Source organism: Bombyx mandarina, chromosome 18, assembly GCF_030267445.1.
Source record: "Bombyx mandarina strain Sakado chromosome 18, ASM3026744v2".
Classification (NCBI taxonomy): Eukaryota; Metazoa; Arthropoda; class Insecta; order Lepidoptera; family Bombycidae; genus Bombyx; species Bombyx mandarina.
This window is the reverse complement of record NC_143224.1, coordinates 11685825-11822578: the sequence shown is the minus strand read 5'-3', so window position 1 is coordinate 11822578 and position 136754 is coordinate 11685825. Positions and strand designations below refer to the sequence as shown.

The 136754-nt window shown below is 38.9% G+C and overlaps 1 protein-coding gene across 1 annotated transcript; it reads left to right on the top strand.

The window, feature by feature from the left end:
• The first annotated feature begins 15605 nt into the window (after nucleotides 1-15605).
• Nucleotides 15606-92674, top strand: LOC114240475 (uncharacterized). The gene is made up of 3 exons (XM_089734703.1): nucleotides 15606-15741; nucleotides 68481-69546; nucleotides 91295-92674. Exons 2-3 carry the CDS (start codon nucleotides 68499-68501, stop codon nucleotides 91717-91719), a joined length of 1473 nt encoding a protein of 490 aa, XP_089590829.1. The 5' UTR covers nucleotides 15606-15741; nucleotides 68481-68498; the 3' UTR covers nucleotides 91720-92674.
• The last annotated feature ends 44080 nt before the right edge of the window (nucleotides 92675-136754 follow it).

Here is a 136754-nt window from a genome sequence, read left to right as displayed (position 1 = left end):
GGGTGACAAGCCGATATTTCCCGCAACAAAACAGATAGTAAGGAAGTTAAATCCAATTTATCGAGCTCTAGTTGGAACGCTCTGGAAACTTTTGCAAAGTTTAATGTAAGAAGTTCGTTTTTTTGATTACCGAGAATATTCCGGCAACAGCCGCTGATTTAGTCAGTGAGTTAGTTGTGAGCACTGAGTTTGATGTGATCGCGCTTCTGTTTACAGTTGAAATAATAAATATATTAATATTTTTAACTCCTTAGATAAGTGCTCGAGCTCACGGCCCATCTGGTATTAAGTGATCACCGGAGCTCATCAACAACGAAAATGCCATATGTCTTATTATTTAGAGTAGAACGGCTGCCCAGCCCTCCGTACCGGAACGCATTACTGCTTCATGACAAAAATAGGCAGGGAGGTACAACCAGCAATTATGCAAAATAAAATGTTTACAGGTTTGATTTGTTATTCCTTATGTTATCCCTTTACCGTTGAAGTAATTTGTGAACATTTGCTAAATACGTATTTCATCAGAAAAATTAGAGAGTATGGAAACTTATAACCATGTTGATCTGTTTTCAAAAGCAAGTCTTTCATGAACAGTAATTTTATCTTTACCTTCAATTACTAACCGAATAGACCTCGTCGTGTATATTAGACCAATTAGTAGAATGCAGATTAAGGATCCAGACTCACTAGCAACTTCGATAGAGAGCAGACATATTGCATGGAAGGCAGCTGCTGGAGAATGTGACTCTAACTTTTTGTGGGTTACGGCAAAATCATATATCGAAGAAGCTGTTGCAGAATCACAGCCAAGAAACGTTCTAGTATAACGACAGCACTGGATGACTGAAGATACCTGGCGCCTGGTTGAGGAGCGCCGAAATCTCAAAGCCAATGGTGCTAGCATTGCGAAACTGAATTCCAAGTCAGCCATAATACAAGCTGCTTGCCGACGTGACCGCAATGGACACTTGGGTAAGATATGTGATGAGCTGGAAATGTATTCTGATAAATACCAAACCAAGGATCTCCATGACAGAGTGCGATACATAACGCGCCAATTTAAACCCAAAACGTGGGCTATTGAGGACTGCTTTGGGACAACGGTAACGGAAATAAAGGATATCGTGAATGTGTGGAAGGAATATTGCAAATCCCTATTTGCCAGGAAGTTGCCACCGAACGTCACATACTGTTCCTTTAGCACCTGTGACCGAGAGCCCGACGTCATGCGGGACGAAATACGAGCGGCGATTAAACATCTCAAATCTAATAAAGCCATAGGTTATGATGAAATCCCAATCGAAGTCTTCAAAGCGATGGGGGAACCTGGAGTTGAGGTCTTATATACCATCTGCAGTAAAATATGGGAGACCGGCATGTGGCCCGAAGACTGGTTGAAATCCATTTTCATCCTACTACACAAAAAAGGGTCCACGAAGAAGTGCAACAATTACCGACTCATATCTTTAATATCACATGCAAGTAAGGTAATGCTTCACATAATCAACACAAGACTGTCGGCCTATCTCTCAAGGGAAATCGCGCCTGAGCAAGCTGGATTCGTGAAGGGAAGAGGAACTCGCGAACAAATCCTTATATTGCGCCAAATTATTGAGAAGGCCAAAGAGTTTGATTCGACCCTATACATCTGCTTTGTAGACTTCTGTAAAGCATTCGACACGGTAATTTGGACACACCTCTGGACAATACTTGCTGAAATGGGTGTGCCGCCTCATCTAATAAATCTTTTAAGGAGGTTATATGAAGAAGGTACTGCGGCCGTTCGAGTGGACGACACCTTTTCAGAAAACTTTAAGACCGAGGCCGGATTACGACAGGGATGCATCTTATCACCGTTGCTCTTCAATACCTACACAGAGTACATTATGCGCATTGTCTTGGAAGAATGGGATAAAGGTGTATCAGTTGGGGGACGAGTGATTAACAACTTAAGATACGCTGATGACACTACCCTTCTCGCACAGACTAAAGAAGACATGGAAATTCTACTGACTCGTCTGGAAGTTACCAGCCTTAAATTCGGACTTGCTATTAACCGGGATAAGACGAAGATGATGATAGTAGACCGGGCTGAACAAAATGGAACCAATGTACAAAACATAGGTAACTGCGAAGTTGTACAGACCTACATCTACCTCGGCTCTGCTATCTCAAGCACTGGAGGATGTGGTGAAGAGATCAGACGACGATGCGCCATTACCAGGTCAGCAGTGGAACGGCTGGGAAAGATTTGGAAGGATAGGAGGATTACCAAGAAGACTAAGGTCAGATTGATGAGATGTCTCGTGTTTCCAATCTTTCTCTATGGAGCCGAAACCTGGTCTCTAAGATTGCAGGATCGCCGTAAAATCGATGCACTGGAGATGTGGTGCTGGAGACGCCTCCTAAAGATCCCATGGATGGCATTCCGCACCAATGCATCCATCCTCAAAGAACTCGGTATCAAAGACCGACTCTCGTCAACAGTGCAACTGAGGGTTTTAAAATTCTTTGGTCACATCTCCAGAAAAGAGCACTCGATGGAGAGACTGGTAGTCCAGGGCCGGGTGGAAGGCAAAAGATCCCGCGGCCGCTCACCGACCCGCTGGACTGACCTAATAAAGAAGGCAACTGAGTCCACTATGGTCGAATGTACTCGTAACGCTTCGAACCGCCAGACCTGGAAGCGCATTGCCTGGAGGGCGGTTGTCGGGAGCATGGGCGACCTAACAGGTCCTACTGCACATACAGCGTCAACGCAACCACGACCACTCTGACAAGAGTGTCCGACTGAGAAGAAGACCTCGTGCTCCTCCTAATTCCTATCTTAAGGAATTTAGTGAGAGAATACGCTTCGAGACATTCACAATAAAGCTGTTTTTTTCGAATGGCAGCGAGTTCGATGCAATCGAGATTCGCATCCTGATTTCTGAAGATGCCACGGTTTGTCGTAAGTACCAAGATAGCTAAAACAACTAATTCAGTTGGTAAATCGAATCGTTTTTAACTGCGTCATTAAAATGTATATCGACGCTTGAAAGGCAAACGTGACTAAGCGACAATAACTGCTTTGTACATAAATGATCGACAATAACCATATTCGATGCGCAAAAAATATATATTTCTAGGTCTATTAAATTCATTTCAGTCCTACAGCTACTAGCTAGATTCTACTACGGCTAGATTCGTTAAAATAAATTTTGTTTTCAGGTATTTCAACTTTAAATTAGTCTACTGTAAAGTTCACGCATTGTCGCTTAGTCACGTTTGCCTTTCAAGCGTCGATATATATATATAAATGCAGATACGAATGCAGATTCATGTATATATAAATTACATAAGCAATAAACACACACACACACACACACACACACACACACACACAGCGAAATAAGATTGTTTAACGAAATTTATTCCTTACAAAATATAATCTTATTAACTAATTGCTTTGCCGCCTTGCATGATGTTAATACTATTTGCCTAACAAATAGATGACTCAGCTTAACTTAATTACATTATGTTGTAACTAGATTTTCGTGTGAGGGAGAACGACCGGCTATCAAAAACATGTCAAGGTCGCAATAAATAATAGAATAATTAATGTGGATTTTGTACAAAAAATCATTGAGTGATGTATTTAGGTGTGCTCTGTTTTTGAAGACATATCAATACATTAAACTCAGATTAATGGAGGTATTTAGTATTTTAGGCTCTTAAAGCACCGATCACCGTGCTCGTCAAACTCGCCGATTATGACAAAAAGCTCGATGAGTGAACTAACCCAAAGACACAGCCCACTGAGTTTCTTGCCGAATTATCTCAGCGGGACACGAATACGATCCGGAGGTAGATTCTGCGAAGCACTGCTCTTGCTATGGCTAATGTTACAAAATTCTTTCAGGTTGAAACCGTGAGCTCACCTACATGTCCTTGCACAGCTGGCATAGTCCCTTAGACTACCAGCAAATAGGTAGGAGAAAAATCGCTCAAAGCAATGTATTCGTAAAAACTGTGAGAAAAAAAAAGATAGTTATGAAAAAAGGATGGGGAGACAGATTACAGTGTATTGTACTTAAAAAAATTAAATGCAAATTAATTCAAACTATTCTTCTTCTTTTTCTTCACGTTATCCCACACTAGGTGGGTCAGCACAGCTAATTTTTCTCTTCCATTCTCTTCTATCAGTTGTCAGCTCAACACTCACTCCTCTCTCTCTCTCTCTCATATCGTCATTCACACACTCCATCCATGTCTTCTTCGGTCAACCTCTTCCTCTAGTGAAATGCATCTTTTCTCTACGCATCACATGTCCATACCATGCTAACTGTCCACTCCTTAATTTGTAAATTACCGGGGCTACTTTCACACTTCCTCTGATATACTCATAAATCCAAACTATTATAGGGACATAATATATTTTCTAAGTATACTACGTTAATTATAGATTACTACTTTCTTCTGTTGGCAAAAAGTCGTTTCGAAGCAGCGTCTGTAGAAACTACAAATGTACAATTTAGATTAAGCATCCCAGCGAAAAAATTACCATTTTAACACCGGTATAGATTTGACCTATCTTGTATTCTGTTGAAACTTATCTATAGGTATCATTCATATACAAGCATATCTAGTTGTTCTGGGTTATGTATAATTAATTATTTGTAGAAAAAAACATAGGATTTGTCGGTACTTCACCAGTGCCCTCAACGAGCAATAAATAGCACGCTAGTATTAAGCAAATTTCTTTTTAATATAAATCCGACAGTATTTTTTTATTGAAGAAACGAACCCGGTTTTCAGAATTAACTTCTGTACGTGTTCTATGCATTGATAGACCAGGGTAGCACTCTTGTGACGCGCGAAATGTCAACAAATGTGTTGTAATATGGCACGACAGTCACAGCAAAGCTTAACCGATTTTAGTTAGTGGCTTACAGAAAACAAACTCATTGCGAGATGTCTTCGGAATTTAAAACGAAGTGCAACCACAAACCTAGAGTCGCCGGTCTTAATTAAATACGAATTTAATTAAGAAAACTACACGTAAAATTTTAAGCTTACCAGGTATCCTAGTAAATTTTCAAATTGCATTATAAATTTCGCGGCGGAGCAGCGTGCTTCCGTGCCGCCTTAAAAAAACTCACTTAAATTTTGTTACATAACTTTGGAATGTAAATTTAAATGAACTAAAATCAAAGTACTTATGATAGATAGATGTGCTCAAATCGTCTTCCTTGAGTTAAATTGCGAATGCACTCGGTAGACATATTCTTTTTTTATTGCCTTTGTACGCAGACGAGCATACGGCCCACCTGTTGATGAGTGGTAACCGTCGCCCATGGACTTCAGCAATGCCAGGGGCAGAGCCAAGCCGCTGCCTACCGCTTAAAACTCTCCACAAGCCTCGTTTGAAGAAGGACATGTCATAGCGCTCGGGAAACACCGTGGAAGGGAGCTTCCATCCATAGCCGGATGGTACGTGGCAAAAAATACCTCTGGAAACGCACTGTGGATGACCGCAGTGGCTCCAGGTAGTATGGATGAACTCTACTCCGGTGGCGGGCGGTGCGATGGTAAAAACGAGATGCCGGTATCATCTCGAACAATTCCTCAGAGTAATCACACCAATTCTCAACAGAAAGTCGAAGGACCAATTGAAACAATGGCTCTTCTGCCATTCACACTTCCCTACGGAATCTTCGCACTGACAAATAATTAACACGTGATCTTTAACGAAATGATGCTTTTGTGAGAGCCCAAATGCAAACGGAACATTTTTTTTACAACGGATCAAGTCATTTTTGCCCGGAAGCCGAATGCCCTGTTCAAATTATTTTCAACGCGTTAGAAGCTGATTCGGGATTTGCCAATTGTTTAAGACAAACTCCCACTTTAATCTCGTGAACAAATAAGCCGCGTAATACAAATGAGCCATTTGCTGAAATAGAATAAATTAGAACGGTAGGTAATTTCTTCAGTAGCAAAGTAATTGAATCTAAGGCCTTTCTTACCTATTTTGAATTTTAATCTCAAAATTCTAGCACCACCCATGTAGAACTGCTTATGAGTCGTCTATTATCAAAGGCGGCAATCTGTACATTTGGACAAAAAATTTTTATTGATATGTCAATACAGATTTATTTGAATATAATCGTCTCCTTCAAAGAATACGGTTCAAAACCTGCATTAAATAAAGGTTAATAGTTAACCTGTTATTTATCTAAGATGTCGTTCCGAAGAGTTTTGTGACTGCCAATGGAATACAAAGTCAATAATTCGTTTTTCTGATTTACCAATCATTGTCCAAAAGTCAGATTGCCGCCTTTGATAATAGTCGACTCTTATATAAACATTGTGCTTACTTCTACCTAGTCTGGCCATAAATACTGCGACAAAGGAAGAAAAAATAATTTCTATTGCAAATAACATTTATTACTTTTACAGTGTGTTAGTTTAATACATAAATATAAAACAATTTAAAGTATAAAAAGCTTATTCGAAGTGGTCTACATTGGCTGCAATACAGTCCTTTAAACTATTGGCGCCAAAATGAGAAAACTCAATGAGCAATCATATAAAAATGACAGATTCCAAATTCAAATGTAATATTTTGTTTATTTTTAATTGTAACAGTATTTATGGCCAGACTAAGTATACATTTGGGATTACGTCGAAAGTCTATGCTAGCTAAGGTAGCTTGGTTTGATAAGATCTGCTTTTATTAAGTTAGGTTAGCCAGCACGGTGAGGTACCACTGCCCTGCTTATTTCTGCTGCGAAGCAGTAATGTATTTTATTTTGTACAGTGAGAAGGACGTTATATTATATCGCAAAAACTTAGACGACATTTTAAACTCAATGGTGAAATTCACGTTGATTTATTAATGGCCTCGAATAGCAACTTAACTTCAGATGAGTAGTGAGATCCGACTATTAAAAAAAGATAATAATAATAAGTGATTGTTTATTTATTTAGATACGACCACGTGGCATGTTACATTAATCATATTTCCAATATGTCGATGAACGATTGGCAACGAAAAGCTTGGACCGATACCTTTAGAAGCTTTCGCTATCCGGCTGGATTAAGTGGCCGGTACAAAAAACGGTTGTGATACGGCGTGTAAAGTGAGGTTTATCGGGAGCCGCAACAACCGGTGAATTGTTGTTTTTATAAGCTCTTTATTTATTGCTTAAATTGTATTTAGTATTATATGTTAAATGATAGATTTTAAGAAATATATTGTTTTTATTATTAACAAAATGTTGGTATCATTACAATGAACACGCAAATAAAGTTTTTAAGTAATATTTTTTTTTTATGATTTTATTCTGCGTTTTTTATTATCATTCAAGACTTCCAATCGAACAAAGTAAGTTTTAATTATTTCTGAAGAGACAAATCACGGAAGTCAAGAAGGTCAACGAATTCAGAAACAAACCTGCTCTACACATAACCAGACCCTTTCCTTTTTAATACGCTTTTATTCGCTTCAGACGTATGCATGTTAGTATGTAACGGAATCTTTGAACATGATTTTGACTCCCTACAAAACGTTGGATTAACTCGAAATTTGGCATACTTATTAAGGACCGATGACCATTCAATATTTAAGTATAAAAAATATTTTGAAAAAACTAAAATTCAACAAAAAAATGATAAATAAATAATAGTTTAAAAATACTAAAAAAATACGCTTTGATAAAAAATCCAACTAAAAAATAGAAAATAAATTTTAATAAATTTGAGTATAAAATAGCGTAAGAAAAAAATGATGCTTTTCAGGATATTATAAAAATAACCCTTCTACTCATCTATTCTTAAAATATTTATAACTACTGATAACATGCACCCCACGCTTTTTTTACAATAAAATCATTCTTTCTTACACTATTTTTAATTCAATTTTATTAAAATTTATTTTCTATTTTTTAGTTGGATTTTCTGTAAAAGCTTATTTTGTTTTTGTTTTTTTTAAACTATTATTTATTCCACCACTATTCAGCAGTAGCAGTACCAGTAATATGTCATCGAGCTGATCTCAATACTAAAACAGAACCCAGTGTTAGTCGGGCAAGGTTTTTTTAGAATATCCATTTATATTACCTACCTAAATTCCTGTGAGTGTTGCGTACTGGTGCAAGCATTCGTGAATGTGTTAAAATAATTTGTGGCGGTCGCCATCATAGAATAGGTACATAGATATTTGACAGATGCCTGAATCTCGCTAGCCTTGTGCCTATTTCCTCTGGTTAGCTTATGTTATTCGTCGGAGACAGCTTCTTATTGTAACAATAGTAGTATCTTCGTGACCTGTCACCAGAGTCAGCTTGGAAACCAGGAAGCTTAGATGCCAGAAGTTGATGATGAATAACATCTGAAACCTAGTTGAAGGGCGTACATTGGGCGGAGCCGGCAATCAAACAAACATATAGAATACATTATATGAAAATTTAATACGATATAATAGGGGTTAAAGTATGAAATTGCGTTTTATTGTAATAAGTACTTCGAATTGATATAGAACCTTCATGGTTTTTGGGTGAAACTTTTTTAAATGGTACCTATGAGGTTCTTCTTTTAAAAAATGTTCAACATTCGATTATCGAATTTCTGTTGTTTTTTTTTTATTCTTCTCTATAAATTTTGATTTGAAGAACGAGCCACGTGGAAGACCGCCCATACATGTGAATAACAATGAATTGAATGAAAGTGATGGTGGAAGCCAATCCGAGCCAAAATACCCAGGAATTAGCGGCATACTTTAACATTACCAACAATATTAACTCACATGCGCCAAATCTGCAGAAAGAAACGCTTGTTGAAACTTGTATTGCCTTGTTGAATCGATACAGAAATGAAGGAATATTGGATCGAATTGTGACATGTGATGAAAAGTAGATTTTTTACGATAACCGTAAGTGATAGGACGTATTTACTGGTGGTAAGACATCTTGTGAGTCCGCATGGGTAGGTACCACCACCCTGCCTATTTCTGCCGTGAAACAGTATTGCGTTTCGGTTTGAAGGGCGGGGCAGCCGTTGTAACTATACTGAGACCTTAGAACTTATATCTCAAGGTGGGTGGCGCATTTACGTTGTAAATGTCTATGGGCTCCAGTAACCACTTAACATCAGGTGGGCTATGAGCTCGTCCACCCATCTAAGCAATAAAAAAAAACAAAAAACAAAAAAAAAAGGTGAAAAATGCAATGGCTGACCCCAGGTCAAACGCCGCAACAGTGTCCTAAAGCAAAGCTTACCGATAAAAAGGTAATGGTAACTGTTTGGTGGTCTCAGCATGGTGCTTGCTATTCAATATAGCTGTCTCCGATCTGGTCAAGCAATAACGGAAGATATCTACAGTGCCGAACTCCGAACAATGATAGCAAAACTTGCAGTAAAACAGCCCCGACTCATGAATCGACACGATTCACGATCTCACGATCTACACCATTATTAATCCATGATAACGCGAGACCTCATATAGCACGAGAAACGGTTTTAAATCTACAGGAACTGCAATTAGAAACCATTCGTCATCCTCAGTATTCGCCAGACCTTGCTCCAACGGACTACCATTTTTTCGTGATTTGGACAATTTTCTACGTGATAAAAAGTTTTCTACCCAGGAGGCAGTACAAAATGCTTTCACACAGCTTGTAGAATCTAGATCACCAGAGCTCTATCACAAAGGCATAAGAGAACTTCCTATTAGATGGCAGCAATGTGTAGATAATAATGGTAGATATTTTGATTAAATAAATAATTATGTTAAATGATCACAAACACGAATTTCAAATTTTCAGTACAAATCGGCTATTTCATACTTTAACCCCTAATATATGAGAAACTGTAGTATTCAATAATGAGTAAATGTTTTACGAATCAAATTCAAATATGCATATCGACGCTTGAACGGCAAACATGACTAAGCGACAATGCGTGAACTTTACAGTAGACTAAGTTAAAGTTGAAATACCTGAAAAAAAATCTATTTTAACGAATCTAGCTGTAGGATTGAAATCATTTTGATAGACCTAGAAATATATATTTTTGCGCATCGAATACAGTTATTGCCTATCATTTATGTACAAAGCAGTTATTGTCGCTTAGTCACTTTGCCTTTCAAGCGTCGATATGCTTGTACAAGGGTGTGATAATGATTGAATGTTACTCAAATATACGCACAGTACGTATGATTACTGTACCAAACATCTTGAATGAGGCCATAAAGTAGAAGGGTGTCTGATAAAAAGTCTTCGTAATGTACGCTATCAGTTGTATTTGGGGAATATATTTATATATGTTTTTGTATTATTTAAACTCGCGAGTGTCTTAAAAAAATTGTAATACTAATATTTTAACACTAATCATACTATACTGGTACCTATTTCTACCATAGCGGACAGATAACGGTATAAGACAAGTCACGTACTTACGGATCCATCAGATCCAATAACTCTTGCATTAGATACCTTCAGCTCTAAGGCTAGGAGCAGGCTGAGGAACCCCGATAACCGTACTCGTCGAACTCGACAAAGAGGTCGACGTGCAACCTAACAAATTCATCAGCTCGCTGAGTTTCTCGCCGGATCTTCTCAGCGGGTAGCGATTCCGATCCGGTAGTAGATTCATTCGCGAAGCAGTTGTTCTTGAGTTGTTAGGTCTCCTGCGGAGGCGCTCGGGCAGCTGTTAGCAAATCCCACCCCTTCTGGCTGAGCCTTTGCTCGCCCACCTGTTCTGGTGAAACTGGAAAGGCCTCCGGGCCACCATTAAATATTCAATTAAAAAAAAATAAGACAAGTATTACTCAGAATACACAAAACAAATCTTAGATTAATTGGTCCTGAACTTATATGTGCAAAAGCAATAAGATGATACATGCATTTTCAATACAAAAGTTCAAAATGGGTCATTTGACCCGTTATAGTATGTTTAGTGTTAATCTTGAATCGTAACCATTTTAACACGCTATTCCACAGAAAAATAACATTATGCAATAGATATTAACAATATTGAAACGTCCCAGGTGACTTGAAAGATAATTAGGTTGTAATAATTTAACATTGTCATAAAAGTTATCACCTGAATGAGAGAATCTAATTTTTATTGCTCTTATGAGCAGACAAATATATCGACGCTTGAAAGGCAAACGTGACTAAGCGACAATAACTGATTTGTACATAAATGATAGCCAATAACCATATTCGATGCCCAAAAATATATATTTCTAGGTCTATTAAAATCATTTCAATCCTACAGCTAGATTCGTTAAAATATAATTTTTTTCAGGTATTTCTCATGTATATTTCAAATTAATTTCAACTTTAAATTAGTCTACTGTAAAGTTCACGCATTGTCGCTTAGTCACTTTTGCCTTTCAAGCGTCGATATGGTACTGGTTGAGTGATTACCGTCATTCATAGAAATCAGCAATGCCAGGGGAAGAACCAACCACTGCCTACCGATGAGTACAGTTTAAGTCTGGTTTGAAGAAGGATGACAGAGCGTTCCCTAATCCGTAAGTAACTGGAATAGTCCCTTAGGTTACCAGTGATTAAGGTGCCTGTCCACCGGAGCGGAGCGAGGCAGCGGAGCGGAGAAATGGAGAAATATTAACCACTATTGGTTCAATCATTTTCAAAATCATTTCAAAATGATGTTGTGCAATCTTATTGTTTCAATCATTTTCAAAATCATTTTCAAAATGATTTTGTGCAATCTTATTGGTTAATATTTCTCCGTTTCTCCGCTCTACTGCCTCACTCCGCTCCAGTGGACAGGCAGCCTTAGGTGAGGAAAAAAATAACGCTCGAGAAACACTGGAGGGGAGTTAATTCTAGAGCCGGACGATAAGTGACAGAAAATATCTCTGGAAACGTACTGTGGATGAACGCAGCGCAGTATGAATGATGTATTCTATTTACTTCAAATTGTCTATTTAAATTATTCACCGTGAGCTCCATTTGTCCTCTGTTACTTATAGGGATATGTGGTGCGACAAGGAGCTCGGCGCTCGGCTTACGGGAATGATTAGTTAGAAGTAAATACATGTAAGGATTTGACCTCATTCTCTTGGACTTTGAGAATTACCACGTTCAGAGGATTAGGTGTCGCGCTCCGAACGTGAAACCGAACCTCGCACCCCCGGAGACCCCCGTTCAGTACTTCGTATTCCCGCACTAATTACCGTAATTATTTAATTAGCATAGAATTAATTAGGGCTGATTTCGTTTTCACGACGCCATCACGGAACGGTGGGCACTATTCAACGACTATGTTTCCATGCGATGTTTCAATTGTATAGACTAACATATGAGGTGTGAGTGTGCTGTTTTTAAAACGATATCATTAGCTGTGTATATATTTTAAGATTGTTTGTACGTCGAAAGACTTCGTTTGACAATTTAGACACGAATTACAATACGATAATTTTATACCTTCACTTTAATTGGCTGACCAGTATTAACGGGATACAATTTTTTTTAGATTAAATTAATTGTTAGTTTGGTTTGCTTTTTGAGCGTATTTTTTAGATATTAAACTACATCTTCTATCTGCCCACGAACGGACATAGGCCTCCCCCAAGCCTCGCCACAATGATCAGTCCTACGCTGCTTGCATCCAACGAATCCCCGTGAACTTCAAATCGGTCCATCTCGTGGGAGACCTACCCACGCCACGTCTTTCTGATTTTAAGCTACATACACAACTCTATTCGATAGTATCAATGTACCAATATATTTATTCGTGAAATCAAATCTCCCATAAGTCTCAACTGAGCTAAGTTGTGACCGAAGATTTTTTTGTATAGACAGACGATTTTAACATTGTCAGAGGCACAGCCAAGACGTTGCCTACCTTTGTAATTTGTAGTCAATAGATTTTTTTTATATTTGAACTTGCGTTCTTCTGAAAACGTCATTATTCAACTTGAGATGGACTGTCTGTCTGGCTTCTTACGTCCAAAAAAAATGAATGTTCCGTGGCACACACACATAAATAAGAGGGTAGTTTTTTTTTATGATTAAAAGATTACTGGTGGCCCGAAGGCCTTTCCAGTTTCACCAAGACAGGTGGGCGAGCAAAGGCTCAGCCAGGAGGGGTGGGATTTGCTAACAAGTACCCGAGCGCCTCCGAAGGAGACCTAACAACTCAAGAGCAATTGCTTCGCGAATGAATTTACTACCGGATCGGAATCGCGACCCGCTGAGAAGATCCGGCGAGAAACTCAGCGGGCTGATGCATGGGCTAGGTTGCACGTCGACCTCTTTGTCGAGTTCAACGAGTACGATTACCGGGGTCCCTAAGCCTGCTCCTAGTGTAAGAGCTGGAGGCGTCTAATGCAAAGGTTATTGGATCTGATGGATCCGTAAGGACGTGTCTAGGGCCTCGACGGTGACTGGATATTGCATGATCAAGATTCGGGGAGTAGTCAGCGGCGGCAACGATAAGGCGATTATCATGACGCATAGTCCTATCGAAGTACCGTTCCGACGCTGACTTCATGTATTTCCGAATTGATTCGAGGCCCAGGTCGTCGTGTAGGTCAACGTTCCTCACGAACTACGGAGCCCCGACAGCTAACCTGCAAAAGCGGTATTGTAGGGATTGGAGGGTGTCTATGTGTGTGCGGGCCGCGTGAGCGAACACCACACTCGCGTAAGTCATGACGGGCCTTATGCAAGTTTTGTAAAGTGTCACCTTGTTCCGAAGGGACATTTTACTCCGCTTACAGATCATGGGATAGATTCTGCCGAGAATAAATGCGGCACGATCGCGGACTGTTTTTATATGCGGACGGAATGTCATGGATGCATCCAGGGTGACTCCCAGGTACTTTATCTTCCTGGCCCAGGGTATAGGTAGGCCGAAGAGGGTGAGTGAGAGAGGGTAGTATCTATCCGTGTGAGCTTATAGTACTCCTTACCATCAGTAATTACGCTTTATAAATATAACGGGACTAGCTGACCCGGCAAACGTTGTTTTGCCATATAAAATATTTCTAGGAAAGATAAATAACCTAGATACCGACTGCAGCGCCATCTTCGGGGCTGATTTGTGAATTTGAAGCATCAAAGGTGCGACCCATATGCATACAAAAAAAAAATTCGAATCGGTCCAGCCGTTTAGGAGTTCAGTGACAAACACACGCACTGAAGAAATATATTTATAAGGATACCAGCTGACCCGGCAGACTTCGTAGTGCCTCAAAAAAGACCTAAACTTTTGTATAAAATAAACATAAAACAAACAAATGGAATCCGTCCGGCGGGGGACACATCAAAGGAAAAACAAAATTATTGTTATTTTTATTTAATTTCGAGCATTTTCATATTTATCTACCTTTTAAACGTTCTCTGGACTTCCACAAATAAATCAAGATCAAAATTAGCCAAATCGGTCTAGCCCTTCTCGAGTTTTAGCGAGACTAATATTACTATTATATATATTTTTTTAATACTATTAAATAATAATAAATTAAATAATAATAATACTACGATATTTTTACTACGCGTTCTTATTAAACCTACATCTGGATGATCGTTCATGTTCTATTCTCCTATACGATATATGTATATACTAGCGTTTGCTCCGGAAATGGATATATATGGTATGCAGCGATTTGTAGTTGTTCCTAGAAGCTACATAAGCTACCATTAAAACCATACAGTTCGGTTCAACTGATAGTCTATAAGAGGCCTAAAATAAATAAACAGGATATCGTAATAAATTCAGATTCTATATATTAATACGTGAAGCAAAAAATTTGTAACTTTTTACGAAAATTGCGCTGACGGAGGAGTATGAAATTTTCCACACTTATAGAGAATACAGAGAAGAAGTGCACAACGCTAATTTTTTTTTTAAAATAATGCATAAAAGATACTTTAAATCAATAAAGAAAACATTACACACATTACATACCATGTATTTGACGCACACACGCATGCATACTATTTGTTGTCAAACTTTTGTTCTTGACGTCTGTTGTCAAATTGAGAATAGATTAAATATTGTTTGCCTTTGTTAATATTTTTTATAGTGTAGTCTCGGCGAAATTTGTGATTATAGAAGTATAAAATACAATCATTATAGTGTACAAACTTACATTCCAATTAATTATAGTCGAATTTCGACTACTGCGGGACCTCTAGTACTTTATAATACTTGAACAAGAACAAGAGACTAAATTAGATTGAATAAATTTAATATAAATCTATAAATATACATTTTAAAATAATGAAATTAGATAATTCACCAGAATACACATCTAACTAAGCACAGAACTCTTCCCACCATCACTTCCACAAACTTGAAATACTGAGAAGTAATATTTCAAAAGGCGCCTTGTCAAAGAAAGCATAAACTCTTTTACACGAAATATACGATAACAAAGCGAAAAATAATTTAATTTAACTTGAAGTACTCGATGCAAATTTTAGTATATCATCCAATATGTTTTTTGTACCATGATAGTTCTGTCATTGTGAGAATAACGCGAAATGGACTTCGAACAGTTTCAGAATAACGTATTGTTTTGCGCATGTATATACCGCGGTGCAACAGATAATATTCCTGAAATGCCTCAAATTCAGTCGGTTTGGAGGCTTCGTGGGAACAAGACGCGCCCTCGAGGCCTCGTGGAGAAGTTTCCTTTGCCCGTCAGTGTTACGGAAAAAACTAATCTTGGAGTTTTCTTGCAGTGATTATTTTGTTCATCATCTTGTTTCCTATAAGGTATGTATTTTTATGTATTATTTAATAATTTTGTACAATAATATACATTTTGATACATTTATTTAAACTAAAATTGTTAATTTCTAAACCTAAGCAAATACTTTTAAAATATATAACGGAATTATATAACTAAAATCTGTTTTTAATCCGTTGATATGCCGACTTTTTTTTGGTATAGTTAGTCGGCATAAAAACGATAATATAAACATACATATTTTCTACATTTATTTCTAAATATTTTCAGCATGTATTTTTTTTTAATATGAAAAAATATTAATTAACTAAGTAAAAATAATAATTTCGAATTATATTTGTACCAACACAGTTACGATTCTATCTTGAAGTAGCACAGACTAGATACAGCGCGGTTTCATCCATCTGAATTGAGATCCTAATTGAGTGCTCTCAATTAAAGCCTTTGAATTGAAAAACATTTGATTCCAATGAGTATGTACTTTGTTAATAGTCTTACCTTTCCCCTTACTGTTGAAAACGTCAGTTTCAAGATTTTGCCTCAAACAAAATGTCGTAGTTAATATTGTGTGTTGTTTAAATGGCACTTACTTATTTAAATTCGGAAAATTCAATACTAACTTACATTTAGGTTAAATTCAAATTGAAATATTTTACGAAGGAAAAAAGCAAGCATTTAAATACATATTATATACTTTTTTTGCTTCAAAGCTTCTGTTCGTGACTGCGAATTAGATAGTAAATATTTTAGTTTATGTGGAAAAACGAGCGACATGGTTCGCGCTGTGTTATTTATGGGCTTTGGTAAATACCCAAAAAGAAATGAGCATTAAACTCTTACAAATCTAGAGCTATTAATTAATAATAATAAAAAAATACATTTACAAAATAAATATAATATAAAAAAGATTAGTATGTATTCGTCAGTAATTTAAATGATTTTTTTTCTATAAACACGCTCATCTGCCTGTCATTGTTGTATCTGCCTCTCGCGCGATATCTCATAGGTCCATTAGCAAGAACATTGTTCTAACAATACTTGAACATTTCATTAATTAATGTTCCACTTTCATAGTATATATATATTTTAATTAAAAGCTCGGCACCCCTAATTGGTGGGTTGCTTTAAGTATTGGCAAACTTAACCTTTTCATTGTCAACCTTTTATTGAGCTTAATATTATTGAAAACATTATTAATCTATTCACAACAGTAATAACACATTTCAGAAGTTAAATTGCACGGGTTACGTAAAATTACCTACACCAAATTGGGTTTTCACATTTGATAGGTATAAAAGAAAGTAATTCAGATTAAAAGACTTAAGCCGCACATACAATAAACAATCTTATACCGATCTTACTAACCGATGATTACCAAGCATATCGAATTTTACTTCTAGAAGAATGTTACAGGAAGCCACGTTCTTATAAAGTTATGACATCACAATGATAATGGCTGATACGTGACGTCAAACTCTTAAGACTATTGGTAGAACTCATTGATGTTCCCCTGCAAAATAAAGATCGGAAATAACACGAGTGTGGTCAGAATATGACTGTTTTAATATTGGCATTTTCTGACAAGTTGTCTACAAGTTGATTATGATTTCATTTTGGAGTATTGAAAAGCTTTCATTCTCTCTCATTATTCGCCGTACACTATGACTTTTCATATATCTTTCTACAAACCAAGCTTAAGCAATTTATTTTCAGGAAGGCAAGTGATTGTACTAATAATATTATAGAGGTTCACGGACCGCTGTCATAAGTTCTCATCAAGATTTCAAATTCGTCTGCTATTATGTAGAAGATAAAAATCAATGTTTGTTGGTTCGTATTTCACGGCCTGCCACGGCTGGCCTGAACAATATGTTAAAATCTATTCAAATTATAACTTGTATTATACATGTATACGTAAAATTTTTAGCATGGTACCCATCAACGTATATCAACGATAATTGGCGCGTGAGTTATCTAAAAGAGTGGAGAGTGAATGACTTCTAAAATAAATAAAAAGTTGGCTAGGTCCAGACCATATATTTTATTATTTTAGTAGGCAAATCGTCATAGAAAGTGGTCAATGGTGTTTATGGACACTAGCAACGCTAGGAGCACCGATGTGCCACTGCCTACCATAAAGTACTCTTCTTAAGCCTCGTTTAATGTCTTAGCGCTCCGGGAGGGAGGGAGGAGGAGGGAGTCCTATTTAGAGTTTCAACTTGCGTGAAAGGAAAGATCGCATTGTAATAATCCGCGTGTCGCATTATACACTAATGAATATATAAATCTGACTAAAAACTGTGTCAAGGTGACGAGAATGTCAAATAAATATGTATGTTTTATATTGTCGATATGTTCCGAACAAAATTTATGAAATGACCGCCGCGCTCTATACCTCTGGATATAATGTTTGGGCCAACGACAAAGTCTACATTATCTGCCGAGTTGAGAACTTTTTTCGAAATAGTTCTAAGACCAAACCCCTTATTTGGCATGAATAAGTGGACTTAATGGCTCAGCCAGGAGGGGTGGGTGGATTTGCTAACAGCCCGAACGGCTCTGAAGGAGACCTAACAAGGACAGCCTCAAAGATAATTGCTTCGCTAGTGTATCTACTACCGGTTCAGAATATCAACTCGCTGCGTAGATCTGACGAAAATCTCAGCGGACTGAAGTTGACGATGTTTGACTGCTGCGCGCTTTTTTATACATTTATGAATAAATTTAAGACCAAGATCGTCATAAAGATATTCCTCACGTACGACGCTGCAATAGCTCTCACCTACCACCAGCTACGAAGGCAAATTTTACTCCGCTTACAGATTATGTGGGAAAATAGGCCGAGAAAATACGCAGAGAGGTCACGGAAGGAGTTTTCATGGATATATCCTGATATCCACATACTTGACCTTCCTTTTCCGGGTTATTGATGGGCCTAAGATCACGGGGACTGAGGTTTCTTCGCCTGATGCGGAAGGTGTTCCTCATCGAGATCATCCTTCGGAAAACCGCGGCTGTACTCTTCGCAAGCTGATGTTCGCAACTTATATTATTTACAAACTATTCTTGACAATACCCTGAATGTGATTCAAAAATCTTTTCTTCAGCGGGTGCTACAAATTAACAATTTTTATTTATCAGTCATGTTTTCCAACTAGTAAATATCCAGTCATAAAATTTACCGTCTTCAGATCTGAATGGAACATGAAAGATTAAATCATTTATACTTACAAACCACAAGTACAGTATTTATATTATAATATTAATCTATATATATAAAAATGAATTGCTGTTCGTTAGTCTCGCTAAAACTCGAGAACGGCTGGACCGATTTGGCTAATTTTGGTCTTGAATTATTTGTGGAAGTCCAGAGAAGGTTTAAAAGGTAGATAAAGATGAAAATGACAGGATATAATAAAAATAACAATTTTGTTTTTCCTTTGATGTCCCCCCCTCGTCGAACGGATTTCTTTTGTTTGTTTTCAGTTTATTTTATACAAAAGCTTAGGTCTTTTATTTATCGATAGAGGCACTACGAAGTCTGCCGGATCAGCTAGTAACTTATAAAAAAACACTATATTTCTTGATTCACAAAAAACTCATAGGATAAATAAATACATTAAGTATAGAACCTTTTGTGTAATTTGTTACACTTAAATATCTCTTAAGAGGATTTAGCTCCGGGCAAATGTTACGGCCTATTCAGTCGCCACACAATTCTATGAATAAAACTCTATTCTTTTGTATACTTATAATTTATAAAAAAGAATATATAATGTATTTATTTATTTAAATCAAAATATATAGATAATAATAATCTATAGAAGAATGATATAAATAACATATTAACCTCTTTAAGGATTAATCGTATAGAGGTTACATCTCCCCCCCTTAAAATTGTAAAGTCTTATTTAATATACTACTCCATTACTGGAATATTAAAATATAAAAAGATATAAAAATAATGGTGGAGCAATAGCTTTAGATGTTGTTTTATAATGTATTTATTTATTTAAATCAAAATACAGTTTAGCTTTGTAAAACTATAGCAATTGAGTTGCTCTTATAAAGAGAAACAACATTTAAAGCTATTGCTCCACCATTATTTTTATATCTTTTTATATTTTAATATTGCAAAAATGCTCTTTATATGTCTAATGTTCTAATGTTTCAATAATCGAAATTCTATTTATGTCATCTATAGAAGAATGATATAAATAACATATTAACCTCTTTAAGGATTAATCGTATAGAGGTTACAAATATTTTATTGCCGTGCCTAATAAAATTAAATGTATTATAGTATGTATTTTATTTTTACTTTATATTATAAAACCATGATTCTCTCCGGAGTTAAATTTCATTTATTTAACTATCAGTTAATAATATATAAACATTAGCTCAGTGTTTCTAAACTAATAATTTAATAAATCAACAATATTAGACCATAGAAGTCAAGGCCAGCTATGCATATTTGATTTACTGATTAAGGTTTCCAGCAATCAATCCAGCACGTACTTTTTATACCAAACATTCTACTTCAGCTATGCACATATTACTGGTGGTACTGGTGGTAGGACCTCTTGTGAGTCCTCGCGGGTAGGTACCACCGCCCTGCTTATTTCTGCCGTGAAGCAGTAATGCGTTTCAGTTTGAAGGGTGGGGCAGCCGTTGTAGATGTCTATAGGCTCAAGTAACCACTTAACATCAGGTGGGTTGTGAGCTCGTCCATCCATCTAAGCAATCAAAAAAAAAAACATATGTATAATATAAAATTTGTTGACTGTATCGTGAATTTAAGGATTACAGTACTAAGTTCCTAAAAAAAATATAAACATCTCTCCCCTGAGATTAATCACAAAGACTGTTTTCATAACAAACCTTCACTTTGACATTTTGAAAAGTATTCGAGAAATCGAAAGGGAAATTCGAAGAAAAAACGGCGGACGTCGGTAAAATGAAAACTCCCAACCGCATAATCTTTATACAAAAGATTATCGCCGTAGCAAAACATGTTTATTGCTGAGAAAGTAGCGTCAAAAGAACATTTCAGACTTCGCCTGTTCATTACATGGATTCGGGACCGACCAGTGCGTTCCTAGTCAAATTCGGTCTGTCAATAAATAAACCGGCGATCAAATTAGACTGAGGATCAACAAGTCCCGTGTGGATTCTAGCAAAAAAAAAAAAACCGGGAATCCTGAATTCTTCCCTGGGGCGTCGTAAACGTCTTTTACTGTGGAAAAATCGAGTTAAAATTTGTTTAGCGATTGATGGAGATGTCGGCCACAAACAGAAGGGGGATTAGGTACGAACAGATCCGTAGCGTAAAAGAGTAATTGAGTTAAATTCACGAATACAACAAACATCCAAATGACCTGTTTACGATTTGGGAGAGATGTTACTTAACACTTTTCGTGTCGCGCTAAGTAATTGGTTACTTTGTTACTTTATTTACTTATCTTTTGTCGGCGTAAATGAATTTACACACGAACCTCGTCTCGTGTTCCGTCAAAAGTAGGGGGCATTAGGTAGAAAAATATAATGAGGATACTATTAGCATGAATCTTTAAGGAGCAGGAGTTGCATGCCCGTATCTTCTGATAGTTGGATAGATAATACAAAGTAAATTCGACTCGTATATTTCAGGACGGCATCTAAATCTTGTGGTGGGGCGTATTGTTTAAGAACACTGGAGCGGTAATGCCAATTTAAAGGAGGGATATAGATAGGGTATAGAGAGATATAAAGTAGAGGTATAAGAATGGTGTAGAGCAGGACCTCAAAGCTATCGGTGTCAAGAACTGGAAGGAGAAAGCTCTAAACAGAGCAGTCTGGAGAGACATACTGGACCAGGCTAAGGCCCATCCCGAGCTGTAAGGCCTAAAATGATGATGATGATGATCATAAGTAGGGTAGCTAGGGTAGATACTCTACAAAACTATCGATAATTCGACGTTATAGTACAAAATTTTACAAAACCAAAAAACCCAATTTTATCTGAAAGTTTTATTTCATAAAAATATGTTTGCGTATCTTGCAACATATGTTACGTACACGTTTTTTTCCTTATTTCGTAAATTAATGAAATTTGAGTTGACACGATACATACATAATACCTCTTATATGTGTAAATTGGTTTTTCGGCAATGAAAAACGTGTTCCCGGGACGCGGTTTCGTAAAAGCGTTCGACAATATACCTACATACACTTGTAAAAACCTGAAAATCACTTGAGACGCGACTTATTAAATTTAGGTTGGGAACCCAAAACTCGTTTGGTGAGTGACATCAAAATGTTAATTGATTGTTAACAAGATTGGAGGCGTTGTTAATGCTTCGAAATTTCGTACGCCACGTTATAATTTACGTGAATCATTAGCGTTTAGGCCACTTTCAATGAAATGAATTCAATATCGTTTTAATATTTTAGACCTAAGTTAGCATTTAAAATGTTGGTAGTTTTTGCTAAAGCGAAAAGGTACCTCAGGCTTGGACAAATATTGTGCTTCTACCGCCGGGCCGGGCGCCCTAAGCGCTATGATATATCCTTTTTTAAAAGAGGTTTGTGAAGAGTAGTGATGCGCAAAATGTATCACTGAGCTGAAAATATAGATACATATCATTTCGCCCTATCATCGATAAATATCACTCATTTAGCTCTCTATCTCATTTAAATCACTAGCTCAGTTCAATTGATTTCTTTTCAGTTCAGTTTTTTCATTTCAGTTCAATCTAATTCAATTGATTGGTCTCTTAATTAATTCATTTCCTTGTCTAGACCATTTAGCTCATTTATTATATCACTCACTTTGTATTTTTTGGAATATTCTTGGAATATTTAAAATGGTCAGTTCAATTTGTAACTGTTAGTTCACTCAGCAATTCACGATACATGTCGTGAGACAAATGAGTTAGTGATCTAGTGATGTAGAACTGAGTTACTGATACATTCGGAGCTAGTGATACATTATATCGGTGTGAGTGATATATATCTTTTATATCACTCATTCAAGAGCTACATATCTTTAGTGGATAGTACTCAGCGGTGAACAGCGGCTTGGCTGTGCCCCTGGAATTCCTGACGTCCATGAACGACCACCATTCACCAGATGGAACGAGTGATCGTTTGCATACTAATTCTATAAAGTATATACCTATAATAAGGGTTGGGAAAAAGTTTTTTCGCATTATAGTATGTAAGAACTTGTAATAAAATCTCTTTGGCTATTATACTATTAGTATCTGGCTGGTTTTGCTATCATTAAAAGTTTAAATTTTAAAGAAGACAATTCCAAATTCAAATTAGGAAAATGTGAGATTTTTATTTATCTTTCGTACTGTCAAGATGAGTGAATCTGAAGAAATTCGGTACATTTTATAATTTTATTACAAAAAAGGTAAAAATGCAACGCAAGCCGCGAAAAAATGTTATGGACCTAGTGCAGTGTCTGTGAGAGTAGCATAAATTTGGTTTAAGCGTTTTCAATCCGGAAATTTTGCACATTTAGAAGCTGCCCGTGAGCATTTATGAACACACTTACCCTGACGAACACATACATTGATTTCAGAAAAATATGCAAGATATAATTTTTAAACTGTTTTTATGGCTTAGTGCCGTATTGAGGTCCTTATTTTAATATATTATAGTTTGTGAATTTGTTACACTATTTATATATTATCAACGGAAAGTACAAAATATTCGAAAATCAGAAATTTAATAAAAGAAATGCGGTAATCGGACAAGTGAATAATCGGTTTATCAGTATACATATTATTATGTATATATATGTAGTAATAACAATCAATATCACATAAGTGTTAATCATATTCGCGGCACGCATAGCAATAAGTTTTCTTTTCCGGTCAACGAACTAAGTAACGTAAAGCTGGGAATAAGGCACAAACTCTTGCATTGCAACCTTATTGACTTAGCAAATCAAGGCTGTTTTCCGGTTATGTTGATAATTTTCTCATTACTTTAATAGTACTGTAGAGAAATACAACAAAGGGAAGGTCTTCCACCGAGCGGGTGATATTGTTCGGTAGGCCGACGGTGCGAATGTTGTTGTTCGGAACTTGTATATATACGCTTTATCTTGAAAATGTCGTAAGCGAGATTCAGGCATCTGTCAATTATCTTGCGTTGTATGTTGGCTACCCGCCACAGTACCCTTCATTTATTTATTAATAATCATGTTGAAAAATAAATAAACTCGTCATTTGCTCCATTTCATTTATCGCTACGAAAAAAGCTCCGACCTTATACAACGAGGATCCTGCCGCAATATGATAAACCCCGTAATAACGCATTATGGAGCAGAAATTAAATTTAATTTCAATCAACATTGGACCCCGAAGTTAAATGTGATCGAGTGAACTTTGTGTCGGAAATACAGTAACATTTATTAACACTTCGAACGCTGCATAACAATTATGATTTAATGTGGATTAAAGTTTATCATATTGGTAGAGTTTTTAATTACTTTTATGTTAATAAGTACTTGGTGTGGCGTGTTGCATTTTGTTTGCGATTGGAAAATGGTCCTAATTATGTTATCTGATGCACACGCAGTAGGGATGTTTCGAAGTTGTGAAGCTGTGAAAACACTGCCTGAATGTGATAGGACCTACTGGTGGTAGGATCTCTTATGAGTCCGCACGGGTAGGTACCACCACCCTGCCTATTCGCTTTGGTTTGAAGGGTGGGACAGCCATTGTAACTATATTGAGTCCTTAGAGCTTATATCTTAAGGTGGGTGGCGCATTTACGTTGTAGATGTCTATGGGCTCCAATAACCACTTAACACCAGGTGGGCTGTGAGCTGTTCCAGCCATCTAAGCAATAACTAAAAATGTGAGAATACAAACTCATAACTCACCTAATGTTCTCCAAGTCTTTTTATTTTATTTTTTATTGCTTAATTCGGTAGGATTCCGTAATTTCTTAGCGGCGAATAGAAGGCGGACACTTCACAGCATTATAGACAGTTCTGGTATGGTGCGATAGTGGTGTAAAAATCGGTTTCAATTTAGATCTATATTGCGTGTTGCGCGTAAAATAGCGGGAAAGCGAATGAAGATACATACGTTGTTGAGTTCCAAATTCAAAATCACATTATTTGGTGATGCATTTTTTAAATTCTTATGCCTTCAAAGAGGTTTCACTGGATCCTGAAGAGATGACGTCACATGCGTCTAAACTCTAAATTCAAAACTGTATTGATCTTACCAAGGCACTCATCCAGTACTACTTGTATTTGGCAATATCAATAGTACTATTACCATGAAAACGGTTACAAAAAAGTGTCCGCATCACAATGGACTTACTGTATGTTTTATGATTATATCTTTATCCATCTTAGCCCCGAATTTTTTGTAATATGGTAATGTCGGTCAATTTATAGTTTTCCTTATAGCACGCTCTGTAGCAGTCTACATTGTCTGTCTATATTGCTTTTTTGTTATTTCCCGTGTAGGCAGACAAGCATACGGCCGATCTGATGGTGAGTGGTTACCGTCGCCCATGGACTTCAGCAATGCCAGGGGCAGAGCCAAGCTGCTGCCTATCGCTCAGTAGCAATCTGAACATTTGAGGGATAGGTAAATTTGACTTTTTAATTTTTGTTGATATTTCGCCTGAGATTCTGAAACGTTAAGACCCATTCAAAAATTTATAAATATTTTATCACCTAAATGACGTTCGGAATGGCGTTCCACAAACTAAAAATAAAAATTTCCTAATACACGGACCCCAGCATTATTTTAATGCCAAGTGAGTAATGAGATAGTTTGTCCACTATCGCTTAAAAAATTCCCGTTGAATTATGTAGCGAAAGCGTTTAAATAATCACGTGTGCGATTCATAGAAATGACCTCAGAAGCTTGAAGCTATTAATAGCTTTTAGATTTAATGAAAAACTTTAACTGAACTTTGTACCGAGTTTTTTTTTTTTTTCCCTTTTAGGCAGACGAGCATACGGCCCACCTAATGGTGAGTGGTTACCGTCGCCCATGAACTTCAGCAATGCCAGGGGCTGAGCCAAGCCGCTGCCTACCGCTTAATACTCTCCACAAGCCTCGTTTGAAGAAGGACATGTCATAGCGCTCGGGAAACACCGTGGAGGTGAGCTCGTTCCATAGCCGGATGGTACGTGGCAAAAAAGATCTCTGGAAACGCACTGTGGATGACCGCAGTGGCTCCAGGTAGTATGGATGAACTCCACTCCGGTGGCGGGCGGTGCGATGGTAAAAACGAGAATTTATTATATGCACTCAATAAATTGAAATAAAACCGGTACATGCTACATAAGATCTGTTTATTGGTATTCAATATTCACGAGAAACACAACACAACAAAAATCACTATGAGCTCACAGAGATTTCAAACCAACTAACCCAGGATATATAACAAATCCTAAAATCATCTCTCGACGAACACTCATAACATTTCCTTCGGCATTATCGTAAACTATTTTCTCAGCCTTTGGAACGATTTTCATTTCACGCTTCACCGCTCCATTTAACACAGCGGCAGCGTTTGGGCGTCCATTGAAAGTTGCTGACCCTAAACCGTCGTAGAAGACCTTAAGCTTAAAATTTGTTGTATCCTCTTGTAGTCATTAATCTTGAACGCAATTGTGTCTAATTCCCGCTACTTCCTTTGGCGTAATAAATCACCTAAGTACACATTTAACTGAGCCGACGATTCTCAAATTACGGGGTCACCTATTTCGAGATTCGTGCTTATGTGACTTTCGTTATTAAATTAGAGTTATTGCGAATGTGGTGAAATCACGCGTGCCTCTTGTGAAAATTCGTGAAAATATTTGACTACATGCGTCTTTTGCAAGACTTTTTGTGGCACATTTTAAATATTAGGTATATCGGCGTAACATTACCATTTAGTTAACTAAGATTAGTTAAAGTTAATTGTTGTTTTAATGTTGACATTGTTGTTTAACCATTATAAGTCCAACGCGTCTAAACAATTGTTTAAGACGTATTCAAGAGAATTAATGACTAAACTACCGCCATTTTTCTATTGTAAATACGAATGACTATTGTCGCCTGATCTTCTCAGTGGGTCGCGTTTTCGATTCACTAGTGGATTTTGAGAAGCACTGCTCTTGCTAGGGTTAGTGTTAGCAACGCCACCTGGTTTGAGTCCGGAGAGCTCAGCTACACCTTAAGGTTACGTTTACATAGCCTCTCAAGGCTATCAGCTTAGATAGGGAAAAAAGGGCATAATACATTCCGGATCGAGCAACCGAGAGGGGAGGAGCTATCTGTTGTTATTGTTGTACACTAAAAACGCAATAAATGGAATTCATTGGAAAAGTGAGTCTTAATTACTGTCACTAAAAATCAATGATAACAATGAAGATAATGATTCAATGATTTTTAAAAACAACGTGGCGCTACTCGCTTCGTGTACTCGTACATACATACATACACACATACATATATACATACGTACATACATACATACACACACACATACATGCATACATACATACATACATACATACATACATACACACATACATGCATACATACATACATACATACATACATACATACATACATACGTACATACATACATACATACATACATACATACATACATACATACATATATACATACATACATAGATGGTGGGCTATATTTTGGAAGTTTTAGATTACGAATGATACTGGCGACGGTTGCATTTCAGCATCAGTTTTATTTGTTTACTGATAGAGGCAATTTATTTACTATTGGGTAGGGTATCGAAAGCTCATACATCGTATCCATGTGGGTTTTTAACACCCACCTGTCCGTTTCTACCGCGAAGCAGTTATATATACCGGTTCAGAAATATAATCGCGTTTTGTTTTAATTAAAATACAAAATTCATATTTTATACGATTGAGGCATACATTTATTAAATAAAAATCTTTTTTGTCGAATAACCTAAAAAAGATTTTTATTTAATAAATGTATGCCTCAATCGTTTTAGTCGGAATCTTTGTAACAAGAATGTACCAATGAAAATACTTTAAATATATATTATATATTTGCACACGTTTGAAGTACAAACAGTATATCCTTACACAGAAGTGAGTCGGTACAAAGGCTGGCTTAATATAATCGTTCCTTTGTTTTATATGTACTAGTGTTTGTTCACCGGTCGATAGTCTCAAAGAACGTTTTACTGTTCTTCATACATTTCAGGTATGTTACTCAATCTTTTATCGTAGCTTGAACTTTATCCATATCAGAAGTGTTATAACGTTTTCATAAGCGTCATCGTACCTTATTTTGTAGCCGGGGCTCGTGTCATTTGAGCGACATAATATTATGATTATTTTCAAATTTTATCATAAATATTCATGTTCAAAAATAGATATAGCTTATAAACGAATTCCAAAAATTAATATTAATAATTATTTGCTAAATAAAAATCAACCCACAATCAAACCACAAAATTATAATTTGCGTTTTTTTTTTTTATGATTGAATGATTACTGGTGGCCCGGAGGCCTTTCAAGTTCCACCAGGACAGGTGGGCGAGCAAAGGCTCAGCCAGGAGAGGTGGGATTTGCTAACAGCTACCCGAGCGCCTCCGAAGGAGACCTAACAGCTCAAGAGTAGCTGCTTCGCGAATGAATCTACTACCGGATCGGAATCGCGACCCGCTGAGAAGATCCGGCGAGAAACTCAGCGAGCTGATTCATGGGTTAGGTTGCACGGCGAACTCTTTGTCGAGTTCGACGAGTACGGTTACCGATGTCCATAAGCCTGCTCCTAGTGTTATTTTTTTATTTTTTTTTATTGCTTAGTTGTATGGACGAGCTCACAGCCCATCTGGTGTTAAGTGGTTACTGGAGCACATAGACATCTACAACGTAAATGCGCCACCCACCTCGAGATTAAGTTCTAAGGTCTCAGTTTAGTTACAACGGCTATCCCACCCTTCGAACCGAAACGCATTACTACTTCACGGCGGAAATAGGCGGGGTGGTGGTACCTACCCGAAATATGAGTGGATGAACTCTTAGATCTTACCTCGTGTTCCGTGTATATTGGGGCCCATAGAAATCATAAAACAAACGCAGCGAAGTGTCAACTTTACGACAACAACAACTATCTTATTCCACTTCTATCTTATACAAACGGAAACTCAAGATTCCTAACTTCAATCGTAAATGAAAATCTAATTAACTTGATCCTTTCCTCAACACAAACAATCTACATAAGAACTCACATTAAATCAAGTAGGGGACTTGTAAAGTTTGAAAGCCGCAGTGTTACAAATACACACACGAATTCTCAAGTTTTAAAAGGGAATTAGAAATACAAACTCGTTTAAATTTAGTAGCGAATGGATGATTTTATTTAAGCATAGTTTCAACTTAAAGGTCCAAGTATGTTATCTGGGTAAGATTGTGTTCTTACATTCTTTTGTGGCTGCTATGCGCCGGGGAGATTTCAAAACCCACAGGCATTTTCTATTGAATTTATGGGCTTTTTTTTTTGATGCGTCTTAAATAGTAGTAGTTATCAGAGCCAATTCTGGAAAAATCTTGAAACAACTTTAAAACATGATATGAAATATAGGACGTCTTTGTAATATTTAGATACGGCAATCCTGCCATTCCGATTGGAATTCAAATATAGTTCGCTAGGATATATAGAATAGGATAAGATAGGAATAAGATTACTGTGTCAAGTCTTACAGGTTTACAGTAACTTTTACTGGTGGTAGGTCTTCTTGTAAGTCCGCGCGGGTAGGTACCACCGCCCTGCCTATTTCTGACGTGTAGCAGTAATGCGTTTCGGTCTGAAGGGTGGGGCAGCCGTTGTAATTATACTGAAATCTTAGACCTTATACCTCAAGGTGGATAGCGCATTTACGTTGTAGATGTCTATGGACTCCAGTAACCACTTAACACCAGGTAGGCTGTGAGTTCCTCCACCCATCTAAGCAATAAAAAAATAAAAAAAGTAAGCATACGTTCCATTTTGAAGGGCAGAAAAATAGTTGTAATTCACCAATGTTATTCAAATCTCAATCCCACGTCACGAGATGGGGAGTGTCAATCGCTTTATGGTAGCAGCTATAAGCCATTTAATATCAGGTGACGACTCTAAGCTGATAAAAAAATCAAGTTTTACTAAATTTCCTTAACTAGAGGACTGAAAGGGAGACATAATTATAAAGTTTGTGAGTCACCGTGTAACACCCACGCGATGTCCCCTTTGTTAGGAACAATTGTTAAGCCACTATTATGATAACGACACATGTGAAAGGGGCTTCGTACCGGATTAGTTGGGTTTGATTGATAAAATGACAGAGAATTGACAAAATTTCACAAATTGATGAATGTGATTTAATTTTAGCTCAAAGCTATTCATTTATGTATTCCAAATTTAGTCTAACTACTAAAAATATGCAAAGTTTTCGTCGAAAATGCTTTGCAAAAAGTTGAAAATTATTTTCACAAATTCCAAATTAAATTGAATAAAATTTAATTTTATAATTGAAATTAACATAATCACAAATGTTACAACGCTGTTAATGTTTGGTCTGCATATTTTGCGTCAGTTATGAAAATGATCATTTGAAAAGAGAATCTAATCTATCTAAATAATTTTAATCTATTTTGAAAATTTCGTGGCTTAAAGGATAAGACACGTGGTTTATTCATATCAAGCGACGCGACTGTACCGGTGTTCGAATCCCGCAAGCAGGTACCAATATGTCTAATGTATTATTATACGTACTTAACAAATGCCTACGAAAGGCTTCCACGACGTAAGAATAACATCGTGTTTTTTTAAATCAAACCCACAAAACATATAATTAGGTTAAATACTGGTGATTGGGCGTTTTGTTAGCCCGCACGGGTAGACACCACCATCACCCTATCTATTTCTGCCATGAATTAGTAATGCGTTTCGATTTGAAGGTTGAGGCAGCCGTTGTACTATTATATAAAACTGAGACTTAGAACTGAATTCTCAAGTAGGGAGCCCACCTAAGTGATAAAAACAATGCAGTATCGCACGTACGCAGCTCTCATTCCAAAAATATCAAGGTCTTCATAATTTACGTGCAGTGAAACCGTGGGGCAGAAATTCTTTCGTATCGTTCAGTAATAAATGTAACATGAACATTTTAATACCACTAGACGATGGCCGGTTATTTTTTTTTTTTTTGATAACACCATCTTTTTGTGTCTTTAAAGCGGTTATTTGTCCTCAATTAAAAAAAATAGTATTATTATTAGCCAATAGATGTCGGGAAGAGTCATAAAGTTGATTATCGATAAAGTTGATTATTGAAAACACGAATAAAACAACATTTTCTGAAAATAAATCGTAGCTAGATCGATTTATCGCCCCCGAAATCTCCTGTATACTAAATTTTATGAAAATCGTTGGAGCCGTTTCCGAGTCGTTTAAAGGTATAAGATATCCAGATAATCAACTTACATTATTCTCAACGTTATTTCTCATTTCGCAAAAATACGCATAGAGCAGACTTTTTGACGCTAACCAGATCTTCTTACAGAGAGTCTCATATGGCAAGTATAATGCGAATATATATCAAGTTGACATATAACATTGGTGAACGTAAAGCTCTTCCTACTTCGGAGTCATTACCTATTAATGTCGAGCAAAGCAACAGGGATCCAAAGGCCTTTTGCCTAGAGACCACGTAATATGTAAATTAGACCCGGCACATTAAATATTTACTTAACTGCGCACTCTATGTACTTGTACGCGTCCTAAGAATTTACGCCCAGGCGTTCTTAAGTGTCCATTTAGTTAAGGTCGATTTGGCTTTAGTTGAGGAGGCGGAGTTAGATGTTTTGATGTTTCCATCGATAACTTAGTATATGTAAGCACGACTTTTTAAGCGAAAAATTGGTCCACCACAGATGGTGGAAGTGATTTGTGTTCTTGATGATAAATGCAAAGAAACCTGTTCTAAGACTTAATCGGCTTACACGAAGATTTGCCGTATGTATTATTACTTTCTATTTCCAAAATAACCTCTAATTTATCAAACCAACATTTTAAGGATGAAAACAAAGACTAAATAGACTAAAATGACTCAAAGTCTCAGGATGAAAGACACCACCCTGAAACATACTGTGGAAGTTTAAATTTCATTAGGATAGAAGGTGTCTAAAGTTTTGAAGTCGTCGTGGCCTAAAGGATAAGACGTCCGGTGCATTCGTGTTGAAGCGATGCACCGGTGTTCGAATCCCGCAGGCGGGTACCAATTTTTCTAATGAAATATGTACTCAACAAATGTTCACGATTGACTTCCACGGTGAAGGAATAAATAACATCGTGTAATAAAAATCAAACCCGCAAAATTATAATTTGCGTAATTACTGGTGGTAGGACCTCTTGTGAGTCCGCGCGGATAGGTACCACCGCCCTGCTTATTTCTGCCGTGAAGCAGTAATGCGTTTCGGTTTGAAGGGTGGGGTAGCCGTTGTAACTATACTGAGACTTTAGAACTTGTATCTCAAGGTGGGTGGCGCGTCTACGTTGTAGATGTCTATGGGCTCCAGTAACCACTTAACATCAGGTGGGCTGTGAGCTCGTCCACCCATCTAAGCAATAAAAAAAAAAAAAAAAAAAAAAAAAGCAGGCACTTTCGTAATTGAAGTTGAGATTAAACATTCGACGTTTAACTGCTTTAAGATAGGATTTCTTATCTTGTTAGCGTGAAGAATATACAACCCAACATGAAAAAGTACTCCTTAAATCAACCCTACTGCTAAAACCCCGGGAAAATACTCAAATGACACTGAGCTCAAAAGTGTCGTACTGAATCATAGACTCGAACAACAAAGTGATCAATTTTTTATTGCTTTAAATAATAAGAAAATTGTATTTGCGGGATGATCGCTTATTTGCGGGATAAAGACCCATTGTGATTACGTACAATAAGGAAATGTTTTCTCACTGTCGAATTCAATACTAGACGCTTGACAGTGACGGGTTCTAGAAGACAACGATTGCTGAAAAAGAAGACTAAGCATCATAAAATAGTAACATTTTCTCTGTTATCGTTCCCGTTCACTACTATCACAGAGCTAGGGAAAGAATCAGGATTTCGTCTGGCTCTCGCCCTGTTGTTTTAATTGTAGCACTGTTTCAGTTAGACTATTCGGACTTTGGACTGGTAAGAGAGAACCACAAAGACAATTCGATTTCGCTCTGCACACTGTGGTCATGATGGGTGACCAAATTGTTGTATTGGCTAACAACCGCTATCTACCACCCTTGACTTTCATGGGAAATGTACCAGGTAGTGAATTAACGTTTCACAGGTCACCTCGATGAGATTATCGTAAGTTCATCTCTTGTAGATCGCCATGATACTCAATATCAAGAGGGGAGTGCCTGCGCTATCTTAGACTTCGGGATCGCTTCCCGGCCAGATTGTGTGGTATTCTCGAAGCAGCTTGCCATCCATCTCATTAAAATCAAGAACCTAATCTAACATTTACATATTTTCCCAGTCCTGTTTTCCGCGGAACTGGCTAACATGATTCACACTCGTAAACATGAACCCTCACATAATTCTCACGTCACAAATCTTACTTACCCTCATTTCTGAAGCCCACTTGTTCAGGTATAAACTGGACAGATCGTATTTATTTTATTTCATTTTTACAACACCGTCAATGAGATTACCTGAGACGTAGCCTAGATTGTAAGTACCGAGACGAGCAATGGCTGACTAATAATTTGGCTTTATGTTGGAAACCTTATTTTTTGAGTGCTAGATATGAAAATTCTCAAACTCGAAAAATAAAAAGAAGTTTTTTGGGCGTATGATGGAGAAACTCATGCCCAATGCATTAACAGTTTGCTTACTCATAAGATCTCAATTATATTGTATAACGACTGGTTTTTTTATTGCTTAGATGGGTGGACGAGCTCACAGCCCGCCTGGTGCTAAGTGGTTACTCGAGCTCATAGACATCTACGACGTAAATGCGCCACCCACCTTGAGATATAAGTTCTAAAGTCTCAAGTATAATTACAACGGCTGCCCCACCCTTCAAACCGAAACGCATTACTGCTTCAGGGCAGAAATAGGCAAGACGGTGGTACCTACCCGCGCGGACTCACAAGAGCTCACCACCAGTAACGACTGTCGCACCATTTGAACCTGAATGTATTCATTGCTTTGCGACAGAATTTGGTAAAATGGTGGTGCCCATCTCTGCAGGCTCATAGTGTGCTTCACCACGAGTAAATGCCGGTTTATAATCGCAATACTGTGGCATAATATTCAAAGAACTCCTATAGTTAATTTTCACACCACCCACGTAATGGGTCAATGATGGGGCAGTGTTATACTACAATACAATACTACAATACACCACAATACAATGATACTTAATAAATCTCAAAGGTCTTACTACCGCTTAGCTCGTACTCTCAAATCTGATACGGTAGTAACTATGCCCCCTCTCGTAGGCCCCTCAGGCCGACTCACGGCGTTCGATGACGGCGAAAAAGCAGAGCTGCTGGCCGATACATTGCAAACCCACTTCAAGCCCAGCACTCAAGCCGTGGACCCCGCTCATGTAAAATTAGTAGACCGTGAAGTAGAACTGGAAAGGCCTACGGGCCACCAGTAATCCTTCAATTATAAAAAAAAAAACTTAATAAATAGGCTTCGATAGAGATTTTCGCTATAAGATATGAAAGTGTTTTTTATATTTTTTTTGTGGCTCGCAGAAAACTCCTGACATCTGGTAACATACATATGTGGAAATTGAACCAAGTAAAACCTGTTTGCTCAAGATAGGTAATGCAGGTTAAAGAAAACAGCGCGCGGTATGCATATTTTTGAAAGAACTCAAATTTTAATTTTATAATTGACTAGCCGTACCCGTCCGCTTCGCTGGGCGTTTAAAATTAACATTGTTATTTCTCACCCCCACAAAGATTCTCATCATTAACGCTCCTGCAACTGGTGTAGGGAGTCCAACACTCATATAAATATTAGCCTATCCATTAAGTACATGTGTTTTCTACATGGATACCAAGTTTCAAGTCAATCGGATGCATGGTTCAGTAGTTATAACGGAACATCCATAAAAACCACTGTAGATTTATATATTAGTACTAGATGACCAGGCAGACTTCGTAGTGCCTCCATCGATATATAAAAGACCTAAACTTTTGTATAAAATAAACTTAAAACAAGCAAAAGGAATCCGTCCGACGGGGGACACATCAAAGGAAAAACAAATTTGTTATTTTTATTTAATTCCGAGCATATTTATCTACCTTTTAAATCTTCTCTGGACTTCCACAAATAATTCAAGACCAAAATTTGCCAAATCGGTCCAGCCGTTCTCGAGTTTTAGCGAGACTAACGAACAGCAATTCATTTTTATTAGATAGACTAGTGAATTCATGCCGTGCCCTTACTGTAGCTACCGCCTAATGTATGACTTTCAAAACATTTTATAACTCCCACACTAAACATGGTAAGTTATTGTAGCTCTGATAAAAAACTTACACGAAGTGTCACCAACAACTATAAAAGAATCAACTCGAAAAAACGACAATGATATGCATAAAACACAAACAAACCACAAGAAAGATCCACAAAAATTCAATTTAAAGAATTACTTTGTACACGCTAACGAATTAACTATGAAAACTGTTACTATCACTGAAGTCTTGGTTTTGATGTTACTGACAATTAAGTATTCGACCTTATATTTCAAGGTCAGGGTTAACGAGGTTCAGCAGTCATTCTTTAACAGGTCCAAAGTAGTTCAATAATCTGATAAAATAAGACTTTTTTCTTTATTATTATAAAATCAAAGTTTAAAAGTAAAAAGTCATGAAGAAAATTTTTTTTTAGGTTTTAACGTTATTCACTATTTGTAGATTTTCCTAGTAAAATATATGAAATATTATAGATGACTATGTATGTATTTAACAAGATATCTGACAATTAGAGTTGCAATCATGCTTAATTTCAATGGCAGTACATTTTACTGATAATAATTAGCTTATTCAATTTGTAATTAGCGGTGTGGTAATGGAGTACGCGAGTATGGCTTCTGGTAATAATTAATGGGAATAGTGATAATAATAATTAAATTACGTGAAATCAGAAATGCTTCGCCCAAATTAAGCCATGCTGGACCACATGCTTAACCACAATTGCCTGGTCGTTCTGCGGCCTATCTAAGCTTAAAGCTAAGTAATTAAAGTATTATATATATTACATTAATATTATATATCAATTAAATAAAGTTACAATTCAAATATGTTTATTTTTATAAAAATAAATAAACTCTGCTCGATTGACAACAAAGAATTTTTTTTTAATTCACCCTAATTTTTCTGTTTTATTCGACTCGTCTAGAATGGAATCCGCCTACACAATGAGGTCTATAATTTAACAAGAACAAAACAAAATGAAATATGGTCCCTTTAAATAGATGCTTGTGACTTTGCCATATTCAGGGCACCTAGAATGTCAGTTGAGGGTCCAGTCGCTCGACGTTTGTGATCTCATGTTTTTGTCCAAGTTCCCGGTAATGCGTGTTCGTATTGGATCCTGCCTATTTCTGCGGCGAATTATTCCTGTATCTGAAGGGTAGGATAGCCGTACTGATGCGACTAATGATACTGATGTGACATCCACCTCATGACATCAGACGGTGGCGGCGTTTTCTTTGTGATCTCTTCGAACTCCGGTAACCTTTTAGCATTACTTAGGAAATCCCAAAAAGCTAATGCATTTCAGCATGAGCGTATTACTGTATTATTCATCGAAAAAAATAACACCCAGTAAAACGGACCGTAATTTTTAATATCCTGCCGAGAAATTCGCGTTCAATTAACCTTAAAGCAAAAAAGCACTCTTCACGCTAATCTAATCAATAGCGGTAACTAGAAATCTGGAAAAATCTTTTTGCAGTAAATTCCTGAGTAAAGTTTGAAGAAAAGTAGTTCAGACAGGAAGGAGTATCTAAAGAATATGTACTTAACCCAAGGAATTATTATTTTCTGTATGTCTGTTTGTCGCACGTCTCTGGAGCTAATAAGCGGATTTTCGTTTAGATTTTCGTGCTAGAAGGAGATTAGAGATTAGATTAAATTGTTTCACTAAAATCGAATGTTGCAAAAATTTAGCCGTTTTTCAAAAATTGTTGGAATCCACTATTATACTGTTGAATATTAGAAATTATATGGCATAAAATATTAGGTCTTTTTAGTCTTTCCGCCCTTACAAAATTGCATTTTTATGAACAGAATGTTTTTATTTATTTAATTTTTATTGCTTAGATAGGTGGACGAGTTCACAGCCCACCTGGTGTTAAGTGGTTACTGGAGCCCATAGAGATCTACGATGCAAATGTGCCACCCACCTTGAGATATAAGTTCTAAGGTCTCTAGTATAGTTACAACGGCTGCCCCACCCTTCAAACCGAAACGCATTACTGCTTCACGTGAAACTCATTTTCTTTATAAATGTTCTGTTATTTTTAACAAAGTTTTTTATTATTATTGAGGGATCACTGTTGGCCAGGAGGCCTTTCCAGTTTCACTAGGACAGGTGGGCGAGCAAAGGTCCAGCGAGGACGGGTGCGATTTGCTAACAACTACCCGAGCGCCTTCAAAGGAGACATAACAACTCAAGAGTAGTTGCTTCGCGAATGAAACAATCAAAGTATGCATCCATGGTATCTATGCATCTCGTCTAGTGCAGTTATAATTTTCTAATGCAAGCAACTTTCAACACCAACAGAGCAATAATCCAGAGAACTCAAACAAAAGTTAGCTTTTCACTACATAGTATAAAACAAAGTCGCTTTCTCCGTCCCTATATCCCTATGAATGCTTAAACCTTTAAAACTACGCAACGGATTTTGATGTGGTTTTTTTTTAATAGATAGAGTTATTGAAGGGGATGGTTTATATGTATAATAACATCCATTAAACAGTGGAGAAATCAATAATAAACTACAGTTTCCGAAGCGAAGCGAGGGCGAGTCGCTAGTAAACTATAAATAAAATTATACTATGCTATGTTTTGATATTGTCTAAAATAAGAAAATAAGTCTACAAAAGTACTCCGTAAAGGTCATGTCCCCTAGCACTGCAAGCTGATACAAGGACGAGGTCCTGTATGTGGGTGGGCTTCCTCAAGGTTGTTCACAATGACCGTTCCTGCCGTGTTCGCAGTTAACATCAGACATACAATCTGATGTCCTCTTTGCGGGAGAATTTTCCCTGCATTTCCAGCAGCGGTCGCCACTCAAAAAATGTTTTAGCTCTAGCGACCTTCTGTTCTATGCGTGATATACTTTGCCTGCGCTATTAAATGCCTCACCACATATAAAATCGATTGCACCTTTAATTTAAGTTCAATAGTGTCGAACACAATGAAATTTAAAATCAACAGGTGCTGCCATGAAAAAGCGACTCCTAGTCTACTGCATTAGGCTTCTGAAGGCAAGCGTATTTCAGATTTGGATGGCCCGTTCACCGCTAAAGAGAAATTTAATAAGCTCAGCGCATTCAAACATTCTAGAGAAAGCTCGTTCGTAAAGTTTAATTGACGTAAAATTGAGCTTCCGAATGTAAACAGGGAATTATCCAGAAAACACTCAGGCTTTGTTTTGGTTAAAATCTTAATAAATCCTGTTTTTAAGTTTGCCAGTTCTTAACCAATAATGTCTTAAATACGTAACTCTTTTTGTTATGTATTGCTTGGGTAAATGGGCACGCTGGCAACAATGTTTATTCCTTAAAATTTGACAGCTGTTACATCTGATGTATTTGGGGGTTGCCAGCATTACAAAAGCACGAGTTAGTTTTTTTTTTAATGATTGAAGGATTACTGGTGGCCCGGAGGCCTTTCCAGTTTCACCAGGACAGGTGGGCGAGCAAAGGCTCAGCCAGGAGGGGTGGGATTTGCTAACAGCTAACCGAGCGCCTCCGAAGGAGACCTAACAGCTCAAGAGTAGCTGCTTCGCGAATGAATCTACTACCGGATTGAAATCGCGACCCGCTGAGAAGATCCGGCGAGAAACTCAGCGAGCTGATTGATGGGTTAGGTTGCACGGCGAACTCTTTGTCGAGTTCGACGTGTACGGTTACCGAGGTCCCTAAGCCTGCTCCTAGTGTTAGAGCTGAAGGCGTCTAATGCAAAGGTTATTGGATCTGATGGATCCGTAAGGACATGTCTAGGGCGTCGACGGTGACCGGCTCCTGCGTGATCAGGATTCGGGGAGTAGTCAGCGGCGGCAACGATAAGGCGATTATCATGACCCATAGCCTTATCGAAGTACCGTTCCGACGCTGACTTCATGTATTTCTGGATATATTCGAGGCCCAGGTCGTCGTGTAGGTCAACGTTCTTCACGAACCACGGAGCTCCAACGGCTAACCTGCAAAAGCGGGATTGTAGAGATTGGAGGGTGTCTATGTGTGTGCGGGCCGCGTGAGCGAACACCACACTCGCGTAAGTCATGACAGGCCTTATGCAAGTTTTGTAAAGTGTCACCTTGTTCCGAAGGGACATTTTACTGCGCTTACAGATCACGGGGTAGAGTCTACCGAGAATAAACGCGGGACGGTCACGGACTGATTTTATATGCGGGCGGAATGTCATCGATGCATCCAGGGCAACGCCCAGGTACTTGACCTTCCTGGCCCAGGGTATGGGTTGGGAGTTAGTTATAATTATAACTAACTTATAATTATAACTAATTCGTGTCGTATCTTTAATAAGCAGTGTCGTATATTGAACTGTTATTAGAAATACGGTATCTGAAGGTGATTTTTTTATAAATTCTAAGCTACATATTTTTGCGACCTTTCTAAAATTGATATTTCGTTTATGTAAACCATAAAGCAAATTCATAATATGCTAGACTCTCATAACGCAAATTCCAACTCAATGCTTCTACTAGTGTTGGATGCTTGGGTTTCTTGAATAAAACTTCCAAATCGATCTGAAGCTTGTATTTTCTTTATACAGGCTATTTCTTAATTTTTACGTTGCGAACAAGTTAGCTTGGCACGGCGATTTTTAAAGAAGTGTGAATGGTGTAGGTAAACATAAATAAAAATTTCAATATTGCTCCTTATAATTTCGTAGGCGTTAACAGCTAGCCATTCGGTATTTGGCATAATGAAATCTACAAAAACAGATACTACGTTACTATTTATAAGCGGGCACTTTGGTTGTGCCCCTAGCATTCTTAACATCCATGAGCGATGGTAACCATTCACCATCAGGTGGGCCGTATGCTCGCCTACCTACAAGTGCTACAATAAACTGGTGATAGGACCTCTTGTGAGTCCGCACTGGTAGGTACCAGCTTGTTTTTGCCGTGAAGCAGTAATGCGTTTCGGTTTGAAGGGTAGAGCAGCCGTTGTAACTATACTTGAGATCTTAGAACTCATATCTCAAGGTGGGTGGCGGCATTTACGTTGTAGATGTCTATGGGCTCCAGTAACCACTTAACACCAGGTGGGCTGTCAGCTTATCCACCAATCTAAGCAATAAAAAAAAAGTGCATTAAAAACATTAATCAAAAACAATATGATTGAACAATATGCTGTTGAAATAAAAAAAATGCATATTACATTTTTTTAATTAACAGTCGCCTAGCTAACACAAAGAAAAGTCGACGCTTGTATTACGAGTACAAGGAGTGAAAAGTAAAGCTAAAAAAGCGAAATGGGCACGCCCTCCTGTTATTAAATGCAGGCTTTGATACTCTGCAGGCTTTCATCCTTTACCGAAAACAAAACAAAGAAAATAATTATTTTCTATTTTCACGAGAGAAAGCAACAAAAGTATTCAGATAAACGATATCTCAGGCCCTAACTAGTAAAGTTTGATATCATTACAGCGAATGAAATTTAAAGAAACAAAAAAGTTAGGTCGTAACTTCACAAAATTTGTTTTTAGAATTAGAATATTTTCAAACGAATTATATTCATTATCAATGCAAAGACGTAAGTTATTTTATGTTTTACGAAGATTATGAATTTTGTTATTATTATTTTTTACTTATTATCAGCTACGTTACACGCCAGAAGGCATTTTCATATGTATCAGAAGGAATATTTGAAATGTGAGTTTTGTTTTTATTACGCAATATTATTACTTCATCGGTGGAAGTCATTCAGTACATGTTTTATTAGAAACTAGCTGACCCGGCATACTTCATAGTCCCTCAATCGATAAATAAAAGACCTAAACTTTTGTATAAAATAAACTTAAAACAAACAAAAGGAATGCGTCCGACGGAGGACACATCAAAGGAAAAACAAAATTGTTTGTTTTTATATAATTCCGAGCATTTTCATATTTACCCACCTTTTAAACCTTCTCTGAACTTCCACAAATAATTCAAGACCAAAATTAGCCAAATCGGTCCAGCCATTCTCGAGTTAGAGACTAACGAACAGCAATTCATACCTATATATAGATTAAATACCTGTGTTTTGCATCGCTCTTTACAAGTACAACGGTCATCTTATCCTTTAGACCAAGGCGACTCTAATTTATATAATTACTATCATCGTAGCATACAAAAAAGTTACGTCACGCTAAATTGCTCATCGTTATAATTCCTTTAAGAACCGAAGTTCTATTGAGTGAACCTCTAGGGTCCTCGAGTAATTATTCCTCCTGACCCGTAAATCTCTAATTACCAGTTCAAGATGTACGTCTGGGCCTCTCAATGACAAATCAGTTAAGTTATTTTAGTTTACATACGTATGCGATATAAAAACATTCAAATAACAAAATAAAGTAAGCAAATACATGTAAACATGTAAGTACATACACTTCAATTAAAAATTTATTATTCGTATTCAAATAACATTTTGTTTCGTTGTTTGTTTATGAATTTCGTTTTGTTGTTTAACTTAACAAATTTAATTAAAATCCAAGACAGCTACTGGGACAGTGATAGCGATGTATATTCCTTTAATATGCCTATTTCTGCCGTGAAGCAGTAATGCGTTTCGGTTTGAAGGGTGGGGCAGCCGTTGTAACTATACGTGAGACCTTAGAACTTATATCTCAAGGTGGGTGGCGCATTTACGTTGTGGACGTCTACGGGCTCCAGTAACCACTTAACACCAGGTGGGCTGTGAGATCGTCTACCCATCTAAGCAATAAAAAAAAAAATTGACATTTACCATTGACATGTTTCAAGGTTCGCAGCACCGTATCTATCAAGATGTATAGTTATTGGTTTGGATTAGATTAGCCTGGAAAGTTCTTTATTGCTTTAAAGTTAATTGAACATAAATTTCAACAATAACAAATGTTTATGAAGAACATGATAAACTCATTCAACTATTTCTGTTTACAAAAAGTCAATTCTGTAAAGGCGGGAAGACTAAAAATACCCAATATTTTATGCCATGTAATTTCTAACATTCAACAATACTATAGTGGATTCCAACAATTTTTGAAAAACCGCTACACTTCTGCAACATCCGATTTTGCTGAAACAATTTAATCTCCTTCTAGCACGAAAAACTAAACAAAAATCCGCTTATTAGTTCCAGAGACGTACAAGAACAAACAGACAAACAGAAAAATAAATCCTTGAGTTAGGTACCCCTACTTTACATACTCCTTCCTATTTGAACTACTTTTCCTCAAATTTATTCAGGAATTTACTGCAAAAAGATTTTTCCAGAATTCTAGTTACCGCTATTGATTAGATTAGGGTGAAAAGTGCTTTTTTTGCTTTAAGATTAATTGAACACGAATTTCTCGGCAGGATATTAAAAATTATGGTGCATTTTATTGGGATTTTTTTCGATGAAGAATACAGTAATAGACTTATTGTTTGCGCTCATGCTGAAATGCATTAGCTTTTTAAGATTGCCTAAGTAATGCTAAAAGGTTACCGGAGTCCGAGGAGATCATAAAGAAAATGCCGCCGCTGTCTGATACTATGAGGTGGATGTCACATCAGTATCATCAATCGCATCAGTACGGTTATCCTACCCTTCAGACAGGAACACAGAAAAGACTTGCCGCAGGTTTAGGTAAGATCGAATATGAACACGCATTACCGTCGCTTATACCTCCCCGGGAACTTGGACAAAAACATGAGATCACAAACTTCGAGCGACTGGACCCTCAACTGGCAGTCGAGGTGCCCTGAATATGGCAAAGTCACAAGCATCTGTTTAATGGGACCATATTTCATTTTGTTTTGTTTTTGTTAAATTATAGACCTTATTGTGTAGACGGATTCCAGTCTAGACGAGTCGAATAAAACAGAAAAATTAGGTATCGAGGTGTGCTGAATATTGCAAGGTCGCGAGTATGAATTCAATAACATCATAATGGGTCCTTTAACCGTGGAAGATAAAAACATCCATCTGAGCTTTAACTTAAATAGAGTGAGAATCTAAAAAACAAAACTATAAACTATAACTTAACAAAGGCTCTGAAGCAACTAGAGGCAGAGGACACAGTTTAGTAAATAAGAACTATTTTCTTTGATTTTGTAAAAAGAGACCTCTTTGTCCAAACGAATTTATTTTATTAATTTTGCGTTATATTACTTTTATTAATGGAAAATAACTATTAAAATAATCATAAATATTTTGTATTAAGTGAGCAATCCTACCGTATTCTTAAATTTTATAATATTTGTGATTAGGAAGAGCGTCATGCGTTGACTTTAGAAAAAAAAAGTATTATTTCTATTCGTCGTACATATTTGTTGATTCCATTTTTTTATAGAGAGTGTTTGCTGACGGCCCAGGGGCCTCAATAATTTCGTGGGTTCAGAGCCTAGTAACCAAATTGATTTGCCCTATGGTCAAAATTCGATTCCAATCAAAGTCAGCAACCCTTCGAACCGAAACAAATCCGAAAATCGATTTAACAAATTATAATATTCGTACAAATAGTCCCCCAAACTTTTATCCTCACTACCATCCTGTATGGAAACGCTACTCTCAGCTCCACTCAAATTTCCCAGCTAAGCTTAATGGACACTTGGCGTATACCGTTAGTAGGTAAATTTTATTCGGTAATTCTCTGAGTACACTTGTATAAGCTACGAGTTAGCTAACATGGTTAAACATGTGGTCAAGCAAGGCTAATGTGTGGCTATATTGTTTGTTACTCTTAGTATAAGCCGGCTTAATGTGGTCGAAGTGTTTTTGGTTTCACGTAATTCAGTTATCCAATAATAGTACGAAGATTCAGAGTTTATCAAATTTAATAAAAAACAGTAGCTAGCACGATCTTTAAATGCTGGCGAGTGACATCGTAGTCATCCGTGTCTGAAAGCAGCTTAAATTTTTTCAACTAATTTTGTCAACAAGTTTTTCTGAGCTCAACAGCCAACACGTCTGTGGACTTCAATAACAACATCAGGTGAATCCTCGTCTGAATATCTTGTGCTATAAAATGCAACTCTACAACGAAGGTCAGATGACAAGAAAATTTTTGCATAAGCTCGAAAAATCTCGAATCGCATACTTAAATATTAATTATACACAGCATTATCATTTAGATCCCGTGATCTGAAAACTCCTCGAACCATAATTATCATTTCTACGCACTTGGCTTTATGAAAAGCTCAGCCTTTGCAAAACAAGACCGAGTAAGTACTTACTTGTCAGCTTATCATAAACAGGGTGCTAAAACAACCTTGAAACAGTCATTGAAATGGATACATAATGATAGGTCTGGTTGGCTTTCACGGAATTTACCGCTCTTGAGAATTCAGTCTGATTATTCAAAACGTAACTAGAATATCATTAAGTCTCTGTTGTTCGCGTTATTAAGAGATGTTGTGATATTCACAGATTTCGGTGCTAAGCTTACCGAACACTAACGTTAAATTTTTTTTTATTGCTTAGATGGGTGGACGAGCTCACAGCCCACCTGGTGTTAAGTGGTTACTGGAACCCATAGACATCTACAACGTAAATGCGGCACCCACCTCGAGATATAGGTTCTAAGGTCTCAGTATAGTTACAACGGATTTATCTTAGGACAAAACTACTCTATTACCAAACAGAGCAGAAAATGTAAATTATCTATAAAATAGACTATGAAATACAAAAACATATAATATATGAGCTGAATAAAGTGAATAAAAAATGATCAAGCAATGAAAGAAATCCGTATTACTCCAAGTAGAAACATTGATGACTTCAAATTTAAGACTCGTAAGTTTTTTCCTTGTTGGTTTTATAGTAATAAGTATCTTCTAAAAAGATACTCTTTGGATTTGAGCATTTCTGGTTACAAAGGTAAGTGGTTTTTACGAACAATCGTTTTGCCAAAGTGCGGATTTTTACTTACGACTAAGCACCCTCCGAACATAAAGTACCAAAGAGTCATTATAATGTGTTTGAACAAATTCAAGTCTTTTTTTATTTTTTATTGCGTAGATGGGTGGACGAGCTCACAACCCACCTGGTGTTAAGTGGTTACTGGAGGCCATAATCATCTACAACGTAAATGCGCCACCCACCTCGAGATATAAGTTCTAAGGTCTCAAATATAGTTACAACGGCTGCCCCACTCTTCAGTCTCAAACTTTTGACGTTTTGGTGGAGCCCAATGTAAATATTTATAACTCATCTGCCATAAAACTCGTTGCTACGCGTCTACTGATTCTAATACGCCATAGAACGCTCTGATCGACTGGACTGTAAAAAGGTTACAACAATTAAAATTCTTACGGATTAGACCATAATATGAAAACAGCTCTTTGAGTAGGCTTCTACTAATTCTAATACGCCATAGATCGCTCTGATCGACTGGACAGTAAAAAGGTTGCAACAATCAAAACTCTTACGGATTAGACTATAATATGAGAACAACTCTTTGACTTGGCTTCTACTAATTCTAATACGCCATAGAACGCTCTAATCGACTGGACTGTAAAAAGGTTACAACAATTAAAATTCTTACGGATTAGACCATATGAGAACAACTCTTTGACTTGGCTTCTACTAATTCTAATACGCCATAGAACGCTCTGATCGACTGGACAGTAAAAAGGTTACAACAATTAAAATTCTTACGGATTAGCTCATATGAGAACAAACAGGCGGTCTAATGTAACCAGTTCGCTTGGCGAAGTTAGCCGTATGTGAGGCCAGCTGTGGGAAGTAATGTATTTAACCGAACAGCAACGACGTGAATAATGCATAGAGTGGTTGAGTTGAGCTAAGAGTTGGTTAGGAGTAGTACAAGCTACAGGGGAAGTTACAGCAAATGTTTCACTGATAGAGGCCCTTGAAAATCAAACAGACGTTATGTTAAATCTTCTGTGGTGTAATGTGACCATGACGACCAATTTAAAAACATGCTTTAACGGATAAAGATAATATAGCGTGCGGTATTTTATCAAACACAAACAGACCTTTGATTTTGGAGAGACGGCCGACGGTTATACTAACGGTATTATTGAGACCAAGACATTTAATAAGTTCTTTAAAATTAGGAAATTATTTCTCAATGTGTGTTGTGGAATCACCTATTTAAGGTTAGTGAACTTTTGTGATTAGTAATGTAATATTAGTAAGCGATGTGTTTTATTTTCTTTCTTTTTTTTTAGTGGTTGAATTGAACATACAATCTGAAGTTTAACACCACGTTTTAATAACGTCAACAATAATATAGTCTTTAAAACGCTTTTATTCTTCTGTTTGCCTTGTCCATAAATATTCTTTTGTTCTTTTAAAGTCTTTAAATATGCAGATAGCTATAAATTTAGATGACTTATTTAAAAAAAATCGTATCTGCTGATCGCTTTTATGTCTATTCGCGTATTAAATTCATAGCAATAAAATGTTTAAACATACTTTTTTATGCTCTGAAATTATGATTCTAATATTAAGGATTGTAAACTCAACGGCTAATGTTTTAAGATCTAATCAAAATAATTCTAATGGCAGAGGCGCTGATACATTACAATGCATTAGTAATGTTTTTCCACTTTTTGATGTCATCGCTAACTTAATAAGTTTGCATGCTCATAATAGTATTGAATGGAAGTTTTTGAATTTACATCCAAAGTTCTAGATTTTTCTTTAAAAAAGAAACGAATATTGAAAAGTTTTTTTTTGCTTTCGTATCGTAAAATACACAAGTTTAATCGAAGTTTTTCGTTTTCAATTCTCGCTCCATATTAGCTAATCTTGACCTCGTTCGTTTCGGATTCGATTTCTGATTTTTGTTTGAAATCAGTATTAACCTACTAATACTACTAACCACTAGTAAGTGACTTACCGTCGTATGGTAATAAGATTTTCATTCTTAAGCATAGTTTTTCATATTATTATAATTATTATTTTTATTGCTTACATTGGTAGACGAGCTCACAGCGGTCAAGAGGTCCTACCACCAGTAATTACGCAAATTATAATTTTGCGGGTTTGATTTTTATTACACGATGTTATTCCGTCACCGTGTAAGTCAATCGTGAACATTTGTTAAGTTCCCTATTTCATTAGAAAAAATGGTACCCGCCTGCGGGATTCGAACACCGTTGCATCGCAAGATACGAATGCAACGGACGTCTTATCCTTCACGCCATGACGACTTCAAACGAGTAGTGCTTATGGTCCTATGCAAGTCGAGATTCGAGAGTGTGCCTTTATCTACTTTGTTTAAACTTTTCAAGAAAACAATTTCCTAGAAATTAAAAAACGATATTAATTATATGGATAAATAGTTTCATTTGAATATTATTATAATGCACTATTATAATTATGATCCTTCAAGCTATCAAAAGATGTTCCGAAACATCCGTTTTTATTACATTCTGACGCTTATTTACCATTGGGGCGGCAGAACGTATTTCCGCATAGTTTAAATATGACATTCACATTGCAGTGGGCTTTCAGTTCTGCTGTCCATCCACTACCAAAATCAATGTTTACCTTTGTTAAATACATAAAAATAAAAAGTAAATTTAATTGTATTCAAGTTATTGTTTTATGTATGTTTATTTATATGTATTTTTCATTATTTTTTTTAAGCTTAGTTTAACAGTCATGCTTTAATACCTTTTATATTGTACACTATTCCCCTCTTATACATCGTATTTCTCTCTGCTAATGGTTTGCTAGAAGAAAACTCATTAATGACTTAAGCTCGCCTTTGTACATAGTATTTAGACATTCTTTAAATCTGTTTTTATTGTATTTTCTTTGTGTGTACAATAAGTATAAATAAATAAGTATAAATAAGTAAATTAAAATTATCCTACCACCGCTATATCTTTTCCATTACACCAGAGCTTGACGTTTCTGCAGCCCGAGCTAGACATCTGCTGAATCGTCCCGCCGGAGATAAACCGTTAAATGACTCCAGAGCTGAGCCTTCTCAGTGCCTTATTGCGCAGCCTGACGCTCTGCATCATTGTCGCCTCGCCTAATATAATTCAAGGATAATGTTTAAACACGACTCAAAATGACTCGTAGTTATGAAAGCTAAAATATTTGGTTCTAATTAATCACAGGGAATGAAATTTAAAAAAGTTTTTATCGTGTTTCTTAGCGATGTACTTGAGTTCGGACTTCAGATAAACAGATTCAAATGCTACAATACTAATGGCAGAATGGATTCAGGGCGCACGAGTTTGGTAGCATCGTCTGGTCTTTATCAGTCAATTCAATACAATGGACAATGTGACCCCATGTCTGAAGACTGGAGACAATCACGCTGGAGTATCTATGGTTCTAGATTAGAGCACTAAATAACATAAAGACGTCTCCTTCGATAAAAAATAACAAAATATTAATACTGCAGCAATATTTTGATGAAATATTTTTCTCAGACTTAATTTATTCTAGAAATTTAGAAACAGCCTTCAATATTGTAAATTGGACCACTTCAACTGTAGCGTTCGCAGAAATTATCTTCAGATCGTGAACGAAGTGCGAGCTTAACAACCTAAAGCGTTCGTTCGCACGCGAACAAGCTCAAATTAAAACAAAAAAAAGCTCTCAGCGTTAGATAGAAAGCTTAACTGAAACTTACAATGCCGATTGGCACGCGAGCAATACAAAGTTGGCTAGACATACATTTTGTAGCAATAAACTTGTTTGACACGATTCCTGATGCTACATTTTGACTTAGCGTTACAAAACTTGCCGATCAAGCGGGTATAAATCGAAAACACTACAATGTAAATTAACGTCCGTAACGTGATCGGTAAAACGCTCAGTATTATTTGTCAAATGTTTTGGTCTGGAGACCAATGAAAACACTATCTATACTTATCTATATATTAACACGTGAAGCAAAAACTTTGTATCCCTTTTAACGAAAATTGTGCGGACGGAGGAGTATGAAATTTTCGACAATTATAGAGAGTATAGAGAAGAAGTGCACAATGCTAATATTTTTTTTAAATAATGCATAAAAGTTACATTTAATTAATAAAGAAAACATTACACACACTACATGCCATGTATTTGACGCACACACGCATGCATACTATTTATTGTCAAACTTTTGTTCTTGACGTCCGTTGTCAAATTGAGAATAGATTAAATATTGTTTGTCTTTGTTAATATTATTTATAGTGTAGTCTTGGCGAAATTAGTGATTATAGAAGTATAAAATACAATCATAATAGTGTACTATTGTAACTTACAATTCCAATTAATTATAGTCGAATTTCGACTACTGCGGGACCTCTAGTTAATATTATAAAGCTGAAGAGTTTGTTTGGTTGAACGCACTAACCTCAGGAACTACTGGTCCGATTTGAAAAATTCTTACATTGTTAGATAGCCCATTTATTGAGGAAGGCTATAGGCTATATAACATCACCCTAAGACCAATACAAACGGAGCACCAATATAGCATGTTTTAAAATCGGGGATTTTTACTCCGAATTGATAACCCCCTCGTTTGAAGTCGGTTAAAAAGCGTGATTTTGGTTACTTAAATAACTCCTTAACATTCTATTGTTCAAAAATATTTTCACTTTGTACATTGAACCTAAAATTTGAATTGAATATAAAAACTAACCATTGAATATAAAAACCCTACATCAATGACTTTCTATGTAAATGAAGTCGCGACTAAAATTTAGCGTTATTTCAAAGTAACTATACCACACGGACGAAGTCGCGGGCAAAAGCTAGTCGTGGAATAAAAACGAAACTCATAACACTGGGTCATGTCACCTGACATGCCAAACCTTGAGGCGTAACTTTTAAAACTGGATTGTTTAATAGCCGTCTGTCTCATCCTTAAAATCGAAACACATCATAAAATCTCTAAAGAACTATGTATATGGAAGTTTACTTTCCTGTTTATCTTACTTAAGACTTATCTTCTGCATTTCATCAGATCCATTCCCTTTGACTAAGATGAATTCGATAGCTCATCCTCACCGTAATTTAAGGTACATAAATCGAAAAAATTCAAGACATTAAGAAAAACGAAAACTGAACTGAAACATTTCACGAGCCAAGGTCCAAGGCATAAAGAAGCCAAAATAATCCATTATTCGTTGAAAAGACTGAAATGATGGATTGTTTTCCTTTTATCAAGTTGAAGTAGTGAGCCCTGCTAATGGATACCTTTTTACATTTATTATATTAAAATATTTAGCTTGTTGCCTCAACATCGGAGGGTCTGCATTCTCAAAGTTTATGCAGATTAATAATACCTTTATGATGTATGTATTTTGTATGACATTCCGAGGATCCAGTAACTTATACGTAGCATGTGCTGACGCAGTGTCAGTGAATAATAAACTGATCGTCATTCATTGTCCGCATAGATCTATAATAGATCTTTATTAGTGACTAGCTGACCCGGCAGACTTCGCAGTGCCTCAATCGATAAATAAAAAACCTAAATTTTTGCATAAAATACACTTAAAACAAACAGAAGGAATCCGTCCGACGGGGGACACATCAAAGGAAAAACTAAATTGTTTTTTTTATGTAATTCCGAGTATTATCATATTCATCTACCTTTTAAATCTTCTCTGGACTTCCACAAGTAATTAAAGACCAAAATTGTCAAATCGGTCCAGCCGCTCTGGAGTTTTAGCGAGACTAACGAACAGCAATTCATTTTTATGTATATGTATATAGATTTAGTCTACATTAAGTTTTAGTTGACTAGTAGAGAATGCCTTAGGCATTAAGTCCGCCAATGTAAATAATACATTAACTGTAATAAACAATAAATAAATAAATAAATAAGTGACCATTAGACCGTTATGTTCAACTGAGCCACCTATAGCAGACCGATCCCAATCCGTCAACTGTCAAAGTTCGTATTATCTGTTGGCAGCCCCCAAAGATAAAATCCATAAATATTATGGGATCTGTTACTAAATATTCAAACAATTTTTTTTTTATTGCTTAGATGGGTGGACTAGCTCACAGCCCACCTGGTGTTAAGTGGTCACTGGAGCCCATAGACATCTACAACGTAAATGCGCCACCCACCTCAAGATATAAGTTCTAAGGTCTCAGTATAGTTACAACGGCTGCCCCACCCTTCGAACCGAAACGCATTACTGCTTCACGGCGGAAATAGGCGGGGTGGTGGTACCTACCCGTGCGGACTCCCAAGAGGTCCTACCACCAGTGATTACGCAAATTATAATTTTGCGGGTTTGATTTTTATTATTGAATTTACTAAATATAGCCAAATATGAAGTAAGTAATTAGCAAAATCTATTCCAGTATTTTTTTATTGCCCTTGTAATCAGACGAGCATACGGCCCACCTGATGGTGAGTGGTTACCGTCGCCCATGAACTTCAGCAATGCCAAGGGCAGAGTCAAGCCTTTCATTGATACAACGCTAGTATTTAGTTTAGTTATTAGTTTTTGTTTCGCTGTCAACAATTCTTTTTGAGTCACGTTTCATGTCTGTAGCTACAAATATATTCGTACTAATATTTTTCAATTATTGTACAAAGAGCTTTACAGCTGTACCTATCTTCTCTTTGGCAATGTTGACATTAAATACAAACAGTTTTATATAAATGTCTGAAACAATATTTCGTTTATACGAAGACGGAGTGACTTAACAGCGAACTCAAAGAGACTTTTTGTTTATATTTACGAATAATTATACCAAGTCGAGATGATTTTATTATTTCTGTAGATAGAAAAATAAGTTCTTGCTGGCTGTCTATAGACTGAATTTTCAACGGCAAAAACTTCTCGCATGACATACATACCGAATCATTACCGAACCTGTCGACGTCGCCTTAAACAAGTCATTACGGATCCTCCCGATCCATTAACGTTGCTTTTAAGTACCACAGGCACCGGTCACCGTCCTCGTCGAACCCGTCGCTTGCGACGAAGGGCTCGACGAGTGAATTAAGCCATAGACACTGCCCACTGAGTTTCTCGCCGGATCTTCTCAGTGGGTCGCGTTTCCGATCTGGTGGTAGATTCTGCGAAGCACTGCTCTTGCTAGGGCCAGTGTTAGCAACACACTCGGTTTGAGCCCCATGAGCTCACCTACACGTTAAGGAGAAGCTGATATAGCCTCTCAAGGCTATCAGCATAGGTAGGAAAACAAAATTACCAAACCACTAAAGTTAAAAATATAACTCCTCATAACTTCCACATTTCAGAACGAGGCGAGTTCATATGTGACGTCACACGTGCTTAAGTAACAACGCTTATACTAAAAGCAAAGACAAGCTCTCTCACGGAATAATTTATCGGCAAGTCGCTGGCACGTGCCGCCGTTATCGATACATTACCGATAACTTTAACAGCGTTCGCCATTAATTCATTAATGTTCCGCGACTCGAGTTCCGAATTGTTTCGCTTCATTATATTAAATTCATTATAATAAAATATCTTTGTCAGTATTAAGATATGAATTTTGATTCTTCTTCTTCTTCTTTGTCGTTTCCTCATTAGGAGGGTCGTGACCACCTTGGTCCAGTTTTTGTACCAGCTTCCTCCAATGCTGCCTGCATTCGGCCTGCTTAATGGCGCCCGGGACACTGGTATTGATTATTATTTTATAATTTATTATATAATCATTTTGATAATTATTTTTAAATCGTCTTTATTATGACATTCCAATATTTTTGATATAATTATCTGAAGACCTTTTGTAACTTAACTTTCTCACTAATACTTTTTTGTTCCATAATAGGGTAAACGTGATTCTAAATGGTTACCGAAATAACAAAACGTGACATAGATAACACAACGTGAATATTGTCACCAACCTTGAAACATAAGGCCAAAGTTTCACTTAAATTCAGACTAATGACAATAGATCCCTCTTCCCACTGTCTACGGCAGCGATTCCCAAACTATTTCGGGAAAGAGACTTCTCGTCCAAAATTAACTGAAACCTCAGACCTCCATAATCAAATTGCTTTAAAAATCCTATCTCTAGCTTTACGCTCCTGATTTTCAATTATTGCTTAATAATTTAAAACTTTTCGGTTATTATGCGGTGGTTAAGTTATCGTAAATGTAAATGGCAGAAATAGACGCCTTTGGGAATCTCTGATTAAAAAAAAAGCATCTCAACTAACTTAACAGAAATTGTTATGCGTCCCATAATTAGAATGTTTTTTTTATTATTATTTTATTGCTTACTAGTATACTAACACAATACGCAGTACACAGTATTACTTTTATTAAATCATTTGTATCAATAATAAGTTGAAAATAATAAAATCATATAACTATTACAACATATGAAATGGGAATAACAATCACATTATCGTTATCTCTCTCGCACCCGCACTAGTGGTTACGTCATACACCACCATTTTAGCTGCAGTTATTTTTTTTTACCGTGTTAATTTTAAATTGATTTCTATTAACGATATTAGATGGAGAGCTTGATGATAAAAGCAAAAGAGTGAGTCAACTTGCATCAACTTCAGATGGCAACGAAGTACTGATTTCGTCAGCAATATTTGAGAACATCGATAAAATTAACGATGCTCTCACCATCACTAGTGTTATAGCCGCTCGTCTATTTGAGGAACACGGTCACGTGCTTCGTTGCGGTATTCAATGCTCCCGTGTAATGAAGAGTTAAAGCAGTCCACAGACTTATGACGAATTATTGTTTCGCACATTATGTATGTGCAGATAATTTTTGTCCTATACAAGACGGAGTATGTCTTGCTTTTGTTTTTTTTCAATCCATACTGAAGAGAACAAAAGCTAAATAAATAAGAACGCTCTTTAAACCACTTTTGATCTACAATCTGCAAAGCCAAGACTTTATGGAGTGGAGTTTGATTACATTAATTGAATAAAATTGAAGGAACTGAAGACGAAGTGAGTGAAGGAAATGAGTTCTGTGTGCTTAGTGCGAGTTTTTTAACGTTTTCGATAGCGTAAAAGTAAGCTCAATTTTGTATGCAGCTCAAACAGCGCCCCTAGCGGCAAACGTAGGCAAACGATCCCGTTCCATACAAATATGAGCTGGTTTCGGATATTATAGAGGTAAAATTAGAATGAATGTCTTCGAAAACGACCTAAGTGATCTAGTAATTTGATCTAATTTGAACATAATTGCCAGCATATATAATCGAGAGTTCCCTACACTATTAACGCAATCTTTGTTCATCATGAATGAATGATTTTTTTCCATTTATAGGTACGGATTTTTATATGTTTAATGTTTCATAATTATTGACCACCCTCAAAGCCACAAATATATTAGTGTGTGACATTTAACAAAATAATTAATAGTAAAAAAGATTAGGCATTACTTCTCAAAATTCATCGCTAATTTGTTTTATAACAATAAAATTCGTCAATGAGTGAAGGAAATGAGTTCTGTGTGCTTAGTGCGAGTTTTTTAACGTTTTCGATTGCGTAAAAGTTAGCTCAATTTTGTATGCAGCTCAAACAGCGCCCCTAGCGGCAAACGTAGGCAAACGATCCCGTTCCATACAAATATGAGCTGGTTCGGATATTATAGAGGTAAAATTAGAATGATTGTCTTCGAAAACGACCTAAGTGATCTAGTAATTTGATCTAATTTGAACATAATTGCCAGCATATATAATCGAGAGTTCCCTACACTATTAACGCAATCTTTGTTCATCATGAATGAATGATTTTTTTCCATTTATAGGTACGGATTTTTATATGTTTAATGTTTCATAATTATTGACCAAAGCCACAAATATATTAGTGTGTGACATTTAACAAAAAAATTAATAGTAAAAAAGATTAGGCATTACTTCTCAAAATTCATCGCTAATTTGTTTTATAACAATAAAATTCGTCAATAGGTACTGAACCAAAACAATTATGAAATCGCTTGAGAAACATAGGTGAAAATGTAGTGCACTTTTCTGTTCTTATTAATATATAGTTTGGATATAATGTATAGATTGTATATATATATATTTGTAGTCCGTTATACCAGACGCTGATAAAAATCTCCGAACATCGAAACTTTTGTAAGCAATAAATTGAGTTCGGCTATACGCGAAACATATCTGAACGCAAAACTTTGTAATGGTCCGAAGAATATTTTTCCTTACCCAAGACCAACTAGTTTAATATTTGATCCGGTTTGTGTATTATGGAGAAAAAAAAACGGAATTGCGACCGAAATTTGATAGATGGTAAAAGATATATAGAAACTAGATTAATATTATGAATGGATAATTACAGCCCTTGACTCTTTCTTCTGAATAAACACCGAATGTTATTATCATATTAATACTCTAATTTACACACTCTACTTTCCTTTTTTTTTTTTTCTTGTTAAAATTATTTTCTATAGCGTTAAAAGGCAAACGAGTTACCCCACTAAGTTTTAAGTGGTTACCGGAGATCTTAAGCATCATCTCATCTATTGGCATTCCAACGCCGTCATCCACCTCGAGACATGAGTTCGAAGTCTCAATCGTATAACAATTGTTTCACCCTTTGTTGCGTTATGGTGAATGAGAGTGGACTGTATTATTAGTTTAATATTTTTATTGATTTATAAGTGACAAAGAATTTAAAATTAATTAATATAAGAAATATGAAATAGATGTGTCGCCCTTGGCGGCTCGAAGGACCATATGTTGCGTTGCGGGGAATGAGAGTGGACTGTATTATTAGTTTGATATTTTTATTGTTTCATAAGTGGCAAAGAATTTAAAATTAATGAATATAAGAAATATTAAATAGATGTGTCACCCTTGGCGATTGGAAATGAAAAGGGGTAAAGCGTCATAGCGGACGTCGCTCGTTGACACTTTTGATGTTCCGAATTCAAACACCCTTCAAACTGAACCATATGATTCCTATTGAAATAGGAAGCATGATGGTACTCACCGTCCGGCTTGCATAGTGAATCCACAAATTAATAGATTTTATGGTTCGATTTTTATCACATTATGTTATTCCGTCATTGTAGAGTCGTCCGTGAAGATAGGCGCAAAAGCAACCCCTAAGAAAAAGAACAGGAAACAGGTTGGAGAGGAATGACGTCATTAAAGTCATTATGATACACACTCTGACCCGACTGGCATTGTTGCTCCTACATTCGAACCATAAAAAACATGAATATAATATCAAATATATATCAAAATATTAACATCGATAGATCAAAACTGACCAACTAAAACAGTATTGATGTGGGCTTAATAAATTAATGATATTACGTTTACATTAGTGAACTTATTATCATGCAGATTTCCCCTAATGGCGTTGTCTCTTATATAATATATAGAATACACCAAAGCTTCTGAATCTAGGTATATGCGAAAGATGCACACGCATCTTCGTGTTTACAGTTCTATCAAAATAACGTGAAAAAATATACACGAATATTCACTTCTCTCTCTGTTATTATAATTGACGTCGTGATATATGACTGACAAGAGACTATTTTCGTGCTTTTATCCTACAAGATTGTGCCTGTGTGAACTTAAGTACTTTTGAAAGCTTTTTCACATACAAAGATTAATATTTAGTCTTAACATAAAATTATTACAACGATTTTTTTTTTCGATTCCACAAAAAACTATTATAGTATTCGTTAGTTTATTTAATAATAATCTAAATATATTAAAGCGTATGTTTGTTTGAATATAATAATATTTTCCCTGTAGACTCCGACACAATTGTAGCGATTTCGATGATTTTTTTGGAAATCTTCCTTCCTAAATTTGCTTAGGGGGTGATTCTTTGAAATTCCAAATCCAAGATCGGTCAGCAAGGTGGACGTTTTAGCCTAGTAGCATATTGTATTAACTTTAAAAAAAAATTTGAATCTCAAACAAAATTATCTCCTTGAATACAATCCTTTAAACGTTGTAATCAGTTCTCGATTGGAAAACGCACATTCTCCATGGGAAAAATAGTTAATACCAATCTTATGATATGCTTTATAATATCATTTAGAGTATATTTTGAAATGCTCTAAATAAAACCATATATCATAATCGAATCGATCACAACTAGGACCAGACGACAGCTATTCCAACTCTGATGAAATCAGAAACAATTATTTCCAGTCACGCTTAATTGGTTCGACGTCCATGACCAGGTCATAATTTTGATGGACCGTCGTTGGCATATTTTTCAGAAAAATGTAACTTAGTCACTGCTTTATAGCCAATCTCTTATCAAGCCACAACTAAAACCGGATAATTCCAGCTGTTAAACATACCCCTTAAATCAAGCACAATATAAATAAATTGAAGAGTAAGCAGTCCCTAACGTATAGTCTTTACGTAACATAATTTATTATTCCATTCAATGAAAGTGATGTCTTGGCTGCGGAACCACGTCTTATCTATATTTATTCTCATGGCCAGAATGGTTAACTGATCGAATTATATGTGGGCCTTCTAGCCAGACTGTGTTTCTTGTTGGCACAATGCGACACTCCATTGTGAAATGTTTCCTGAGATTTTTTCCTTCTTGGAGGTAATCTGTCTGCCTTTTTTCAAAATAGATTCAGCCGCACACTAAGAATACTTAGCTAAGGAGCATGCCTGGTATTGATAAGGACCATGAGATCAAATTGGACATATGTTCGTTTGCCCTCTAAGACAATAAATAACTTAATTTAGCTCGCCAGCCCGAATGTTGTTATTTGGAACTTGTATATATGCAAGTGTATCTTGAAAATGTCGTAAGCGAAATTCAGGCATCTCTCAGATATCTTGTGTTGTATGATGACTACCACCACATCTGTATTCGTTAAAATAATCATTCTATAACGTCATCAGCATCTACGTTATAAACCTTTTCAATTTACATTATAAATAACTGAAGCTAAGTGCTATCAGCAGTTAAGTATAGCTACAGGAAAAGAGTACACAAACTCCCCTTCCCCTAACTACACCGTTAATAGGACAGAAGGGGTCTTAACTTCCAAAAACAGCCTCGCATAAAATATTCAATCGTTAGGAATTTAGAAAACTATACCAAACTGCGCTAGTGGACAAAACAGGCAAAATTAAGACGAAGAAATGAGGTTCAGATAATAATAAGGGACAGGATCTGCGACTAAAATAATAAAGTAAAGCAAAGCGGGGTCGCAGAACTGCCCGACCCATAAAATTTACCGAAACAGCACTTTGTAGTAGGAATCTTCTAAATTAAAATTTGAATTTTCAAAATTTGAAGACATTCTTATCAAAGATAAAATCCATTAGTACGTTTGCCGCAAATATACTTTGCTACTAAATAATTTTTAAGCCTTCTGATCCGGGTTTTCTAAACGGCCTACTGGGACGACCCTCTACTTCACCTCGATAAACCAAAACACCTACATTCCGATAACAACCTTATTTAAGAGCAACGCGTAACTACTGTGAACTACGTAATTTTTTTTGTGTCCTTCATCCATAGGGCCGGTCACCATCCTCGTCGAAACCGTCGCTTGCGACGAAGGGCTCCAAAAGCGAATTAACCCATAGACACAGCCCACTGAGTTTCTCGCCGGATCTTCTCAGTGGGTCGCGTTTCCGATCCGATGGTAGATTCTGCGGAGCACTGCCCTTGCTAGGGTCAGTGTTAGCAACTCTCCGGTTTGAACCTCATGAGCTCACCTACGAACGTTAGGATGAAGCTGAAATAGCCTCTCAAGGCTATCAGCATAGGTAGGAAAAAAAAACATCCATAGGACAACTAAAGGGAAGCCCTAAAAGCTAAATCCTTTGTATGAAAGTATGAAAACTGATTGTGGAAATAATAGGGTATGAAATAAAATGGAATTAAATAACGTGACATTAGACAATAGCGTAGATGTTGGATGAGATGAAATGAAATAATAAGCTCTCAGTAAAAGGGTGAGAATTTACTGAATATTCTATGGATTTTCTGAAGAGCCTACTTTGCTTTGTTTGTTGAACCAACTTGTTTTGTAATAAAGTAATTCACATGCCTTGTAATTCACATTCACTTCGTGCTTCGCCTATAAATATCCCATTAAAAGATGCGTCTTACTATAGTGATACTATCTATAGACAATATTTCTATTATTGTCTATAGACAGTGATAAAATCACCTCAACGATGTATGAAAAGTATAATTGGAAAGTAACAAGGTCAAATCTGATCTTCGACCTTCAAAATTTAAAGCATAATATTTTTTTAAGTTTCTTAAAAACCGGCTCACAATGGCCAAGTTGTAGAAAACCATGAAGTCACAAAAACATCAAATTAAGGTTGCCGTTTCTAGACCAGACAAACCTTACTCAAATGAAATAGCTGATGTAGCAATATTTAAAGCTTAGTTCGCACTGTGTTTACAGAATCAGGCCGAACATTTCAAGTACAAATTACTAACTCAGCTCACAATCTGCGACAAACGCCGATCGTTACATAGGAATATCGAATTTCTGCTTTTTCATGGCTAAAAAATTTTCTTGAGTAAAGACTCGGGTGTTCTTATATATAAAATTCGATGCAGAGCCTTTGAGTTGAGTGAGTCTTTATTGTTTTAATATATATACCTAGTCAGGTCATAAATTCTGTCACATGTTTAATGTCAAATAGTTGAAACAAGTTTATTCATTATGTAACCATTCATATACCAAAATGAACTTAACAAAACATAGATTCTTATGACACTAAAGTTCATTTAAAATTACCTCAGTGATTTTGAATACAGGCCTTCAATCTGCGCGGCCAGTCGTCTATCGCAGCACGAACGAGGTCCATGTCAATATCGGCGGCTGCCTTAATCAAGGATGTCTTGAGTGACTCCAAATTGGGATGAGGCTTTGAGCACGCCTTTTCCTCCAAGTGTTGCCATATCTTGTAATCTAACGGATTCAAATCTGGACTGGAGGAGGACCAGTCTTCGTGCCGGATGAAGTCAATTTCATGCGCCGCTAGCCAGTCTTGTGTGCTCTTCGGTCTATGAGCTGGCGCCGAATCTTGTTGGAATACCCAGTGCCTGTTATTGAACATGGTATGAGAAACAAGTTCCACAAGGTTCGTCAGGACTGTATTTTGATACACAGCTGCATTCGTTTTTACACCTTTCTCACAAAAATGTACCTCTGTTAAGCCCCAATAAGAAACTCCCAACCATACCATGAGCGAGGATGGAAAATGACCTCGTTGGACACGCGGAATACGGTTGCTCGCTTCTTCACTACTGTGTGCGTACACCTTATCATTTTCTTTGTTGTAGCTCTCTTCTACGGTAAAAATTTTTTCATCCGAAAAAAGAATTTCCCGATATTTTTTTCCCGCGTACCGCTTCAACAAAGCGCGGCATCTCTTCAGTCTCAGGTCCATTAGACGAGCATTCAAACGATGTCCTGTTTTTCTTCGATATGCCCGAAGCCCTAAGTCTTCATTTAACACCCTTTTCACCGTGGTTCTGCTTAACCCCATCTGAAGGGCCAACAGTTTCTGCTTACGTTTGGGATTTCTTTGACTTCGCGCATTCACAGCTTTTGTCACTGCTGGAGTCCTAACAGACCGAGGGCGACCACTTCTTGACCTGTCATCTATACTAGAGTCTTCATTGTATCGTTTGATGGTACGATAAACGAATCTTTTGATTATATTCAAATTTTTCAGTATGTTAAAAAATTGCATTGGCGCGTAACCGCAACGATGCAACGCAATAACTGCAACACGGTCTTCTTTAAGCGTCCACTCCATATTTAAAAAATGAGTAAAATTCTAAAATTATACATTTTTATTTTCATGAACAATTCGAAATTCGAATCCAATAAACTTTTTTGTGGCCAGCATTCTAAAAGAAAAGTTTTTACTGTGTGACGATACTTATGACCTGACTAGTTATAAAGTGTATAACAGGTACTGTGTAATCCGCAGTAATTATGCATTACAATAGTTTTTAGTTTAAGACACTTGTTCGGTGATATATTATATCGAATACCTTTGTCAGCATAGTTCGCGTGACGCGTTAACTTTATTTCCACAAATCGTTAGTGCACGATCAACAACCGCGTCACCCGGGTGCATTCATAACATTAACATTTAATTGATTTACTTTATATTTTAACAATAAACATTTTTAAGCAACATAATTTTTACATAACAAACTCACACCGCACCCTACTACCCTACAATTATACAATAGATACGATACGGCATTTAGAGCAATGGAAAATGTCACCTGTATCCTTGTATCTTTTAACCTAGTACACGTTCTAAATGAAAGAATGCGTGTTTATGATTTAATATGTATGTGTTAGTTTGGTTTATATGAAAGGAAATAAAAGTTACTTGATAGAGCGAGTTATCGTGACATTTTTTTAGCATGCTTTAGCCCAAAAGAGGCTTCGGCAGAATTTTACCCGCACAACTGTACCCCGGCATTATTGTTGTTAACGAAACTCACTAATGTCCCGCATTCCTCTTTCTATTGTGACAGGAAAATTTAAGCGCTTTGTATATTTAGTGCGTAAATAATAGGGGTTAAAGTATGAAATTGCCGTTTTATTGTAATAGGTACTTCGAATTGACATAGAATCTTCATGGTTTGAGATTTTTGAGTGAAACTTTATTCAAATGGTACCTATGAGATTCTTCTTTTAAAACATGTGTAACATTTGATTATAGACTTTCAGTTGTTTTTTATATTCAGTTTAGAAAAGAAAGACTTTGAAAAAATACTTCGAAAGTTCTAGTGATTTTTGAATACGAGTTCCAACACGAAACTAATGCTGCAGAAACAGCTTGCAATAACAGTGTTGCGTTCGAGGGGACTGCTAATGAACGCACCGTGCGATTTTGGTTTAAACGCTTTCGTGATGGAAAGTTTGATTTGAAGAACAAACCACGTGGAAAACCCACACAGGTGAATAACAATTAATTGAAAAATATGGTGGAAGCCAATCCGAGCCAAACTACCCAGACATTAGCGGCATGGTTTAACGTTACCTTACCAACAATATTGACTCATTTGCGTCAAATTAATAAAATAAAAAGGGTGCCTCATGATTTGACTGATTGCATAAAAAAACGCGTGTTGAAACTTGTGTTGCCTTGATGAATCGATACAGAAATGAAAGAGTATTGGATCAAATTGTGACATGTAATAAAAAGTGGATTCTTTACGATAAATGCCATGGCTGACCCCAGGTCAAACGCCGCAACAATGTCCTAAAGCAAAGCTTATCAATAAAAAGTTAATGGTAACTGTTTGGTGGTCTCAGCATGGTGTTATTCACTATAGCTTTCTCCGATGTGGTCAAGCAATAACGGCAAATTTCTATTGTGCTGAACTCCGAACAATGATAGCAAAACTTGCAGTGAAACAGCCCTGACTCATGAATCGATCTTCGCCATTATTGCTTGCATTATGATAACGCGAGACCTTATACAGCAAGAGAAACCATTTTAACTCTACAAGAAATGCAATTAGAAACCATTTGTCACCCCCCGTATTTGCCAGGCCTTGCTCCAACGGACTACTATTTATTTCGTGATTTGGACAAGTTTCTACGTGATAAAAAGTTTTGTTCCCAGGAGGCAGTACAAAATGCTGTCACACAGTTTATAGAATCTAGATCACCAGAGTTCTATCGCAAAGGCATAAATTCACTTCCTATTAGATGACAGCAATGTATACATAATAACAGTAGATATTTTGAGTAAATAAATATGCTAAATGAAAAAAAAAACGAATTTAAATTTTCAGGACAAATCGGAAATTTCATACTTTAAACCTCTAGTATAATATACATAGCTGTTATTTTAGTTCATACAGAAAGCTTGAATAATGGTATACAGCAAATTGTCCCTTTGAAATAAAAAGAAATAGTCCCGTAGTAGGATTCACGAAAATGTTCTTCAAATAATTTTTTAAACTAATAAGATTCAAAATAATTTCTACATTATGCAGAGACTATTTGTATCGATTGTGATCACATCTATCGATTGAGCTTTAAACCATTATCGAAATCAGATCACAAATCTCTGAGCGCCGATAATAACAGAAATATTGTCCAATAAACAGTAGGGGATAAGTTTTAATACGTTTTCGGAAGTCTGACATGTTATTCGTATTTATAGCAGGAGTGTGGTCAGGAATAAATGGGTTAAGTGGAATTTGCTATCTTATTAATGTTATTTTGAACAATCACATCTCTAATCACATTAAAGGGTATTTCGAGTGTGGCCAGTATTAAATTAGATGAATACATACATAATTTGTATAAACATATGTACGTATTATGTATATTGTATTTCACCTATTTCATTTTTGGGAATAAAAAACATTATTTTATTGCATGTAATGTAGTTGTCGTCATATTATTATGAGTAGGAGTACACATTGACTCACACTGACTGAACACATTGAGTGATTTTTGGAAGATTTTCGAAACTTTACTAGCTAATGGATGGGGGGATACAAGGATATTTCAGCTAAAAAAGTTAAACATTTCAAAATATACAAACATAAAACTACATCTACGTAATCTAAACAGGAAAACTTTGTGACTTTACGAAATACGAACTAGCTAGGATCAAATGCTTCAAATGTGCGAAGTAAGAAAACATTGCTCAGATAAGTATTTGCTTAGCTTAATGCAATTTTTTACCAAAGACCGTAGGGCTAGTGCTGAAGTCAGCTTCTCGAATTTTAATAGTAACTCATATTATTAGCATCCACGAATTTCTACTAACCAGCTTATGAGCCAGAAATCGAGGCCATGCCAGTGATGAATACGTCATGGAGCATGCTGATTATTACCAATCCTTATTTTTCCTTTCCATAAACTAATTACCTCGATTTTCGTATAAACATTTTAGTCTTTAAGCATATAATTAAACTACAATAAGAAAATCACTTATTTGGTAGAAAGGATGATCGTTTGCGATATTATTATGTATTATAAATAGAAATATTTTTAAGTAACAAACTTACATACATAAAATACAATACAAATTTTATTACAATACAATACAATAATTACATACAAAAAATTATATACAGTTAAACTGCCACGACTTTGTCTGTCCGCAAATCTTGGAAAGCAGTTGATGGATTGAGCTGCTTTTATTGTCGTTATTCAAAAATCTTCCCGAATTTTGATGCCAGATACACATCTGATAACGCCCAATGATCACAGAAAATGGCAATTCGTTCTATAGTTTCGTTACACCCTAAATGCGGTCCTGCATTTGCGGTGATGTGGGTGAATCTGATGCTACGACAGGTCGACAGTACATCCGTACGTCCCGAGAGGTCAGTATTGTCTGCCCGAAACGTTTCACAAAAAAATATTACCTGTCGGATTATTTAGTTCACGTACCAGAACCGGAAAATTTGCTTTCAAAAGAACTTTCGGGGCACGACTCGCATTCGGTTTTATTGGACGGTTCATTTCGGACATGATGACAGACCGCTTCAAATAAGGCCTGCATTATTTTAACTGTGTACCGCCTTTGTCCAAACTTTATAGCCTAGTTTACAAGCCACGATAATTCGTGTATATTTGATGGCACGGTGTGTTGTGAGGAGTGCTTATTTTAACAGGACAGGTATCACGTTTATGACGACAGGCTACGTCATTGGTAAATTGGGGAACTTCGCCATTAACGAAGTTTGGAGTATCTTAGCGAATGATCGGTCTCCGAGTTTTGGGTCCAATTGTTCGGTTTCCGACACCCATAACACAGTTACAAATTTAGTATAGGACCCTATCAACTTAGTGGCGAACTAAATGGTTTTCTGTACGTCTAAAGATAGCCATCTTGTCTGGTTATATCGTGAAGTAGGCATGCATTCCGGTCTGAAGGGGGAAGATATTTTTTCTAGACAAACGCTTCACTATGCTGTCGCACTAACGCTACCAGCGACAAAAGCACTAGTCGTAATTGTCGAGGTCGGTCTGATCCGGTGGTACATGCGCTCGTATAGCAAAGGGCTTTTAATAGCTCTATTTCAAGGGTACTTGGGTAATTTTTAGCAAACCCTCTCACCCTGACTAATTAATTGGAAAAGGTTTCCGAGCCAACCGCAATTCCACCATCCCAAAAAAATTAAGGCTGTTAAGAACCATATTCATTGTGACCCCTTGCAAAAGTACATAAAAACGCTGGATCGGTAGGGCGTTTCGATTTTACAAGAAAATATACAAAAATCACATTTGATATATGATAATGTTAAGATAACACGAAGAGTCCCGGAGCGTTATAATCTATCACATGAGCGTTTTCTTGCCCACCCATGCCCAACGTTTGTCTTTCATAAGGTTTTCCGATGGAAAATCATTTGTATAACTTTATTACTGTGTTCTTCCATTTGGTTTATGGCCTCTGGGTACAAACTAGTTTTTACCTAAATTAAAGTATACATATGAATTCGTGGCTAAGGTTGTTCGATTTTGATCAAATAGGTCGGCACATTTTTTATTTTTGCTATTCTACAGTTGAAAATAATTTTAGCAACGGCTTAATAATTTAAATAAATAAAAAAATACAAAAGTGGGTAGGAACGATCGACACAGAATATTAAAACTAAGACAAGTGAACGCTGCGCGCGCTTCCAGCAAAAGTGATCCGAGGTGGTGTGATGTCCCCGCTGGTCGGTCGGTTGCCCCTCCAGATGACGTCACGAGTCCACGTGAGTGCTCGTCGTCAATGGCTCCGACCATCGACTTTGACTTAAGAGGGAGTCGCCTTATTGAACTTGCCAAAAATATCATCTACTTTGTTTGGACTTCCATCCTCGATTTTTATTAATTTATTTTATTGATAAGCTAATAACAAAAAATCATATTAAAAACAAACAATCAAATGAAACAAACTATCAGATAGTCAGTATAATATATGTACTACTATAATAATGTTACGCCGGTTAGAGTAACGCCATTTATCGCCGAATAGAAGAAAATAATATCAAAAGATCTAGTGATATCAAGAACTTTCGAAAAGTACAACGCCATCTGTTGTCAAATGGCGGAAACGCATATCGAAAATACTCGACTTGTGAGGAATGTTTTCGATAATTCTAGGGATGTCGTATCGTCTATAAAAGCATTGCAGAGATGGCAGGAAGTCAGTTAGAAATCGGAACTACTCGAAGCGAAACAGCGAATGAATAACCTGCGGTAGAACCGCACCGCTCGCCACCGGAATAGAGTTCATCCATACTACCTGGAGCCACTGCGGTCATCCACAGTGCGTTTCCGGAGATCTTTTTTGCCACGTACCATCCGGCTATGGAATGAGCTCCCCTCCACGGTGTTTCCCGAGCGCTATGACATGTCCTTCTTCAAACGAGGCTTGTGGAGAGTATTAAGCGGTAGGCAGCGGCTTGGCTCTGCCCCTGGCATTGCTGAAGTCCATGGGCGACGGTAACCACTCACCATCAGGTGGGCCGTATGCTCGTCTGCCTACGAGGGTAATAAAAAAAAAGTTAATAAAGTTCTAATTAGCACTTCGGTAGAATTTTTATTTATCCCAAGCCCCAGCGCGTAACAATAAATATTGAAAAATTTATTTGTATTTTTTAAATGCATTTTTTAGTCTTTTATCGTAAATATTAATGAACAAGCCATTCCGAATCGATTTCAGGGTACCGCTGATAAAAATTAAAGTCCAAGTTCATAACCATAAAAAGCTTTAACGAAAACACTGGAACGGCTTTAAAAATAGTTTCAACTATGAAACTCCAAGCTTAACTTTTAATCCGCCAGCCGAAGTTTGTCCTAAAAGTTACTTTATAGTTTTATACACGGAGCAGGCTGCAAATCTGGTGAGTTCGTTATGGCACTAATAAATACTGGACGTTATAACTTGGCACTATCTGTTGATACGGAAATATTTCGACTAATCTTTATGACTCTTTCAGATTTTTCTTGAAGAAACGGACAAGACTTACCATTTGCTATTACAGCGCTTTTGTGCGATAACAATTTATTTCCTAATTTTTATTGATCCACGGTACAAAAGAATAATGGTATAATAAATACTCAGAGAACGCTACCGACTATTCTCCTGTGAATCCCTTTGACGACTTTTACGACACGCACTGGAAGAGATGGGGTGATGCTATTTTAGGCCACGCCACAGTCATTGTAATTGTAAAGTAATTCACAAAAATAACAATATAAACGCAATGCTTTATTATTAAGATATTAAATGGTTTTATCATGTTCGGATATTTGTACCAATATTGATTTAAGGTCGTCTACAATCTAGATAGACCAAAAAAAACAGCTTGAATGTAATGATAAAGTTTCATTTAAAGAGGGTCGAACAAAACAGGGTTTTTGGCGATTAAGATATCAAAGCGGTATTACATATCGAAGGAGTAAATTATTACCAATTTTTCTCTGAACAATCATAAAGTATCAGAGTAAAACACAATAATGTAAGAAAAAAACGCCGAGTAGAAATGAACTAACCTTAGTGAATTTTTTATTTCAAGTCATATTAACATTTATATTACGGCTCATGTAAACGGATACAAAACATTTCGGTTAATTAGGTTAAAACTAATTAATGGAGGCTAATTTTTAAGCATTTCGTGACTCGAATATGTGTGAAAATGTACGCTTACGAATATTTATGAGGGTCATACATCAGAAGGGTGGAAAAACAGACTTCTGGGGTTAAACTCCGAAAAATATTACACTAGATAAAAATGTTTTCATAATTATTTTTTTAGATCAAGGTAATCTTTTCTTTTTTGGTCACGTAGAGCAATTAATCCTTAGAATGTTTTATTGTAGACCGCTTCTACTTAAATTAATGCTAAAACAGTACACATTTATTTTTCTTTGTAAACTAAAGAAATCAAACAAAGGCACTAAAAAATAATACCATTTGTAGTAATAAAACATAGAAAAGCTGTTAAAATAACGACTATTAAGCTACCAGCCACGATATTTTTATCGTTCACCAAGAATAACGTCAAAAGAATCATTAGAGCTTGAAAAATGGTTGTGATAGTTTGCTGAAAACTTCAGACATTAAGTAGATCTTTTATATAGTGAACTTTAGCATCTTGTCTATTCCACTTTGACTTTTGTGAATAGTTCGGGGCGAAGCTGTCACGCAACTGCGGGACGCCCTCGAAATATCTATTTTCACGCTAACAAATTGGACAAGTTCGAAATAATTACGTGTCATGTCCAACTTACAAGACATTGAGACACCTGTCAAGGCACTATGCCTTCGAAATTAAGGTCCACCGAAGTATTACAATAGTAATCTCAAAATGCGAAAATACTAAATGTTCTTCCACACAAATATTACGACTGTATATATGAATTTAGACTTACACGGTTTTTTTCTTTGTTGCAGGTATAAATTTAAGAAATAATGGAACAAGTCACCAAGTACCTGATCATCATAGCTTCCGTGATGACTGTTAAGCTTACTGTTACCGAAAGTAAGAATGATACGAAGCCCAGAATAGATAGAAGGTACTTTCACGTGCCCATGTTTGTTAACATCTGTGATATAGAAGACCGCAGATCCAAAGTGCATTGCTACTGCGATAACAACAAACCTAAAATGGCCACTCGAGCCGACTGCTGGGTGTTTGGAGGCGGAATAACTGAAGATGATCCAATATGGCCTAATTTTTCCTCACAAAGCGAATTGGAGCATCTTATCTTCAACGCTAGATCTGATGACGCTCTAACCTTTATTCCAGCGAAAGCCATTGTGAGATTAGATAAACTAAAACATGTAACCATACAGTTCGGTACTATCAAACGTATTCCACCGTACGCTTTCACAAATTCATCAACATTACGACAGATTGTATTGAAATCAACGAAGATAACGAAACTCGAGAAGCACGCGTTCTCGCGGCTGATGATGCTGTCAAACCTGAGTTTGGATGACAATCAAATAGAGGAATTGAAACGAGAATCGTTCTACAACCTACCGAATTTACACATACTCCACTTGTCGAACAATAACATTAGTTTGATACACGAAGGCTGCTTCAAACACTTGAACAACTTAATAGAATTAAGACTAGATTACAACTACATATCAGTAGTGACGCGGGAGATGTTCGAGGGACTGGAAAACCTCTCGAAATTGAACTTGAGACACAATAAGTTAACGATGATCGGAAATTTGGCGTTCACTGAACTGTGGGGCCTGAAAGAGCTGATGCTCGATAACAATGCTATAGAATACATATCGGAGAGAGCTTTTGGCGGTCTGGCTCAATTGAGAAAATTGTGGCTATCGGGGAATAGGTTGACGACATTTTACGAGGACGCTCTCGAAGATATGAGGAGTCTGGTAGTGTTGGATTTAAGAAATAATCTGTTGGAAACGATATCTTACGAGGCGATTCGACCACTGGTCGAGAATGTTAAATCAAGTTCGGCTGCAGTCTACTTAGAGGGTGAGTTGCAATACTCAAACCATAATTTATAACGTTACTTTATACTGCTCAATATTTAATTGTTTATTACTCATTATTTTCATTGTTTATACGTAGATAGATAGATAGACCTTGCTTCTTACAGTTTATTATGACTTAAGGAGAATGAAATCGTTTTAATATAAACCATTTACTGGTGGTAGGACCTCTTGTGAGTCTGCACGGGTGGGTACCACCACCCCGCCTACTTCTGCCGTGAAGCAGTAATGTGTTTCGGTATAAAGGGTGAGGCAGCCGTTGTAACTATACTATAGAACTTATATCCCAAGGTGGGTGACACATTTACGTTGTAGATGGCTTCAGTAACCACTTAGCATCAGGTCGGCTGTGAGCTCGTCCACCCATCTAAGGAATAAAAAAAACAATGCTTTGGACAAATATCTATCCAGCCTTACCGGTAATAGATATAATCTGAATTCGTACAAGTCTATATCCTGATAAAAATGAACATGAAGCAAAATTGCGTTCGAGTTTGAAGGGTGGACATTTTTGCTAAGGAAATTAATCTTTGAATGACGTCTCAAGGTTGCAATGACAGCATCTACTAACTGCATAGCATAGACCTTTAAAATACTGCATAGTATCATATGAGACCTAAATTAGTGCACAGTTACCTAGACCTATTTCTAGAAACAAAATTATTTAAAAGGTCTTTTTTGTGAATTCGCAGTCTTATCTAAATATTTTCATACGCTGATTTTCCAAAACAGTCTACAAAATTTTTTTCTAAATAAAACAAGATCAAAAACTCGAACTAAAACATATTTGTGAATACTTAACTACCTCTAGTTACAAAAGTTAAAATAGAATTAGTTAGAACGCTTTAGGTAAGCACTACACTTAAAATGTTTTTTGTTTCAAAAAGAAATTAAGTTTGCGGGCCTTGAGTTCAATTGCCAGCACTTTTCTGGAGACATTTCTTTATACAACGCCCACGCGTTATAGCAACTAATTGGAGCAGTCGAAGTGGATAGTCTACCATGGTCGCTGTTAGAACCTTTAGTCCCTTTTCCGTATCGTTCGATCATCCGTTGGATAGATGGAAGTGTAGGTCCTTTTTGTATTTTTTCGTGAATTTATTTAACAAGCATTTGCTGACGAACCTAATTGTCCAATTAATACGCAAACGCGTTGTTAATTGGTCTGGTACGTCAACCAAGAGCAACTAAAGAACTGCCTCTACTAAGATACCACACTCGTTCTCCAAACAATTGGTCAGAGATGTCCTCCTGGAATATAAAGTACAAGATACAGAGATAACAAAAATTCCTCTGGTTTCTAATCAAGCAGTAAGATCAGAATTATTGACCATCCGAATGGCCCCTTTCTCTGTGAAGTCATAGAAAAGTAGCTATTACTTAGAAGCGCCGGGCCAAAGATTGGAAAAGTTCTGCGCGCTAGGCGGAACCTGTGCTTTGTACAGAATAAGTTGTTGTCCGGGCGTCATGTTACCCTTTTCGTCGAAACCTCAATATAGTATACTGTTCACGTAATGTTCCAGAATATGTTACGTAATAGCGTACGGCTTATGTTCAGTTTAGCTTAAGTGATTTTAATATATAATCTTTGCATAGTTCGAAGTCGTTGTGGCCTAAAGGATAAGACGTCCAGTGCATTCGTATGTAGCGATGCACCGGTGTTCGAATCCCGCAGGCGGGTACCAATTTTTCTAATGAAATACGTACTCAACAAATGTTCACGATTGACTTTCATTGTGAAGGAATAACATCGTGTAATAAAAATCAAACCCGCAAAATTATAATTTGCGTAATCACTGGTACCACCACCCCACCTATTTCCACCGTGAAGCAGTAATGCGTTTCGGTTCGAAGGGTGGGGTAGCCGTTGTAACTATACTGAGATCTTAGAACTTATATCTCGAGGTGGGTGGCGCATTTACGCTGTAGATGTCTATGGGCTCCAGTAACCACTTAACACCAGGTGGGCTGTGAGCTCGTCCATCCATGTAAGCAATAAAAAAAAAAACTCTTAAACTAACATTGCGATAACATCGTCGAGCTTAGTTCAAAAAAGTCATAAACGAACTCCTGAACCTCAACTTTTTATTGTTGTCTACAACACGGTCCCGTCTACCGACAGATGCATGAAATGGTTAAATGAATCTATAGAGTTTTCAACGTTATTGCCGTACCTTAAGATATGAGGTATAATTCTCATTTACTAGTGATACCCTGCTAGTCGAAATTCGACTATAATTAATTGAAATTATAAGTTTGTACACTATTGTGATTCTATTGTTACAGACTATTTATACTTCTATAATCACAAATTTCGCCAATACTACAACTATAGACAAATATTAACAAACAATATTCAATATATATTCTCAATTTTACCACAGACTTTAAGCTATAGCAAAAGTTTGACAATAAACAAAGAGCATATGTGCGCACGTGTGTGTGTGTGGGTCAAATATGTGGTAGAGTGTGTAATGTTTTTTTTTATCGATTTAATGTATTTATAATGCATAATTTACAAAAAATATTAGCAATCTGCACTCCTTCTTTATATTCTCTATAAGTGTGGAAAATTTCATACTCCTCCGTCCGCGCAATTTTCGTAAAAAGAGGTACAAAGTTTTTACTTCACGTATTAATATATAGATTATGTAATTGGCGTGAACTTCTCTTCATCATCAGTAATAACGCAAATTAATTAATTTTGAGGGCTTTAATAAGATACACATTCCTTGAACAGCTATGAGAACCAATGTCTCCATCCTCGAAGAGTTGAAGGTCACCAAGCGCCTGCTGACTATGTGCCAGGAAAGGATCCGGAGTTTCTTTGGGCACATAATGCGATCCTCATTGCACAGCCTGGAGAAACTCACAATTCTCGGACAGATGGAGGGGAAGCGCGCTAGAGGAAGAGCGCCAGCTAGATGGGTTGACCAACTCAAGGAGGTGACTGGAGGCCAGATATGGGGAGCGGTACATATGGCGCAGAACCGGACCGAGTGGAGAAGATTGACATACAGTCACGATCCTCAGCATTGAGGGAACGACCAGAAAAAAATAAGATACACGATGCTTATCTTTTATCGTATTTCTTATTAGTGAAAATGTTGTAGCTAGATGCGCTTTCTCTAGAAAATTTCAGAAAAACAATCAAGGTGAATTATGATGTTTTTTAAAACCCCACCGATATTATCGAAAGAAATAGCAATCAACACCCACTCATGTATACGCCTAAATAATTTGGCAAATACACAACAATTTTGGCTGCGCTTTCAAACGTTTGACTTTAAATCTGAAATAACAAAAGCATTCACCCACATTCGGCCCATTTAGAATGAACTATTACAGGGAGAGCCAATTCGCTTACATTACTCAAGGCAAATACGATCGGCGGGAATATTGGCAATGCCTATTGTTAGTCCTGATCCAAACACATTTCATTTAATGACTACTGTTATTAGTAATTGTTATCTGACCGAGCAAAACTATGTGAATATTTCCGGAAAAACATACTTATATTATAAGCCGAACACGGAATTTCATGTAAATATATTACGGTCATATTATTCGTAATTTAAATCAAATAGCTGACAATCAAGTAGCCTCATGTTAAATACGCTGTATCACCCTGTTGATAATCTTTTGGAAAATAATTAAAAAGTACGGATATCGAGGTCATCGCTACTACTGCTACTGAGCTGGCGCTATGACCCCGAAGTGGGTCTTGGCCTCCGACAATAAACTTTGCTATTCATCCCGGCGCTGCGCAACACCTTGCCAGTCCGACACTTGGAGCTCCCGTAAATTTCCTTCCACGGCGTCAAACCAGCAGTACTTGGGCCTCCCTACGGGGCGGCGTCCCTCTGGTACACCCGCGTACACCCGTTTCACAGCCCGATCCTGCTCCATACGTACTACATGTCCGAGCCACCCGAGCCTCCGTGCCTTCATATCCCCCAGAATATTTGGCTCACCAAAAAGCCTCTCCACACCTTATTTTTCCGGACGTGCCAAGAACCGTCTTCTTTCCGAACTGGTCCTCGTATTTTTCTCAATACCTTTCGCTCCGTCACGAGAAGTTTTGCCTCTTCTCTCTGTGTAAGCGTCCATGCTTCGCATCCATACAATAGGATCGGTCTGACATATCCGAATCTTGGTGCGTCTGCTTAGTATCTTCGAAGAGAGAACCGGGTGTAGGGCTGCACTGCATCGTAGGGTATTTTTTGGTCATCGCGCTCTAAAGGAAAAAAACGCCCAATGTACAAGCGACCGACTACATTAATAAGTTACCGGATACCAATTACTGTAATGAAATACGTACATAACGTGTGTCCTCACGAAAAACTTCCGCTGTCAAGGAACAAAGTCGTGTAATAAAAACTCAATCGGAAAAAAATATCAATTTCCATTATTACCGGTGGTAGAGCCTATTACTGCCACGAGGTAGTCTTTCGCAATTTCATGTGGTCAGCTTATAAGTTGCTCATCTACTAATGCTACTCTTTTAGATCAATCAATAGCAGATTCCATTCTAGAAGCTTTTTTGCTCGTGAATAAAAGACAGTCAACAACGGTTTGCTGGTGCCCCTAAGCGATGGTGATCATTCACTGTTAGGTGATCATATGCTTGCCTTAATGACAATGCCTATAATGACAATAGAAAAATGACTCAAAAGACAATAATAAATCTAGGCTCATTTATGTATGTATGTATCTTTTTACTGGTGGTAACACCTCTTGTGAGTCCGCGCGGGTAGGTACCACCACCCTGCCTATTTCTGCCGTGAAGCAGTAATGCGTTTCGGTTTGAAGGGCGGGGCAGCCGTTGTGACTATACTTGAGACCTTAGAACTTATATCTCAAGGTGGGTGGCGCATTTACGTTGTCGATGTGTATGGGCTCCAGTAACTACTTAACAACAGGTGAGTTGTGAGCTCGTCCACCCATCTAAGCAATAAAAAAAAACAAAAAAAAACGATGAGATTTCTTGTTGCCGGGATTTAATGAAACAAAAAAGCGTCCTATTTTATTTTATCTTTTATCCGTTCTCCCTTCCGCGTCCTCTGTTTCCAGCGCATCAATACTTTACAAATAAAGTGGATCGATTTACTGAGTTTTATAGTTTCTTTCCTGTAATAAAACGGATTCAATTTGCACCCTACAAAGATACTATGACGTATGGGGGATTTATGGGTAATGGAGGGATCAATGTTGCTATAAATTTCTCTGTCAGAGACAAAAAATCAATGTGAACGGTCTTTTTGATCCGTTCGGAGAGGATTGTCGACGTGATATTATTTGCCTTTTGCGTTTTGCTTTGTGACAAGATTTTAAATCCGCAATGTAGCCACATTGAGAATAGGAAATCATGCAAATCAGCATGGTTTTTTTTATTGCTTAGATGGGTGGACGAGCTCACAGCCCACCTGGTATTAAGTGGTTACTGGAGCCCATACATCTACAAAGTAAATGAGACCATATAACCCACCTTGAAATATAAGTTCTAAGATCTCAAGTATAGTTACAACGGCTACCCCGGCCTTCAAACCGAAACTCATTACTGCTTCACGGCAGAAATAGGCAAGGTGGTGGTACCTACCCGTGCGGACTCACAAGAAGTCCTACCACCAGTAAATGTGATTATGTGAGCAAATACCTTATTTAACTAAAAATTCGCTGACTCGATAACGTTTTATTTAAATTTACAATTAACAACATTCTAGAAGCATTCAAGATTATAGTATAAAAATTATTTTCTACTTACGTGCAGGAAACAATTTTTCGGCTTTCGTGACTTTAGTACCGGCTCCTCTAGACACGATATCTTAAGACATTTTGTACCTTCGTGAATTTATATATGTTAAAACAAGTTAGATTGGGTAAGTTTAATGAAGTTACATTCAAATCTATCTTCTATCTATATATGAGTCGACTATTATCAAAGCCGGCAATGTGACTTTTGGACAATTATTGGTAAATCAGAAAAAGAAATTATTGACTTTGTATTCCATTGGCAGTCACAAAACTCTTCTGAACGACATCTTAGATAAATAACAGGTTAAGTTAATACTTTATTTAATGCAGGTTTTGAACCGTATTCTTTGAAGGAGACGATTATATTCAAATCAATCTGTATTGACATATCAATAACATATTTTTGTCCAAATGCACAGATTTCCACCTTTGATAATAGAGGACTCATATATAAAAATGAATTGCTGTTCGTTAGTCTCGCTAAAACTCGAGAGCGGCTGAACCGATTTGGCTAATTTTGGTCTTGAATTATTTATGGAAGTCCAGGGAAGGTTTAAAAGGTTAATAATAATAAATTGATAAAGGATAAATTTAAAATGCTCGGAATTAAATAAAAAGAACAATTTAGTTTTTCCTTTGATGTGTCCCCCGTCGGACGGATTCCTTGTGTTTGTTTTAAGTTTATTTTATACACAAGTTTAGGTTTTTTTATTTATCGATTGAGGCAATACAAAGTCTGCCGAGTCAGCTAGTTAATAATAAAACTTTTGTGTATATCAATTCTAAAAAAACATGTGATTATTACTATGAAAGTTCACGCGCATACTCATATAAAATAATATGTATGAACGCGTTTGCTAATCTTTTCCCTTCCCTTTCCCTTTTTATTTGCCTCACTAAAACGATCTGTCGAATTAACAAGGAATCGCACTGATAATAATTAATCCTTTTTTTTTTGTGAACACAAATGTTTGTGTATCCCTGAAGTAGCGTGTCTTTAATCATAATTTTACTTTGAATATCAAATGGAATTAAATGGATGATATCAGATAATTTAATCATCATTTTAATCAATTACAAAGTATGTACAAGCTATTACCTAAATAGTTCCGTGAGCTCCAGTTTACTCGTACAGTTGATCCCTACTTGGTTCGTTTGGTCTACGTATCTACAACAATGAAAATAGACTAAAAAAAATTAATGGACTTATTAAATTATTAGTAGATTTATTAATTACGATTGCATGGGACAACCCTATAAATATCTAACCTTTTATACGAATACTAAACAAAATAGATCTAAATCTATAACGTTTTATGGAGGCCCTTTGATTGTCTTATTTTATTATATCACTCCATGGAATTACGCTAAGGAATACTTTGAGATCATCCCATTGTTAGCTTTCTTTTACTTATTACGCCACCTACTATTGGAATAGTTTATCTGTGCTATCAGGAATCATTGCGCTCATTGATAGAGCCTTTTTAGAGGTTGTAGCCAAGTAATTATCTGGCTCTGGAACTGACTCCCCTTCCACAATGCTCGCCGAACGCTACGGCCTCTCCTTCAAACGAGGTTTAAAAAGGTTGTTGAGCATTAGCGACTAGCGGCTTAACTATGCCCCTCCCATAGCCACAGTCCGGTGGTAGATTCTGCGAAAACCTAGTATTAGCAACAACCCCAGGGTAGAGCCCTGAGAGCTCATCTACTTGTTAGGTCATGCTGGCTTAGCCTCTCAAGGCTATTTACTAGCTTCGGAATGCTTGATGTCGTCGTGGCCTAAAGGATAAGACGTCAGGTGCATTCGTGTTCAGCGATGCACCGGTGTGCGAATCTCAAGCGGGTGCCAATTTTTCTAATGAAATACGTACTCAACAAATGTTCACGATTGACTTCCACGGTGAAGGAATAACATCGTGTAATAAAAACGAAACCCGCAAATTTAGAATTTGCGTAATTACTAGTGGTAGGACCTCTTGTGAGTCCGCGCGGATAGGTACCACCACCCGGTCTATTTCTGCCGTGAAGCAGTAGTGCGTTCCGGTTTGAAGGGTGGGGCAGACGTCGTAACCATACTCGAGACCTTAGAACTTATATCTCAGAGTGGGTGGCGTATTTACGTTGTAGATGTCTATGGGGTCCAGTAACCACTTAACACCAGGTGGGCTGTGAGCTCGTCCACCTTTTAAGCAATAAAAAAAGGAATAAAAAATTTTTTTTTCGTGAAATCATTTAGATTGTAAAGAAAGTTTTTTTTAAGAAAACAGCAAGTTTATCGTAGAGATTACTTCATATTCAAATTATATTTTTGCAAAAGAAAATTGTAATTAATAAAAAAAATGATTTCGTTCGTCAGTGACGGTGATTCTGCATTCAAAAATAACAAAATAAAAGCGTCTCGTAAACAAAGTCAGTTTCAAAAAAAATTTACTTAATCTGAATAAAACCACTTAAACAAAGCTCTACGTGACACGAAAAGCTGAAAAAACAAAGCTTGAACAGAATATTTGTACCCTTGTTACGCGTTGTCAATACTGGAACCCTTTTCGGGCGAAGCGCCGATGAATTTTCGCAAACCTCCGAAATCAAACTGGCCGAATTTGTGACCATCTTGCTTCACCTCTGAACCATAAATTAGTGGTGCTCTGACAGACTATCCATTACGTTCAAGAACGCTGGGTCGTTCCACGTAATCATGCATAGTATCAAACTAAACGAATGAATCTAGTTACGTCCTGACATGTAAAATGAATGTTTTAGATAATATATTTTAAATGTCTCAGATGAAGGTAAAAATATTTAAGCTTTTCCATTGAACTTGCTGTCGTGGTAGCTTTTTTTTTTACGCAAGATGAGCAATCGGGCTCACGGGTCACGTGCTAATAATGAACATTTCTTTAGAATAATATGCTTATCAGAACGCAAGACTGATTGCAGTAAAAATATATCGGAAGTTGTTAGCATACCGTGAAGTATTCACTGAACCGTGGTTCCATTGCGCATACCGGCACTTAAAAGCCATGGTCTTAAGCGTAGGTAAATGCTTGAAATGGATAAAAGAAGCCAAGCAACTAAGCCGCTTTCAGACTACGCTATAATATAATAGCACATAGTATGTAGCTCATAGCACAACAATATCGCGCACCATACATTGTTATGGACACGTGCACACTGTACAGTACTATATATTATTGGCTAAGTATAGGCTGCTATACTATATGGCACTATATTATAGCGTAGTCTGAAAACAGCTTTAGTGCGTGTAGCTTCTGCGTGCATATCTGAAATACTTTTAGGGGAATTACATGTAGAATGGCTCACAATAATGGTGCTAAACTTTAGAGAGAGCAAGAGAGATAATTTATATTACAAAATGAAAAAAAACATGAAGTCAGCGTCGGAACGATACTTCGATAAGGCCGTCATGATAATCGCCTTATCGTTGCCGCCGCTGACTACTCCCCGAATCCTGATCATGCAGGAGCCAGTCACCGTCGACGCCCTAGACACGTCCTTACGGATCCATCAGATCCAATAACCTTTGCATTAGATGCCTTCAGCTCTAATACTAGGAGCAGGCTTAGGGACCCCGGTAACTTTTTTTTTTTCTTTTTTTTTTTGGTATCTTTTTTTTTTTTTTTTACCTCGTGACGTCGAACTGAACAGACGTGTAGTACCGATTATAATAATTTTTTTTTAGTTTGAAATCTTTGTGTATTTGACTCAAATTTAATTGGACTAATTTGCGAAGATCGGTGCCTCTCGTTCCATCTTTGGTTAATCTACATTTGGAGCGGCGTCCATTTTGGATTGTGTCGGACGTCTCTTTCGATTTTGCTTGAAGTGTGAGAAGTGCGGTCAGTTTGTGAGTGATAAATTGCTTTGCTTAAACGAAATATTTATTGTTTGAAAAACAAGTGGGCTTGAGGACCGATTCGAACCATCGTCCCTAGGTGGGCGACCTCCGGTCTTACCTGTTGCGCCAAGCGAGCGATGCGCTTGCGCTTTGAACTTTTCAATCTGTACCTGCTTTGTAGTGCATTCATATGAATACTCGCTTATGCATCATACCTGTTTTTTTTTTTACTACTACCGACTTTGTATAGATAAAGATAAAATATTGATTATGCAGTGCCACGGATGTCTTATGGTACTAATAGAGTCTAATTGTTTGAAATGCAACAATTGTGCTTCCGAGTATTGTTATAAATGCTTGAATATTACTGTGGAATCTGCCAAGAATCTGAATCCCGCGCAACTCGCTTCACTGCGTTGCCCATACTGCCTGAATGTAACTCGACGTAAGATCATAAATAAAGACAATACTCCCTGCCGGCCTTCCCTTGTGCAAGATTGTTCGCTGGATGAAACCATGAACGCTTCTTTTAGCATTGTTTCTAATGAGACACCCCAACAATCTGACAGTTTTATTCATGGCATTACGAGCTTAAAGACTGAACCCGTTACAATGGAAAGCATTAGTAAACTTTTCGATTCCAAATTATCTTTAAATTCAGCTTTTGTCTCAAACCTGCGTTCAGCCCTAAAAAAGGATATTGAAGATATAGTAGCTGTCGAAGTAGACCATGCGTTGCAGCATTTTAAAAACGAATTAACGGCCACTACTGACTTCATTACTGCTGAGCAAAGGGACTTTAAATTGGCTATAGAAGACAAAGAAAAGCGTATTAAGTTTCTGGAAGCAGCACTTCTTAAAACTCAAACTGACCTTTCCAAGCTGCAGAGTCGCACAGCTACAATAGAAAAAATTTCAAGAGATTTAAATATTGAAATTCATGAAATACCTGAGAGTAGAAACGAAAATGTTTTGGATTTGTTTAAGACACTGTGTGAATGTCTACGAGTTGTTATTTCCGATAATGACATTCGCGCCTGCCGCAGAGTAGCCAAGATGAATACTACCTCGGTTCGGCCACGAAATATCTTGGTAACGCTGTCTTCGCCGCGACTTCGCGATCAACTACTCTCAGCTGCTACGCGGTTTAATAAATCTTCCACAAATGAAAAATTGAGTACTACTCATCTGGGTATAAATGGTGAGCGCCGTAGGATTTATTTAAGTGAACATCTATCACCAGATGCGAAAGAATTGCACAGCTTGGCCAGAAAATTTTGTTTTGAGAATAAATATAAGTATGTTTGGGTTCGCTTTGGTCAAATTTACATTCGTAAGGATGAACAATCCCCGGCTTTCCATGTAAAGAATATAGACTCGTTAAATAAGTTATCTTAAGTTAACATAATAAATACTAGACATCTATTTCGTTTTCCCTTGTTATATAATAATTATGGTTAGTGTATATTATCAAAATGTTAATGGGATACGTAGTAAATTAACTCAGTTTTATATAAATGCACTAAACTCAAATTTTGATATTGTTTGCCTTACGGAAACGAATTTAAATAACAGTGTTTTTGATGGTGAAATAATAGATGATCGCTATAATGTTTATAGACGAGATCGTGCTGAAACTCACTCTACAAAACAGGAAGGTGGTGGAGTGCTAATTGCTATTCATAAACGATTTAAAGTTATTCGTCAGACACACTGGGATAGCCGTTTTGAAGATATTTGGATTACCGTTATGCACGAAAAAAATTGTGTTCCTAATATTAATATCTGTGTTTGTTACTTGCCTCCTGACATGAATTATATTGATATAGATCATTTTTATTCACACTGCCAAAACATTATTTTAAACGAAGTTCCTGATGATTACTTTTTATTAGTTGGAGACTTTAATACTCCTAACATACAATGGCCATCATTAACTTCTTCATATTTCTATCGAACTACTTTAACACATATTCCAAATAAAAAGTCTGATCGTTTAATAGAACTCGTAACTACTTGTGGTCTTAAGCAAGCTAATATGATTTTAAACACAAATAAGCGTATTCTTGATCTTGTGCTTTCTAATTTGGAGACTGTTACTGTTAATGAAACAACCGAATTAAGTCTACTAGACAGATATCACCCCTCAATATTGATAAATATTCCTCAGTATAGCTTATCTAAATCTCTAAAACAAAATCCAAGCAAAAGATTAAATTTCTTCAAGTGCGACTTAAATAAAGTTAAGTATGAATTAAATTTAACAGACTGGTCTGAAATTCTAAATCACGATGATGTTAATGTATGTTGTGAAATCTTTTACAGTACATTGTTTGGCATAATCAATAAATATACCCCGGTTACTAATGTTAAACACCATAGATATCCAATCTGGTATAACAAGTCTTTAATCAAGTGCAATGAAGAGAAAAATAAGTATCACAAATTATTTAAAAAATTTAAAAATCCACGCGATTATGACGTATTCTCACTTCTCAGGAAAAGATGTAAGAAATTAGCTGTTGATTGTTACAATAACTATGTATCTTCTATTGAAAACTCACTTAATAAAAATATTAAAATCTTTTGGAGTTACGTTAACAATAGAAGAGTCCATGGATCTAACACATCTCTTCCACAAGCCATGAAGTTCGGTGAAACGATTGCAACTAGCGGATTGAGAATAAGTGAGCTTTTCTCACAATATTTTAGCTCTGTTTATGAGAAAGACACAACTGCCAACTTTTCTTATACTCTCGATGAGCACATGTACTTTAAGGATCGCATAAGTAATACATTATCTTCTATTGTACTTGATGAGGGCGAGGTTTTTCTCAAACTTAAGCTACTTAATATTAGTAAGGGTGCTGGACCTGATCGAATACCCCCCTACTTTGTTAGGAGTTGTAGAAATGAGTTAGTTTCTCCTTTATGTAAACTTTTTAACAAATCCCTTGCTAGTGGTGTTTTCCCTAATCTATGGAAAACCGCATATATCATACCCATTCATAAAAGTGGTGATAAATCGAGATGTGAGAATTATAGACCTATAAGCATATTATCATGTTTTGCCAAAATTTTTGAATCTTCAGTTTACATGTATCTTTATAATCATTTTAAACCTCTAATTTCTGAAAAGCAGCACGGGTTCTTAAAAAACAAGTCTACTATAAGCAACTTATTAGTATATAAGGATTTTCTTTGTAAATCTTTTGCTGCTGGAGGCCAGACTGATTCTGTCTCTACAGACTTTTCCAAGGCTTTCGATAAAGTCAATCATCGTATTCTACTTCATAAACTAGTCTCGCACGGCATACACGGTAACTTATTTCGTTGGATCTCTTCTTACCTCAACAAGAGAAGTCAGTTGGTGGCCTTGAAGGGCTTTCTCTCGTCCCCTGTCACAGTAACATCGGGCGTACCGCAGGGCTCTAATCTCGGACCCTTGCTTTTTAATATATTTGTAAACGACTTAACTGAATATTTAGTTTGTAATCATTTATTATATGCGGATGACTTAAAAATATTTCACAATATTTCAAGTCCAGCTGACTGCTCCCTTTTGCAGCAAGACTTAGGTACATTAGTTAAATGGTGTAATTCTAATCATATGTTTTTAAATAGTAGCAAATGTTTTGTTATTTCATTTACAAATAAACGAAATAGAATCATTAATAATTATTTTTTGAACAATAGTGTCTTAAATAGGTCCGTTGTCGCTAAAGATTTAGGTATTATCTTTGATGAGAAACTTTCATTCCATTCACATTATCAATATATAACTTCTAAAGCTAATCAACTTTTAGGTTTCGTTCTCAGATAAAGCAAAGACTTCAAGAATCCTCATTCGGTATTATACTTATTTTTTTCACTTGTGAGAAGTCTCTTGGAATATGCTACACCAATATGGTCTCCGTATTATAAAGTTCATATAGATGATATTGAAAGAGTGCAGAAAAAATGTCTTAGGATATTAGCTTACCGTTTGAAACCAGGTCGAAATAATCTTAATTATGAATATAGACTAACCCAATTCAAAATTGAATCTTTATCTCTTCGTCGTAAATACTTTGACTTAGTCTATTTGTACAAAATCATACATTATATAATAAATTCAAGTGATTTAATTTCGCAAATATCTTTTAATACCAGATATATTGCGCGTAGATCACATTGCACTAATCTTTTTGCACTTGAAGTTCACAAAAATAACATCTCATACTTTAATCCCATTGTTAGAATGGCACGACATTATAATGAGTTGGCAAGTGACAACACTGATCTTGATATATTTGAGAGTAATTTTTATAAATATTGTAAATTAGTTAAACATATTCTCAAATAATTAATATTGTCCAGTTAATAATACATTAGATCTAATTTAATCAGATAGTAACTTACATATGTGTGTGAGTGTGTGTGCGTGCGGCTGTGTGTGTGTGTGTGTGTGAGTGGGAGCGTATGTGAGTATATATACATCGTATTTAGGCATATGTTCAGTTGTAAAAAATTTTCTGTATGCACCTGTTTTGAATTGCAATCCAGATTGTTATGTTAAACATTTAAACTTATAATTTCTTTGGTTGTAATTTGTTTTGTGCATCAATAAAAAGAAAAAAAAAAAAAAAAAAAAACCGTATTCGTCGAACTCGACAAAGAGGTCGACGTGCAACCTAACCCATGCATCAGCCCGCTGAGTTTCTCGCCGGATCTTCTCAGTGGGTCGCGATTCCGATCCGGCAGTAGATTCATTTGCGAAGCAGCTACTCTTGAGTTGTTAGGTCTCCTTCGGAGGCGCTCGGGCAGTTGTTAGCAAATCCCGCCCCTCTTGGCTGAGCCTTTGCTCGCCCACCTGTCCTGATGAAACTGGAAAGGCCTTCGGGCCACCAGTAAACTTTCAATCATAAAAAAAAGAGATAATTTATATTACAAAAATATGGTGAAGACTTGATATATTTGATCTATCGTAGACCGACTTTGGAGAAATTGCAGTGGTAGTTTGAGAAGGCCAAGTTCTAGGTCACAATTAATAGCAGCACAGACCGTAGCCTGCGGCCCTCTTAGTACCGGACACAAGTAATTCAACGTGTGCAGTTAAATATGATTAGAGCGTGGAGTGATCTTTGTGTGCTAGCTTTTTTTTTTCTTTACAACCCACCTGGTGTTAAGTGGTTACTGGAGCCCATAGAGATTTACAACGTAAATGCGCCACCCACCTTGACATATCAGTTCTAAGGCCTCAAGTATAAGTATAGTTACAACGGCTGCCCCACCATTCAAATCGAAACGCATTACTGCTTCACGGCAGAAATTGGCAGTGTGGTGGTACCTAGCCGCGCGGACTCACAAGAAGTCCTACCACCAGCTTCAATAAAAATTAGATTAAGAGGGAAGGATTGTTATTTCTTGACGTACACCAGACGTGCACGTACAACCAGATTTTTTGTGCAACTGCAACTAACTGTGTTGCCATCTATATATTAATACGTGAAGCAAAAACTTTGTATCCCTTTTTACGAAAATTGCGTGGACGGAGGAGTATGAAATTTTTCCACACTTATAAAGAATTTATAGAAGAAGTGCACAATACTAATATTTTTTTAAGTAATGCATAAAAGATACATTAAATCAATAAAGAAAACATTACACACTACATACCGTGTATTTGACGCACACACGCATGCATACTATTTATTGTCAAACTTTTGTTCTTGACGTCTGTTGTCAAAATGAGAATAGATTAGATATTGTTTGTCTTTGTTAATATTTTTTATAGTCTTGAAGAAATTTGTGATTATAGAAGTATAAAATACAATCATAATAGTGTACAAACTTACAATTCCAATTAATTATGGTCGAATTTCGACTACTGCGGGTCCTCTAGTACTTATCATTGTGTTCCCACATTTAAAAAAAATCTTTAAAAAAATTATGTTTATGATTGCCCTAAACAAAATGAAAACAACTGCAAATAATTTATACTTCGTTGCATAGGTAAATAGAATCGCAGCTATTTATCAATCAATGTACAAAGAGCCTTCACAGAAATATGAAACGTAATCAATCATACTAAGTATAACCCTGCAAGTAGAAAGGTATTTGAACGATGCTAATAAATACTTTCACGTCATTGATATGTAAATTCGTTTTTGTCCAACTCAAATCTAAAGAAGGAGTCGTGTGAGATGGATTTGTTAAGCTGTACCAGCTATTGCATGTGCAAATTGGAAAATGCATTTGATCGAAATTAATAGTTTCCAATTAAGATAATAATTTTTAAAAATTATAATTTATTTAAACTGAAAAGTAAAATTGGCAATCAGAGCCGCAAAGGAACATACAATTACAAAACTATTTCCTACGAAACATATTCCCAGGACTGTTTAAAATGGAAAACAAGATAAGACTATCATCATATTAATATAAAGAAACAACATGGTCATAAGAAATAACGATCTAAAAGTTTTTCTAATAACCCAACGCTACCTTTATGAAAACACATGAATTGAACAATAACATTTTGAATACGTAGTAATGTTAGACCGGAATTCACGTGTCAGGGGAGGCTCTGAAGCCGAAGACATTTCAGCAAATTCGATATTGTACAAACAATGGCCTAACGATGTGTGCAAAGCCCTCGGCTCCGTCAAGGATCCCGAGTCGGTTGCAAACGACGCAAATATGTCGATAAACTCGATATTCCGGTACTCGATACGTATAATAATCGGTTTATATCTCGCGCACATTGCCGATAAATCACGTGTTCGGTACGCTACGGCTGCACCTATATTTTGTTGAGGAGACCGATAAATTTCCCCTCCCTCATTCTCATCGAGGAGTAGCCGTTTTTATTTCCACATGCCTACGCTGTTTGTAACGCGTTTTGTTTCCTACACAATACTCATTTGATTATTCACGACTGTTACGCGCGTTGTTCTGAAAAATTGTACTTTCATCGAGTCGCGTTTGTCTCGCTTTTTGCAATATGTTACAAGTCTATATTGTTTTTTTTTTTTTTTTGCGTTTGCTGTAATTTCTTTGTTGTTGGAAACGTTTTGCGTTTTTTGTATACATAACACAATACAATAAAACGAATTCTGTATATAGAATGCACATTCCATAATTTAAAATGTTGAATAAAAGGTTTAGTCACATATAATGATATCCAATACTTCAGACAATGAAATAAATACCTAACTGTCTTTTCTGTATGTAATATAAATACGAATTTCTTGACAGTATAAAATTAAAAGTATTATACTTTAATAAATACGAAAACAACATCCAAAGTCCTTAATATCTCTATTTATAACTATAATTAAATTTATATTTAAAAAAATATTATTTATTATATAATACTATGTAAGATTAAATTATTTCTTCTAAAGACGTATTTCTTTACACACATATAATACTTACTATTTTAATGGAGAAAAGAAATTTGTTCAAAACATAAAACCAATAAAAATATGTAGATTATACATCGCCAAGTGGCAACGAATTAAGAGAAACAAAAACCGCGAAACTAATTGAATCATTTGAAAAACGGTAAGCTTCCATAAAACTTCACCAATCGAGTGGACTTAAAATTAAAGCTTGGAAATTAGATAATTTAATTACAGCGTTCCCGGCTAATTCAATTTATTACGAACGGTATTGCAGTTGAATATTTCCGTTCAACCCCACACAGAAAACGCGATGAGCGATATCAGATAATATTAATTTTCTCCTTATTAAATAAGTGAATTAGACCCCTCGAAACTTGTGTTTGACAGAGTGCGCTTCCAAGGAATAAATTTATTCGAACTAAAGGACGCCCGTGACCTGAAATTTTCTTGAAACTTATATAAAGGCAAGCCTCAATTACGTTTTAACAAGAACTAGAGGTCCACAGCAGTCGAAATTCGACTTTAATTAATTAGAATTGTAAGTTTGTACACATACTATAATCACAAATTTCGCCGAGGCTACACTATAAAAATATATTAATAAAGACAAACAATATTTAATCTATTCTCAATTTGACCACAGACGTCAAGAACAAAAGTTTGACAGTAAATAGTATGTATGCGTGTGTGCGTCAAATACATGGTATGAGGTGTGTGTAATGTTTTCTTTACTGATTTAATATATATTTTAGGAATTATTTAAAAAAAAAAAAATTAGCATTGTGCACTTCTTCTCTATATTCTCTATAAGTGTGGAAAATTTCATACTCCTCCGTCCGCGCTATTTTTGTAAAAAGGGATACAAAGTTTTTGCTTCACGTATTAATATTATTATATAGATTCCGTTAGAATTTAAATAAAATGCTCTTATTAATGATGTTCTCTGCCCTAACTCTGGTTTACTACAATGAGGAGTCTTAAAATGAGATAAATTGGACAGTAGCGGACGAAATTGAGAAATAGATAATTAGAAGATAAATAAGTTAGTCTAGACTAACTAATTGGGTGTACCAGTCGGAGTGAAATGAAATGAAAACAAAATACGACTATTTTCGTCCGTTTTCTATCCGTTTTCATTGATGTAGAAATATGGGCACTTAAGCCTGCAATTTATTAGCGTATAGCTTATCTTAAGATATACAGCGTTTTTTTAAATAATAACTTCTTACTCTTCCGGACCGATTTGACTACGGGAAAGAATAACTATTATTTTTTTACAGCCCACCTGGTATTAAGTGGTTACTGGAGCCCATCTACAACGTAAATGCGCCACCCACCTTGAGATATAAGTTCTAAGGTCTCAAGTATAGTTACAACGGCTGCCCCACCCTTCAAGCCGAAACGCATTACTGCTTCACGGCAGAAATAGACGGTGTCGTAGTATCTACCCGTGCGGACCCAGAAGAGGTCCTACCACCAATAATTAGGAATAATTCCTTAATTTTTTTTAAACTATAAACGAAAACATTGTTTTTATTTATTTATTTCGGGTCACCTAGTCGTAAATAAAACAAAAGACCGTCAATAAGTATGAGCGTGGTGTTAAAAATTTAAAATTACCTAGCGAAATTGTATTCAGAAACTTATTATGGATTCAGCGGTGAACCCGCTAGCGCAAACCAGACTGTGACGTAGGAAGCATGATTTACAGCCAACCTGGACTTAAATTATAGCTTATTGAATGTAAGACCAAATATTTCTTATAATATTACGTCAAATATTTAATATCTGCCACTAACATGAGAGTTTAGTTTAGTTTAGTCTCGAGAGGTTTTTTTTTCCTTCGTTACATTCTTTTCTTTGTAACGTAACATTATTATTTTTTAGATACGATATCTCCCTATGTCATGGTAACCGGAAACGCACATATCAAAGAGGAATAAATATAGGCAAGCCTCGAATTTTGAGTATTAGCAACAAAGATCACTCGATCGATAACTTAAGCTGCTTATTCAAAATGTGTTGTTACACAATTGTGTTCTTCATATATTTTATTTATTTATTTTTTTATTGCTTTGTTGGGTTGACGAGCTCACAGCCCACCTGGGGTTAAGTACAACGTAAATGCGCCACCCACCTTGAGATATATGTTCTAAGATCTCAGTATTACACCGGCTGCCCCACCCTTCAAACCGAAACGCATTACTGCTTCACGGCAGAAATAGGCAGGGTGGTGGTATCTACCCGTGGGGACTCACAAGAGGTCCTACCACTAGTTTAAACAAGCTAGAGGCATATCTGTTGTGAAACACTACCCATCGTGAGTTGAAAGTATCATTTGTTTTCTAAACGAGGACTGCGCTTTCCGTTCGGAGCTGATGAAAGCTTTCGAATTATCCTACAAGTTTTGGGTATTTGATTATGTTACACAATATTATTTACTGTGTTGGTAGTTCGTTAAACGTTATAGTTAGATCCCGAAGCGCTGAATACGCCACTCGATATCTTTTGTCTTCACGTTCATTTTAGTCCGACTTTAACCGACTTTGTTTATTGAAATACTTTGAATTCACTGAAAATTTTCTTCTTCTTTAATAATAATAAATATTTACTAACAATCACGCCACGTTAGCTGGTCCCGTGATAAGTTCGTAAAGAACTTGTGTTACAGGTATCAGATAACGGAAATAAATGTAAGATTTTTATTATACACATACATGTATTTAATATACATTCATAACCCTGGAAAAGACATTTTTATATTTATCATATAGATATCTTCCCTTGGCGACATTCGAACCCGCGACCCCCGACCTCCACTGTCCCATTAGGTGAGGTCGGCACAGCGAATTTTTTATTCCATTCTCTTCTATCAGCCGTTATCTCAGCACTCACTCCTCTTTCTCTCATATCGTAATTCACACACTCCATCCATACCTTCTTCCCCCTCTACCATTTCCATACATCTCCTAGTCACGTGCATCTCCTCTCTACGCATCACGTGTCCACACCACGCTATCCGAAGCTGAAAATTTATTGAATTTAAATTCCACAAACGAATTCGATAATAGGACTACTCATTTTACTACTATATTTATTATGAATACATTTAGTCACCAGTTATAGCTAATGGTGTGGATATCTTAAACGCCACCAACCCTCCTATTTCTGCCCCAAAGCTCTCACCAATCAAGTTCCAGCTTGAAGGGCGGGATAGCCGTTATGCATAACAAATGGGACTCTGTCCTCATCTCTCAATGTGGGTTAACACTTAATATCAGAGAGCCTTGAGCTCGTTCATCCATTCGTAAAACGACCTGATGCTTTGTTGTATGTTAAAATAATACTTTTCCCTTTAAAACACGTCTGCTTTACAAATTATACTATTAAAATTAATGTTACATGTTATTGGCTTACTGAATGCAATATTTTAATTACAGTCACATTGTAGGTAAATATACCTTTAAATTTCGACTTTTTTATTAACGGAGCGAGGAAAAATTTAACTTAGCCGCGTTAAAATGAAAATCATTTTCGACAAACCCAATCAAACTAAACTTAGTGGAAAATTCACTGAATCGATCGACTCGATCAATATAAAAATAAATTAACTACGATTAGGAAATATCCTTAATTCCGCACAGCGGCGGTCTGGTTTGCGCAGAATAAGTGTCCAGTACGTGCCAAGTTCGGATAAACGCCATTTTTCTTAGTTCACGCCAGCTCCAACTATCTCCCCGCGGCAGGTTGCGCTGCTGGCTACTCTCTGATAATCCCGACGCCGCGCGAATGCAAATAAAATGGATCAGCACTGTGTGATATCGCATGAACGTGCCCGCCATACTTAAGCATTACACTTTACTGTTATTGTTCGTGCAATCAAAACAATTACCGCCTACTTTTTGGAACGAAGTTTCTTATGGGACGATGCGGAGGGGTACCCTAACCGAGAAAAAACGTCCGTAACGTAAGATTTTTATTAGTAATGCGCACAGTGTATGACTTAACTTTGTAATAACGTACAAATTAGTAATGCACACAGTGTACGACTTAGCTTTGTAATAACGTACAAAAAATACTCAGCATATTTTTTTATCATTCATTGACCACGATCTCAGAGCGTTCGTTTGCGCAATACACTAACTCTTATGCAAACAACTGTGAATGAAGTGTACCACAATAAGTTCTCATGTTACTGAAGACCGTGGGTTGTTGCGAAACCTCCATTTTTATTTTCTTTATACCTCGAATAGAACTTAAAATTAATATTTTTATAATAAGGAACTTCGTTCCTATCCGGTGTCCTATCCTACACCACACATCTTTTTGTTTTGCTCAGATGAGTGGACGAGCTCACAACCCACCTGGTGTTAAGTGATCACTGGAGCCCATAGACATCTACAACGTAAATGCGCCACCCACCTTGAGATATACGTTCTAGCCAACCCTTCAAACCGAAACGCATTGCTGCTTTACGGCAGAAATAGGCGGGGTGGTGGTACCTATCCGTGCGTACTCACAAGAGGTCCTACTACTACACTTTCCATGACTGCATATCATTCATACTTTAGTTTTACTAACAACAAAACAATAGAGCGTTACAAATCAGAGGGGCATTGTAAGAAAACAAATGTAAAAGCGTAATGTTTAGCGCTTTAGAATTGGAAGGCTCACGTTCGAAAAAAAAAACACCTAAACCAAAACACGCAATCTAATTATTGTTCTAATTTCAGGTAATCCACTCGACTGTAATTGCCGGTTGTCCTGGATATACGTTTTACGTAACGAGACCCAGGAGAGCACTCTACGACACGCCCTGGAAAAAGTATCGTGTATCCAGGATCCAGAGAGCGATAGACATCTCAACGACCACGTCGAAGCGACTAACGCTAAAGATAACGTCTTGGCCGATGAGAATTACGATTATTATGACAGAAACGACGACTACGGCCAAAGGGATAAATTTAAAACGAATAACGCCGTCAAATTGTTAGATATTCCATTAGATACGTTGCCGTGCCCTAAAGATTTGTTGCAGTCGGTAGAGGAATCGTACGGACATCCCGTGCAAAATGAGATAAGGCTTAAGGCATTCTCTGGCGGCAGCTTTCTCTACCATCGTTCGCTCTTGATCGCATTACCGCTATTGTTTCTCTAAAAACTTTGATATAAATGATAGTATTTGTGATATTAGATTTAAAATAAAATAAAAACGTGTAAATACCTATCGCTAACTCAAATATTAAATCGGAAAATTTTATCATTGAATCTAATATATAAAATTCTCGTGTCACAATGTTCGTTCCCATACTCCTCCGAAACCGCTTGACCGATTCTCAAATCGATGAAATTTTTATGCATATTCAGTAAGCCTGAGAATCGGCTACTATCTATTTTTCATACCCCTAAGTGATTAGGGTTGTCCACCCCTAACAATTTTTTTTTTTTTCGGACATTTTTTTTGTTATAATGAGGTATTATGTGGTTGAATGAGGTTTTGTTATTTTTATTATATATTCCCTCATCGTTCACAGCACTACATACCTCTTTCACTCATTTACCACATCCTTACACACTTACAATAAGTTAGTTTTTTTTTCTACACTAGAAATTCCCTAGAAATCTTATATATGGCAAAACAATGTTTGCCGGGTCAGCTAGTAATACTCTAAAACTGAATCGATGTTTGTTGTGAATATATTGTTTAAGGATAAATTGAATTTATAAAGATAAATTGTATGTAATGGAAAATCCTCTGTAGATTAAGTGAATGCGTTATTCGGGAGACATTTCGAATGAGAGGCTCCTAAAGCCGGCCGGCTTAAAAATTATCTAGGACGCTTCGGGAAATTTTCCCAGTTGACTTTTCCGCTTCGTAAGATAAAATCTTCCAGGTAACTTTTTTTTTCTTCTTTAATTAAATGTCGATGCTAAAAATCAAGGTTCGTATGTAAACAATTTTATCCGTGTAATTATTTTTCCACCAGTCCCCAATCTATTTTCGAAAGCTTTTAAGCAAACTTTGATCTCAATTCAAGATCAGTTTACTCTCTAATAACCTACTTAATATTTCTTATTAGTAACTTTTTTGAATAAACTATTAGAAAAAGAAATTAGATATTTATTTACTCAAATTAGAAATAAATACAGTATAATATAGTAAAAAGTTGTGGCAGACTAAATTTTACGAAATATCTTTTTCAACGAAGGAAAAAGGTTTGCTTTGAAACTAAATCAACATAATATTTGAGCGTGCAATGTGAGCGAATAGTATTGTCACAAAAAGCTTAAATGCTTAATGCACGTGTATTAAGTTTACTGTGAGATTTTAGTAAAATTGATACTTTCGCGAAATTACATTAAACCTCTTAAAAATACGAATATTTACTAAGATCATCAGTTATTTGGTAGTTGGTAAGATAAGATGTCTGACGAAGAACGATTCGCTCATACATAGAAATGTAGGCTATTAACATTGTTAATGACACAGGCAATATCTTATAGCCGCTGTGCAGGTATGCAAGCAAATGAAAAAATATGTGATTGTTTTACCATGGGATATAAGCATCGTATTTTTTTTTTATTGCTTAGATGGGTCGACGAGCTCACAGCCCACCTGGTGTTAAGTGGTTACTGGAGCCCATAGACATCTGCAACGTAAATGCGCCACCCCCCTTGAGATATAAGTTCTAAAGTCTCAGTATAGTTACAACGGCTGCCCTACCCTTCATTCCGAAACGCATCACTGCTTCACGGCAGAAATAGGCAGGGCAGCGGTACCTATCCGCGCGGACTCACAAGAGGTTCTACCACCAGTAAAGCCAGCATGTAAAATGTTACATTATTCGCTTTTAATTTTCGAAGGGAAACTGGTAAGACATGCAGAACTGGACACAATTGAGAGTTGAATGTTTGTTAGAATCGTGCCACATTCGGACACATTTGAGAGATAATAAACATATGTTATAGGGAGAAAAGAATAGAGGGAGAGCTATGATGTGTTGCCAAACCAAGGAAGTGGAGCAAAATACACGTCGTAATCAGAACGAAATAAATCCAGTTAAAATACTGACAATGTCACGCAAACTTTGCTAACTTATGACCAAATGTGCCGTCTTCTGGTCTCGAATTGACGATTTTATCTTTCAAAGTTTTTTTATTGCCTTTGCAGGCAGGCGGCCCACCCGATTGTAAGCGGCTACCGTCGCTCATGGACATCAGCAAAGCCAGGGGCAGAGCCAAGCCGCTGCCTACAAAGTACCAGGTTGACATATAGGTATGGAGTTCTATTTGAATTCATTCCACTCTCTGTTGCCAATCGTTACAAATAAAATACTCATAAATGAATATAGCGTGGTATGGACACATGGGGCGTAGAGAGAAGATGCATGTGACTAGGAGATGTATGGAAATGGTATTGCGAGGTAGAGGGGGAAGAGGTCGACCGAAAAATACATGAATGGAGTGTGCGAATGACGATGTGAGAAAGAGAGAAGTGAGTGAAAAATTAGCTGTGCCGACCCCACCTAGTGGGATAAAGAGGAGAAAAAGAAGAAGAGATGAATATTGATTCAACAGGTCTTATATTCTTTTCGTTTCGGTTTGCGGATTGTCTACTAACTACTAACAAAATGGAATGACTTTACTCGCTTTGAGACACGTGACATTTTCAATATTATTGTTATACCATCTAAGGATCAAACCTTGTATTGATTGGCTACTGATTTAATTCCGACAGAAATAAGCAGAATGTTGGTACCTACACATGCGGACTCAAAATACGCCCTAATTCGGTATTTGAAACAAGGCGCAATAAGTCCAAAAATATCTACAGAATACCATTTTCTTATTATCTGTTTTTCTATTCACATATAAATAAAAGATAAAAAAAGTTGAAACTCTCAAATTGTTTCCAAAGGTCCCCTATGTCGAACAAAAAAGAGGGAATAAGAAATGATTTCTGACGGACATTTCACGTCCACTATGTACATAATTAATGAGAAATGAGCTCCATCAAAACTTTGTTCCATAGCAAACAAAAGTTTTCAGTTGGGAAAACGTCATTTTCGCTACAAATCTTTTATTTATTCATAGTACCGCTGAAGGTCGCTTAGGAAAGAATTTATTTTTAATTATTTTTCGGCCCACATTGTGGTCCATCATGGTGTTAAGTGGTTACTGGAGCCCATTGACATCTACAACGTAAATGCGCCACCCACCTTGAGATATAAGTTCTAAGGTCTCAAGTATAGTTACAACGGCTGCCCCACCCTTCAAACCGAAACGCATTACTGCTTCACGGCAGAAATAGGCAGGGTGGTGGTACCTACCCGCGCGGACTCACAAGAGGTCCTACCATCAGTAATTACGCAAATTATAATTTTGTGGGTTTGAATTACACGTTGCAACGTTTCTCCCGCTTGTCTTAGAGATAATTACTCCCTTTTTAGGCTTCGAAGACAGCTTGGCGAGGCTCCGTTTCTCATAAAAAAATACAGCGCACATCGTTAAGAGCTTAAAGAGGCAACGCTTAACCCGGATCATCAAAATAAAACAGATTACCTTCTCTCTGCTTTCGACAATAATTTTTTTATACCAAATCAAAAGTATAAAATTGTTTCGACATATCCTTACCATATCCGTATTGACATGAATAATAATATGTGCATTCGTATGTATATATGTAAATATTAATTGAGATTTAATAATAAACGTTGATCATAGTTTTCCGCGTACAGATTAAGTGAAAGGAGAAAAGAACAAAATGTTGTAGTAATTATATTATTAATTAAATGTAATTAAAATATCTAGTAGATTAGTTGTTTGAAAAAGTTAAACATAATGTTTTATATAATAATTAAGATTGTAATTATATCGTTGAATAAATGTTTATGTAAATTTATTGCATCGCTGTTAAATGTATTAATTTTAATGATACTAAGTTGTGTATAGTCATTCGTTCTGTTGTAATAAATATTTCTATATGTGAGGTGTTTTTTTTGTTTTATTGACCTCAAGACGCAGCCAATCCTACAGCCCAATTAGTAACCAGACTAGGAATAATAGCCCACAATACCATGCTATCACCTTAAGCTCTTATGTCGAACTTAAAAATGAAATGCTTAAAACTTAAAAATCTTACCCTAAAAATCAGAAATTATTACCACTTTACGAATATCTTTTGCATCGACTTTTTTATGTTGATCTTTGATTTAGCACATAAATTTGCCTGTTAATACAATTTTAGATGCTATAGCACATTGTGGACCTACATGAGTGATTACCGCTATCCCGTTTCTGCCACAAAGCAATCATGAATCAATTCCGCCTTAAAAGGGGGTGAGCGGTACAGCCATTAAAACTACAAGTGAGATTAAAATCTCGTATCTCAAAGAGGGTAGCGGCATCGACGTTGCAATATAGATGCAGGGCCCTGAAACTGCGAAATATTTTATATATAAGACAATTTTTTTTTTTGTATGGAAACTAGCGACGTCTTGTATCGGATGCCCCTAAGTTTATATGCTGTTAAAGTTAAGGCTTTTAATTATTGTACAACTAAATACAGAAAATGTAAAGGAATAAATCATACATTTTATAGACAAATTGATTAAATTAGAATATTGGTAATATGTTCACGCCCTACCTGCATTGATTATTTACTGCAGCTCATAGACACCAACAGGTAAATGCCCACTTTTATGCATAAGCTCCAAATCTCAATTCAATACAACGCCTGCTCCATCCTTCAAACCGAAGCTTATTAAGCTCATGAGATTCGCGTCCAGTGCGTCTTCTAATTTAAAATTTTAATCATAGTAAAAGAATCAAGTAGCGTTACAACCCTTAATATTTCTTGTTTTTAAACTGTAAATAAATAAGATTTCGGCTTATTATTTATTACCTTGTTCTTTTTTTTCTTTCAAACTACGCCTAATTAATCGAAGACTTCAAAAGTCTACCCTACTCTTCAATTTATATGGTTACCCGACTACGAAGCTAGTAGTCGGGTAATGTTAATGAGACACCGACCCATAGACACATCCCACTGAGTTTCTCGCCCCATCTTCTCAGTGGGTTGCGTTTTCGATCCGGTGGTAGATTCTGCGAAGCACTGCTCTTGCTAGGGCCAGTGTTAGAAATACTCCGAGCTTGAGCCCCGTGAACTCACTTACACGTCAAGGAGAAGCTGAAATAGCCTCTCAAGTTTATCAGCATAGGTATGGAAAAAAAGAGACACGATCCATTAAGTTACTAAAGTATATTCGAGTTATAATGATTACAATTAAAACGCAACGTGGTATCAACAGCCCGACAATTCCGAGACTGACTGTGTGTAGCGTTGCTGTTGCTGTAATATAACTTATACAATATACTCGTACAATGGTTGGTAATATGAGTACATGTTTTTTTTTTTTTTTTTATGATTGAAAGATTACTGGTGGCCCGGAGGCCTTTCCAGCTTCACCAGGACAGGTGGGCGAGCAAAGGCTCAGCCAGGAGGGGTGGGATTTGCTAACAACTGCCCGAGCGCCTCCGAAGGAGACCTAACAACTCAAGAGCAGTTGCTTCGCGAATGAATCTACTACCGGATCGGAATCGCGACCCACTGAGAAGATCCGGCGAGAAACTCAGCGGGCTGATGCATGGGTTGGGCTGCACGTCGACCTCTTTGTCGAGTTCGACGAGTACGGTTACCGGGGTTCTTCAGCCTGCTCCTAGTAGAGCTGAAGGTATCTAATGCAAGAGTTATTGGATCTGATGGATCCGTAAGGACGTGTCTAGGGCGACGACGGTGACTTGCTCCTGCGTGATCAGGATTCGGGGAGTAGTCAGCGGCAGCAACGATAAGGAGATTATCATGACGCATAGCCTTATCGAAGTAACGTTCCGACACTGACTTCATGTGTTTGCGGATCGATTCGAGGCCCAGGTCGTCGTGTAGGTCGACGTTCCTCACGAACCACGGAGCCCCGACGGCTAACCTGCAAAAGCGGGATTGTAGGGATTGGAGGGTGTCTATGTGTGTGCGGGCCGCGTGAGCGAACACCACACTCGCGTAAGTCATGACGGGCCTTATGCAAGTTTTGTAAAGTGTCACCTTGTTCCGAAGGGACATTTTACTCCGCTTACAGATCATGGGATAGAGTCTACCGAGAATAAATGCGGCACGATCGCGGACTGTTTTTATATGCGGGCGGAATGTCATGGATGCATCCAGGGTGTCTCCCAGGTACTTGACCTTCCTAGCCCAGGGTATAGGTTGGCCGAAGAGGGTGATCGGGGGTGTGATATTTCTCCTCCTAATGCGGCAGGAAATAAGCGGTGAGTTTCCCCTTTGAAATAACACTGCTGTGCTTTTCGCTGGGTTGATGTCTATGCGCCATTTTCGGAACCACTGTCCGAGGGTTAACGCTGCGCTCTGGAGCTTACTCGCGATTAGGGACTTGTTTCTACTTGAGTAGTAAACGGTTGTGTCGTCAGCGAATAAGGCTAGCTGGGTCGGCGGCGACCGGGGAATATCGTTAATAAATAAACTAAATAGGAGCGGAGAGAGAACGGAGCCTTGCGGGACTCCAGCCGTGAGTGGTCGCGGGGAGGAGCGGGTTCCCTCTACTCGATATCGAAAAGAGCGGTTAGACAAGAAGTCTCGTATGATGAGATGAGTACATGTATAGTCCCTACAGAACTATTGCCAGATGAACGTATTTACATTACAAAGCTAGTCACAATAATATTAATGTTATCACAGTTGAACACAACCCCTGGAATTCTAGTACACATCCGTCTTTCTCACAATTAGCAAGTATCATTCGTTCCGGATACAATAATGCGGAGAATGTTAATATCCCACTGCGGATTATCCGGACTGGGGGAGCGGATTTCCGTTACAGGCCCGGTTCTCTCCTCACTAATTATAGTCAAAGACTCAGCTCCGATGACGTAACGATATCACACGGACAAGTCGTTTCATTTGGGAGTTGTCCAGATTGAGTTCGGAATTGTCCGATCAAGTTACATTGTTATCCTTAAGGTGAAGTTCTGGAAAGATGACGAAATCGACAATGCAGCATTGAAGAGAGATTCCGGTTTATTATAGAAAACGCGACTAGGAGGAAAAGTTCGTCAATTTTAATCTTGTACGTTTGATGTTCCGATGTAATAACGGGATTTTTTTGTTTTATAAGTTTCTTCATTATCTAAGGATTTTGTTGTGTTTTCTTTTCTTGACTTTCGGTTTGTTTAGGACTACGGAGTACAGCAAAGCTGTAACAATTAATGCCAGCCTTTACAAGGGACACCCACTTTAGTTTACTTTAATTTAACAATTATTCTACAAAGCATTTCCAAGAACACTTTTGATATCGTTCATCGAAGCGTCTCGAACAAAATCAATAAGATCGTAACAAATATTAAATACCTACAAAAGAAACAATTTGGAGGGTTCGAAATTTTGCACAAGATTGTTTAAATAAATTGAAGGATCCATTAATGAAGTGAAAAGTAAAAATAGCTTCCACGATGAAACAAATCTTAACAAAACAAGAACAAAACTAAAAACAACACATTAGAGATTCGTGTCTCGCCTCCAATTAGAGCTGGGAACTAAAAGTATCCGGTACAACTTGGCTTCATATTAATAAATAAAGCGGAGCAGTTTCGTGACCGCCCTCGTTTTGTATCTATTGATTTTGTTCAACAGATTTAATGAAATTTTGAAATATTCTTCATGCTACAACGCAACGAATTATTCGTGGCACGTATTGTGAGCTTACACTGTTCGATTAGGTATTATGATCCTGCCTATTTTTATCAGAAGCTAAGCATTACAACATTATTATCATTATTAAGTTCCGACAAGAGTGATTCGACAAAGGAAAAATCATGCATTACGGTTTGTAGGGTGGATATACAAAACAATTGAATTTGCTTCATATGGGTGAAGCATACATGATGTCTATGGACTCCAATAAATGCTCACACCACCAGATGAGTTACTCGTTTATGTAATAGAAAATAGGCACCTGCTTCATCGAAAGATATCTAGAATTAGAAAATGATTTGCAATTATCTGAGAGCTGCTATAAGCTATAAGAGCTGCTTCTTCTTGTGTTTTACGTTGGGTTATATCTCCAGTAATATATCCATTGGAAGTGCCTTAGCGTACTATGATTTGAATTTTATGGTTATCATAAACATTCACACTAAAATATATGTGGCGGTCGCTATCAGAGAACATAAGATAATTGACAGATGCCTGAATCTCGCTAACGACATTTTCAAGATACTCGTAAGCTTGCATATATTCAATTATATCTTGAAAATGCCTTATAATGCCTTGATGTCTTATACCTTCACAAATAGATTTTCAAAGACCAAAAAGAAAAACACCATTTACATTCGTTATTTTCATGAGATTTGCAGATACAAGATCTACTACTATTCGCCGAAACTGGTTTTTGACTAAATTGGTTTTTGGCCATTTAAATTGAAATTTAAGTTTTATTATTCACACGCTTTTAAGTCTAGGGCGGAGCTCGATTCCGTGACTGTTAGCACTTTGTGTCGCGACTCGCTCTGTCTGACGCGTGCTGTTTATCTACAACGTGATATCTATGAAATTGTCGAAAGACTTCCGATAAGATAAATTAACAAGTCTCAGCTTCCAAGGCTGAACGAAATCGATAAATTATATAAGTAAGCATTGTTTTGGGCCAAACTTAACATTAATATAGGTTTGAAATGTGGTATAGCTATTATCTTCTGGTATAGCTATTATATACTTCTATACTAATATTATAAAGAGGAAAGATTTGTTTGTGTTTGTATTGAATAGGCTCCGAAACTACTGAACCGATTTGAAAAATTCTTTCACTGCTTGGAAACTACACTATTCCCGGGTGACATAGACTATAATATTTTTTGAAAAAAAATGTGGATCTTTACTAAAACTCCAATAATGTAAGCCAAGGTGTAAAAAAATGGCCTAAAATATTCTTTATATCAGGTGCCCTGCGAAAACTATTGATGATAGAATAAAATAATGTACTACGACTTTTTAGAACACATTATTAATTACAAAAAGCGTCGGGACAGCATATGTCTAACTATTGTAGTAGTTATGCCGCAACAAGTGTTCTTTTATTTAAAAAAATAAAACAACTTCAAATATTGTTGAAATTTTTGTTAAAGACCCGAGGGAGCCGGAGCGGACCGCTAGTGATTTATAATTTTGAATTATGTCTCACGTCTCAAGGTGAGTAGTGGCATTTAGATTCTGGTATCAATGAACTCCCTCAGAAGTGTTTTTTGGGTATATATCCATAAAGAGGGTAGGTTTCAAAGATTCAGATCTTCTGTTTATGGAACGAGTCTCTTGATATCGTAGCTTTTGGGCTAGCTGTCTTTCAGGACATATGACTTTGACTAAAACCTTCTTTAAACAGCACTATTTAAGTATGCCGGCAACAATTGAATTAAGTCTTTACAGAAAATTTAAAGAAAATTAGAAAAATCTACAAATAATATTTTTAATTTTGACACTAACTTCCATTTATATATTAATTTTGACAATAACTTCCTAAATTTGGGGCCACAATAATAGTGTATACACAAATATTTTATTCAGACAAGCCTATTATATCGTTTGAAATAAGAATAAACATTTTTTGTAACGAGACACTTTACTATTGTGCCAGTTACATATTTCAAGACATAAAACCTTTTTTGTATTGTTATTCTCACAAATAAAGATAAAAGCAAAATTACCGTTTTTCTTTTTCTTTTTTAATTATTTCACTAAATACGTTTAAGCCAGTAAAAATAGGTGGCGTGATAGTATTTGTCTGTTTGGGCCTCAATACCTAGTGAAACCCAGTGAAAATAAAATGAGTTATTGTGATATTGAGTCAGTGTTCATTTGATATACATTTACTACTACTTTTACTATTTTAAGCCACAATCCGGTGGAGTACGTAAGTATTCGTTCATTATTCTAAGACCATAGGCATAAAATAAAAAAATTACAGATATGTTGTTTACAAATCAATTTAATTAATTATTCTGGAATATTCGACACAGCAACACTAACCAAACGTACAATTTCGAATACCGCCACACGTAACCTATATTTTAGTTAATTATGAGGATTTGTTTAGTTGTGATCGTATCGAGGCCGTGGAAAGGAAATGCGACTAACAGGAAAATGTTGTTTTTTTTTGTGCAAATAGAACCTCAGGTGAATATTAATTAAAAGTTATCGTCGGCGGTTGGCACATTAATTAGTACGGCATTGTTTTAATTTTTAATTCCGTGACAAGAAACTAATTGTATTAAACTTAATTAAAACTACTCTTACGGTTTAATCTCGCATTTTTTACTTACCGTATTAGCTCTATATTAATTCCGATTTTTGAATATTTTACAGTTTTAGACTGTCCGCGACGATGAAACGCGAGATTAAACCGTAAAAATATATCTACGAAAATCGATTAAAACACGGTATCATACTTATTAATACGGGCTTTTTGTTTCAAACTTCCTTGCCGATTCCCACTAATAAATCTTACTAGTGGTCCCGCAGTAGTCGAAATTCGACTATAATTAATTGGAATTGTAAGCTTGTACACTATTATGATTGTATTTTATACTTCTATAATCACAAATTTCGCCAAGACTACACTATACAAATATTAACAAAGACAAACAATATTTAACCTCAATTTGACAACAGACGTCAAGAACAAAAGTTTGACAATAAATAGTATGCATGCGTGTGTGCGTCAAATGCATGGTATGTAGTGTGTGTAATGTTTTCTTTATTGATTTAATGTATCTTTTATGCATTATTTAAAAAAAATATTAGCATTGTGCACTTCTTCTCTATATTCTCTATAAGTGTGGAAAATTTCATACTCCTCCGTTCGCACAATTTTCGTACAAAGTTTTTGCTTCACGTATTAATATATAGATATGACATATAATAAAGTTTTATCTTAGTTATAGTTTTACAGTCGGCTGTCTGACGCCAGCTTTTTTGGAAACGTAAGTCCAGTAATTGTTTAGCCCAGCACCATTCTATTTAACTATCTGACACAAAAACCTGCACTGTACTGCTTTTGAAAGTAATTTGAAGTCCGACTTTCTCAGTGAGCGCTCGAGCGTTCCCTTGGACGTGTTTAGCAGAATGGTACGGCTACTGAACTTAAATGTGTACAGTGCCCGGCGATAAATATCGCACATCGACCTTTCGAAAGAGACAGTCGGCTAATTTCGGCTTAGTGGAGCGCTATCTCTATCGCACACTACCTTCGTGATATTTTTAAGTCGTTGTTTAAGTGGGGTAATTAATATGTAGTAGAACTAGATAATTCGACACAGGGGAAGATAGCGGGATAGCATCACAAAGACAGGGGGGCAAGCTGGATACAAGTGCCCCAAAATACGGATCATTGGTTTTCTTTAAAGACCATCACCCGAGGAGGGGTTCTCGTAAATACATATAAAAATAAAATATTACATTTAATTTTTCTCTTTTGCGTTCCCGTGGACGTGTTTAGCAGATTGGTACGGCTACCGAACTTAAATGTGTACAGTTCCCGGCGATAAATATCGCACATCGACCTTTCGAAAGAGACAATCGGCTAATTCAGCTTTCGCTATCTCTGTCGCACACTACCTGTGTGATATTTTGAAGTCGTTGTTTAAGTGGGGTAATAATATGTAGTAGAACTAGATAATTTGATACAGAGGAAGATGGCGGGATAGCATCACAAGGACAGCGGGACAAGCTGGATACAAGTGCCCCAAAATAGGGATCATTGGTTTTCTTCGAAGACCATCACCCGAGGAGGGGTTCTTATAAATACATATAAGAATTAAATATTAGATTGATTTTTTTTTTTTTTTTGTCAGGAGGAAATCACCGGACTTCCGCCCTCCACTGGGGATGGAGGGCGGGGCATGTCGGAGTTGAACCGACTAAAACCTCCTGTCGCTCAACAACCAGCATCCAAACCTCGCATGAGACAGAACTCATGAAAAGGCAAAGGGGGGAAAGTGAAGCGTTTAGTGCGGAGCACATCTCTCCCATCACCCTCCCCCTCGGGACGCCGAACTGGCGGTCGTCGGCGCCACGACCACCAGTCCTCTCGGTCGGCAGGCTATCCGAAGCCCGCCTAGATGGCGCCGGTTAGAATGGTCTACCCTCGGAATACCCCGCTGGGTCAGAACCAGCGTGGGTTGAGGATAGCCGGCCTTTCATCACCCGGACGCTCTTGCATAAAACGCGTGCAGAGCAGCTTGCACGTCATCTTCTTGGGTCCCCTTCGCCGGTCCCCAGGCCGACATGTGAGAGAGACCCGAAACACTTAGAGGGCCAGGGCTTGGGCGAAATCCGCCTCCCTGGCCCCCGCTCGACGGCGGCGGGCCTGCGCGTCTCGCACGCGCCCCGCCGCCTCCTTCTGCGAGATGGTGCACTCGCAGAAGTCGAGCATCGCCTTCCACGACTCGTCGTCACCGAGCATTGATGCCACAACACCCGGCAACGACAAGTCGTTTCCTATTTTTGCGACAAGGACACGGCGCCACCCCTCCCATGCGGGGCAGGAGACGAGCGTGTGCTCCGCCGTGTCCAAGTCGCAACCACAATGGTGGCACTCTGCCGTCAGCTCGGCTCCGATCCGGTGCAGGAACTCACCGAAGCAACCATGCCCAGTGAGCACCTGCGTGAGCCGGAAAGTGAGGCGTCCTCTGTCACGATTCACCCAATTCACAAGAACCGGGCGAATCGCCTCGACGGTCCTACGACCAGCCGAAGGATCGGCCAGCCGTCTGGACCATGACTCCAGCTGAATTTTTTGCTAGCAACAATTAGTATAGAATGTTTAGTTAAAATAAATAATAAGTAGATTTAGCATAGATAGTCAGAAGATGGTATGCTTCCTATACTGCTATTTACTATTATTATTTAGCCCTCCCGACTAGGCGCGTCAATACCCCCGCCCCCGCCGTTCGCCCAATCACGATGTTCGACCAGCCCATACCGTGGGCCCCGAAGGTCAAATACTTAGGCGTCACCCTCGACAGTAGGATGACATTCCGCCCCCACATCAAGACGGTACGCGACCGTGCCGCCTTCATTCTAGGACGTCTCTACCCGATGATATGTAGGCGAAGTAAAATGTCCTTAGAATAAGGTGACACTCTACAAAACTTGCATACGCCCCGTCATGACCTATGCAAGTGTAGTGTTCGCTCACGCGGCCCGCATACACTTAAAATCATTCCAAGTCATTCAATCCCGTTTTTGCAGGATAGCCGTCGGAACCCCGTGGTTCGTCAGGAATGTCGACCTCCATGACGACCTGGACTTAGAGTCCATCAGTAAGTATCTGCAGTCGGCGTCCATGCGCCACTTCGATAAAGCGGCACGACACGAGAACCCTCTCATCGTGGCCGCCGGTAACTACATTCCCGATCCTGCGGACAGAATGGAAAGCAGTCGACGTCGCCCAAAACACGTCATCTCGGATCCTCCCGATCCACTAACGGTGCTTTTAGGTACTTCAAGCACCGGTCACCGTTCTCGTCGAACCCATCGCTTGCGACGAAGGGCTCGACGAGTAAATTAACTCTCAGACACAGCCCACTGAGTTTCTCGCCGGATCTTCTCAATGGGTCGCGTTTCCGATCCGGTGGTAGATTCTGCGAAGCACGGCTCTTGCTAGGGTTCGTGTTAGCAACATCGTCAGGTTTGAGCCCCGTGAGCTCACCTACTAAAGTTAGGGTTACGCTGACATAGCCTCTCAAGGCTATCAGGCTACTTTTGTCTATCAATTATTTTTTTTATACTTCATGTTTATATTTATGAAAAGCCGAAAACATATATGAAGGGGATTATAATTTAGTTATCGTCCATATTAAAAGCTCCCAGGGGTACATATTTACCGTAATCGTGCGTCCTTTCCTGTAGGATAGGATAACCATATTCATACTCAACGTCGGCGGCAGCATTGGTATGTTTATTATATTGACATGGTTGTCTATGGACGTAACCAATTCAGGTACCAAGACATGGCCTGTCTTGCGTTGTGGTAATTGAGCGTGGACTGTATTTATTCTTTTGAGATTGTTATTGTACCCTTATATGACAAATTAAAGACTTAACATAAGAGATGTATAAAATTGATGCGTTGCTCTTAGCGGCTGGATTTGAAAGTGCTCGCTCCGGGCATTTCAATATTGCAATAATTGTTACGTTACTCATTGTAAAACTAAAAATAAAAAAATTTTTTTTTTTTTTTTGTCTAATATTAAAAAAAAAAAACATGCCTTCTGAGTTTCTTGCCAATTCTTCTCAGGACGGAGGCTACTTTTTGGGAATTGGCGGTAGTTATGTACTTCACAAGTACAAGTATGTACCTTCATTTATGTTGAATATATTTTTTTTTTATTTGATTTGAAAGAGAATTGGTGTCATGGCGGTCGTCGCTCACTGTAATTCTGACGTTCAGAAACTAAGCCCCACGATGGACCACCTCAAAAAATATCACACAAAGAACAAATATCAATCAAACATCACTGAGTTTGTTTTGATTACGTTATTATTTATCGATATTACAAATCTCGATTCACAAGTACAAATTGATCGTATTCATTGAAATCGCATAAGCGTATCGGAACGGATAATATTTAGATCTCAATGGGCGTTATAGGGAGGGTCGCCTTCGGTTACATTTCTAATCAGGGTCCGCTGAGATTATTGCTACGTACTCCGGGGAACCTTCGTAAATTTTCCACGGGACTGTAACCCTAAAAATATTTACGTAGACGCATTTAGATAATGTTCGTGATTACGTATATCGATTTTACGTATTTTGAATATTGTGTTCGCATTCGATAATACGGTAGCACTAATTCATACATTCTAATAATCGTAATTAGTATGGTATTGTCATCGGACCTCGCCGGTAATAATAACATAATCAAAACTGATTCTGATTAATTTCACGTTTGTCATTTTAATGACATATGTATATTCCAACGTATGGAAAACTTTAATTTTTTTGTGGAATCTATATATTAATTCGTGAAGCAAAAACTTTGTATTCCTTATTACGGAAATTGCGCGGACGGAGGAATATGAAATTTCCCACACTTATAGAGAATCTAGAGAGGGAGTGCAAAATGATTTTTTTTTTTAATTATGCAATACTAATACATTAAACCATAATAAAAGCATTACACACACTACCACATATTTGACACACACACTTAAATAATTTATACTCTTTGTTTACTGTCAAACTTTTGTTATTGCTTAAAGGCTGTGGTCTAATTGAGAATAGGTTATTACTGTTTGTCTTTATTAATATTTGTCTAATATAAAGTGTATGTAGTCTTGGCGAAAACTGTGATTAAAGAAGTATAAATAGTCTTTGACAATAGAATCTTAATAGGGTACAAAATTATAATTTTAATGAATTATAGACGAATTTCGACTACCGGGGGACCACTAATATTTCTAAAAATAAAAATGTAGTCCAAATAATTAACCATTATGTTTTTGTTCAATGATGTATTTTTGCCGCAAATCTAAATAACAAATGCAAAATTTATTGTTGCTTCGATCTGCGGGAGAGCTTATGGCTCAACTGGTATTAAGTGCTTCGTGCGGTCATTAGGATTACAACCGTGAACGAAGTCTCAATTATTTTAATTGCATTACGACTGTCCCATCCTTTAAATAGCAGAGCTGCTTTGCTGCAGAATTCGGTTGAGGAGCCACGCACTGTTGTCTTGAACTTACACTTTTTTTTTTGTGAGTCGTGGAAATAAAAAACGCATAATTAAGCCGTAAAACTAGTTTTAATTAAATTTTTATACTCACATACTGTGTTCTTTTATTGCCTTTTTAGGCTGACAAACGACGGCTTAGATAGTCAGTGGTTACCGTCGGCTATTGACGTCAGCAATACCAAGAGTACTGTCAACCTATATTTGTTTTATTGCTTAGATGGGTGGACGAGCTCACAGCCCACCTGGTGTATAGACATCTACAACGTAAATGCGCCGCCCACCTTGAGATATAAGTTCTAAGATCTCAAGTATAGTTACAACGGCTGCCCCACCCTTCAAACCCAAAACGCGTTACTACTTCACGGCAGAAATAGCCAGGGTGGGGGTACCCACCCGCACGGACTCACAAGAGGTCCTATCACCAGCACTTACTGCCTAGGAGCGAATAATGGACGAGAATCCAAACATTGTTTTTAATTTGCATTGGAAACACGTCGTAGCTTGGGCAGACAACCAATGAGCTGAATCGATGACCTGATCATAATAACTGCAAGACACTGCAAGACACCGAAAAGAACAGAGAGCATAATATGAAGAGACCTACACTCATTGGTTGGTCATGGGTTGAAGAAGACGTTACATAGCCAAAATCGATATTCAAATACTTCCGTTGTACCATAGTAAATACACATAAATTAGTTTATATATAAGCAACTCAAGTACTCAACAAAAATGTTTACGGGCGTCGACTTGATTTATTATTTTTTAATTTCTGTGTTTAGTTATGCATAAATTAAATGCCTTAACTTTAACAACATGTATGTTTAGGGGTATCCGCTACAAGATGTCGCTAGTTTCAATACAAAAAATATTTGTCTTAAAGTATCACAGTTTCAGACCTCTGCGTTGTACGACAATATCGTTGCAAACACCATTTACCCTCCAAGTTCAATTACGTAACATAAAAAAAACTAAACTACCTACTAAAATTTTTAAAAGAAATCTTGGAGCTACTGTGTTTTTTTAAAACAAAATTAATGTTAAAGTTTATGCAAATGGAGCAAAGTATCAAGAGCCTTAAAATTTAATAAGACTTCGATAGTATTTCTCTCGGAAAAATGAAGCAATATCCTGAACACACAAATTATATTAGATATTACTAAGCGACCCCTTGTCTTTTAATTTATTATAACTATTTAGGTCTCTCCAAAAAAAGGTACAGTTTACTAGCTATACCTAAAATAGCTTTATTAAGTTTGGCAGAAATGTAGAGGTCTCTTGAAGTTTTAAGTACAAATAAATCACATTCATCTCAACTTGATAACCAGTATATAATTTGAAACATTCGATTTTAGTCTCAATTACATTGTAGCTATAGTAGAATAGCTATAGTAGGGTACCGCTTTGTACCTGGTGGGCCACGAGACAGCTTGCTCTATCAACAGTAATGAAGATGGAGCAAAGTAGACTTTTGAGAACTTAAAGCTGGAAAAAATTGTAAAAATTTCAAAACCTAAAATCGCTGACTCTCTTCCTTTACCGAAAGTCTGTCTCTTATTATTAGGCTAGAAAGTGCGCATTTTCCAAAAATTATGATAAATAATTGTAAATTAGGATTTTCGGTCATCGTATCACACTGTATAAACAAATAAATATTAAAGTTGCAGCTAGAGAAATCGGGTGCTTTAGGTGTAAATAAGCAAAACCTTTTCAACGCTCGACGAAATATCTTGATCCTGTACGAACGTGAAAATCGAATAAAATCTCTATCAGGACCGAAAATACGTTCCAATTTCAGAAACACGAATGGAGTCGGATATTCTATGTTTCCGGTACACGGCGGTTCGTCTAAGTGCGAGAGCGATAAATGCAATTCAGAATTGCTTTTCGTCCTATTCGCACGTATTTACTCATAGATAGCCCGTGAGGAAGACAGAAGATTTGTTTTTCATTTGCTGTTTTGATCCCGAGCTTCATAATAGACGGTTAATAATCGAAGAGGACTCCAGCTGTGCGAGAATCTATAACTAAAATAAATGAAAGGTCAAACAAAATGAGAGCGGGATGGTTATCGATTTCTTTTTTTGCTGTAGTTGGATGATGAACCAGCCGAACCACCTGGTGTTAAGGTTATTGCAGTTCATAGACATATCAACGCGAATACCTCCACCCAACCAAAACATGAGTTCTAAATTCCATTTATATAGTATATTATATTATTTTTATTTATATATTTACATAACATTTTTATTATGTGTTTAGTTGTACACAATGATGTGTATTTAGTATCACCATTTTGATATTTGATTTTAGGATTCCTCTGCTCAAATAGCTTGCTAATTTCCTTCTTTGTCAAATCCTACTCGATCCACGGCGCCAACGGAATAGCAAAATTGGCGCCCACTTACTCATCAGTAGATATTCTATTCTCGCGGGATTTTTTAACTACCACCATGCCTAATTTTGCCTAATTGTTTAATAATGATTAATATTAATTATCAATTTTGATTTGAAGGATGGAACTGCTATTACAACAATAGAGACTTAACGTTACCAGGATCAGGTAACAGTATCAGGTCAGGTTAGGTAGATAGAGAGAGAGAGAGAGAGAGAGAATTACGCGCGATGTATCATCCAGTGAAATTTGTATATACATATTTAGATATACATACACATACATATACATGCATATAATATGCACATACAAATACACATGCGAAATTATTTCAAAGAAATATCACCAATCAGTAATTTGAACACAAGGTTGATAATTTATTTTTCATATGGGTTTGAAGGTCAACTAGAAATAATCCCGCAAGCTCATCCCATCGACGAAGTGGAATTTTCATTAAAATAATCCAAGGTTTTCCTTTTAGTTTCCTTCCTTGTCGTAGTCTAGATGAAATCGAACTAGGCAAATTGCAATCATTGATATGGACCACGTTTGGCAATATTCAAAATTGTATTACCTTTGAGTGTTGCAATGTTTGTTTATTAAATTTATTTGGGAAGATTTGCTGCTATGATTTAGGTGAAGAATCTATTAATAACTTAACACCAATTCTGGAGTTGAAGCAGTTACTGGTGGCTCGGAGGCCTTTCCAGTTTTACCAGGGAAGGTGGGGGGTGCTGATAAGGTAACCTACTGATTGCAATACGAACCTATCCTTACTATTTCCCCAGCGAACTTATAAAAATTCCAACAATATTTTTTTTTTTACAGTTTAAGCAAAATTTATTTATAGTATAAGTAATAGCAATTAACTGAAACAGCTATTCAAAATACTCAAATTTATTTTATGAGAGACGTTGAACATAATAATAAATTCGGCAAACATTATGGAATTGCTGGTAACCCCATCTAATACTCCCTATACAATGTCTAATTTAGTACTAAGTTAACGCGAGTAACACCTGCGCCTAGCACAAATACAAATTTTGTATCAAAGCATAATCCTGCCAATTTGCAACGTCAGATTAATGTGAACTTTCCTCTTGATGTTGGATCAGTTCCAATTTGGCTGAACATTCGGCAATTTGGATACTTTGCTTTAGGTTTTTATCAAACAAATTTATGCACACTAAGCCGTCTTTGTTTATGGGACATTTGCATTTATGGTTAAGGTGTATTTGTTATTTGTAATTGTAAATGACCAAAAAGTATATAAAAAAGCAGTCGTCGTCTAAAGGAAGAAAGCTTCTGATGTATCTGTTCGTGACCAAAGCGACCCAAGCGACTATACCAATGTACATACAAGTCCCGTAAGCAGGTACCAATCTGTTTAAGAATGTGTATAGCAACAATAAAATAAAGGCGCGCAAACCGCTATATTACACAGTTTACACATTAACTAATAGTCAAAAAAACACCGGTGGCACTCGGGGACTGCCGCGGTAAAGCTATTGCATAGCATTTTTTATCAACTTATGCAATTATAAGTAGACAATAATAATTTAATATTAAAACAATTATAAAATAAGACCACGCTATTTAAATAAAAATTAACAAAAGCAAAACATTAATTGTCCCCTTAACACTCATAAGCTAGACTGCGCGAGCGAGAGGTGCGCCGACTTTTCATGATGCGCATGCAGTGCGACGTCACGCCGCGCGCTTATTCACAAACACTACACAAGCGCAACGTGTGAATTTGGTGATCGCGAGCTACATGGTAGATGGAGTGGGGGGGTGTTAGGTTTTATTTTCGTTACGAAATTTCTTGATTCTGTCGGATAAAAGCTATGCAATAGCTTAATAAAACCCGTAACCCTTGAATATAATCCAAGTTTAGACTATAAACTAAATTACCATAACGAACAAATAGTTATATTAGTTCTCAACGCCTCACTTCACAAAGTACGATAAGAAATCTAATCTAAAGATTATTAACATCTTCACGAGTTTCATAAGTACTTGCCACACCTCCCCTCTAGACTGTAACTAACTAACTTCTATAAATCGATGCTTAACGACAAAAAACTTACGATGGGCGGCCATTTGCGAGGCGGCTCCAGATCCATTAATATCTTCTTATCATTCAGTTCCCTCAAACATTATCATCGCTTCTCACAATTTCTCAGCGTTCAATTTATCTTGAAGCCGCTCAAAATCCGACTGGCAAAAGGCCAACGGAGTCGAGATTTCGTGGTAAAAAATTAGTAAGTCTAAAAAAACTGTTTTTGAGTTTTAAAATCCTAGTCCTATTTTAGTGCATGCTTAATCCAGAAATAAACAACTTAACTCCTGTAACAAAATCTGTTTTATTAAAGTCAAGCGTTTACAGCATGTTCTTCGGTTTTCGCGAATAATATTACTTAATTTAAAACTAATGTTGTCTACGAATCGGAAAACTAAACTAATCTAAATTCTGGGGTTTAGACATTTTTATTGCTTAGAACAGTGGACGAGTTCACGGCACATCTGCTAGTAAATGGTTACTGGAGCCCATAGACATCAACAATAAATGGCGTCATCCATCTTGAGACATGAGTTCAAAGTCTCAGATGTGGTATACAACGACTGCCTCATTTATCAATTCGAAACGCATTACTGCTTCACGGCAGAAATAAGCAGGGTAGATTGTATCTACCCGACTCACAAGACGCCCTATCACCAGTGTTTATTATAATTTTTGCAGGTTTGGTTTTTAGTCCACATCGAAGTAGGTCATGAGCCTGTGTTAGAATTTAATTTGCTTCACGGCAGAAATAGGCAGAGTGGTTGTACCTACCCTCACAAGACACTCTATTACTAATAATCATGCCAATTATAACAAGACGCCCTATCACCAGTGCTAATTATAATTTTTGCAAGTTTGATTTTTAGTCCACGTGTAAGGCTTTCGTGCATATGTGTTAGTACATATTTCATTAAAAAATTGATACCTGTTTGGACTGGGTGAGTTACTACTATAACAAAAATGTCAACACAAGTACATATAAGCCTGTTCTTTATCTGTCTTCGCTCGCCGTTATATTGTGAATATAATTCAAGTCGTCAAATTCTTATGACATACACTAATTTACTTTTGCTTTGCTTAATTAATAATACCAATATTATTTTTCCGAAATTTGCGCTAAATTACATCGATTACTAATAATATCATTGAATAATTTTGTACACCTCAACTTATGTTCTAGCGTAATTCTTACTTAGCTCAATCTTTGAATATTGTTTTACTAACCAACAAAAGATCATTAATATCTATTCCATAACTGATCAAGCACTAAATCAATCATTCATTACGACTCGATCAATATATTTTATGATAAACCTTCATTTAGGGAGCACTACCTGCAAATTGCATCTAAGACTAATCAACTGCTTGACTTTGTTTTACTAGCCTATTTTACATTTGTGGGATTCTTAACGACAAAGGGAAGATTTTCCACCGAGGTGATATTGCTTGGTAGACCGACGAACCAAATGTTATTATTCGGAACTTGTATATATGCAAGCTTATCTTGAAAATGTCGTAAGCGAGATTCAGGAATCTGTCAAAAATCTTGCGTTCGTATGATGGCTACCCGCCACAAATTCCTCGGAACTTGTTCGAATGTCGCAGGTACAATATGCTCCACGAATAATAGCATTTCAATCAAAGCATCATCAATGTGACCACACCCTACACTGTAGCACATCGCTTCGGTCTCTAAATTTAATCGTCATAAATGAAGTCAAGGTTTGGTCCTCAATAACTTTTTTTTCTGGGCCCGGTGCCGCACTTCCTACAAGATCCTCGCACCTAAGAGACGCGTAGGGTATGTGGGACTGGACAGTATGCAGAGTTGAGAGCAGATCGTGGAACCAAGGAATTGTCCTCGCTAACTGAGAAATACAATTTTCTAATTTTAAGTACGTAACTAGAATGTTTCGGTGCCACATTTTATTATCGAAAACGAATAGTCGTCGTGGTCTAAAGGATAAGACGTCCGGTGCATTCGTATCTAGCGATGCAACTGTGTTCGAATCCTTCAGGCGGATACCAATTTTTTTAGTGAAATACGTACCCTACTTAACAAATGTTCACGATTGACTTCCACTGTGAAGGAATACCATCGTGTAATAAAATCAAATCCGCAAATTTATAATTTGCGTAATTACTGCCTATTTCTGCCGTGAATCAGTAATGCGTTTCCGTTTGAAGGGTGGGGCAGCCGTTGTAACTAATCTGAGACCTTAGAAATAATATCTCAAGGTGGTTGGCAGCATTTACGTTTGTAGAGGTTTATGGGCTCCAGTAACCACTTAACACCAACTGGGCTGTAAGCTCGTCCATCCATCTAAGCAATCAAAAAAAACAGAAAAGAAAAATATTTGCCTTTTTTTCATTTTTCGTTCACATCAAATTAATCCGTTGAAATCCTCAAAGGAATCTTCGGTTTATTTTTTTATCGTTATTGCAATATCTGTAATATTTAGGTACTACGTTAATTTTTATTTTTCCATCTACTCTGCTATCGTTTCGTTTGCCGTAATTAATTAAATTTGAAACTTAGTATTAGTTTTCTGTTTGAACCTTCGTCGTTTTTTCTAGTTTAAATAGGTACTTACTGGAATTTAGACGATATTATTGCTTCATCATCTTAGCCCCTCTTTAAGACGTGTTAAGTACGTATTTGTATGTTTGTCGCTTTGCTCAGGGTCCCGAGCAGACCTGACAGTGCACTGTGGCAACGAAGATGAAGACAATCTGGCTAAACTGGCTCAAAATAAAACACATAGCCCAAGACCAATGGCAATAGCGAAATACTGTTGAAGCACTTTGCCCCACCTGGGGATCTTAGGTCCTTAAACAAACAAACAAAATAACATGAGAGCGCTTGTCTAATGATTATAACTAGTGGCCCCGCAGTAGTCGAAATTCGACTTTAATCAATTGAAATTTTATGTTTAAACATTAAGGTTCTATTGTCAAATACTATTATACTTATTTAAAATACTGACAGATTTCGCCAAAACTACACTATACATAAATAATAAATAAAGACTAACTAAAATCTATTCTCAATTTGACCACAGACTTTAAACACTAACAAAAGTTTGACAATTAACAATAAACAAAGAGTATGTTTATATACATATATGTGTTGTGTCAAATACATGGTAGTGTGTATAATGGTTTCTTTGTTGATTTAATGTATCTTTTATCTTCTCAGTCGGACACTCTTGTCAGAGTGGTCATGGTTGCACTGACGCTGTATGTGCAGTAGGACCTGTTAGGTCGCCCATGTTCCCGACGACCAGGCAATGCGTATCTTTTATGCATTATTTAAAAAAAATATTAGCATTGTGCACTTCTTCTCTATACTCTCTATAAGTGTGGAAAATTTCATACTCCTCCATCCGCGCAATTTTCGTAAAAAAGGATACAAAGTTTTTCCTTCAGGTATTAATATATAGATATAAAAACGGATCTAAAAATCAACAAACTGCTTCTACCCGATGATATGTAGGCGAAGTAAAATGTCCCTTAGAAATAAGGTGACACTCTACAAAACTTGCATACGCCCCGTCATGACCTATGCAAGTGTAGTGTTCGCTCACGCGGCCCGCATACACCTAAAAACATTTCAAATTATTCAATCCCGTTTTTGCAGGATAGCCGTCGGAGCCCCGTGGTTCGTCAGGAACGTCGACCTCCATGACGACCTGGACTTAGAGTCCATCAGTAAGTATCTTCAGTCGGCGTCCATGCGCCACTTCGATAAAGCGGCACGACACGAGAACCCTCTCATCGTGGCCGCCGGTAACTACATTCCCGATCCTGCGGACAGAATGGAAAGCAGTCGACGTCGCCCAAAACACGTTATCTCGGATCCTCCCGATCCACTAACGGTGCTTTTAGGTACTTCAAGCACCGGTCACCGTTCTCGTCGAACCCGTCGCTTGCGACGAAGGGCTCGACGAGTAAATTAACTCTCAGACACAGCCCACTGAGTTTCTCGCCGGATCTTCTCAGTGGGTCGCGTTTCCGATCCGGTGGTAGATTCTGCGAAGCACGACTCTTGCTAGGGTTCGTGTTAGCAACATCGTCAGGTTTGAGCCCCGTGAGCTCACCTACTAAAGTTAGGGTTACGCTGATATAGCCTCTCAAGGCTCTCAGCTTAGGTAGGAAAAAAAAAAAAAAAAAAAAACAAACTGCATTCTCGCTCACGACTCGGTCGTGCGCGGACGTGCTTTCCGATCCGTGGCCCGCTTGCGAGCTGCGTCTCTGAACTCACAGTTGTGCTCGACAGTGTAGTGACCGTGAATACATCGTGCGTACAATTCAGTAGTGCGGACGTGCCGATCCGTTGGTCGCTTGCGATCTGCGTATCGAGGTCCATTTTTGTGCGCTAAAGTTTTGTAACCGCGAACCCACCCTTACCAACTGCCTTTTTCAAGGCAAAACCAATCGCTACGTTCAGCTTCCTGTGGCACTCACAGGCTAGCGATTTCCTAACCCTTCCCAAAAACAACAGTCTTTTTCAAGACTAGACCCCCGCTCGCGATTCTGCCTGCTGTAGCACTATACAGCCCGAGCGGGTTCCTTTCCTTTTCCCCGCCGATTGCCGTTTTCACGGCATAGGCATTCCCCCCCCCCTGCTCCTTGCTGTCCTGCAGCACAGGGGGGTTACAAATCCTATCCGGGGCCTCGCCTTTCGGCGAGTTCAACAAAAGTCCCGGGGCCGCCCCCCCCGGGCAAGAAGACTGAAGAATGGAGAAAGAAGACGTTAGTGATATTGTCGGGTTCCTCCGGGATAGGTACCCGTCAATTAGGGCCGAGTACCTAGAGTTTAGGGCCGCCCGTGGCAATCCCTCCCCCCCCGCGTCCGTCGCCGCGTATCTCAAACGTGCCTCGGAGGCACGCCGCGCGCCCCCCGCCGCCGCGTCAAGTTCGAGCGCACGTTCCCACGATGCGGCTCACGTAGCGCCTAACGCTACCCCCACCCCCGCGCCCGCGTCGTTTACGTCATCGCGCGCTTCATCCGTCGCGACCTCGATCGTTTCGAGTTCAGGCTCCGATACCGAATCGGAGATGGATTTCGAATCCGCGTCAAGCCCTCAGCCTGGAACTTCGGATGGGTTCCAAACCGTAACGCGCGGAAAAAAGCGTACTCGCGCCGTGGAGTCCCGGAGCTCCACGACGAAGCAAACTAAATCCGCGACCGCCTCCCGCCCGCAGGTAGTCGTGACACCGGAGTCGGACTCCGCTCGCCGCGTAACCCCGCCGCCGCGTCCCAAGCCCGCGCCCGCTCCCAAAGTAGCTGCCCCGCCCCCGCTGATACTTCAAGAGAAGACAGCGTGGAATCGCGTGTCCCAGGCCCTTCAGGCAAATAAAATTAACTACACCCATGCGCGTAACGTCGTGCATGGGATTCAGATTAAGGTCGCAACGCCGGGCGACCATAGGGCCCTCTCAGCATACCTCCGAAAGGAGAACATAGGTTTCCACACCTATGCTCTTCAGGAGGACCGCGAGCTCCGTGTAGTAATACGCGGAGTACCGAAAGAGCTAGACATAGACTACGTTAAGGAGGACCTGATCGCTCAGGCACTCCCTATAGTCAGTGTGCATCGGATGCACAGCGGGCGGGGCAAGCAGCCCTACAACATGATACTCGTCGCGTTGGAGCCAACCCCGGAGGCCAAGAAAAAGATCTCATGCCTCTCGACAGTCTGCGGCCTATCCGGTGTCTCCATCGAAGCCCCCCATAAACGTGGCACTCCCGGGCAGTGCTACAGATGTCAGCTTTACGGCCACTCGGCTCGTAATTGCCACGCGCGCCCCCGCTGCGTAAAGTGCCTCGGCGACCACGCCACACTAGATTGCTCGCGTGTTAGGGAAACCGCGACCGAACCTCCAAGCTGTGTCCTATGCCTTAAGCAAGGGCACCCCGCGAACTACCGTGGATGTCCTAGGGCTCCGCGAAAACGTCCGACCCACCCAGCCCCCCGAACCGTCGGCCCAAAGACTTCGGCGCCTTCAGTGCCGAAACCCGCCTTCGTGCCGGCTGCAGTTCCCACGGTGTCGGCGTGGAAAAAACCGCTGCCGTATACGAAGGCGGGAACGGAAACCGCACCCCCGCCCCCGCTCGTGACACGCCCCGCGCCCCAGCCCCTGCTTGCACCTCGCCCCGCGCCCGCGTTCCGTCCCCCGCAACCCTCTGCCGTCAACGACTTCGCGCTCGTGCGTGACTTCGTCACCGCAGTCAACTTCGACCGTCTGCGATCGTTCGCAGACGCGATACGTAGGTCGGTAACCCCCGAACAGCGGCTCGCGGCCGCTTTCGATCACATGGACGTCTACGAGTCCGTGTCGCGTACGTTATAAAATCTTTACCGATAATCAATGGCGCAAAAAGGTAGAGAAAAACCGTATTCCCTTACGTTAGCATTCTATAATGCTAACGGACTCGCGCGGCAACGCGATCAAATTTTTGAATTCCTCCGCGATAATCTTGTAGATATTCTATTAGTGCAGGAAACCTGTCTGAAGCCCTCGCGTCGCGACCCGAAAGTCGCGAACTACGTCATGGTTAGGAATGACAGACTCACCGCCTCCAAAGGCGGGACTGCCATTTACTATAGACGGGCCCTGCACGTTGTCCCTCTCGATACTCCCTCGCTCTTACATATCGAGGCGTCAGTGTGCCGTATCTCGCTGACGGGACACCAGCCGATCGTCATCGCATCCGTTTATCTCCCCCCGGACAAGCCCCTTCTGAGCAGTGACATCGAGTCACTGTTCGGCATGGGAGACTCTGTCATCCTGGCAGGCGATCTAAATTGCCACCACACTAGGTGGAACTGCCATCGTACAAACGTCAACGGTAGGCGTCTCGACGCGTTTATAGACGACCTCACCTTTGAAATAGTCGGTCCCCCAACTCCAACATGTTATCCGTATAACATCGCGCTCCGTCCGAGCACTATAGACCTGGCATTGCTTAGGAACGTAACTCTGCGCTTACGTTCCATCGAAGCAATGTCAGAGCTCGACTCAGACCACCGACCTGTCGTTATGCAGCTCGGTCGCCCTCACAACCCAGTCACTGTTACGAGGACCATGGTGGATTGGAATAAGCTGGGCACGTGCCTAGCCGACGCCGCTCCGCCAATCCTCCCTTGCGGCCCGGATTCGAATCCATCCCCCGAGGACACCGTCGAATCCATAAACATCATTACCGATCACATCTCTTCCGCGATCATTAGATCTTCAAAAGAAGTCGATGTGGAGGACAGCTTCCACCGCATCAGACTGTCCCCCGATCTTAGGAATCTCTTAAGAGTTAGGAACGCGGCAATCCGGGCCTACGATCGTCTTCCCACGCATTCAAACCGGATTCGGATGCGTCGTCTACAACGCGAAGTCCACTCCCGCTTAAGCGACGCGCGTAACGATAATTGGCATAGTTATCTAGAACAACTCGCGCCCTCCCACCAAGCATACTGGCGACTAGCTAGGACTCTCAAATCCGAAACTACCGCTACTATGCCTCCCCTCATACGCCCTTCAGGCCAACCACCGGCATTCGATGACGATGACAAGGCTGAGCTGCTGGCCGATGCACTGCAAGAGCAGTGCACCACCAGCACTCAACACGTGGACCCCGAACACACCGAGTTAGTCGACAGGGAGGTCGAGCGCAGAGCTTCCCTGCCGCCCTCGGACGCGTTACCCCCCATTACCACTGACGAAGTTAGAGACGCGATCCACAACCTCCAACCTAGGAAGGCACCCGGCTCCGACGGCATCCACAACCGCGCGCTAAAATTTTTGCCAGTCCAACTGATAGCAATGTTGGCTACAATTTTAAATGCCGCTATGACGCACTGCATCTTTCCCGCGGTGTGGAAAGAAGCGGACGTTATCGGTATACATAAGCCGGGCAAACCGACAAACGAAACTTCTAGTTACCGTCCGATTAGTCTCCTCTCGACGATAGGAAAAATTTACGAACGGCTCCTTAGGAAACGCCTCTGGGATTTTGTTACCGCGAACAAAATTCTCATTGACGAACAGTTCGGATTCCGCTCAAAACACTCGTGCGTACAACAAGTGCACCGCCTCACGGAGCACATTCTGATAGGACTAAATAGGCGTAAACAAATCCCGACCGGCGCCCTCTTCTTCGACATCGCGAAGGCGTTCGACAAAGTCTGGCACAACGGTTTAATTTATAAACTGTACAACATGGGAGTGCCAGACAGACTCGTGCTCATCATACGAGACTTCTTGTCGAACCGTTCGTTTCGATATCGAGTAGAGGGAACTCGTTCTCGTCCCCGTCAACTGACCGCCGGAGTCCCGCAAGGCTCCGCGCTCTCCCCGTTATTATTTAGTTTGTATATCAATGATATACCCCGGTCTCCGGAGACCCATCTAGCGCTCTTCGCCGATGACACGGCTATCTACTACTCGTGTAGGAAGATGTCGCTGCTTCATCGGCGACTCCAGATCGCAGTAGCCACCCTGGGACAGTGGTTCCGGAAGTGGCGAATAGACATCAACCCCACGAAAAGCGCAGCGGTGCTCTTCAAAAGGGGTCGCCCTCCGAACATCACTTCGAGCATCCCACTCCGTAGTAGGCGCGCAAACACCTCCGCCGTTAGTCCCATCACTCTCTTTGGCCAGCCCATTCCGTGGGTCTCGAAGGTCAAATATCTAGGCGTCACCCTCGACAGAGGGATGACATTCCGTCCCCATATAAAAACGGTACGCGACCGCGCCGCGTTTATTCTAGGACGACTCTATCCAATGCTTTGTAGTCGAAGAAAACTGTCCCTCCGTAATAAGGTAACTCTCTACAAAACTTGTATACGCCCCGTCATGACGTATGCAAGCGTAGTGTTCGCTCACGCAGCCCGCACCAACTTGAAATCCCTTCAGGTTATTCAATCACGATTCTGCAGGATAGCCGTCGGAGCGCCTTGGTTCCTTAGGAATGTGGATCTCCACGACGACCTGGAGCTCGACTCCCTTAGTAAGTATCTACAGTCGGCATCGCTGCGCCATTTTGAGAAGGCGGCACGACATGAGAACCCTCTCATCGTAGCCGCTGGAAATTACATACCCGACCCAGTAGACCGAATGGTAAACCGTCGACGTCGCCCAAAGCACGTCATTACGGATCCTCCTGATCCATTAACGGTGCTTTTAGGCACCACAAGCACCGGTCACCGTCCTCGTCGAACCCGTCGCTTGCGACGAAGGGTTCGACGAGCGAACTAACCCATAGACACAGCCCACTGAGTTTCTCGCCGGATCTTCTCAGTGGGTCGCGTTTCCGATCCGGTGGTAGATTCTGCGAAGCACTGCTCTTGCTAGGGTCAGTGTTAGCAACTCTCCGGTTGAGCCCCGCGAGCTCACCTACTAACGTTAGGGCGAAGCTGAAATAGCCTCTCAAGGCTATCAGCATAGGTAGCAAAAAAAAAAAAAAAAAAAACAAACTGCCAAATCAAATAAATAATGAATTCCAAGAGGCTTCCGACGTTACAATAACTCCTGAATAACTGAATTCTAAATAGTTATTCCGATGAAAACATTTCATGGAATTTTCGTGTATTAGTAGTTGATATTTAATTCAGTGAAACCTTACTCAAACGAATCAATGAGCACTTTGAGATTTTAAGTATATTAATATTTTACAAAACAAAGTTCATATGTAGTCGAAAAGAAGTATTTAAATAGTTATACTGATTACTTTTCGCTTTGATCAGATTATAGTATGACAATTGAGAATTTGCAAAAAAGTGGTTTTGGATTTTGGTAAATTTTATAAATCGAAACTTCGAACGTACGTCCCAGAAAATACCCTGTCCTTAACACTTAAGTAACATTTTAATGTAAAAATTGGATTAGCAACTCAAAAACATTCGCACTACGTAGGAAAATCCAGAAATTAACGCATAAAATTCTTCTCAAGGTAACTTTACGAAATTTTGCTCTTTAATGTATGGTAATTCGTGTGCCTTTTAGGCCGAACTAAATGGGCCTCAAGGGGGAAAATCCCGTAAAATGTAGCATAAATAAACCGCGCTCTATTCTCGCGCCCCATCGAGCTGCTTGCTTACAGAATTAAAAAAAAAAAACTCTTAATGTTATTTCCCTTTGAGTTGCTTCGACGTAACGAAATGGAAATTAATTTATTTACTCCATTAAATTCAATTCGGTGAGTGGACAAATCACTTTTGGCCGTTCTAGTTGTATTTTCCGCAGAATTTTACAGATGGGCTTTGAGCGTTGGCTCATTTCCTGTTTCGTAAACGTTGAGGAAAGTGGTTTTTAAGAGAACATTTCGCGGTGATTCTTATATTTAATTTCAGTTACAGAATTATAGTACTGATTTATAGAACTGTGTAAATCAAATATTATACCATGTGTGCTGGTTGTTAAAGCTCCTGTTTTTAGACAAATTTAATGCTTATTATACATTGACTGTTAGATATCATTATTAGGTACATATCCCTGAAAATAAACTGTTTTATTTTAAAAACGACCTCACACCCCCTTGAGGCTTAGTGGTTAGTGGAGCCCATAAACATAAAGAATTTTAATGTCACCACCTTAAGATATGAACTGAGATTCAATATATTGGCGACTTAGTTCCGTTTTTAAACAAAGATTAAATAAAAAAATACAAAATTTATACATTCGCTACATACTTCTGAAATTTATTTTTAAATCCATTGTGAAATTTAATAAGAAAAACAAAAGTTGGCAGAATGTAAAATATTCAAATCGAAAATTGAAGAAATATGACATAGGATTTTATGGTTCTAATTCGAGATTCTTCTGATAATAACTGAAAAGCCTACTCTCTAATTCTGTTATAATCATCAACAGTCATCAATTTGGTTCATGAAACAGTATTAAAAAATAAGGAAACAAATTAATTTTAACACAAAAATAAGACCGTTTTATCCAAAATATAATGAGCACAATAATTTAGTCGAAGTAAATTGAATAGGTATTATTAAGCTCAGCTTAAAAACGACTGGTGAGATATTAATAAAATTCAAGTGTGACCACATCAAAAGCCCTTAAGTTAAAGCTTAAGCTTTCAAATAAATAAATAAACTTCAACATCGGTTCACATAGAATAAAGTTCTGTAGTAACACACACATAAAAATACAGTCGAATTGAGAACCTCCTGCTTTTTTTCTTTTTTTTATTGCTAGATGGGTGGGCGAGCTCACAGCCCACCTGGAGTTAAGTGGTTACTGGAGCCCATAGACATCTACAAAGTAAACGCAAGGTGGGTCCTTGAGATATAAGTTCTAAGGTCTCAAGTATATTTACAACGGCTGCCCCACCCTTCAAACCGAAATGCATTACTGCTTCACGGCAGAAATAGGCAGTTAATAATTACCACGACCATCAGATAGACTAAGTACTACACGTTTTTTAAGGATATCAGTTATTCCAAGGGCATAATCGAAGTGCCGACTACCACTCAATCTGGAGACTGGATTTTCCCAGTCAGATTTGATACCATAGATTAATTGAGGCTAAAGACGAAATAGTAGTCGTATATTTACGTTTTACCTTAATTATTTAATTCTAGGCGATGCGACACCACAATCTTTTGTAGTTATTTAAATGCGGAGACATTTAAATGGTGTTTAATTGTAAGGTTAGTTTTTAGTATTTATTATTTATTTATTTATGTACACACAAAAAAGAAGACATAGTACAGAGTAATAGGAAAATTATGTACAAAGGCACTGCTTATTTCTTTAAGAAATCTCATCCAGCAGACCTGCGAGAGGATTATGAGAATAATAATTAAAAGAGATGAGTGTGTGTAGAACAGCTAAAATAACAAATACAACATGAGAATTATAGTAATGCACATACACATACCAAATGTTGTTAAACTTGAATACAAAATATTATAAGTAGCACAGTATATACGAAGAGTATAGAACAATGATCATATTTTATATTTTGTTGAGATATACAACAAAGGGAAGATACTCCACCGAGCGGGTGATATTGCTCGGTAGACCGACGGTCCGAATGTGGTTGTTCGGAACTTGTATATATGCGCTTTGTCTTGAAAATGTCGTAAGCGAGATTCAGGCATCTGTCAATTATCTTGTGTTCTGTGATGGCTAACGCCACACCACTCCTCTCCGAGACTGGAGGTCGTGTCATTTAGTTAGCGTTGTCTGTGCTGAGATTAGCTTGCAAGTGCCAGTGCTGCACGAAGTTTGCGGTGAGTCGAAACTGAGCTTGAAATGCTGCGTGATTGTCGCCAGTGCTGCTCGAAGTCTGCGGTGAGTCGAGATTGAGCTTGAATGCTGCGTGATGAGGCAGTGTAGGTGCGTGCCGCAGGACCAGGAAGCGCGGTGAGTCGGCTGCGATGGTCCTGTTGAGGCTGCGATGCTGGCTTGCTGTGGGACGACTATCGATGACTTGTTTTTATCTGCGAGAATGCGGGGATTGTGGTAGCCGAAGTTCTTGATGCGCTGATGATGAATCAGAAGGTTGCGTGTTCACATCACGTCGGGGTCACCAGTTTGTAGAGATATACAACAAAGGGAAGATATTCCACCGAGCGGGTGATATTGCTCGGTAGGCCGACGGTCCGAATGTGGTTGTTCGGAACTTGTATATATGCGCTTTGTCTTGAAAATGTCGTAAGCGAGATTTAGGCATCTGTCAAATATCTTGTGTTCTGTGATGGCTACCGCCATATAGTTTAAGTTCACTGTTTGTCTTCCTAATAAAATAAAATAAAATGTAGTATCACTCTTGTCGGAGCGGTCGTGGTCGTCATCCAGTATCATTGCTGTGGGCAGATGTTATGTGCCTCACGAGTATAATCGTCATTATTAGTATTATCATTAACTTATCAAAAGTAACGGTAATTTAGTCTGCATAAATCTATAGACGTAAATAATTTCTATCGCGTTAACAACAGTCTACACTCTTGGGCAACTTAACACGTACTTAGTAAGCATAATTGTTTGAAAGCCTCCGAGACGTGCGACTGACGTATAAGATTGATAGATCGGATCTCCAGATATAAATTCGCTGGAAATAACTTCGATGGGTGAAAGGGGATTTGATTTAAGGGATATTTCGTTTAATACGCGACATTTATCTTTGTAATTAAAGATACGTTTTATTTGGTACTAGCGAACCGCCCTCGCTTCGCTTCGGAAACATTAAATGTTATTATTGATAGCTGAGTCCCGCGATGTTACCTGCGATTGTTGTTGTACCGCGGGTGACGCCGCGGGGCGAAGCTAGTCTAAAAAAAAGTAGCCTAAGTTACTCATCAGCTACCTATCAGTGAAAGTCTCGTCAAAATCGGTCCAGCCGTTCCTGCTTCGGGAAGTACCTGCGCCGGATAGGGGCTGAGCCGACGACGAGGTGTCACCATTGTGGACACGACCTGGACACGGCGGAGCATACGCTCGCTGTCTGCCCCGCTTGGGAGGTGCAGCGCCGTGTCCTGGTCGCAAAGATAGGACCTGACTTGTCGCTGCCTGGCGTCGTGGCGTCGATGCTTGGCAGCGATGAGTCATGGAAGGCTATGCTCGACTTCTGCGAGTGCACCATCTCGCAGAAGGAGGCGGCGGGGCGAGTGAGGGAAAGCTCTCCTCGCTACGCAGAAACCCGCCGCCGCCGAGCAGGGGGTCGGGACCGGGGTCGTATCCGTGACCTGGCCCCCTAAGAGCTAGGGGTCCCACCCGTTTTGTGCGGGGAGGGACCCAGACGTGGGGTGGCGTGCTCTGCACGCTCACCCGCAATAGGAAGCCGGGTGATGGTAGACCGCGTTCCCCCGACCGCTCTGGGGGAAGGTGTAACGCGGCGCCATCAAAGCGGGCTCTCGGCCCGCTGAACGAGGGAACCGGTGGTCGTGTCGCTGGCGGCCACCGGTCCGGCGTCCGTGGGACGGTGGGATGGATGTAATGTGCTCTGCGTCAACCCTGTCCCGCCGTTTCAATAGCCCCGACTGGGCTCCGGCCCGGTCCGAGGTAGGGCGCCGGTTGTGAGCGGCAGGAGTTTTTAGTGAGGTTCAACTCCCACATACCCCACCTGCCGCGCGGGTGGGGATCCGGCGATTTTCTCCTGTGGAAAAAAAAAAAAAAAAAAAGCCGTTCCAGAGATTAGCCGGAACAAACAGACAGACAGACAGACAAAAATTGTACAAAATGTTATTTCGGTGCATGTACCGTATATATATTCATATGCATGTAGTAAAAGCGGTTATTTCAATATTACAAACAGACACTCCAATTTTATTTATATGTATAGATTAGCATCAACAGTTCGATGTGTTTAATTGATTTTCAATTAAGTTTGCTTCGTTCAAATAGCTGAGGAAGTTTTTTAACGATATATTTTCCAAATTTCAAACATTAAATGGATCTCCTGTAAAGTTGAAAAAATGTCCTTTTTTTTATAGCTTAGATAGGTGGTCGAGCTCACAGCCCACCTGGTGTTAAATGGTTACTGGAGCCCATGAACATCTACAACGTAAATGGGCCACCCACCTTAAGACATAAGTTCTAAGATCTCAGTATAGTCACAACGGCTGCCCCACCCTTCAAACCGAAACGCATTACTGCTTCACGGCAAAAATAGGCATAGCGGTGGTACCCACCCGCGCGGACTCACAAGAGGTCCTACCACCAGTAAAAATCTTCAGTTTAATCCAAATATCCTATCACACCTTCACTTGAAGCTAACGAACTCTACGTGCTATGCTAATCAATGCGATAAGTTTAAAAAGCAATTAAAATGTCGATATTTTACTGAAATATTGCCAAATCGGTGTACGTAAAAACAAGATACAGTTAATAATTCTATTGTTTCTATCATTCGTGTCCTTGTGATAACTTTCTCAAAGATATCCTTTTAGCGATGAAGTCGTCCTTCATACTTTTACAATACATACTATTTTTTACACACATTATTATTTAATTTACTGGTGGTAGGAGCTTTGGTGAGTCCGCGCGGGTAGGTACCACCACCCTGCTTATTTCTGCCGTGAAGCAGTAATGCGTTTCCATTTGAAGGGTAGGGCAGATGTTGTAACTATACTGAGACCTTAGAACTTATATCTCAAAGTGGGTAGCGCGTTTACGTTATAGATGTCTATGGGCTATGGGATCGTCTACCCATCTAAACAGTAAAAAAAATATTAATAACAACGTAACTGATTTTTTATTTATGAATAGCTGTGCTCTGCATTTGCGTTATAAAGTCTATTGTGTGTGTCTTAAAACAAAAAATTCGGCGTATGTAAGTAACATCTATAAAAACTTTAGGTCCCTGTAAGAGAATTCTCGAAGCTTACCAAATTAATCTTCGTGCAGATCGAGACAATGGAGACTTAGCAACGTAGTACAGGACTCCTGCCGACATAATTCTATGCTTACAAAAGATTTATACGTTCTGAATTGAACTTGTGGTCGAAAATTTATTAACTCCAAGTTTCCTAATGAACTGGCTTGTTTTTAAAATCTAACATCGGCTTGTGCTCGAACTAGTCCGTCCGAGTTTGGCTTTATTAATAAAGTTTCGGTTCTTGATTTTGCGATACAAGAAGAGAAGGGTTCGTTGTTACGATGAAGAAACATGACAATGTGGAAATGTAATGAGATTTAAATTTATCCATTGCTTACAGTCTCAATTCTATTGTAAGCTGCTAAATCCTTCAAACCGGAACGTAATTTTTTTTATTGCTTATACTGATGTTCGAACTCACAGCCCAACTGGTATTTAGTGGTTACTGAAGCCCATAGACATCTACAACGTAAATGCGCCACCCACCTTGAAATATAAGTTCTAAGGTCTCAGTATAGTTACAACGGCTGCCCCACCTTTCAAACCGAAACGCATTACTGCTTCACGGCAGAAATAGGCAGGATAGTGGTACCTAACCGTGCGGACTCTCAAGAGGTCCTACCACCAGTAATTACGATTTTTATTTTAATTTTGCAATGTTTACTTTTATTACACGATGTTATTCCTTCACCGTGGAAGTCAACCGTGAACATTTGTTTAGTACGTATTTAATTGGAAAAAATGGTACCGGCCTGCGGGATTCGAACACCCGTTGCATCGCTAGATACGAATGCACCGGACGTCTTATCCTTTACGCCACGACGACTTCTTATACTTTGTGGCAGAAATATGCTTGTCGCATCCTAGTGGATGCAAGCCACAACTACGGGTCAAGCATTGGCTCACTTCGGGTGGTATGTTTCGGCAGAGTCAAGGTGTCATCGCTCGAGTGGAATCAAAACATATTCGTCGTCTGATTTAGGAAGAGTTAAGACGTCTCGGATCTGTCATTATTTTGCGCTACGCAATCTTATATGTCAAAAAAATAACGAAGAAATCGATCGGCCCATTCTGCAACATGCTGATTATGCTGATTATGCTGATTGTGCTGATACCCATACTGATGCAGTACGCCCAATCATTCAGTTAGTGCGTCAATTTATAAATTTTACTATTGCGATTTTAAGTACACGATATTATTCCATTATCATTTCAATCGCTCATGGATACATTTTAAGTACACTGCAATACAATTTAGCGGGATTTCAAATGTCGAAAAATTCCGATCTTTTATATTAATTACCACGTCTTTCAATCTAGCTTAAAGCTGTTTGTAAGACAGAAAACAAAATGAAAACGAATATCAAATAAAAAAGAATTGACAACCTTCCTCAGTTAATCACGATTAAAATATAATTAATATACGCTCAAATTTTTTGTTATTCAGATAAGGTTTTTTTCGAATTCCAAACAAACTTTTTAAATCTCTCGTCAATATTTACCGGGCTCTTTGTACAGAACACAAAAGGCGGAGGCGGCATCCGAGCGTTACAGCGGTATAATTTCGGTTAACCTTTTGATCGCTTGCGACGTGCCAAATCAGGGCCTCCATCCCGAAATCAGCGAACGTACCGTTTATCATAATATTGCTCGAGTCGGCATAAAATCTTAGTTGATGAGGTAGTATGTATTACAAAGCGCTCAAACTATATTCAGTTTAATTATGTTTCGTGGAAATGGTTTCGTTTCGGCTACGGAATTGCTACGCCGCTACGCCGCTACGCAAATATCAAAACATGACTATATTTATAATAGAATAACTGTTTTTTTTTTAAATATAATTTAAGATTTGGAAAAATCAATGCCAAAGGCGTTGGTACCAAAAACTTTATAAAAAAAAAAAAAAACACGTGTGGCACTCGGAGACTGCCGCGGTAAAGCTATTGCATAGCATTTTTTATCAACTTATGCAATTATAAATCGACAATAATAATTTAATATTAAAACAACAATAACATAAGACCACGCTATATTTATAAACATTAACAAAAGCAAAACATTAACTGTCCCCTTCACACTCATAAGCTAGACCGCGCGAGGGAGAGATGGGCAGACTTTTCATGATGTGCATGCGGCAGTGCGACGTCACGCCGCGCCCTTATTCACAAACACTACACAAGTGCAACGTGTGAATGTGTTGAACTACATAGTAGCTACATAGTAGGCGTAGTGGGGGTGTCAGGTTATTTTCTTTACGGAATTTCTTGATTCAGTCGCCGCGCTTAAAGCCCGCGATAGAAGCTATGCAATAGCTTAAAAAACTAAAGATATTTTTAGTTTGACGTACCTTGCTATTGCTCTATTTTTATTTCCGTTGCAAATTTCATTTGCAAGAAAAGTGCTCATCAATGAATACCCTTAATGATCATATGTGAGCTCGCAAGGCTTTGTAGAGCTCATGGATTCGAACTTAATTTGACGCGTGGAAAACATTTTAGCGACATTTCATTTAGAAACATTTCAGTGGCCAAAAATACAATAAATACGACTGCTTGTATTATCATCTCAAAAAGTCATCCTCGCCTAAAGTATTACACGATGTTTCGTTTTTTTTTTTTTTATGATTGAAAGACTACTGGTTGCCAGAAGGCCTTTCCAGTTTCACCAGGACAGGTGGGCGAGCAATTGCTAAGCCAGGAGGGGTGGGATTTGCTAACAACTGCCCGAGCGCCTCCGAAGGCGTATGCGAATGTAAGTACAAACATCTTAATATATCTACCGAGAAATAGTTATACATTCCGGAAGATTTGACAAGCAATATTTATCGTAACTGAACTTCGAATTCGTGTTTAATGTTATCACCTCCCGCCGCTAAGGTAATAGAGTGGCATTATGTTTGGGCTCCAGTATAAGCTTTACACTAGGCGGGACACAAGCTTGTCTGCATGGAAAGTTATATCAAAACAACCAAAAAAAAACACAAAATAATCTCTCTTAAGCATTTAAAGTCAGAGTAACTCGAACGAAACATCATATGTTTTTTTTTTTTTTTTTTTTGCTTTCGTAGATGGACTCAAGACGTCCTACCACTAATTACGCAAACTTTAATTTTTCGGGTTTGATTTTTATTACACGATATTAATCCTTCACTGTGGAAGTCAATCGCGAGCAATTGTTAGATACGTATTTCATTAGAAACATGTTAGAGAATATAAGAACGCTCTCAAAACAAATTAAGGGACGAGCTCATTTTGGGTCTTCGTAGAATTATTGACACAAGCGCGAGTTTAAAGGTCGCGTTCAAGTGGTTATACCTACTAGAATATTAAACTTTAAGAATAAAACGGTCTGAGGAAATTTTAAAGACGCTTAATTTCGCCGTAGCCAAATTTATACCTCCTTGTAACGTAAGATAGAAGTCTTTTACGTTCGAATAAATTCGGGAAATATAAATATGGGAACAAGGTAATAGGTAAAATTTTATCGTTATCAAAGATAGTGTGATGAAGGAGAACAGCCGGTACACTTTCTTATCCAGCGGATATCCCGTGGGATGCATTTTCCGCGGTAGTGATGTCGGCAACCCTCGATCCAGCATCCTGTGTCGGTGGGATAGAAAAGAGACACTTCCCAAATATAGGAGCAGGCAGGCAGGCATAGGTAGGCAGCGGCTTGGCTCTGCCCCGGGTATTGCTGAAGTCCAGGGGCGACGATAACCACTCACCATCAAGCGGGCCGTATGCTCGTCTGCCTACAAGGGCAATAAAAATACTTTGGTCCTCCTCTGCCCCGGTTGAACTTTTCTTATTCTAAGTTTAGACGCGGGTTATAAAGCGACATGTGGTTTTTATGCCAAAGATAAAACCTTAAAGTTTGTTTCGCGAAACTCCCTTTTCTTTAAAGATCATTTTTAAATGCAATAAGTATATATTGAGTAACATCTAATTTGAAATAAACAATATGAAAAGTCATAAAATAACTGACAAACCCGTCTTATTGTAGTAGTATTTTCTCCTCCACGATTTTAATGAAGGCGTTCAAAGCTCGTCATAGCTCGTCAGGCAAAATTATATCGTAAACACTATTCGCAAGACTGAAAATAAAACTGCCCTTCAGAATTGTGTGGGGGGGCTTAGGACCTCCTTTGCGGTTAGGCCGTTTTGTTTCAGTAAATTATCCTAGAAACATTTTATCATTTTATGTAGTACACACAGTCAATTGATATCTACATTTGTATTGATAAACATTTAGTAACTTGTTTAGTAGGACACAAAAACAACAGACTATTTAGATTAGAATTTAATTATCATTGGCTTGATCATTGGCTATGACTAAGCATTCCGGTCGTACGTGGTGTTCCGCAGGGGTCGGTTCTCGGAACCCTCTGATAATAGAAAGTCTGCCCGTCTCGCCACAGTCGTCGGGAGGAAAGAGACTGTTTCACGGGCCACGGAGAGCGCCACCTGTCGAAGCCCACATCGTGGTTGGGGGCGTCCGGATAGGGGTCGGGGTGCAGTTAAGGTACCTCGGCCTCGTGTTGGACGGCCGGTGGGCTTTTCGTGCTCATTTTCGGAGCTGGTCCCCCGATTAATGAGGACAGCCGGTTATTTGAGCCGACTGCTCCCGAACATCGGGGGGCCGGATCAGGTTGTACGCCGCCTCTACGCGGGAGTGGTGCGATCGATGGCCCTGTACGGTGCGCCTGTATGGGCTGAGCCGCGCAATCGGGCTGCTATGGCTCGGTTCCTGCGCCGGCCGCAGCGCACCGTTGCTATCAGGGTCATCCGTGGATATCACACCGTCTCATTCGAGGCGGCTTGTGTCTTGGCGGGACGCCGCCATGGGAGCTGGAGGCGGAGTCACTCGCTGCCGACTATCGGTGGCGCAGCGAGCTTCGTGCTCTGGGCGTGGCGCGTCCCTCCAAAAGTGAGCTGCGGGCGCGGAAGGCCCATTCTGGGCAGTCCATGCTCGAATCGTGGTCGAGGCGGTTGGCCAACCCCACGTGGGGTCTACGGACCGTCGAGGCGGTTTACCCAGTCTTTGATGACTGGGTGAATCGTGGCCGAAGACGCCTCACCTTCCGTCTGGTGCAGGTGCTGACTGGGCACGAATGCTTAGGGAAGTACCTGCACCGGATAGGAGCTGAACCGACGACGAGGTGCCACCATTGGACACGACCTGGACACGGCGAAGCATACGCCCGCTGTCTGCCCCGCTTGGGAGGTGCAGCGCCGTGTCCTTTTCGCAAAGATAGGACCAAACTTGTCGCTGCCCGGCGTCGTGGCGTCGATGCTTGGCGGCAACGAGTCTTGGAAGGCTATACTCGACTTCTGCGAGTGCACCATCTCGCAGAAGGAGGCGGCGGGGCGAGTGAGGCAAAGCTCTCCTCACTACGCAGAAACCCGCCGCAACCGAGCAGTGGGTCGGGACCGGGGTCCCGTCCGTAACCCGGCCCCCTAAGAGCTTCGGGCTCCACCCGCTTTGTTCGGGGAGGTACCTAGGCGTGGGGCGGCGTGGTAGGTCGCGTTCCCCCGACCGCTCCAGGTGAAGTTGTAGCGTGGCGCCATTAATGCGGGCTCTTGGCCCGTCGACTGAGGGAACCGGCGGTCATGTTGCTGGCGGCCGCCGGTCCAGCGTCTAGGGGACGGCGGGATGGATGTAATATGCTCTGTATAAACCCTGTCCCGCCGTCTCAATAGCTCCGACTGGGCTCCCGCCCGGTCCAGGGTAGGGCGCCGGCTGTGAGCAGCAGGAGTTTTTAGTGTGGTTCGACTCCCACATACCCCACCTGCCGTGCGGGTGGGAATCCGGTGATTTTCTCCTGTGGAAAAAAAAATGACTAAGCATTAACCAATTTGTTATTTAGACATTCAGTAGATAAGTACATGGACAAAAATATGGAGTGGAGTGCTCATGATAACTATAATGACGGACTCCTTTGTGCTGACTGAAATCACTCGAAAGAAGAAAACAATTTTAATATTACAGGTTTATTTGAAGAATGCCGAGCTAAGTTAAGCTAGTTTTATTCAAAATTTGTTTTTACAGACGTCTTAGATGCTTTGATAACAATGTTATAAATAAATGAATAACTGTGAACAAATCACGCACGGTCCGCCCCCAATTTAGGACTCCTTGTGTTAAGGATACTAGAGATTTATAAACATACATATTTAAGTTTAAATTTAAAGATAACAAACACCCAGATAAAGAGCAAACAAACCTGTTCATCACACAATGTTTGCCCGATGTGTGAATCGAACCTACTAACCCCGACGTAACGTTCCGGGCCACTAAATACTGCACTATCGGGTCAGTCAAAAGTTATTACATTATCAATGACACGTGTAACGAATGAAAACTTCTCGTATGCCCCCTGATGCAGATTACATATGTACACTGACCCAGAGCCTTTTTTTTTTTTTTTTTCGGGTAGAGGGCCGAACCTCCTACGAGGTCCCCGCGCAAAAGGGGCGCGCGGGGTATGTGAGACTCAACGATCTGCATGGTGTTGTGAGCAGACCGCGGGCCCAAGGATTTTAGAGCCCACCCACTAAACGACTCCTCTGCACTCTTACACCCGACGTCCGATCCCCTCCGAGGTCAGAACCCGGATGAGGTAGGGGGGCTACCGCGGTCAACACTACAACCAGACGGCGCGGCTCACCCCAAGGACGCCCAGCCGACGGAGCCTTCGAGGCGAATCGAAGGCTCTGAAACGTCGGCCGTCTCGGTACGGCAGCCCGTCGGGCCGCCCAGACGGTGCCGCTGGTGTCCCGGAATACCCCGCTGGACCAGAACCAGCCTGCCGGGTCGGGACGCGATACACCGTCGACCGGTCGCTCTAATCACTCCACGGCAGCGCGCTAGAGTGCTGGTAGCGCGCCGCGCGGCCTCACCCCCTCAGGTCGCCCCTTGACCTTCACCGGGGGGAGGCCGCTACCTACAGGGGCCGGGACGTACGGGCGTATTCCCGCCTCCGGCCCCCGGCTCGACGGCGACGGATCGGTGCGGAAAGGGAAGAGCTCTCCCTCTCTCGCTCCGCCGCCTCCTTCTGCGAGATGGTGGACTCGCAGAAGTCGAGCATCGCCTTCCAGGACGCGTCGCTGCCGAGCATCGTAGCCACGACGCGCGGCAGCGAGAGGTCCTCTCCTATGACCGCGACGAGGGCGGCGCGTTGCTCGTCAAATCCAGAGCAACGCGCCAATGTATGTTCCGCTGTGTCATCCTCGTCGCGGTCAGCGCAGTGGTGGCACTGCGCCGTCGGTTCCCTTCCGGCTATTTTGAAAAGGTACCGGCCAAAACAACCATGGCCGGTCAACATTTGCGTCAGCCGGAAGGTGAGGCATCCGCGGTCGCGGCCCACCCAGTCCGCGAGAACCGGGCGGACCGCCTCGACGGTACGGAGGCCGGCCGACGGGTCCGCCAAGCGGCGAGACCACGCCTCCAGCACGGACCGCCGAGATTGGAGCCTCCGCGCTCGAACTACTCCTTCGCCGGGGCGCCCTTCCCCCCTAGAGCAAAAGTCGCTACGCCACCGGTAATCGGCAGCGAGCGCCTCCGCCTCCAGGTCCCAGGGTGGCGCCCCGGCGAGCAAGCACGCCGCCTCGAAGGAGACGGTGCGGTATCCTCGGATCGCCCTGACCGCGATCGCGCGCTGCGGACGTCGCAGCGCCGCGACGTTCTTGCGGGTCAGGGCGTGGCACCATACGGGAGCCCCGTATAGTGCCATCGACCGCACCACCCCCATGTAGAGGCGGCGCGCCACCTGATCGGGACCCCCGACGTTTGGAAGCAGCCGGCTCAAAGAGCCGGCCGTCGCCATCAGTCGAGGGCCCAATTTCGCAAAGTGAGCGCGGAAGTTCCACCGACCATCCAGTTCAAGGCCGAGGTACCGAAGACCGGTCACCCCGACCCCGACGCGGACGCCTCCGATCACGAGGTGGGCACCCAGAGGCGGCGCTCGTCCCGGCCCGTGAAACAACAGGGCCTGGGTTTTGTCGAGCGCCACCTCGAGTCCCAGCCGTCGGATCCTTGTGACGACGTGTGCCACGCCTGCGTACGCCAGACGGGCAGACTCCCGGTAGTCCCTCCCCGGAGCCACGACCAACGTGTCGTCGGCGTAACAAATTACGCTCAGCCCGGGGAGGGGACCCCGTACGACGCCCCGCAGGACCCAGTCGTAGCCGATGTTCCACAGCAGGGGGCCCAGGACAGACCCCTGCGGAATACCGCGCTCGACGGGGAAGGGGTACATCGCCCCACCGTGTCCGATGCACTGGATCGACCTGCCCTCGAGGTAGGAGCCGATCAGTCGACGGAGGTATGCGGGGACGCCGTGATACTCCAACGCCCCCGCGATCACCGGACCAGGGCAGGGTGTTGAAGGCGTTCCTTACATCTAAGGATAACGCCATCGCCACCCCGCCCCGGGATACGGCTTCGTCGGAGAGGGCACGCACGCGCAGAATTGTGTCTATCGTCGAGCGGCCCTCTCTGAAGCCGTATTGTTCCGCCGAAAGATCGGGACCCGTCTCGGTCAGGTGCCGGACGATGCGGGCCGCGACGATCCTCTCGAGCATCTTGCCCGCTTCGTCCAGCAACACGATAGGGCGATAGCCCGCGGGTGAGTCCGCGGGGCGCCCGTCCTTCCGCAGAAGGACCAGTCTGCCCATCTTCCATTTCGACGGGAACCGTCCCGACTCGAGGCACGCTTCGAAAAGCCCCCCGAGCCGGTCCCCTAGGGCCTCGAAGGCCAAGCTCCAGACCCGGCCGTGAACGCCGTCAGGGCCGGGGGCCGCGTCCTTCGCTCTCATTCTGGACACGGCCGCATGGATCTCCGCCCCCGTGATAGGGGGAGGGGGCTCCTCGGCAGCGGGAACGCTGGGGCGACGCGGTGGCGTGCCCCACGTGGCGTCCATCTGGGGGGGCTCAAAGTCCCCCCCTGCTGCCGGCGGGAAGAGTGCCGCAACAATTTCCCGCAGCTGCCGAGGCTGGAGCCGCTCGGTCACGGGGAGCGCCCACGGCTGCAGTTTCCTGCGAACCATCTTGTATGGGCGCCCCCAGGGATCTTCGTCGAGCGACTCCAGGAGAGTCTTCATGCTCTGCTTCTTGGCCTCGCCGATGGCCAGCTGCAGCGCCGTCTGCTTTTGACGACAGTCAGCGTGCAGCTGGGCCGCCGTCTCCGCGAACGCAGCGTCGCGACGACGGCGGCGGCGGTGGCGTGCGCTCCGGCGGCGCGCCCTCACGCACTCCTCGCGGAGTCTTGCGATCTAGGGCGACCACCAGAACGCACCCCCACGTGGTGCTCGGGGACCGACCCGGGGCATGGCGGCATCGCAAATGTTTGCCATGGTGCCCCGGAACCAGTCGACCTCCGCATCCAAGTCCGCGAGCCGCGCGGGTTTTGGCGCCCACGCAGCAACAGCGGTCGCCTCCATCAGCAACTCCTTGTTCATCCGTTTCAAGGCCCACCTGGGGAACGAACGGGGCGCACCTTGCGGGAGCTCCTCCTCGCCGCGGGCGCCCACGGCTAACGACGACGACAAGGAGGAGGCGGAGAGCTCGAATCGGACGTATCTGTGGTCCGAGACACTGACC

Coding starts and splice junctions, on each gene's coding strand:
- LOC114240475 (XM_089734703.1), top strand. CDS start 68,499: ATGGAACAAGTCACCAAGTACCTGATCATCATAGCTTCCGTGATGACT. Junction 69,547..91,294: donor GGCTGCAGTCTACTTAGAGG/GTGAGTTGCAAT, acceptor TTCTAATTTCAG/GTAATCCACTCGACTGTAAT.